At 40.3% G+C, this 144,179-nt stretch overlaps 1 protein-coding gene across 1 annotated transcript; it reads right to left on the bottom strand.

The window, feature by feature from the left end:
• Positions 1–58,480: 58,480 nt before the first annotated feature.
• LOC138878158 (uncharacterized) lies at positions 58,481–59,245 on the bottom strand. Its single transcript, XM_070157823.1, has 2 exons — positions 58,972–59,245; positions 58,481–58,779 (listed from the first exon to the last, which is right to left on the bottom strand). The coding sequence occupies exons 1-2, from the start codon at positions 59,243–59,245 to the stop codon at positions 58,481–58,483; spliced, it is 573 nt and encodes a 190-aa protein (XP_070013924.1).
• Positions 59,246–144,179: the final 84,934 nt, after the last annotated feature.

The following is a 144,179-nucleotide window of genomic DNA, read 5'->3' as shown; positions in this document are numbered from 1 at the left end:
CACTGATGTAGGGGCATTCCGGGGGGAGGATGAGATGTTTGGAGATTTCTTTCCGACGTTAAAGAGGATGATGATCTCGATGCCCCACTCGCTCTCGAGGAGGCTGCGAAACTCCAAAAATAGGTGATTTTGACATAACCTTTGCGCCTTGAGTTTTGATCTTTGTTCTCCTAACTTCTTTCCTTCGTGCTATATTTCACGATGTTGTATGACCAGGCCTTCTCCAAGTTACGGGGTATGCGCCTGCTTCCATGTTTAGAACGTTGTGGGAGTTGATATCAACTAGCTCCACATTTGGTACTCCCTCAGGGTTTACGGGTGGTACACCCAGCCCTATGCCGTTGTTTTCTCCAAGTTCTTCACTATCGTGAAGAGGTACATTTTGTGTGCTAGACATGATTGAGCCTGAAATCAAAGAATCTTTGACAATAAAAAGTGTGAAGAGTAACGTGTGTTATCAGAAAACTAGCACCAAAATAACTATTATTTTTAGCCCCACGGTGGGTGCCAAACTGTTTACCTTGAAAATGGTAACTACAATTATATTTATTTTTGTGGTTCTAAAAGTACGCGATTTATCTTAATACTAGTTGTTAGGAAATAGATGCTAAGAGTAAGCAAAGAAAATAAGAAATGCAAACCAATAGGGTCACAAGGTTGGGCCTCGAACTGGCTGGAGCAGAGCCTCGAGGTCAAGATGGGGTTAATAGCAATGACCAATTGATGAAGAATTAATGACGATGAGGGCCTCAAAGATGGCCTTATGCGGTTAATAATGATCAACAAATGAAGAACAATAAATGAACAATGAAAGAATAAGCAATAAATGTGAAGAACAATAATGTTAGCAAAGAGCAGAGAATGTTGTATTCTATTCACTATGTTGTGTAATAATCTGAATCCTCTTACAAGATGACAAGGGTCCCCTTTAATAGGAAGGGGAATCCGAACATAGTACATGCCTAATAATAACAAGGAAATGCTATTGGTACAACTGTATAATGACTTAGTACGGATTTGTATTATTCTTGCAGACTTGGTCAGTTCTAACCACGTGTATTTGGAAATTTTCCCGCCTTTCTATAACTATCATTGATTGTACTGCTCCGAGGTCGACCACAGTGAGCCTTTGATATGCTCCCTCGGGGGACACACCTCGGGGTCGCACCCCACGCTATGCTTTGGGCTTCTTCGAGGTTAGGCGTGGGGAGGCATAGTAGCCTCAAAATCGAACTCCCCAATTTTGGCCGTATACAATAAGCCTTTACATATATAATGTGTGTGGTATGAAATTTACATTTTAGATTTGAAGCTTTTCTTTTAATATGCAAAGTTCTTTTTCTTGGATTTTATTACCATTTAACTTAACTAGATCGGATACTTGTTCATTTTAAGAAACCAGTTTTATTTATTTTTTTAAAACTATTTTTACTGTTTATTAAAAATTTTTAAGATAACCTTTTTGAGATTGTACTAAACTTTTAATCATTCTCCTTTTTGAGTATTTTTAGTTGTCGCGACCTGAAAACCACCAATCGTGATGGCATCTAACTCAACCCGCTAGGTAAGCCAACTAACAGAAAATAGAATCCAAATGAGATTATATGAAAAATAGAGAAGAATTATCTGGACATTTACAAATTGACCCAAGGACTGGTAGTACGAACCATGAGCTTTTAAGACTTTGAATTTACAAAGCTAGTACAAATAATTACAAGATCTATTTGAAATTTACATAATAGATTAGCAAAATCTAAGCTACCAAGGATAAGTGGCAACAATATCCGAAATGCACGAACATCTTCAAAGTCAGCACCCAACATCACCAGCAGCTCCGCTCTACAAATCTGCACGCAATGTGTAGAAGTGTAGTATCAGTACAACCGACCCCATGAACTGGTAAGTATCTTACCTAACCTTGTCGAAGTAGTGACGAGGCTTTTTAATTTTAAAGATACTCACAGATAAAACCTGCATCGTAAATCCTCAATAGAACTACACCATGATATAACAGAGAAGAATACATGAATGAATACACAAACAATAACTGAATACTAGCAGTGATCACAATTTAGCATCTTACAATACCTCGACCAATCTTTTCCTTAGAATGAAACCGATAAACTACGACAGCCACTTCATAACTTTCATAGCATGAAGAATGTACTCAAATATCAAGTCAATGACACGACAACACCTTTTGTGCTTTTATCTCACCCTTACCCAATATACGTATAACAGAACTAACCAGATGACAGAAATTACCGATAACAGGAATTACAAAGTAGGAAATACAAGTAGCAATAATGAACGAGAATATACATGTGGGCAATAGTAAAAGACTAGGCGGAAAGCATGTGAGTAATGACAACAATTGTAAAACAAGGAATATCAACTTCAATTAACTAGCATGATGGAGGCCTAAGTGCAGATATAACAAATAAGAATGAAGCACATGATTTTTACAAGCTAACAAGTAGAGGCATGAATGACTAACATAGAAAAAGGACTTGTACTAAAATGCAACAGAATAGACATGACATGGAGATAATTATAACAGCAGGAAATAGACATGTGTTTGCAAATTAAACAAGTAGGAGATATGGACAACACAATAACGATTGAAATAGAGAGCAAGGACATGAAAATAACAACAAGTCACATGAGGTCTATAAATACGACAATAACAACTCAAGATAATGACGTGAACATATACACAGAAAACAGATATCACAACATAATGCATGTCCCTCATCCTCGCCTACACGGAAACACCCATCATGCCATGATCTCACGATAATATAAAAGCATAACAATATAAATGAAATGACACAACATCACCCTTCGTGCTTTTATTCTCATATGAAGTGGCACGACATCATCCTTCGTGCTTTTACTCTCAACAATATGGCATGGCATCACCCTTCGTACTTTTACTCTCAAATAATATGGCACATTATCACCCTTCGTGCTTTACACTCTCCCTCACATGATAATGTATAAACAATGACACGACATTACCCTTCGTGCTTTACACTCTTCCTTACCTAACACGTGTATATCAATGACAAACAAGGCAGGAAGCATAAATAACATCAAGAGGAGTGTTTAAACTAATATTCCAAACAAATCCCAATCACAACTTTCCAAGCCAATGATAATTTAATGAACCCTCAAGAATCGTTTTATTCAAGTACTTCCATAAATCTCCCAAATGATAAAAAACGCAAGTATAGAATTTAGTATCTCAAGAAGATCGGCTGTATCAATGTATTAATGACTACGCATAGTGATAACCGAATTAGGCACATCAATGTATTCTTAGAATTCCATCAATTTGATCAATTTGTAATAAGCTAAGTCTTTAATACTATGTTCTTAGTATCTAAGAGTCAAGTAAGGCATGAAGCAAGAAGGTCACGTAATTCTACAGGACATGATTATAACATAATCTATCCTTAAGCATGATTAACCCTGGCACATACATATATGCTCGTCACCTCATATATGTATCACCCCTACATGTGGCAAATAATATCAAATAGGAGGAAAAATTTCCTCAACAAAGTTAGACAAGACACTTACCTCAATTCGGCTAATTCAATACTCAAATTTAGCTTTTTCCTTTACCAATTCACCTCCGCTCGACTCAATCTAGCCAAAGACGGCTTGAATACATCACAGAATGCAAGAGAAAACAATTTCAATTAATAAAGCTGTGATTTTTATTAGATTTCTAAAAAGTCAACAAAAGTCAAACCCCAGATCCAAGGGTAGGTCTTGACTACCCATAGCCTCACGAGTCCAAATATATATTTTGTTTTCAAATCCAAATTCTATTTGACTCACAAACCCCAATTTTCATTTTTCAAAACTTAGACAAAATCCCAAAAAAATCCCCTAGATTTCTCATGAATTTGATGTTAAAACTTATATAAAATCATGAAATATAGTTGAGAATTTATTAGAGGCACTTACCCAATGATTTGGTAAGAAAATCTCATCCCAAAATCGCCTCTCATCGAATCTAGGGTTCAAATTATATCAAAATGAAGTTAAGTCTCGGAATTCTCAGCATTTAACAGGCTACAAATGTCGCATTTGCGACATGGGGTTCACAAATGCCAACCCCGCAAATGCAAACCCCGTAAATGCGAAGAACTCATCGCAAATGCAAAGATTGAAATTTTGTGCTGCCTTCGCAAATGCGACCAAAAAGGTCGCAAATGCAAACACTGGACCTTCACAAAAGCGACCAGTTGGTCTCAAATGCGAACAAACTCAGCTCAGGCCTTTATCGCCAATGCGATACTAAGTCCGCAAATGTGAACTCAACAGGCCTCGCAAAAGCGGCAAATTCCTCGCAAATGCGAGTCCTTTCCCCAACAGCCCAGCTTCGCAAATGCGAGGCTACTTCGCAATTTTGATAGTCACGTTTGCGACAAAAATATCGCAAATGCGATGATACCAGTACCAGCAATAAAAGTTTATTAAAAATCATTCCGAAACTAATTTGAAACTCACCCGAGCCCTCGGGGATCCAAACCAACCACACACCCAGGTCCAGAAACACAACACAAACTCGCTCGCGCAATCATGTCATCAAAATAACCTCTAAAACAATGAATCAAATGCCAAAGCGCATGAAGATCAAACTAAACTTCAAGAACTTCTAGAATCACAACCAATCGTCCGAACCATATCGCATCAATTCCAAATGGCGCCAAATTTTGCTGACAAGTTCAATATGACTAAACGAACTTACTCAAAGCTTCAAGTCATGCATAACAACCTCAAAACGATGAATCACACCACAAGTCAAAATCAATAAACTTTAAAACTTCAACTTCTACAACCGATGCCGAAACCTGTCAAATCACCTCCAATTGACCTCAAATTTTGCACACAAGTCACATTTACCATTACAGACCTATTCCAACTTCTGGAATCAAAATATGACCCTGATATAAAAAGTCCACTCCGGGTCAAACTCCCCAAAAATCTAACTTTCGCCATTTCGAGACTAATTTGACTACTGATCTCCAAATTACAATCCAGACGCGCTCCTAAGTCCAAAATCACCCAACGGAGCTAACAGAACTCCATTCCGAGGTCAAATGCTAAAATGTACTACTTGGTCAACTCTTCCAGCTTAGAGCTTAAATCTTGAAGTTCATTCTTCCAAATCGATTCCGGATAAATTGAAAACCAACACCAACGATTTACGCAAGTCATAATACATCATGCGGAGATACTCAAGCCCTCAATACATTGAGCAAAGTGTAGATACTCAAAATGACTAGTTGGGTCGTTATATCCTCCACCACTTAAACATACGTTCGCCCTCGAACGTGCCAGGAGTCGTTCCAAAGCTATCGAATCATGGTATAACCTTACTATGTATAAACCCGTGGGTGATCCCACGTCACCCTAATGCACATAAGCCCGCCAACACAACATAACTAGAGATCCTTATTTCGACCTTGGTCCTTAAACCTTAGAACCTAATCTTTATCATCCATAATTCATTACAAGACCCGAATTCCACATCTACACACTGTATAAGTCTGAACAAGTTGTATCAAGTCATACCCATAACCCAAGATGTACTCACATGATATACCCCATCACTTCAACACTCACAGTAGGAACTGATGACCACCATTACTTCCCAAAACAAAACTGGTGCTGGTACCAAACCTCTTATAGATTAGAACCATGTTCAAAACCTCCATACCCTACCGATGATGAAAGAAACATGCATAACTACTTAACCACTCATCTGATCAATAAGCCAAGAAGCTCACTCGTCCGACTAGGGCCATTGTCCAAATCCTCAGCAAAAATATAGTATTATTCTTCCAAACCTTCCTCATCCCAATACAATAGTGCAAATCTCAAGTCTAGAAACCCCATCTCAGCCAATACAAGCAGCCCTATCGACAAGTATCAATAATAATCAAATGGAGCCCCACACAACCTGGTTCCATACACTAACAAGTAATAATTCAGACATGACAGATAATAGTAAGAAAACTAAATAAGAAGACTACTAAGCAAAATAAGCAGGCATGGAAATTTTAACATTTTACTATGAACTATTTTCAACAAGGTGAAAGCAAATACACGAAATAAGAATAAGGAGTCACATTTCATCACTGTACCGTTGCGGCGTGCAACCCGATCCCAGTATATCAATCCACATAGGGTAAAAATGAGCTATAATACTAGGGCTCACTAATCCCATGTGCATCAACATCAAACACAATAGAGGGCACAAAATATAACTATAGGAAAATTATTAGGAACAAACAATATTGAGAAGGTCAAGCACAACTATGGTACAATAAGCAAATCAACACCACGAAGGCCACCTTGCCCATAATGCTATGAGGCCCAAACAGAATCATAATATGCATGTGAAGAATCATGTAACCCTCACAACCCGCCATTGTATAAGAGAGAAACATATAACATAAACCAAGGCACGAAAAACATCCATTCTTCCCGATGATATATATGTGGCAACAACTGCCCAAGAGCAAGCAAATCTGATCCGATATAGAATACACATTCTTATTAGGCTAAAAAATAACCACCAATTCAAATTCCGATCATCCCCAAACATGTAATTAACCTTCCAAAAGTCTATAGCAACCTTTCCAAAACACTTACCATCAATAATCCAATACTCTACATTTCTTCACAACTCGCAATCAAGGAATAATTTGCCAACGAGAACATCCAGTCTCTGAGGCTCACAAATACCAGAATCTTCATATCCAATCTCAACACCGCTACTGAAATGGTTGACACGTAACTCATACTCCATCACCTCACAGAAAAACACCCATAAGTTCAAACACAATGTACCTGCCAATAAGCGAACTCTCCTCCGGTGGAAACACATAGTGACACCAAAACCTTAAACACCCGAAATCGTCTGTGTCATCAAGAACTCATTTCCTTCCCTCCAAAACTAACTGCAACCTTGTACATGCAACTTTTCAACCCCACACAATGCATCGCCTCTAACATGCTAACTCATAACACTACGAAAGTATCATAGTCAACTCTGAACCATAAGCAAATTAAACACCTCATTAACCGAGAATATTTCATTTAACTCAATCTAGGAGAACACCACCATATGCAATATAGCTTCTATACCTGTAGAAACATCAACTCTTACCGTGGTCATAACCATGATAAATTCTTCGGAACTCTTTAACACATAATCGAGTAATCATAACCAATCTCCTTTAACTCAACCGAGTCACATAGACTGCTAACCTAAAAGTAACTCAATCCGATATAATCGCCCTAAAGGAACTTCCAGGGAACCCGAAACCATTTCTTGCATCACTCCAACATTGACATGTAGACCTTTCTTGACAAGGAAATACCGCAGATTAGATTACCATTCGCTACCATTTTCAAGCCCACCCATAGACAAATTCAAAAGTCCTTAAAGGCTACATAAGACCTGGAACTCACCAAAACCTTCTCGATAACCACTTGACACATTGCCATGAACCCACCTTAATCACAATAGCCAGGTCACCAGCCAATCTTCCCAAATCTGTGCTTATCAACCATACATATGAGCCCGCGTCATGCCGCAAATGAATGATACTACATCTGCTTCTGAGGCAAGATAACACATCGCGATGATAATCAAGCATCCATAGCCCATCGTAATCTATTTGCAGCATCACCGATCGTCAGCACAAAATGAATACTAAGTGCACAACATCACATATGGGCGATTGGGAAGAGTCAAAGTCTTACATTTTAAGCTGAAATAAGGCCGCACAATAAGGAAAGAAGAAAGGGATTTTTTTCCCTAAATGCCCTATAGCAACCCGAAGATAGGTATAGACGTCATCATACTGATCTACAGGACTCTACTTGACACTTGCTCATGACTGTAGAACTTACAAACCTAGGGCTCTGGTACTACCTTGTCACGACCCGAAAAACACCAGTCGTGATGACACCTAACTCAATCCGCTAGGTAAGACAACTAATAGAAAATACAATCCAAATGAGATTATAGGAAAAATAAAGAAGAATTATCTGGACATTTATAAATTGACCCAAGGACTGGTAGTACGAACCATGAGCTTCTAAGACTTGGAATTTACAAAGCTGGTAAAATAATTACATGATCTGTTTGAAATTTACATAACAAATTAGCAAAACCTAAGCTACCAAGGACAAGTCGCAGCTATATCCGGAATACATGAACATCTTCAGATTCAGAACCCGACATCACCAGTAGCTCCGCTCTAAAAATTTGCATGCAATGTGCAAAAGTGTAGTATCAGTACAACCGACCCCATGTACTGGTAAGTATCTTTCCTAGCCTCGTCGAAATAGTGATGATGCTTTTTAGTTTTAAAGATACTCACAGATAAAACTTGCATCGTAAATCCAAAATAGAACTATACCACGATATAATAGAGAAGAATACACGAATGAATATACAAACAATAACTGATTACTAGTAGTGATCACAATTTAGCATCTTACAATACCTCGACCAATCCTTTCCTTAGAATGAAACCGATAAAGCACAACAGTCACTTCATAACATTCATAGCATGAGGAATATATTCAGATATCAAGTCAATTACACAGCAACACCCTTCGTGCTTTTATCTCATCCTCACCCAATATACGTATAACAGAACCTATCAGATGACAAAAATTACCGATAACAGGAATTACAAAGTAGGAAATATGTTGTAGTAATAATGAATGAGGTATTTACCGTGCAAATGGTAACAACAATTAAATTTGTAAATGGGATTCTAAAATACGTGATCTATTTTTATGCTAGTTGTTAGAGCAGTTGATGCTAAGAGTATGAATTTTAATGAAGATATGCAAGCTAAAACGGGGTAGTAATCAAACCAAGGGGCTTGCCGCCCAAGCCTCGGACTGGTCGATGAAGGGGCCTCGGGGCTGATATCCGGCTTGGTATCGAGCTATCGGGGGTAATCAGGGATGAGATAACAGTTGAGATATGATCAAGCAAGGCTCTTTATGGCCAGTACCAAACAATAAATGAATAACAAGTATGAAAGCAATAAACGCTAAGAGTAGCCTCTGTGAGCACGTGATTTTTGCCTCATACGAATTACTCCAAAATAATTCCCAAAATTAGGTTTTGGCTTTGATTATTTGTTATTTTTAGGAATTGTTGCGTGATTTTTCTGATTGTTTGCATATGTTTGTGTGCATGTTAATTTTTATTAATGCATTAAAAATACAAAAAATATAGCATTTGCATTTAAGATTTGATTTTTTACATTTTTGGAATTAATTAATAATTAGGTGTTTTACAAAAATGAAAATCCGCAAAAAATAACATATTTTGTATTTTGGTCAAATTGTGTGATTTTCTTTTAATTTAGTATTGCATTATTTGTAATAATTCAGAACTTAGAGATTGTTAAAAACAGAAACGTAAGGGTAATATTGGGGATTGTTTAATAAAAAGGGTATTCACCTAATTGAGAAGCTTCTCAATAGTGGTAGGGTTAGAATTACACTAGCTAGTTTAAGTGGACAATTAAGAAATAAAAAGCTGAAAATGATAATGGGAATAAAACTAATTGATTAATTTAGAGAAAATAAGTTAGTGGGGATAATTAAAATAAAGGAAGGGACACTAGTAATGGGGATGACATTAATTGAGTGCCTATAAGAGGGGAATTCTGAAGGAGATAGAGAGGGAGAACATTAAAAGAGGGTAGAAGGCTAGGAAATTCGGAGAGAAAAATAAAAGAGGGGGGTGGAGAGAGCGGTATACACTCGATATCCACTCTGGATACACTGGATATACAGGGGCAGAGAGCTAAGAAAACTTGGAAGAGATTCTGAGAGAGGGAGACAAGAAAACATTCTGAAAATACTGGAAAAAAAACTGGAATTTACTCTTTCATTGATTTCTATTTTCTGGTTTTCAATTTCGAATTGGCTGAAACCATCTTCCATATATTGTTTCATTGAACTATCTGGAATTAATAGCTGGATTAAAACTGGGACTGTTTTGTTGCTGCTGGTGATTGCTGTTGTTTTTACTTCTAATCTCACCCCCTTTTGACTTTCATTTCCAGGTATTCCTTCATACCCTTTGCTAACAAATGAAGTGCCACAACTTGGAACCAGATTGAATTTGTATACAGATTTGGATGTTCGAATTGGAATTTGAATAAGAGTCTTGTTTGAATGTTAAATTCTATTAGCTTCTGCTGTTTATACTTTTGTTTTCTTGTTATGATTCATGTGTTAAGTTGTCCAACTGTGCTCAAGGTATAGATTGTATACAACAATAGCTTCTGCTGAAATTTTGGCTATGTATGTATAGATTGCCTGGTCTTAACTGTAACCAATTGATGTTTCCATATAGTTTATGCCTTAGTTTAAAAGGGGATTATTGTTGATTGATATATATAAAGTTCTTATTCATGCCCCGACTCGTTTTTCTCCCCTCCTCAACGGTTAAAAAGATTATGAGAGATCACTGGTAGGTATGGCTTCAGGGATTCGATCCTGAAGTCCTTGCTTGCAGCCGGCGTTGCCAAAATATTCAGGCCCTTCCGCTAATAAAATGGTTTAATAAAGCCTTGTTGTTTGGAAGGGACTTCTCAAGTACTTTAGTGTTAAATAATTAGGGTCTTAAAAAATGGAAATTTGAGGCAAGCCATAGTTAGACACTTAGTAACAAATGGCTCTTGTGTTAATTTCATAATGTAGAGGTAAAATAATAAATATTCCTAGAGAAACCTTTAGGGCCGTTTAAAATATTATCGTGATTGTGGACATGTTCGCGTGACATAATTACGAATTTTCAAAAATAAATTAAGGTTCGCGTTCGCGCGACTTTGACTAAGTTTTTTTTTCTTAAATAAATTAAGTGTTGTGAATTTTGTACACGTATGCGTGACATGACTCTTGACACGCCAAACCACACGAGTATACATATGCGTAACTCGATAATTCTTTAAGTACGAGTAAATCACGTATTAAAAGCGGTAAAGTTAAAAATGCATGTAGTTTCTAAACACATAATTAAATAATTAAGCCAAGTATAAATGGTTAAGCGACCGTGCTAGAACCACGGAATTCGGGAGTGCCTAACACCTTCTCCCGGGTTAACAGAATTCCTTACCCGGATTTCTGGTTCGCAAGCTATAATACAGAGTCAATCTTTTCCTCGATTTGGGATTCGAACCGGTGACTTGGGACACCATAAATTATGCCAAGTGGCAACTCTAAATCTTTAAATAAACGAATCTCATTTTGAATAATGTCAATTTAATTGGAAAAACCCCTTATATACCTTCGGGTGTAGGAAAAAGGAGGTGTGACAGCTCTGACGACTCTGCTGGGGACCGAACCCAGAATCTCTGGTTCAGGGTTCAAGAATTCGAGCTTAGAATAATTGTTATATTTGGCTTTATTTATTATCTGATTTTTACATGTTTGTGCTTAATGTGCTAAATGTTGCTTTTTACCGCTTTGATATTATCTGGATTGTATATATAAACTGCTACGAAACCCTTCTTCTTTCTAAGTCTTCTGAATTTATGGTGCACACGGCGCGTGGCCCACTTTTCTATTAGAAGTCATACCAAGTAGAATGAGGTTGGGTCAAGTAACTAGGCCGGGTAGACTTTCGTGCTCCCGGTACGTTGCCCCCGCCTCGGCTCGAGCTGTCCGCTCGGGTAAGCCAGGTCTAGAACAAATGTACCCAGGTTTTTAAACCTAGAATAATATAGCCTCATGCCGGATCCCTAGTAGGAACGCTTGTTTGCATCACGTGCATCTGACTTTGGGGACTCAACATAGGGGTTGGGTCTGTCTAGGACAGGTGTGCCCCAAAAAATAAAAGAATATCCTGATGCATCCTAATGTGCTACATGTTGCAATCTTCAAGGGTAAAAAGGTCATTTGGTGAACCAATGATAGTTGAGGGCAAATGAAAAAAAAAAGAGAAAAAAGAGGGTGAAGTGTGAAGATAAAGCGAGCTTGAAAATTCAAAAAAGAAATTGTACTTTTTCATCATTTGTCGAAAATCAGAAAATCAAAAAAAAAAAAAATCCAAAAAGATTTTGCATGTTTTATCATTTTTCAAGAAAAAGCAAAAAAAAATGTTATCTCTAAATTAGTTGTTGTTTTTAATTATCGCCCGTATCCAATCTGCCTGAACTACGCGAACCTGATTCTCGTCTCTCAGGGCGTGATACGTAGGCAACACACATAGGGTCCGGTCTTCCTAGTAAATCTTAGGTTCTTGGCTTCGCGGGGTCATAGCCAAATTTTGCACTTCTAGCCACCTTTTGGCCAAATAAGTCATTTTACAAAAGTAGCCTCAATCATTTCAACCATGTGTCTAGTAAGGAATATTTTTATCTCACATAGTGTTGATTTAAGTTTTCTTATACAGGTGTGGATTTATTTACCGGAGTTTAAGCATGACAGACACCCCGTGACCATCCAGTCAAGATCGCTTAGTCGGGAGTTGCTTAAGGAGATTTGTTTTATTTTTATGTCCTGAGGCTATTCTTCATTTTATGTCGTTTTTTACTTTCTACTTTTGTACAGTAATGCCAAGTCCTTTGTTATTGTTATTTTCTGTTTTATATTTTCCTTTATTTAGAATACTAATTCTAGAAATGGAAAAATTTCGAGGTTGTTTTTCCTTTAGGCAATTAATATCTAGGACATAAAATGGATATTTTTTATGTTCCCTTTAGTATATTAAGACCAAAAATTCAAAAAAAGAGAATTTTCTTTAGTACCCCTTTAAAAGTTTTCTTTTAAGATATTAAATCCAAAAATCCAAAAAAAATTTCTGTTGAGGGTTTTCTTTGGGAAATTGATGAAAAATGACTTGAAAAAAAAAACTTTTATTTTAGGATATTGTACATATAAGAAAAAGAAAACAACAATACTTTTTCTTTGGTTTATTTTCAGAGTTTCTTCCTTAGGTAATAAAAAATTCAAATTCAAATAAAGTTTTTTTATCTTTTTCATTTCTTGTTTCGAAGTCTTTTCTTCAAGATATCAAGTGAAAATTCAAAATATTTTTCTTTGGTCTAGCCTTTAAATTTCCTTCTTAAAAAAGAAAAAAAAATCAAAAAAATATTTTTTCTCTTGTAGAGATTTTCCTTAATAATTTCCTATAGAGTATTTGTTTAAAAAAAAAAGGGAAAAAAATATGTGCTCATTAAGCTTGAGTTTAGAATAGGTAATAGAGCATTTAGTCTAGAAAATTAAAAAAAAAAAAAGATTTGCTTCTTTTATTTCTCTTTTCTCATCGGATTAGTCACTAAGGTAAAAAGGGAAAAAAGAAGAAGAGAATGAAAAAGGAAATGTTGGTTTGTTACTTCGTTCCCGATCTTCCAAAACTACGCAAAGATCTGATTCATGCGGCGTCATGATACGTAGGCAACCTACATAGGGTTCGATCGACTCATTCTTTTATTATTATTAAGAAATGAAATAAAAGAAAAAAAACAAAAGAGAAGAAGAAAAAAAGATGAAATCATGGGATGAGAGGGATGAAAAAAGCGATAATCAGAAAGAGAAAAAGAGGAAAATGAGCGAGCTAAGAAGTGCGAGAAAAGAAAAGAAAAGAGAAGGTTCAAATGGACAAATTGGGATGATGCCAAGTGACTTTATGACCCTCGAAGTCATTATAGATCATTAGTTGTTGCTAGGTGCATTGCACGCAATGTGATATTTTTTCTATTAAATGCCCTAACGCTAACGTGATAGCTTCATTTTTTTATATTCACAAAAGAAGGGTGGTTGGTTTGTGGTTCTTAAGGTAACTCATCCATTCAACACAAGGCCAAAGGGCAAGGTAGCCATGACTAGCAAAAACTTGGACACAAGAGTTGTTGACCCGTCAAGAGAGTTTGTGGAGTCGGAGTCTGAATTGAAAGAGGAGTTCCAAAGGGTGAAATAACAGATGGCAGAAATGTATCAGTCTTGGATCAGGGGGCATCCTCCACCTTCATTCCCCACTAACTACGCTGAAAACCCTGCAACTATCCCATCACTATCACAAGTCCAGGTTCCCAATGCTGTTGATATCTCCCCACAACCTTTTCACACTCTACCCCTCAAAAGCACATCATATCCCGCCCCTTTGACCACTCATGCTCTTGTAGTTCCTCCCCCAGCTACTTTTCCTCGATCCTCTAATGAGGTTGTGTTCAAAGTCCCTGATGCCCAACACTATGCACCAGAACCAACTTTCAAAGTCTCAGATTCATACTCTCTCGCTCCTCATTTTGAGCCTCCCGGTGAAACTGAAAAGCTTGCTAAAACATTGGAGCAAGATGAGATATCCAGGAAGGTGAAAATCTTAGAGCAGTCTTTAAGAAACATGCAAGGGATAGGGAGCCAGATGAGCGTGGCTTACAAAGACTTGTGCTTGTTTCCTGACGTCCAACAGCCTGATGGGTTTAAGATGCCAAAGTTCGATTTATATGACGGGTATGGGATCCCATGGCCCATTTGAGAGGCTACTTCAGTAAGATGAGAGGCGTCGGTGGGAAAGACAAATTATTGATGGCGTATTTCAGTCAAAGTCTAGGTGGGGCAGCTCTGGAGTGGTACACCCGCCAAGATGCTGGCAGGTGGTACACGTGGGATGATATAGCTCAGGCCTTTGCCAGGCACTTTCAGTACAATATAGAAATTGTCCCAGATCGCATGTCCCTCGCCAAGATACAAAAGAAGCCTAATGAAAGCTTTAGGGAATACGGGCTCAAATGGAGAGAGCAAGCTGCCAGAGTCCATCCTCCCATGGAAGAAAAAGAGATGGTCGAGTACTTTCTTCAAGCTCAAGAACCAACTTACTTTGGGCATTTGATCGCGGCTGTGGGTATGTCTTTTAATGATGTGGTAAAAATGGGAGAAATGGTAGAAGATGGGCTGAAGTCTAGCAAGATCATGAGTTATTCTACTTTAAAAGCCACAACACAAGAAATTCAGAACGACACAGGAAGCTCGCTGGGTCAGAAGGAACACGATGATGTTGCCATGGTCGTTTCAGAGTCACGACATGGACCAAAGGGTACGCCTCACCAATATACCCAGCCTCAACTCCAACCCCAAACCTATCCCCGAGCTCCACATAATCCACCTCAGTATTATCCTCCGAACAATATCTGGTCATCTGCCCAACCACCAGGTCACTCCCTATGGCGAGCGACAGCACCGCATAATGCATTCTTGCCTTCACAACATTTTCGAGCACCCAACAACCCAAGAAAACAGGGGCAGGGAAGGGAACAAAGGCAAAGAAATAGTTTCACACCAATTGGGGAGTCCTACACAAGCTTATTTGAAAAGTTAAAGCATTCTGGCCTGATTGAGTCGCTCCTCGGCTATACTCCAGACCGATATGCAAAAGCCTTTGATCCTACTGTACGATGCATGTACCACTCTAATGTCCAAGGGCATAGCATTGAAGATTGTCGTTCATTGAAAAGGGAAATAGAAAGAATGATTCAAGAAGGGGTAATTGTGATCAATAATAGTGACAGGGAGCACGTGAACCCTCTTGGGAACTTGTTAACTGAAGTTGATGATATTGAAGTTGGTAATGGTCTTGGAAATATTGATGAGGAACTCAGTGGCTAAGATGCCGTTCTTGGTAATTGGAAAGACGCTCCATTTCTTGGTCAGCCGGAGAGGAGTTTTGGTGGTTTATTTTGTTGCCATTTCTGTTGTCCGGGTTATTTTCAAGGTTGTAACCCGGATATTATCTTGTGACTCAAACCCTTCTATCCTTTTATTTTGCCTAGTTTGTTTAGTCGTACTAGCTCGTTTAGTGTTGTCTAGGTTTGTTCCAAGGTTGTAACCCCAATTTAGTCTATTTGTTCTGTTGTTCAAACCCTTTCACCATCTGTCTAATGCAATTTTCTGTTTTCTGTTATTTCTAGTCATTTTTGTTTAGTTCTCTTTTCCTTTTATAGTTCTTTTCCTGTTAACTCTAGTGACATGACATGCACGCGTAATTCTCAGCCTGGTCTTAAAAAGTTAATTTAGTCATGAAGCAATAAAACAATTTTGAAGATGATAGGGACATTTGAGGGAAATAAGTAAAGGCATTTTGAGATCATTTCAAGCCCGAATTGGATACTGGGGCAGATAGAACATAAAGAAATACTGTTGAAACGCATCCTGCCGCATTAGGGTTGAAGCTAAGGCAAGTTTGCCCCAAATTGACAGGGGCCTTTCGTGATAATGAGAGTGAGGGTGTTGTCCAATGGTGCTTTTAGTTAACAGATGTAGAAGGCGAATGCATAGATATGGTTGTCAAGTCTGGTACAATCAAAAGATGTTACAAATATTTTCCTTGGTTTATTTAATTGTGTAGTTTGCACTTGGCATATTTTGGAGATTGGAATGAAGAAGGAATTTTGTTCTGCTATTTAAACACTTTATTCTTCGTTACCCTTTTGAGCCTTACTTATTTTTATTTCATACCCCTCTTTTGGAATCAGTAGCAAAGTTCAGAAACAAACGCGAAAGATAAATAAGGAAAAAAGAGAAAAGAAAAAGAATAAAAAGAGAGAGAGGAAAGAAGAATGAGAAAAGAAAAAAAGAAGAAAAAGAGAAGAAAAAGAAAAGAAGAAACAACAAAACAACAAAAAGAGAAAAGGAAGAAAGAAAAGAAAAGAAGAGAAAGAAGAAGAAAAGAAAAGAAAATTGCAACAACAAGGCAATTCATATGTCATGAACTACGTTCGACCTGATTCCTTTTAAGGATACGTAGGCAGCCTCACGGTTCGGTCTCATCAAAAGAAAATCCAAAAATCCCCAAGCAAGAAACTGGGGCAGATGTTGTGGTAGTTGTAAGAAATCTGATTCCGAAAGTTGTAATTTTGAACCCAATTGAGTTGTTTTGAGCCTTTTGATACCTTTTCTTCCTAACTCCATCCAAAAGCCCACATTACGGTCCAAAGAAAGACCTTCCGACCAGTCTTCGAGACATGCCAAGTCGAGCAAGCAGAGGTGATTCATATGAAGGGCAACACTCTGGTTCAAGAAAAAAAAAGGATAGAATCTTATTGATGAAAACCCCCACGGGTACCACAAGGCGATGAAAGCTGAGAGAAATAAAAAGTGAGAGAGTCTTATTAGTGAAAACCTTCACGGGCACCTTAAGGTGACTGTAAGATGAGAGAAAAGAACAAAACAAGAGAGGCTTGATGGTGAAAACCCTCCGGGTACTACAAGCCGAATAAGGATTGTGAATCAGATTGGATAATCGGAGCATTGAAGCCCAGTTTCATGGTTTAAGGGTACAACAAGAGTTGAACATCAGATTTGCTTCACATAATAGGTCACAAGTGCATGTCATGGCCATTAGAGTTGGTATCCACGTCTGATAGGTTTCTACTTTGTAGTTTTCTTGTTAGGAATAATCTCTTCATTTTGTCCTATACTTTATGCCTTTTGTCTAGGTTACTCCCTCTCTTTGAGTCTGTTTGGTCAAAACAAGTGAGAAATGACTTCAAAATTTTCCACCAGCTTTCCAATTGCACAAAATAGGGTCTGGCTAGCACATCAAAGTGTCACAAGTCAGGAAAAACAACAAGAGCACTGAGCTGGTAACAATCAACATACTTTGGGATCCTTGTGAAACACAAAGGTTTGGTACATATCAAGTCATGGACAATGCAACGGGTGGATGGTATTAGGTGAAAAGATCAAAGGTATCTTATGTGGTAGGATTGACAAAAATGGTTAACTAGTGACAAACGAGGTTTTCCAAGTAGAAATCAAAACTAGCATGGCAAATGAAGGAGCAATAGACCTCAAGGCCAAGGCTAGTGGTTTAATTCAAGAAAGAACAGCATACGCACTGAGTGGGTGGCAATTGTCGTACTTTGAGATTCATGTGAAAACACAAGGGTTTGGTAAATGTCGGTTTATGAGCAATGCAACAAATAAAGGGTATTGGGTCTGAACGAAGAAGAGGTATTTTCTGTGATATGGGTGACAGAGAAATTGGTTAGTCAATAAGCAAGCAACGTCTTTCAAGGTGAAATCAAAGTTATAATGGCAAGTGAAGGAGCAATTGTCGCAAAGTCAAGGCCACAGACCAACCACCATATTTAAACTCACAAGTTTTCTTTGTCTGAAACAGGGACAGAAGCTGTGTTCATATCAAAGCTAGGAAGCTTGAAATTTTCAGGTGTAATGCCCCAATTCTGCTTACGCAAAGGCTATTGAGAAGATCACACATAACCCGTAGGAGATGCACTTCCTAGTCTGGGTTTTCAAGTTATATTTTGTTGTAGGAGACGCACTTCCTAAACTGTGATTTTACCCTTTAGGAGACGCACTTCCTAGTTTGGATCATATGAGTTTGAGTCACTGATGGTTTTACCCCTAGGAGACGCAATTCCTAGTCTAAGTCTTCCAAATTACATTTTGTTTTAGGAGACGCACTTACTAAATTGATAGTTCATCCGTAGGAGACGCACTTTCTAGTTTGAGTCATTGATGTTTCTGTCACGACCCAAAATCCCAACCCGGTCGTGATGGCGCCTCTCGTGAGGACAAGGCCAGCCAATCAACAAAACAGTACATCTCTTTATAATTACTTAGCAGGAATAAGTCTAAATCATGGGCAATATAATCTTAAATGCGAAATAAACGTGATAGAACAAGGAAAACCCTCCCAACTCAGCCCGAAATCGGGGTGTCACAAGTCATGAGCTACTACAGAGTTTACTAATATTTTACAAAGTCTGGAATTATCATAAATAACAAAGATAAGGGAGAAAACGGGGCTGTAGATGTCAATAGCTACCTCGTTACTCCTAGTCACCGCCTGGTCTGGAAAGAATCAACGCTCAAGAGCGAACTCAGCTCTGCCTGTATCTGCACACATGGTGCAGGGAGTAATGTGAGTACTCCAACCCAGTGAGTAATAAAAATAAATAACGACTGAAAACATGAAATCTCATAATGGCACAATATAGCGCTATCCCAAGCAGTAAAATCAGTTATACAGTAAAATAGTGAGTATCAGATAATTCTTCTTTTAAAACAGTAAAGACAAATAATTTCCACAGAAAGGATAAATCAAAAGCTTGCCCCTCGGGCTCAATATGTAAATCTCAGTATAGTATCAGCCCCTCAGGCTCACTCCCAACTCACCAGCACACAACATCAGCCCCTCGGGCTCACTCCCAACTCACCACACACAAACAACGGCCTCTCGGGCCCACTCCCAACTCACCTGGGTACCCTGCGCTCACTGGGGGTGTGTACAGACTCCGGAGGGGCTCCTACAGCCCAAGCGCAATATCAATAGGCCTGAAAGCCTTCACACATCACACACGAGGCCTGAAAGCCTCCTCATATAACACTCGAGGCCTGAAAGCCTCCTCACATCACTCAACATATCCTCACGTATGGCCCTCGGCCTCAATCAGTCCAGAAAATAATCATAAGCCTCTTGGGCATCAGTAAAACAATAGTGCTCAGCTCAACAGCATTATAAATATCATTAAATCTCGAGTTGAGTATAAATGTAGCTGAGTTCACAAAATAATATAATTCAATTGGACTGAGTTCAAATAATATTTCAATTCGTGAGGAAAATAGTGATGTAAATTCACAAAAGATTTCAGATAATTGGCACGAAGCCCAAATATGGCAATAAGCCCAATCATAGTGAAAAACAATAAATCTTTATCAATTACGCGGTAAAAATATCAACTGGGATGGACCAAGTCACAATCCCCAATAGTAAATGACCCCGCGCTCGTCATACAACGCGTGTCTCATCTCAACATAGCAGTATGTTGTGCAATCCGGGGTTTCAAACCCTCAGTGCATCATTTAAAATCATTACTCACCTCAAGACGGTCCAATGTCTACTCCGCTATGCCCTTGCCTCTCGAATTTACCTCTTCGCGCGTCGAATCTGGTCAAAACCACAACGAATACATTACAATAGGCTAAGGTAATATAACCCAATCGAAAAGACTCGAAAAATATCGAAATTCACGAAATTCACAAAACTCGAGCCCCGGTCCCACTTCTCGAAAAATTACTAAAGTCACATCACCGGATTCCTCGTCTCGCCACGAGTCCGTACATATAAAATTTACCAAAATCGGAGTTCAAATGACCCCTCAAATCTTCAAATCTTATTTTCAAATCCCTAGGCCTAAATCTTCAATTTACTCCTCAAAAACATGTAATCTAGTCGGATTATTCGATGATAATTCAATATTATGGAGTAGAAATAATCACAAGTGACTTACCTCAAGATTTCCCAAGATTTCTTGCTAAAAATCGCCCAAAATCCGAGCTTGGAAGTCAAAAAAATGACCAAACTCGGACTGCTGGACATTAAATCTGTCTAGAAATTTTTGGTACTGTTCACGCGGGGGCACTATTCATGCGCGTGAGGTCACTGTTCACTGTTCACCCGCGCGGTTACTGTTCACGCGCGGGTACTGTTCACTGCTGCAGAAAATACAACAGCTTTTAAGAAAAATTGCAGCACAACCATTTTTCACTAAAATGGCTCTAACCCCATCATACGAACTCGTAATTAGACGATTCTTATTCCTATGAGTCACAAATAATAATACGAACACAAACCTTCAATCGAAACTCAATTCGGAGCTCGTTTGCCTAGTTCAATACCCATTTCGCTCGTTAAACAATTAACTCACATTTCACGTCAAAAACCCAATCGCGACTTGATGAAATTAAACCAAAATTTTCAGATCAGTCCTATAATTCATGATTTAAATTCTGGAAGTCTCTAAATCAAAATTGGATCTCTAGAACTAAAAATGAACCTTTAGATCATTACATTTATGCTCAAAACGGCAAAAATCTTCCAAAAATGACCCGTTGGGCATCCGAAACACACCCGAGGCCCCCAGGACCCCGATCAATAATACCATCCAGTCCCAAAATACATTACGGACTTTCTCGAGGCCTCAAATCACATCAAACAACGCTAAAATCATGAATCAACCTCCAATCCAAGTTTTATGAACTTTAGAATTTCCAACTTCTATTTCCGATGCCGAAACCTATCAAATCACGTCCGATTGACTTCAAATTTTGCACACAAGTCCAAAATGACATAACGAAGCTACAAAAATTCTCGGAATTCAATTCCGACCATCGGATCAAAATTTCACCTATCAACCGGAAATCGCCAAAATACTAACTTCGTCAAAATGAGCTAATTTCTTCACCGGACCTCCAAAATTAATTCCGATTGCGCTCCTAGGCCTTAAATCATCCCCCGAAACTAACCAAATCATCGGAATTCAATTCTGAGCCCTCTAACTCACAAGTCAATGTCCGGTTAACTTTTCCAAACTAATTCTTCCTTAAAGAGACTAATTGTCCCATTTCATACCAAACTCGATCCGAATTGACTCAAATTCACCAAGTACACATATTGAAACATGAATAGGCATTCAACGGGGAATACGGGATGAAAATACAGGAAACGACGGTTCGGGTCGTTACATTCTCCCCAACTAAAACAAACGCTCGTCCTCGAGCGAGTTAGGAAACATACCTGGAGTTTCAAATAGGTGCGGGTACCTGCTCCGCATCTCCTACTCGGTCTCCCAAGTAGCCTCCTCCACGGGCCGATCTCTCCACTGTACTTTCACTGATGTTATATCTTTTGATCTCAATTTTTGAACCTGTCGACTCAAAATAGCCACTGGCTCCACATTATAAGTCAAATTTTCATCTAACTGTACTGTACTGAAATCTAAAATATGAGACGGGTCCCCAATGTACTTCCGGAGCATGGACACATGGAATACCGAATGAACACCCGGCAATCTAGGCGGCAAAGCAAGCTCGTAAGCCACCCCTCTAATCCTCCTAAGTACCTCAAATGGTCCAATAAACCGCGGACTCAACATCCCTTTCTTTCCGAACCTCATAACACCCTTCATCGGCGAAACCTTCAGCAAAACCTTCTCGCCCTCCATAAATGACACATCTCGGACCTTCCGGTCCGCATAACTCTTCTGACGCGACTGAGCTATGTGAAGTCTTTCCTGAATCACCTTCACCTTTTCTAAGGCATCCTGGACCAAATCTATCCCCAACAACCTAGCCTCACCGAGCTCAAACCAACCCACTGGAGTTCTACACCGCCTCTCATATAAGGCCTCATACGGTGCCATCTGAATACTGGACTGATAGTTGTTGTTGTAGGCAAACTCTGCAAGTGGTAAAAATTCAACCCAAGAACCTCCAAAATCAATCACGCAGGCACGCAACATATCCTCCAATATCTGAATAGTACTCTCGGACTGTCCGTCCGTCTGAGGATGAAATGCTGAACTCAACTCCACCTGAGTGCCCAACTCGTGCTGAAAAGTCCTCCAAAACTGAGAAGTGAACTGAGTACCTTTATCCGAAATAATAGTAACTGGAACACCATGCAACCGCACAATCTCCTGAATAAAGATCCTAGCCAGCCGCTCCGCAGAATATGTGGTACACACCAGAATGAAATGCGCTGACTTGGTCAGCCTATCCACAACGACCCAAATCGAATCAAAATTCTTCAAAGTCCGAGGAAGGCCACTCACAAAATCCATAGTAACTGTCTCCCATTTCCACTCAGGAATAATCATTTGCTGAAGCAAACCGCCCGGTCTCTGATGCTCATATTTCACCTGCTGACAGTTGAGACACCGAGCCACATATCCCACAATGTCTTTCCTCATTCTCCTCCACCAGTAATGCTGTCTCAAGTCCTGATACATCTTCGCAGCACCCGGATGGATGGAATACCGCGAACTGTGGGCCTCCTCAATAATCAAATCTCTAAGCCCATCAACATCGGGCACACAAATACGGCCTTGCATCCTCAATACGTCATTATCACCTATAGTCACATCTTTGGCATTATCATGCTGAACTCTGTCCTTAAGGACAAGCAAATGCGGATCATCATACTGGTGCTCACTGATGCGATCATATAAGGAAGATCGAGAAACTACACTAGCCAATACCCGACTAGGCTCAGAAATATCTAACCGCACCAACTGATTGGCTAAGGTCTGAACATCAACTACAAGAGGCCTCTCCCCAACTGGGATGTAAGCCAAACTCCCCATACTGACTGCCTTTCGGCTCAATGCATCGGCCACTACATTGGCCTTTCCCGGATGATATAGAATGGTAATATCATAGTCTTTAAGTAACTCAAGCCATCTCCGCTGCCTCAAATTAAGATCTTTTTGTTTAAATAAATGCTGAAGACTGCGATGATCAGTGAATACCTCACAAGATACGCCATATAAATAGTGCCTCCAAATTTTTAAGGCATGAACTATAGCAGCCAACTCCAAATCATGAACAGGGTAGTTCTTCTCATGGGGATTCAACTGACGAGAAGCATAAGCAATAACTCTACCCTCCTACATTAGCACACAACCAATACCAACTCTGGAAGCATCACAATATACCGTGTATGAACCTGTAGCTGATGGTAACACCAACATTGGAGCTGTGGTCAGAAGTGCCTTGAGCTTCTGAAAGCTCTCCTCACACTCGCTGGACCATACAAATGGGGCACCTTTCTGAGTCAACTTGGTCAAAGGCGATGCAATCGAAGAAAACCCCTGAACAAATCGGCGATAATAGCCTGCTAGCCCAAGAAAACTCCGAATCTCTGTGACTGAGGACGGTCTAGACCAACTCTGCACTGCTTCTATCTTCCTTGGATCAACCTGTATACCCTCGCTGGACACTATGTGTCCCAAAAATGCCATAGAACTTAGCTAAAATTCACATTTGGAGAATTTTGCATAAAGCTTCTCCTCTCTCAATCTCTGCAACACTACACGCAAATGCTGGGCATGCTCCTCCTGGCTACGCGAGTACACCAGGATATCATCAATGAATACAATAACAAATGCATCCAGATAAGGCTGAAATACACTGTTCATCAAATGCATGAACGCTGCTGGGGCATTGGTCAGCCCGAAAGACATAACCAAAAATTCATAGTGACCATATCTAGTCCTGAAGGCAGTCTTGGGAATATCCGACTCCCTGATTTTCAACTGGTGATAGCCCGAACGGAGATCAATCTTAGAAAATACCCTCGCTCCCTGAAGCTGATCAAATAAGTCATCAATGCGAGGCAAAGGATACTTGTTCTTCACTGTTACCTTATTCAACTGCCTATAATCAATGCACATTCTCATTGTGCCATCTTTCTTCTTCACAAATAAAACAGGTGCACCCCACGGGGACACGCTAGGCCGAATGAACCCCTTATCTAGGAGTTCCTGAAGATGCTCCTTCAATTCTTTTAGCTCTTCTGGTGCCATACAATATGGCGGAATAGAAATGGGCTGAGTGCCCGGCACTAAGTCAATGCCAAAATCAATATCCCTGTCCGGCAGCATGCCCGGCAGGTCTGCAGGAAATACATCAGGAAAGTCCCTCACAACTTGGACAGAATCAATACTAGGAGTCTCAGCTCCAATATCCCGCACAAAAGCCAGATATGATAGATAACCCTTCCCAACCATACGATGGGCTTTCAAGAAAGAAATTACTCTGCTAGAGACATAATCAGTCATGCCACGCCACTCGATCCTCGGAACACCCGGAATAGCCAAAGTAACTGTCTTAGCATGACAGTCTAGAATAGCATGATATAGAGATAACCAATCCATGCCCAGAATAATATCAAAATCTACCATGCTCAACAGCAATAGATCAACTCGGGTCTCCAGACCCTCAATAATCACAACACATGACCGGTACACACGGTCCACAACAACAGTATCGCCCACCGGGGTAGATACATGAACAGGTAAAGAAGGAAACTCTCGGGGCGTACCCAAATAATGAGCAAAATATGAGGACACATAAGAATAGGTGGAACCAGGATTGAATAATACAGAGGCATATCTGTGGCAGACTGGACAATTCCTGTAATGACATCATTTGAAACAATAACATAAAAAAAAACAGGCCCGTCCACCGCCTGATCAACCTTAATCCCCGTAAGCAATAACCGACTCACCAACACGCCTCAAACTGGAACCAATATAGCACAAAATCGTGCAATCAACTTATTTAATAGCAAACTCCCCAACTTGGCTCAAAGACATAGATCAAAACGCACTCAATAAATCATAACACGCATACTCTATTATTGCCGTAATACCATAGTGAGATTGAACTCACTCCTTCATAAGCTTGTGGAAACACAAATCATCTAGAATTTTAACTCTTCTGCAATTCTTGCATTCACTCACATAATAGTTAAGCCCACTTTCTAGGCGACCGAATTTAGATTTCAACGCATATTCTTTACTTGTAAATGAGATCTTCTAATAGACAGTATAAGAATCGCACCACCTTAGAACACTCCGCAGGAGATAACCCACATGTTTCACTTCTAATTAATATTTTTGTATACCTTCCACCGTCATTCACATTACAACAATCACTTAGTCTTCCTGAGTCTAAACTCATACCGTAACATGAAATTTACTTCACTCCAAACAGGAGACATGAAAAGATTCTTCACGCGCCCATAACTCGGGGCTACACATCAGATCACAATGAAAATAAAACACTTAATAGTTCATCTATTATCTTGACGTCCTTCCTCGTCACCTCCAAGTCATATAGATATATCTCGCAGTACTAACATACTCCTCACGTGGCTATCCAACCATCATTCCTACTAATAGGGACAATACTCGCACAATCACTTGCTCGCACAATCAGCACTTCGGTGCTCAAGCCATAGGCAAGGATCCAGCCTCAAGTCCTCCAGACTGGCCTAACATCAAACTCATAGAAATTACGTCTCGCCCTTCGTCCGGGGAATTACAAGCCATCAAGGCACATCTAATACTGAGCGCTCGTTCGCACATACGAACACGTGGATGGAATTGTAAGAGGGAATATAACTCAATCGAAAAGACTCGAAAAATATCGAAAATCACGAAATTTGCAAAACCCGAGCCCCGGGCCCACTTCTCGAAAAATTACGAAAGTCACATCACCGGATTCCTCGTCTCGCCACGAGTCCGTACATATAAAATTTACCAAAATCGGAGTTCAAATGACCCCTCAAATCTTCAAATCTTATTTTCAAATCCCTAGGCCTAAATCTTCAATTTACTCCTCAAAAACATGTAATCTAGTCGGATTATTCGATGATAATTCAATATTATGGAGTAGAAATAATCACAAGTGACTTACCTCAAGATTTCCCAAGATTTCTTGCTAAAAATCGCCCAAAATCCGAGCTTGGAAGTCAAAAAAAATGACCAAACTCGGACTGCTGGACATTAAATCTGTCCAGAAATTTTCGGTACTATTCACGCGGGGGCACTGTTCATGCGCGTGAGGTCACTATTCACTGTTCACCGTGCGGTTACTGTTCACGCGCGGGTACTGTTCACTGCTGCAGAAAATACAGCAGCTTTTAAGAAATTTGCAGCACAGCCATTTTTCACTAAAATGGCTCTAACCCCATCATACAAACTTGGAATTAGACGATTCTTGTTCCTATGAGTCACAAATAATAATACGAACACAACCCTTTAATCGAAACTCAATTCGGAGCTCGTTTTCCCAGTTCAATACCCATTTCGCTCGTTAAACAATTAACTCACATTTCACATCAAAAATCCAATCGCGACTTGATGAAATTAAACCAAAATTTTCAGATCAGTCCTATAATTCATGATTTAAATTATGGAAGTCTCGAAATAAAATTTGGTTCTCTAGAACTAAAAATGAACCTTTAGATCATTACATTTATGCTCAAAACGGCAAAAATCTTCCAAAAATGACCCGTTGGGCATCCGAAACACACCCGAGGCCCCCGGGACCCCGACCAATAATACCAACCAGTCCCAAAATACATTACGGACTTGCTCGAGGCCTCAAATCACATCAAACAACGCTAAAATCATGAATCAACCTCCAATCCAAGTTTTATGAACTTTAGAATTTCCAACTTCTATTTCCGATGCTGAAACCTATCAAATCACGTCCGATTGACTTCAAATTTTTCACACAAGTCCAAAATGACATAATGAAGCTACAGAAATTCTCGGAATTCCATTCCGATCGTCGGATCAAAATTTCACTTATCAACCGGAAATCGCCAAAATACTAACTTCGCCAAAATGAGCTAATTTCTTCATCGGACCTCCAAAATTAATTCTGATTGCGCTCCTAGGCCTTAAATCATCCCCCGAAACTAACCGAATCATCGGAATTCGATTCCGATCCCTCTAACTCACAAGTCAACGTCCGATTGACTTTTCCAAACTAATTCTTCCTTAAAGAGACTAATTGTCCCATTTCATACCAAACTCGATCCGAATTGACTCAAATTCACCAAGTACACATATTGAAACATGAATAAGCATTCAACAGGGAATACGGGACGAAAATACAGGAAACGACGGTTCGGGTCGTTACAGTTTCACCCATAGGAGATGCACTTCCTAGTCTGGGTAGTTCAGGTTATATTTTTGTTTTAGGAGACGTACTTCTTAAATTGAGATTTCACCCCTAGGAGACGCACTTCCTAGTCTGGGTAGTTGAGGTTATATTTTTGTTTTAGGAGACGCACTTCCTAAATTGAGATTTCACCCTTAGGAGACGCACTTCCTAGTCTGGGTAGTTCAAGTTATATTTTTGTTTTAGGAGACGCACTTCCTAAATTGAGATTTCACCCCTAGGAGACGCACTTCCTAGTCTGGGTAGTTCAGGTTGTATTGTTATTTTAGGAGACACACTTCCTAAATTGAGATTTTCTCCTAGGAGACGCACTTCCTATTCTGGTTCATTTAAGTTCATTCGTGGGAGACACACTTCCTAGTTTGAGTCATTGAAGTTTCACACCTAGGAGACGCACTTCTTAGTCTGGGTTTTTCAGGTTATATTTTTGTTTTAGGAGACGCACTTCCTACATTGAGCTTTCCCCTAGGAGACGCAGTTCCTGGTTCCACGCACTAAAGTTATACCCTTAGGAGACGCACTTCCTAGTCTGGGTTTTTTTAGGATGCACTTTTAGGAGACGCACTTCCTAGTTTGGATCGTATGAGTTTTAGTCACTGAAGTTCTCACCCCTAGGAGACGCACTTCCTAGTCTCGGTCATTTAAATTTATTCCTAGGAGACACACTTCCTAGTTTAAGTCATTAATGTTCCACCCCTAGGAGACGCACTTCCTAGTCTTGGTATTTCAAGTTATATTTTGATTTACAATATTGCTAACAACTCACAAATCTTCCTAGTGCAAACTGGGGGAAGAAAATTTTCTTTGTTTTGTCTATTTTGTTGTAATCAGGCACCCACCTGGAGAACAAGGGGAGACAACTCAAGTTTCTAGGGAAAGCAGTTTCGAAGGAAGGCAGTTCAAGTTTCAGGGGAAATGGTTCAAGGTGCAAGGGAAAATAGTGTCAAGTAACAAGAGAAGACGGTTCTAGTTCAATAGTCAGGCGTCCACCTGAAGAAAAGGAAAAGCATCTCAAGAATACCATTCAAGTCAGCCACAAAGGAACTTATGAGGAAGATACAAGTCAACAAGGCAACATCAGTAACAAGATCAAGTTTGGAAATAAACCTTTGTAAAGCATAGATTATAGCTTAGTCTAGCTTCTTCATTTTTGTCATGGTGTAATAAGGGGGTCAGTAGGCAGTATCAGCAGTAGCAACATCAGTAACAGTAAAACCGCAGCTTCATGGTAGTCCCAGCTACCAAACTTCCCGAACTACATTGACCTGATTCCTTTATAGCCAAGGATATATAGGAAACCTTTAAAGTAGAGGTTCGGTCAAATCTTTCAAAAAATGCTTCCCACGGAGTGTTCAAACAGGAAAAAATCGCTCGTATCCGCTCACTTTATCTTTGCACGAAAACTCTTCGTGTTTCCGGGCAAAGAGGGGCAACTGTGAGCACGTAATTTTTGCCTCATACGAATTACTCCAAAATAATTCCCAAAATTAGGTTTTGGCTTTGATTATTTGTTATTTTTAGGAATTGTTGCGTGATTTTTCTGATTGTTTGCATATGTTTGTGTGCATGTTTAATTTTTATTAATGCATTAAAAATACAAAAATATAACATTTGCATTTAAGATTTGATTTTTTACATTTTTGGAATTAATTAATAATTATGTGTTTTACAAAAATGAAAATTCACAAAAAATAACATATTTTGTATTTTGGTCAAATTGTGTGATTTTCTTTTAATTTAGTATTGCATTATTAGTAATAATTCAGAACTTAGAGATTGTTAAAAACAGAAACTTAAGGGTAATATTGGGGATTGTTTAATAAAAAGGGTATTCACCTAATTGAGAAGCTTCTTAATAGTGGTAGGGTTAGAATTACACTAGCTAGTTTAAGTGGACAATTAAAAAATAAAAAGCTGAAAATGATAATGGGAATGAAACTAATTGATTAATTTAGAGAAAATAAGTTAGTGGGGATAATTAAAATAAAGGAAGGGACACTAGTAATGGGGATGACATTAATTGAGTGCCTATAAGAGGGGAATTCTGAAGGAGATAGAGAGGGAGAACATTAAAAGAGGGTAGAAGTCTAGGAAATTCGGAGAGAAAAAAAAGAGAGGGGCGGAGAGAGCGGTATACATTCGATATACACTCTGGATACACTGGATATACAGGGGCAGAGAGCTAAGAAAACTTGGAAGAGATTCTGAGAGAGGGAGACAAGAAAACATTCTGAAAATACTGGAAAAAATTGGAATTTACTGTTTCATTGATTTCTATTTTCTGGTTTTCAATTTCGAATTGGCTGAAACCATCTTCCATATACTGTTTCATTGAACTATCTGGGGTTAATAGCTTGATTAAAACTGAGACTGTTTTGTTGCTGCTGGTGATTGCTGTTGTTTTTACTTCTGATCTCACCCCCTTTTGACTTTCATTTCCAGGTATTCCTTCATACCCTTTGCTAACAAATGAAGTGCCACAAGTTGGAACCAGATTTAATTTGTATACAGATTTGGATGTTCGAATTGGAATTTGAATAAGAGTCTTGTTTGAATGTTAAATTCTATTAGCTTCTGCTGTTTATACTTTTGTTTTCTTGTTATGATTCATGTGTTAAGTTGTCCAATTGTGCTCAAGGTATAGATTGTATACAACAATAGCTTCTGCTGAAATTTTGGCTATGTATGTATAGATTGCCTGGTCTTAACTGTAACCAATTGATGTTTCCATATAGTTTATGCCTTAGTTTAAAAGGGGATTATTGTTGATTGATATATATAAAGTTCTTATTCATGCCCCGACTCGTTTTTCTCCCCTCCTCAACGGTTAAAAAGATTATGAGAGATCACTGGTAGGTATGGCTTCAGGGATTCGATCCTGAAGTCCTTGCTTGCAGCCGGCGTTGCCAAAATATTCAGGCCCTTCCGCTAATAAAATGGTTTAATAAAGCCTTGTTGTTTGGAAGGGACTTCTCAAGTACTTTAGTGTTAAATAATTAGGGTCTTAAAAAATGGAAATTTGAGGCAAGCCATAGTTAGACACTTAGTAACAAATGGCTCTTGTGTTAATTTCATAATGTAGAGGTAAAATAATAAATATTCCTAGAGAAACCTTTAGGGCCATTTAAAATATTATCGTGATTGTGGACATGTTCGCGTGACATAATTACGAATTTTCAAAAATAAATTAAGGTTCGCGTTCGCGCGACTTTGACTAAGTTTTTTTTTCTTAAATAAATTAAGTGTTGTGAATTGTGTACACGTACGCGTGACATGACTCTTGACACGCCAAACCGCACGAGTATACGTATGCGTAACTCGATAATTCTTTAAGTACGAGTAAATCACGTAATTAAAAGCGGTAAAGGTAAAAATGCATGTAGTTTCTAAATACATAATTAAATAATTTAAGCCAAGTATAAATGGCTAAGCGACCGTGCTAGAACCACGGAATTCGGGAGTGCCTAACACCTTCTCCCGGGTTAACAGAATTCCTTACCCGGATTTCTGGTTCGCAGGCTACAATACAGAGTCAATCTTTTCCTCGATTTGGGATTCGAACCGGTGACTTGGGACACCATAAATTATCCCAAGTGGCGACTCTGAATCTTTAAATAAACGAATCTCATTTTGAATAATGTCACTTTAATTGGAAAAACTCCCTTATATACCTTCGGGTGTAGGAAAAAGGAGGTGTGACAGCATCGAGCTAGTAAGGACGAGCAAGTTAGAGAGTAAAAAAAGAGAGAGAGAGCTATTATTTATCTAGTGGAGAGTGGTTAGAGCAACATCAGCCCCTTACAAAGTAGTGTGGGTTCACTTTATATAGGAAGGGAACCCGGATATAGTACAATATGCATTAATTATAAAGTATGGAGATGGGATGGGTAGACGTGACGCTTCGGCATAGGCCCTGGATAGGCCGGCTCTGTCAAACTTAGCCGTGTGCCTTGGGAACTTCCCCTTCTACTCTAGCCCCAACCTTCGTCTTCTTTGAGTCGGGTCCCGACGAGCCCCGAGGGAGGGGACTCGGTTGCAGCTCCACATCCTTAGGGTCTCAAGGTATGCTTCTGAAGTTGCTTGATAGCGAGAAATTAAGTCCTCTGATTTCGCCACATACAGATAGTCTCCGCGTTTCCTAGAACGAAGCGATGAGAAATGCTTCTGACACCTGGCTTCACGAGCTTGGTACGGTGACGTCATACCAATGATGCAACCTATGGCGCGAGTTTTTGCGGCAACCGGGGCGTCCCATGGACTTGAGTATTTGACATCATTCAATGTACTTTTGATTCCTGCTCTCCAGGAAGAATGCTCCGCTGTCGATTCGATTCTTCGAGAACGCAGTAATTTCGTCTGCCGGTTAATCTTCCAAAGCCTCGATGACTGTGTCGTTACCCCTATAAATGGGGGTGCTTTGGCATTGTTTTTTCTATCCAAGTACCTTCGTTGGCTCATCTGCCCATTTTTTCTTATCATCTTCCTCTATCCTTGAACATTATGTTTGGGGCACATGGCCTCAAGACCATTTGGCAGAGCTCCCGTAGGCTGTGTTGTGGCCTTTTGCCGGAGCTTCCCTTTGTTGAGCATAACTATGCCATCCTGTTGCTGCTGTGGTTGCTGTTACGTCTGCTGTTTCTGCCCTTGTTTGCTCGAGATGATGACACACGGGGGTCAACTTTCCTTGCTCGCAAAAAGCTCTTCAGATTATATACTGCTGCTCAAAAGGGGGCTCGGATTATACACCGCTGCTCACCTTCATACCTCAGCTTGACGTGGTGCTCTTCCCCGAGCTGGTAGCTTGCACAGCTAGATGTCCTAAGAAGTGGACTCTAAGTAGCCGCGCAATCGGGACCGAGGCTCGCCCGGTCCACTATCTCTCCGAGATTCTCTTGGCCAGTGAGGGTCCTCGATCTTCGGAGAGCTATGACATTTTTTCCGTTTTCGATTCTTTCCCTATTATTGTATGCTCTTGTTCCCTTCGAGGCCTTTGAATGTTTTCCTTTGTTGTTGACCGCTGATATCTAACTCGGATGCGAGGATTCTTTTTGATCCTCTGCCGATTGACATGGCTCTTTTCTGATCCCATCTTCATACCTCGAATCAAGCCTGAATTGATCTGATAGGCTCGGGCTGTCGGGCCTCCGAGTGTCATGGAGATAGTACACTGAGTTTTTGGAGCTTTCGAGAGTGGTATCCTGAGCGAAGGTCAACTTCGGGTACCTGGGGGTCTGCTTTGAACTTGATGCAGATAGCCTTTGAAAATGTAGTGGATAGACTTCCGTTGAGGGGTTGCCTATACTTAGGCGATGCCTCGAGCCCTCCTAGAGCCTTCATGATCGGGGCTTTGAGTGCTTATTTTTCTTTTTAGAAAGAAAACCATGAGATTGAGTACCGCCTCGAGTTCTATGATGGCGTTGAAGGCTTCTCGAAGCTTGGCTTCTTTTTTGGCGGAGATCCTCAAGGTCGGGCACTACCTCGATATTGGAGATGATACAATTGACTCCTTGAGGCCTAAATTCTTGTCAATGGATGCCTTTGGGGTCGGGTACCACTCCGAGATCTGTACCGAGGCTGCTGGCCTCCCGGGGCTTACCTTGGATAGGCGAATCGTTGTTGTTTCCCACTTATATGTGGGGTTGCTTTCGCTTCTTTGGGAGATCTCATTATTTTGGATAGCTATCCCTCTGCCTTGGCATCAGGTCCTTCGTCTCTTCAGGTGCAAAAAGTGTTGGCGCACGTCCTTGCTTTAGTCTGTCAATTCTACCATAGCCATGTCAGCTACTTCGTGGCCGGCCCGGCAGGGAGGGGACAGTTCCATTCCCAGCGTTCAGGATCCGCGGGAGTTCGCTCTAAAGATTGTGTGTTTGATAAAAGAGGAACATCTGGAGATGGTGAATATATACTACGGATGGAGCGAGGGGACAGCGCTACAAGTGCTTTCCCCGAAGGAGAGTATTACAGACTCTACTGATGGATTCTTGAGCGTATCCCTATATCCTTTCGCATTTAGCCCCCTTGATAGGGTCCTGCTTGGTTTCTGTTTGAAGTATCGGGTAACTTTGGCATAGATACATCTGTTGTTTTGGCAAGTGGTGCTGATGATGAGGTTCTTTGCGGAGAAGGCTGAGCTTGAATTCACGCTCGGCCACCTTGTCAGGATATACCGACCTTTTCATCACCGAGGCCTGTTAACTTTACGGTGCCGCTCGTCCATGCCCTTTGTTATCGATGATGAAGAATATGGGGATCAAGAGTGGGTAAGTCAACTCGTCCGAGTCTAGACGACTAACGTTATCCCCATGGAGATCTTGCTGTTTCCCGAGGGACGGAATTATGTGCGTGAGTGGAGTGTCTTGTGCTCCCTTAGATTTACTTATAGCGAAAATCAGCTGAGTAACTATGTCTCCTTCCTTTTTTGCAGCGACTTATAGGGATGCTGAGCGAAGTTCTTGATCTGTCCGGCTAGGTCCAGAAGTTGGTGACCCATTCAACTTGCGATAAGCATAAGTGGCGAGCTGTGTTCCGTGACAGATGGGAAGCGAAATACCGGGGTATGCATGTATGCTGCTCCTACCTTGGTCCTCGTATATTTGAGATGACATTTCCATCTTTTTTTGTACTGGCTTTTTCGTTGCAGGTATCGAGAAATTCCTTGGGTCGAGGCTGTGCTCCTCCGGAGAGGGGAAGGAGTCATCGACCTCCGAGCTGAGGGACGATGGCAATTAATGGGATTCATACCTGCAGTGTGATGGAGCTTTTAATGGGGCTCAACAGGCCCGTGTCTTCAAGGAGAGGACATCGCCCAAGCCTATTGTTCCCGGAGTGCCCGATTCCAGAACGGTGGTTCCTCTAAGTGAATATGCTTTGCCCGAGGTTGGTTCTTACGGGGTCGAAGGGGCAGGACCAACAGGAGTGTGCTCTGCCTTTGAGGAAGTCCGCCGGCTTCACTTCATGGTGAGTTTCGGCGCAGTCCTTCTATATTTTGTGTCTTCCTTTCTTTATCGAGTCTTTCTTTTGCAGGCCTTTGATAGGCTCAGGTCTGAGTTGCTCCGTCATAGGTCCAGGCTTTGGAAAGCTCTGGATGAGGGTGAGTCCCTTAGGCTCCTTAGCGAGGAGAAGGAGGTTGAGTTGATGCACTGGTGATATGAGGCGTATCAGAGCTCGAATTATGAGAGTTATTTGATGGAGCAGGTAACATTTCTTAGTACGTGCTTCGCTCTTTTTGACCCTTAAGGTTAATCCCTTTGCCTATCTCAGCTGCAGAAAAAGACAAAGGCTTTGGAGTACCTTACGGGCGAAGCCGACCGCGTCAGGAATGCTTGCGGAGAACTGAGGGCTCAGGTGCAGGCTCAAGCTTTAGAGGAGAGGGGCGCCTTGTCCAAGGTCCCCGCCTTCGAGGCCCAACTTCGCTTGGCTCGTGACAATGCTACAGTTCAAGCGGATATGATCATAAAGCTCGAGTCCGATCTCTCGAAGGTCAGGGCTGAGATAATCGATGCTTGGGCTGAAGCAGAATTAAGTCAAACCAAGGCTGATCAGGAGATGGTGATTCTTATGAAGGACGTTGCTGATGCCCAAGCCGAGTTGAAGCGATCTCTCGATCGTGGATCCGTAAGAGAGGTACTCGAGGAGATCGGCGCTAGGGGCTTCGTTCTCTTGGAGGAGTTGGGCGGACAAGCGCGATGCTCGATCACTTCTTGCTGATGCCACGGAGAGTGAATTTGGGGCTAGCAGACTGTAGCCTTTTTGGAGTGGAGCGTAGATTTTGCCGCTTTTCCATTTTGTATTTGATATTTTCAGAGCATGTTTGTAGATGGAGAACGTGCCTTTTTCTCATGTAAATAAGAGAAAACTTGAAGCTTTATCTCTTTTATATCTCTTTCTGCATTGCTTCCGACTAGGCGGGCTGGTTTTGGTATTTGGCGGGAGCCCCGTGGGTCTAGAGCTAATTAGGCAGGCCTGGAAGCTCTTAAGTGTGATTTCTGACGCGAGTACACGTTAGGGCCTTTGGCTTTGCCCAGCCGTTTTAGGCCTAGACTCCGAGTCAGGCCTTGACTGGAGCTTACATGACCTTCAATCTCCTGTGCCTACAAGGGCGGATGATGATTGTTCTTGTCCCTTGCCCTTGGGCATTTGCATTTCAACTATTTTGGGTCCAGAGCTTTAATTGGCCATTAAGTTTTTTTCTGCCTGCATAGGCGAATGATGATGGCTCTTGCGCTTTGGATCGAGGCGACCCTTTAAGTGTGTGGCCCGGAGGCTTGTTTGGCTAGCAACAATGGCACTTACGCTGTGCCCTTAGGCATTTATAGTTAACTATTTTGGATCCGGTCTACGAATCGGGTTACGACTCGAGCTTATTTTAATCCTCAAATTTTCAATTTTCAAGCTGGCGACAGTGGCTCTTACACTGTTTGGTCGTTGAGACCTTTTAGTGTGTGCCCTGGAGGCTCGTTTGGCTGGCGACAATGGCTCTTGCGCTTTTGCCCGTGGGCATTTTGTAGGCTTTGTTTTCCTCTCGTTAATGTCTTTTTGAAATGATTTTGCCTGACCCATGGTCGAAGCTCGTTTTCCTGTTGAGGGAAGCCTGTTTTAACCGGTTCTTTTTGAAGTATATTCGATGTAATGGCCTGCAATTTTATTAGCGGTAGTCGAACGTCCCCGAGTCACGTTAATTTGGCTGGAGCAGCCATTTTAATCGTAGTCATATGTGTTTGGCCGGAGCCATTTTTGATCCCGAGTGATACTTTAGGCGTCTACACCGAGGGTATGCCCTTTCGGGATTCTTACAAATGTGACGTATAGCCTAAACTTTGGGATTGCGTTTTATGCCTGTAGTAAGGTCTTACAAAATTTTCATGCTTGTTGAGGTCTTACAGTTTGTCATGCCTGTTGAGATCTTACAGTTTGTCATGCCTGTTGAGGTCTTACAGTTTTTGTTGCTATATAGAATAGATCTTGTTATATTGAGTCTGCCCGCTCGAAGGCTGTTATTCGTGAGCTCGGAGTTACCTTGTTGGGGGGTTTATGAGCCTGGAGTTCTGACCCTGGGCTCGTGCGGGTGCAAAATTGTTGATGCTAAGTCTTCGAGTATTTTGGGACGCATTTGGTGGAGGGATCCCTGCCGAGAGTATGCTAAAATTTCCTTTTTTGGAGTATGAGATGCTGAAAGATATTCTTTTATTGCTTGGCGTAAATACATATCATTTCATTGTTGTAAGCTTGGCCCGAGCGGGCGCGGCTCCTTGGATCATTTGATCCGGTACATGATTCCCTATTGAAACTTAGTCTACCGTTCCCCGGCACTTCCGAGTGGGCGGTGCCTTCAAGGGGAGGGGTGTCCTTCAGCATTTGATTGCAGAAGAAGGCCTGTGATCTTATCGGATCCTCCTTAGGGGGTACATTACTCCGCTAAGAACCTCGCTTGCGAGACCCTCTTCGATGCGGAAGTCCGGCCGAGGGGAAAGAGCATGGCAGGTTCTGTTAAGGCCTTGGGGTCCCCGGTTAGAGTGAGAACTTCCGAACGCCCTAGATGGGTGTCTCCATACAGGTTAGTGAAAAATAGCGAAGGAGGGAATTGTTTTTCTTTACCGTGGGATATGTAGGCAATGCTCCAAGGTTTGTTATGTTCCTGCTGTTTTGGGGTGTGGACTCTAGTACAGCCCTACGTTGTGTTTAATCGGGCTTGGCCGAAGATGTGGTTTGCTTACCCTTTGACTCTTTCGAGAGTGGAGATATTGGTGCCGGCGATGTGTCATGTGATGCGGAATTTCCCCTTGTCACGTATTGCTTCCTGCCGACGGTTTTAATTCCTGCCGATGTGGAATTTCATCCTTTTGGTGAATCGGGGGCGACCCTATCTTCGGGTGATGCGCCCGTGGTCGTCTGAATAAGGCATCCGTGTCTTGCGCCTCCTTTGATGATATGGAACTTGGCATTCCGGTCTGGGCCAATCATGCTATACTGAGAGAATGGTCTTTCTCCTTGTTGTTGCAATCGCCATTTGGAATTTGTCAAAGATTAGAGAGGTGGTTGTGTTTTGACCCGGCGGTCTGAGCCACCCCATCATCCTCGGCCCGACAGTGCTGATCGAGCCACCTGCACTCATGTGCACATGTTTTATTTAAAACGGATTGAGTGAGGAAGAAAGTTACTAGTGCGTCATTGTGAGGTCGAGACGAGGTCTCGGTACCCTCTTTGCTGAATATAAGGGCGTCCTTGGGGGCATATCCTCAGATCTGCCTTTCTCCGGTGATGGGAAATTTTGCTCTCCCTTTTACAAGTTCTTGGAAAGGGTCGTCGCTCCTCCATTATCGTGGTAACTCACTGTAGCCCGCTTGCTTTGTTCCTCCTGGTCGCCTTCCATACTGGGACTGAACTTGAATTTGGTCGCTCGTCAATTCTCGGCGGTAATTTTTGTTGAGTTACTTGGCACCTTTTCTTCGGAGCTGGAGGCTATCTTCGGCCCCGCGGCCACACTTGCTATGTAGTTCCCGCTCCAGGCTGTGATTCCTATGAGAGTAATTCGACCAAATTGGTCCGAGCCATTCGACGTCCCTAGTTTCGCCTATGGTGAACACAACGTTTGGTATAGTGATGTGGAAATTGTACTCTGATGGATGAGGCACCCTTGTCGGCATGTGTCCTCATCGAATCTGGCTTTATTAATGATTCCTCAAGGATATTTCCCTCGGGCCATTCTCCGATAGTTGTGAGGTAGATTGCATTTCGGGGTGTTCCTCCTGCCTGTGGCGCACGAGTGGTACCTTCCTCTGTTTGGCATTGGTTCCTTTGCTAGGAGCCTGTTTGGGTAAGTTGAGCCCGAAGAGGCTCCCGGATGGTCATCTAAAATCGTCGGGCTTGGTTTGTTTAGGCTTTGAGTGAAGGCCTGTATTGCCCAGTCGTCCGAGACTGGGGTAATCTCGTTCATTCCATCTGGGAATGTGGTGCGAATTCCTGTGGCATTTCATTCTCCCTTTGTTAGGCCCTGGATGCATCGGTCTTTCTCGTCGTTGCTTTAATGGCGTTGGCGTGTGCCTTTATGAAGGAATCTGCCGGTATGGTGAGCGATTTTATAGGGTCGGGCGCTAGGTTGTGACGCCATATCATGGTTCCTTTAGAGAGTGTTTCCCCGAACCTCTTTGATAAGACGGGCTTGATCTCATCATATTTTGGGTCATTTCCTTTTTCCGCGCATGTATAGGCAGTGATGTGTTCGTTCCGGGGTCGCTTCCTCGGGGGGCGGCCACTGCGTGAACTTCCACAATCCTGATTTGATCCTTTTGGTACGATCCCCAAGCGTCTTTGCTATGGCAGGGTCGGCTACCGATCCGTTATTACTTGATCTCTTAGGTACCTATTCGGCAGGGGGAGCTACCTCCGGCGTTGCTGTGCCGGGAACCTTCGGATGGCTTTGTAGCCGAGCGATGGCCAACTATTGTGCCTGCAACATTTCAAAAATAACGTGAAGGCTAGCTTTTTGTTCTTCCCGAGCTGGGGTCTTTTGGGCTTCCTGTTGGTCGCTATGTTGTATACTTCCGTCGGTGCGCGAGGTTTCATCGACCCACTACGTGTCTTGTGAAACAACATCCGCTGGAATTGGTCCAGGTGCATTACCAAGGTTCTGAGGTGGTGCGCCAACAACTGGATCAGCCATACCATTTTCTTAGTGATTTTCGAGGTAGTCGTTCTTAACCTCGTTTGCCGAGCCAGACATTTCGACCTGAAATCAAGAGATCTTAGACAAGAAAAAGTGTGAAAGATAACTTGTGTTTGTGTAATGAAACCAGCAAAAAAATAATCACTATTATTTTTAGCCCCACGGTGGACGCCAAACTGTTTACCGTGAAAATGGTAACAATAATTAAATTTGTAAATGAGATTCTAAAAATACATAATCTATTTTTATGCTAGTTTTTAGAGTAGTTGATGCTAAGAGTATGAATTTTAATGAAGATATGCAAGCTAAAGCGGGGCAGTAATCAAACCTAGGGGCTTGCCTCACGAGCCTCAGACTGGTCGATGAAGGGGCCTCGAGGCCGATATCTGGCTCGGTCTCGAGCTATCGGGGGTAATCGAGGATGGGATAACAGTTGAGATATGATCAAGCAAGGCTCTTTATGGCCAATACCAAACAATAAATGAAGAACAAGTATGAAAGCAATAAACGCTAAGAGTAGCCTCGAGCTAGTAATGACGAGCAAGTTAGAGAGGAAAGAGAGAGAGAGATATTATTGATCTGGTGGAGAGTGGTTGGAGCAAAATTAGTCCCTTACAAAGTAGTGTGGGTTACCTTTATATAGGAGGGGAACCCAAATATAGTACAATATGCGTTAATTATAAAGTATGGAGATGGGATGACTAGACGTGACACTTCGGCATAGGCCCTGGATAGGCCGGCTCTGTCAGACTTAGCTGTGTGCCTTAGGAACTTCCCCTTCTGCTCTAGCCCCGACCTTCGTCTTCTTTGAGTCGGGCCCCGAAGAGCCCCGAGGGAGGGGACTCGGTCGCAGCTCCACGTGCTCGGGGTCTCGAGGTATTCTTTCGAAGTGGCTTGATAGCGAGAAATCAGGTCCTCTGATTTCACCGCATACACGAGGATATACATGTGGGCAACGCTAAAAGATTAGGCAGAAAACATGTGATTAATGACATCAATTGGAAAACAAGGAATATCAGCTTCAATTAACTAGCATGATGGATGCCTAAGTACAGATATAACAAATAAGAACGAAACACATAATTTTTACAAGTTAACAAGTAGAGGCATAAATGACAAACATAGAAAAAGGGCTTGTACTAAAATACAACAGAATAGACATGACATGAAGGTAATTATAACAACAAGAAATAGGCATGTGTTTGCAAATTAAACAAGTAGGAGATATGGACAACACAACAACGATTGAAATAGAGAGCAAGGATAGGACAATAACAATAAGTCACAGAAGGTCTATAAATACGAAAATAACAACTCAAGATAATGACGTGAACATATACACAGAAAATAGATATCACAACATAATGCATGTCCCTCATCCTCGCCTACACGAAAACACCCATCGTGCCATGATCTCACGATAATATAAAAGCATAACAATATAAATGAAATGACACAACATCACCTTTCGTGCTTTTATTCTCATATGAAGTGGCACGACATCATCCTTTGTGCTTTTACTCTCAACAATATGGCACAACATCACCCTTCGTGCTTTTACTCTCAAATAATATGGCACATCATCACCCTTCGTGCTTTACACTCTCCCTCACATGATAATGTATAAACAATGGTATGGCATCACCCTTTGTGCTTTACACTAGACCTTATCAAACACGTATATATCGATGACAAACAAGGTAGGAAGCATAAATAACATCAAGAAGAATGTTTAAACGAATATTCCAAAAATATCCCAATCACAACTTTCCAAGCCAATGATAATTCAATGAACCCTCAAGAACCGTATTATTCAAGTACTTCCATAAATCTCCCAAATGATCAACAACGCAAGTATAGAATCTAATATCTCAAGAAGATCAGTTGTAGCAATGTATTAATGACTACACATAGTGATAACTGAATTAGATACATCAATCTATTCTCAGAATTCCATCTATTTGATCAATTTATAATAAGCTAAGTCTTTAATACTATATGTGTTTTTAGTATCTAAGAGTCAAGTAAGGCATGAAGCAAAAAAGGTCATGTAATTCTACAAGACACGATTATAACATAACTTACCCCCAAGCATGATTAACCCTGGCACATACATATACGCTCGTCACCTCATATATGTATCACCCCAAGAATTCTTGAATACATCACACATTGCAAGAGAAAATAATTTCAATTAATAAAGTTGTGATTTTTATTAGATTTTTAAAAAGTCAAAAAAGCCAAACCCCCGGCTCGCACGGTCAAAACTTGGATCCAAGGGTAGGTTTCTACTACCCATAACCTCATGAGTCCAAATATATATTTTGTTTTCAAATCCGAGTCCTATTCGATTCTTAAATCCCAAATTTTCATTATTCAAAACTTAGACAAAATTCCCAATTTTTCCCCCTAGAATTCTCATGAATTTGATGTTAAAACTTATATAAAATCATGAAATATAGTTGAGAATTGATTAAAGGAACTTACCCAATGATTTGGAATGAAATCCCATCACAAAATAACCTCTCATCGAAGCTAGGGTTCAAAATATATCAAAACGAAGCTAAGTCTCGGAATTCTCAACATTTAAAAGACTGCAGATGTCGCATTTACGACATAGGGTTCGCAAATGCTAACCCCACAAATGCGAAGAAATCATCGCAATTGCGAAGATTGAAATTCTCTTCTGCCTTCACAAATGCAACCAAAAAGGTCGAAAATGCGAATACTAGACCTTTGCAAAAACGACTAGTTGGTCGCAAATGCGAACAAACTCAGCTCAGGCCTTTATCGCAAATGCGATACTGAGTCCCCAAATGCGAACTCAACAGGCCTCGCAAAAGAGGGAAATTCCTCGCAAATGCAAGTCCTTTCCCAGTAGCCCAGCTTCGCAAATGCGAGGCAGTTTCACAATTGTGATAGTCGCATTTGCGACAAAAACATCGCAAATGCGATGATACCAGTACTAGCAATCAAAGTTTATGAAAAATCATTTCGAAACTCACCCGAGCCCTCAGGGCTCCAAACTAACCATGAACCTAGGTCTAGAAACACAACATAAACTCGCTCGCACGTTCAAGTCATCAAAATAACCTCTAAAACCACGAATCAAATGCCAAAACGCATGAAGGTCAAAAGAACTTTTAGAATCGCAACCAAGCGTCTGAACCATATCACATCAATTCCAAATGGTGCCAAATTCTGCAGACAAGTTCAATATGATTAAATGAACCTAATCAAATCTTCAAATCATGCATAACAACCCCAAAATGATGAATCACACCTCAAGTTAAAATCAATGAACTTTGAAACTTGAACTTCTACAACCAATGCCGAAAGAGTTTACCATAGTTGAATTTTGTGTAGACAACTCCAGAATGGAGTCTTGATAGGTTTGATAGCTTCTTATGGTGATCTTGGACTTAGGATCATGTTCATATATTGATTTGGAGGTCCCGTAGGTCATTTTAGCTTGAATTGGCGAAAGTCAGAAAAGTTTAAGGATTGGAAGATTGACAGGTTTGGAAGAGAGTAACTTTGTTGTTACCTAGCTCGAATTTCAGTACCGGGAGTTAGGATAGGTCCGTTGTGTCATTTATGACTGGTTTGCAAGATTTGAGATCAATCGGAGTTGATTTAATAGGTTTCAACATTGGTTTTAGAAGTTGAAAATTTATTAGTTCCATTAGGCTTGAATTGGGGTACGATTCATGATTTGATGTTGTTTGATATGCGTCGAGGCTTCAAATAAGTTTATATCATATTTTAGGATGTGTTGGTATGTTTGGATGGGGTCCTTGGGGCCTCGGGTGTGATTCAAATTGAGATTTGGACTTAAGGAAATGCTGATGGCTTCAGATTTGGTGTAATAGGACCTGGATGATTTTGGTCGCATATGCGAGACTGAAGAAGTGACCACATGGTCTTAAAGGAAGTTCTGGGTTGGAGCTAGGAAGATGCTCAAGTGCAAGGAATATTCCGCATCAATGAGATCACAGTGCAGAAGCGAAGATGAGAGGAGGCATGGGTTTTTGTAGATGTAGCGATGACGGCGTAGGTGCGCATACATAGAAGCGCATATTGGACCGCATAAGCGATGTTGGCCGGAATGTCTGGAACCGCAGAAGCAGAGGCTTAAGTGCAGGTGCACTTATGCATGTGCAAGGTATTCTTTCGTAGAAGCGGATGGTCGGGGAGTTAATGAAACACCGCAACTGCGATGGTTTGTCCATATATAATGTGGCGCTATTATGGTGGATGTAAGATCATGTGCGAAAAGCCTAGGCAGAAAGATTAAAATGAGGGTTTGAGTTATTTCTCTCATTTTGGACTTGTGGAGCTCGGCTAAAGGCGATTTTTGAAAGGGTTTTCAATATAATTGAAAAGATAAGTGAAGATTCATCCCTTTTATTGATAAATAATGTTTACCCATTGATTTTTACATCTAATTTATATATGTTTGAGGTGAAATTTGAAGAAATTTGGACTATGTATTGGAGAGTGAGATTTGGTGATTTGAGGGTCGATTTGCCGTCGGAATTGGATGATTTTAGTATGGTTGGACTCGCTATTGAATGAGTGGTTAGGGTTTTTCAATTTTGTCAGGTTTCAAGGTTCAAGCTCGGGGTTGACTTTTTGATTTTGGTTAAAGATTTTAGCTTTATCATATGGAATCGATTCCTATAGCTTGTATTTATTATATTATGTTGTTTATGACTAAATTCGAGTCGTTTGGAGGCCGATTCGTGAGGCAAGGGATTGTTGGATCATTGAGTTGTGCGATTTGAGGTAACTGACACTTCTAATCTTGGAACTGAGGGCATATGTCCCTGGAAATCATGTTATTTGGGTTGTGTTAGGGTGACTCACATGCTAGGTTACAGGCGTCTGAGTGTGCATCATGGTAATCATTATCCAAGTGGATTCTTATAGTGTGTTGAAATCAAGTCTTGTTTATTTTGTGTAATTCCTATGTGTTAGAGTAATTGAGTTGTGATTCATGTTAGAAATCATGTTTAGGCTATATGTTTACTTGATTGAGACCTACTGAGGTCGTTTCTACTATTTGAGTTATCTACTTTAACTGCAATTATATACACATTCATGATTCTTCACATGTATATCATATCTGAATCATTGTTATCATTCACTGTTACATCACATGTTATCATTGTTTGGGCTGAGTGGTACGAGATTCGTGAGCCCTAGAGACTTGGAATATTGATGACTGAGGTGAGCTTGAGAGCCGGGTTGTGAGTGTTATTGTGGATCGAGCTGCAAGCCATGTCAAGATTTATTGGCTTATTTATTATTGTGGATCGGGTTGCATGCCGCAGCAGGACTTATAGGCTTTATATTAGCGCTTGGGCAGGATCCGCCCTCCAGATTCTGACATACCAACAGTAAGCGTAGGAATATCAATATATACACATGCTTTGGCTAGGGGCATTAATGTCAGGCACCCGTACTGTGCTGCGTAATTGTGTGTGTGATGAATGGTCATTTGAGATGGACAGATTGAGTACTCTAAGAGTATGAGTACCTAAGAATATCAATGTGATACCTTAAATTTGACATGCATATTTTCCATGTAGGCATAAAGATGTACCATTCCTCATGCTAGCTATACTTGACATGTTCTTATTAGGGTTGGTCTTTAATTGTGAACTTGAAAGCATGTCTAAATTTATGTACCATGAACGAGTTGAATATGGAAGTCCCTTTGAGTTATTTATTGTCCTGTCAGTATCTTACATGTGTTGTCATTTTATTGGTTCTGACTGTATCCTTTTGAGCTCGTCACTGCTTTCAGCCCAATGTTAGTCTTGTTACTTACTGAGTACATGTGGTCGATTGTATTCATACTACACTCTGCACTTTGTGTGCAGATCCATGTATATTTGGATGTGGTTATTACTAGATCTGTGCTAGTACATACTCCATACTTTGAGGTAGATGTTATGACGGTCGCAAACATTGATTCTCCCTCTTTTTATTTTGTTCAGTACTGTACTATTACTCAGATAGTTGTATTAGAGTTATGGTTTATGTTGATACTTTATAGTGCTCGTGTACTCGTTGACTCCATATTTTGGGGTGGTTGTAGTAGCATTTCAGTTATTTTATCAGATGTTTATGAGATTTTCACTGTTGAGCTTATTAAATCATGTTTTATTCAAATTCTTGGCTATTATGTGATTGTCGGCTTGCCTAGTAGTGTGTTAGGCGCCATTATGACAAGTTGGGATTTTGGGTCATGACAAGTTGGTACTAAAGCACTAGGTTGCTTAGGTCTCACGAGTCATGAGGAGGTTTTATAGAGTCTTGTGAATCGGTACGGAGATGTCTGTACTTACCTTTTAGAGGCTACCGAACCATTAAGCAATTTCACTTTCTTGTACTCTTGTCGTGCGTATTTGTTGATTCCAGAATCTAAACTTCTATTCTTATATTATCTTATAGATGGTGAGGAAATGTACGATTGGATCAGGAAGATGGCTACTAGTACCACCAGCTAGGGCCTTGAGAGGCTGGGGCTGCGACAGAGGTCGAGGTGCGGCTCGTACTACAGCTAGAGCAGCACCTGTGGAGCCACCAGTTGCTCCAGCTGAGGGGAGCAAATACCATATGTTGTTGAGCCAGTGGGACCAGCTCAGGCACCAGCTATGTCAATTGTGATCCCATGACTTTAGAAGGCCTTAGCCTAGATTTTGACTGTGTGGATGAAGCTGGCGATGGCAGTCTCAATTCCAGCTACACCACCCACTTCACAAGCAAGGGAAAATGCTTAGACTCACATCGCCCGTTCTCCAGAACACATAGCTTAAGGAGTCTATACACTGGGGGTACTACCATCCCAGTCGGTTGTTGTTGCTCGGGCCTAGGTTGGCCTACCTATAACTGATGAGGAGCAGAAGAGACTAGAGCGGTTTGGGAGGCTCAAGCCTCTAGAGTTCAGTGGGGCATAGTTAGAGGATACTCAAGATTTTATAGACAGGGGCCAGCGGATCCTTCGCACAACGGGTATCTTGGAAATGAATGGAGTTGCATTCACTACTTTTTAGCTGATAGGGGAAACCTACAGATGGTGGGAGGCCTATGAGTTGAGCAAGAAAGCCGACACTACACCACTTTTGTGGCACTCCATTCTCTTCTTAGAGAAGTTTGTCTCACAGACTCGTAGAGAGGAGTTGTGCAGGCAGTTTGAGCAGCTACACCAGGAGGGTATGATAGTGAATCAGTATGAGATTATGTTTGTAGATCTGGCTCTTCATGTAGTATGGTTTGTTCCTACCGAGAGAGAGAGAGGATCAAGAGGTTCATTGATGGCCTCAACTATGTATTACACTTTAGTTTGGCCCGAGAGGCCGAGACAGATGTTATGTTTGACCATGTGATGAGATTCTAGGCGCTTGGAGTCGGCTCACAAGCTTGAGCGCGGGGAGAGGGAGGGAAAAAGGCTCCGTGTTTTAGGTAGTTTTAGTGGTACCTCATCTGGAAGTCAGTCACTTCACAAAAGATCAGAATAAGATTGAGGCGGTTCAGAGTTAGCCCAGACTGTCTTCAGCTACTGAGATCCAGAGTTTTTTTGGTTTGGCCAAATATTATCGCTGTTTTGAGGAGGGTTTCTCATACATTGTTGCACCTTTGACTTGATTGACCCAGAAAGGTGCCCCGTTCAGGTGGTTTGATAAGTGTGAGGAGAGCTTTCAGAAGCTCAAGACTGTCTTGACCACAACTCCAGTTCTGGTTTTTCCTTCAGCATTGGGTTCTTATACAGTTTATTGTGATGCTTGTCAGATTGTTATTGGGTGTGTCTTGATGTAGGAGGTTAGGGTAATTGCTTATGCTTCACGCCAGTTGAATCCCCATAAGAAAAACTACCTGGTTCATGATTTAGAGTTAGCAGCCATTATTTAGATGTTGAGGATTTGGATGCATTATCTCTATGGCATGTCTTGTGAGGTATTCACAGATCGTTGGAGTCTAAAACACATGTTTAGGTAGAAAGATCTAAATTTGATGTAGTGAATATGGTTAGAGCTGTTAAAAGACTATGATATCACTATTTTATAGCTACTCGGGAAGGCCAATGTGGTGGCTGATGCCTTGAGTAGAAATGAAGTGATTATGGGTAGCCTTCCATAAATTCCAGTTGGTGAGAGAGTGCTAACATCACATGTTTAGGCCTTGGCCAATTAGTTCATGAGGTTAGATGTTTCATACCCTAGTCGGGTTCTTGCTTGTGTGGTTTCTCGGTTTTTTTGTACGAGCGCATTAGAGAGTGTGAGTGTGAGGACCCCCATTTGCTTGTCCTTAAGGACACGGTGTAGCATAGTGATGCCGTGGAGGTTTCTATTAGAGATTATGGGGTGTTGTGGATACAGGTCAGATTTGTATGCCCAAATGTAGATAGGTTGCGTGAGTTGATTCTTGAGGAAACTCACAGTTCATGGTATTACATTCATCTGGGTGCTGCGAATATGTATTAGGACTCGAGGCAATGCTATTGGTGGAGAAGAATGAAGAAAGATATAGTGGAGTATGTGGCTTGGTGCTTGAACTATTAATAGGTGAAGTACGAGCATCAGAGGCCGGACGATTTGCTTTAGAGACTTGAGATCCCCGAGTGGAAATATGAGCGTGTTACCATGGACTTCATTGTTGCGCTCCTATGGACTTCAAAGAAATTTGATGCAGTATGGGTGATTATGGACTGGTTGACTAAGTCCGCACATCATTCTGGTTGTGACTACATATTCTTCAGAGTAGCTGGCTGAGATCTATATCCGCGAGATTGTTTTTCTTCACAATATGCTGGTGTCTACTATTTATGTTCGGGGTATGCAGTTCACATCGCAGTTTTAGAGAGCGGCACAGTGAGAGATGGGCGCACGTGTTGAGTTAAGTACAACATTTCACCCCCAGACGGACTGATAGTTCAAGCGCACAATTCAGATTTCGGAAGATATGCTACGCACATGTGTTATGTATTTAGGGGGCCCTTGGGATCAATTTATGTCACTTGCAGAGTTTTACTACAATAACAACTACCAATCGAGTATTCAGATGTCTCCTTACGAGGCCTTATATAGAAGATAGTGTCAATCTTCAATCAGTTTGTTTGAGCCGAGAGAGTCTGGGTTGTTGGGTACTGATTTGGTTTGGGATGCCTTGGAGAAAGTCAAGTTGATTCAGGATCAACTTCATATAGCACAGTCTAGACAGAAGAGTTACGTCTATCCGAAGGTTCGTAATGATGCATATATGGTGGGTAAGAAGGTTTTGCTCAAAGTTTTACCCATGAATGGTGTAATAAGGTTCGGAAAGAAGGAAAAGTTGAGCCCTCAGTATATTGGCCCATTTGAGGTGCTTGAGAGGTGGCCTACAAGCTTGCATTTCCACCTAGTCTATCGGGTGTCCACCCAGTGTTTCATGTTTCTATGATCTGGAATTATTATCGTGATCCGTCTTATGTTTTGGATTTCAGCACAGTTTAGTTAGATGGCGATTTGACTTATGATGTGGACCGGTGGCAATTTTGGATCGGTAGGTTCGAAAGTTGAGATCAAAGAATATAGCTTCAGTGAAAGTTCAGTGGAGAGGCCGCCAGTCGAGGAGGCTACCTAGAACACCAAGTGGGAGATGCAGAGCAAATATCCATACCTATTTGAGACTCCAGGCATGCTTCTAAACCCGTTAGAGGATGAACGTTGATTTAAGAGGGGGAGAATGTAACGATCCGGCCAGTCATTTTGAGTATTATAACCCCATTCCCCCATTTATCACTTCTCCTATGTTAATTTGTGGTTATATGACTTGTCAGGGTGACTGGTTTGGTTCTAGGGATGTTTTGGAGTGAATTGAGACACTTAGTCCCAAGATTGGAAGCATAAGATGAAAGAGTTGACCGGAGTTTGAATTTTATGTAGACAATTACGGAATGGAATTTTGATGGTTCCGTTTACTTCGTATGGTGATTTTGGACATAGGAGTATGTTCTGATATTGATTTGGAGGTTTGTAGGTTGTTTTGCCTTGAATTGGTGAAAGTTAGAAAGTTGAAGGTTTGAAAGGTTGAGAGATTTGACCGAAAGTTGACTTTGTTGATACTGGGCTCGAATTTCAGTTTTGGGAGTTGGGATAAGTCTGTTGTGTGATTTATAACTTGTCTACAAAATTTGAGGTCAATTGGAGTTGTCTTGATAGGTTTCGGCATTGGTTTTAGAAGTTGGAAATTCATTAATTTTGTTATGCTTGAATTGGGTTGCAATTCACGATTTTGATGTTGTTTGATGTGATTTGAGGCTTCGACTAATTTCATATCATGTTTTAGGATGTGTTGGTATGTCTGGATGGGGTCCCGAAGGCCTCGGGTGTGATTAGGATTGAAATCAGTTTGAGATTTGGACTTAAGGAAATGCTAATGGCTTCAGGTGTGGTATAATCGCACCTGCATGATTTTGGCTGCAGGTATGACTGCAGAAGTGGCTACAGGGTCGCAGAAGCGATTTTGGTTGGAGCTGGGAAGATGCGCAGGTGCAAGGAGTATTCCGCACTTGTGAGATCGCAGGTGCGGGCAACGGAGGGCAGAAGTGAAGAGGAGAGGAGGCATGGGTTTTCACAGATACGATGATGAGGGTGGAGGTGCATATGCGTAGAAGTGCATATTGGACCGCAGAAGTGATGTTGGACGAAATGTCTGGAACCGCAGAAATAAAGGCTTAAACGCAGGTGTGCTTCCGCAAGTGCAAGGTATTCTTTCATAGAAGTGGATGGTCGGGGAGTTAATGAATTACTACACCTGCGATGGTTTGTTTGCAAATATGGTAGATGGGAGCGCGGGTGTGAAAAGCCTAGGCAGAAAGATTTAAATGAGGGTTTGAGTTTTTTCTCTCATTTTGGACTTGTGGAGCTCGGCCAAGTGCGATTTGTGAGAGGGTTTTCAATATAATTGAAGAGATAAGTGAAAATTCATCCCTTTTATTGATAAATAATGTTTATCCATTGATATTTACACCTAGATTACGTGTGTTTAAGGTGGAATTTAGATTATGTATTGGAGAGTGAGATTTGGGGATTTTAGGGTCGATTTCATTGTCAGAATTAGATAATTTTGTTATGGTTGGACTCGTTATTGAAATTTTTAAATTTTTTCGGGTTCCTTGGTGCGGGTCTGGGGTTGACTTTTTGATTTTTATTAAAGATCTTAGATTTATCATGTAAAATCGATTCCCATAGCTTGTATTGATTATATTAAGTTGTTTGTGACTAGATTCGAGTTGTTCGGAGGCCGATTCGCAAGGTAAGGGTTTGTTGGAGCATTGAGTTGCACACTTTGAGTTAAGTAACACTTCTAATCTTGGAACTGAGGGCATATGCCCCTGGAAATCATGTTATTTTGGTTGTGTTGGCGTGACACATATGCTAGGTGACAGGCGTGCACCGTGGTAATCATGATCCGAGTGGATTCTTATATTGTATTTATATCAAGTCTTATTTTATCCGTGTAATTCCTACGTGTTAGAGTAATTGAGCTGTGACTCATGTTAGAAATCATGTTTAGGCTCTATGCTTATTTGATTGAGAGCTACTGAGGTCATTTCTGCTATTTTGAGTTAACTGCTTAAACTACAATTATATACACAATCATGATTCTTCACTTGCATTTCATATCTCAATCTCTGTTATCATTCACTGTTACATCATATGCTATCATTGTTTGGGCTGAGCGGTACGAAATTCGAGAGCCTTGGAAACTTAAGAGATTGATGACTGAAGTGGGCCCGAGAGCCGGGTTGTGAGTGTTATTGTGGATCGTACTGCACACCGCATCAAGCTTTATTGGCTTATTTATTATTGTGGATCGGACTGCACGCCGCAACAGGCCTTATTGGATTTATATTAACATTTGGGAAGGATTCGCCCCAGTGATATATACACATGCTTTCGTGAGGGGCATTGAAGCCAGGCACACGTACAGTTCTGAGTGATTGTGTGTGTGATGAGTGGGCATTTGAGATGGACAAATTGAGTATTCTGAGAGTGTGATTACCTGGGAATATCACTATGATTCCTTTCATTTGACATGCATATTTGACATGTAGTCATAGAGATGTACCATTCCTCATGCTAGCTATATTTGACATATTCTTATCAGTGTTGATATGTAATTCTGAAGTTGAAAGCATGTCTAAATTTTTATACCATGTGTCGCGCCCCCTTTTTCCTTTATTTGGAAGAGAGAGAGAGAGAGAGAGAGAGAGAGAGAGAGAGAGAGAGAGAGAAGTCCGTGTTTCGACATTCATGGGGGTAATAACTCATTTCCTTTGGGGAATTTGGGTTTTTAGAAGAGTCGCCACCTAACGAAATATGGTGCGTTAGGGCATCTAGAGTAATTAACTCTTGGACTAGTTTGCTTTACCAGAGATTTAAGGTAAGGGCTCGAAATAACCTTGAGGGGAAGGTGTTAGGCACCCCTCTCAGTCCACAACGGTGGGTCCCGACCGAACTTATACTTATGAATTAGTCCTTTAACAAATAAATAGTTAAACACATACTTGCAAATAAGGGCATGTTTTGGACATTGTATGACTCAAAGAATTTGAACAAGTTGCATAAAAAGAGTAAGGTATAAACATCGGGAATTGGGAAAGAGGGGTCCTAGGTTGGTTAGCCTATAGGATCACCCCATATAATGCCCGGTAAACACTCCTCAATGAGGGGCTACACGTGACATTAGCGCGTAGTCATCATATCCTTTTCTGCCCAAGTCCCTCCCCTTGGTCATAGCCTAAAGTGTTCTAGCAACCTTGAAAATGTCCTATGCGTGCACTACCTGTCCCTTCCTTGTGGCCCTGGAGGTATTTTAGGACCTCTACTTTTGGACAGTTCTAGACCTTCCTAAGGTTTTAAAGGATAAAAGTCTAGGCGTCAATCAAGAACAAGTAGGACTGCATTTAAAGAGAACAAATTATAGGCTCTCAGCCACCTCTATAAATAGAACAAGTAAATGCACGTCTTCAAACAACAGTCAGGTATTTAAGAGAAAATCCTAGAACATGATATCTAGGTGAGCATGGATTATGCAGTATTGACTTAGGACAAAGTGTAAAAGATCTTATTTAGCATGCCTAATGATTTAGACCTATTAAATTTGAACAATTTTAAATAACAAAGCACAGTTTCAGAGTTGTGGAATTTAAATCGCCCTATAGGCTTGCCTAAATGCAGAACGGTGATGTCCTAAGAGCATGGTGTCTATATTGATGCAGTAAAATAGTGAAGAGTTTTAAACAGACACTTGAGATCCTATAGACATGCTTTCTAGTGATAGTAAATTAAGGTAGTGTTTGAAAACTCACTTAAAGAAATGGACAGTTGATTAAGCCAATTCAGAATGAACTAACATGAATTAGACTGATTTGTTTAACTAAACTGATTTTAAGCTCTATAGGCTGGATTTCTACTAGAACTGATTTTAATTCCTATAGGTATGGTATCTAATTGTTAAGAGTAGATTTTGGAACTTATAAGCATGATTTCTAGTGAAACAAATGTAAATACCTGTTGTAACAGAAACTGAACTTAATCACTTCACATTCTATAGGCATGATATCTAATTATAAATCCATTTAGATCCTATATGCATGATTCCTAATTATAAAGCCATTTAGATCCTATAGACATGACTTCTACTATTCAAACCATTTAAATCCTATAGGCATGGTTTCTTGTATGGTAAAGCAAACATAGCAAATGCATTAACATAATCCTATAGGCATGATATCTACCCGAGTTACCCAACAGATATGTAACTACCCACCCTTCTTCCACTAATCACCCTAATGTTGTTTACAAATAATTGTTACAGACCAGCTGAATGAATTACATAAATAAAGAAAAAGAAGAAGTTAACTATAGGGAGCCTAAAGCAGGCCCAAATAACTTCCCAAGCCTTCAATAGCCTCAAATGTCAAATTCCATAGACAGTATCATGTCTAGGTGTGTCAGAGTTCCCTAAGGATCTTAAGGATCCTGGGCAATGCTCACACCTAGACTTTTTCTCAAACAAATAACTGATTTAGGTGTAGTGTGGAAGGGCCAGCTCTGACATGCCAGAGTTCAGAGAGATCTCAAGGAACTCAAGGCAGTACACATGCCAGAGGGGCAGAACCTAATATTCTAGGAATAATGTGAGAGTGCATAATGACTTTGAAAAGGTTTGGTAAACAGATAAATAATGCCTTAGTATCAGAAAGAACTTTTATGAAAGTCAGAACTGAGTTAGAGCAGGAATAGTTTAAGAAGACATTTAACATAGTCAGAAAGCAGGTCAGAGAACATACAACTTCAGAACAGACATTACACAAGGGAAAGAGGTAGGGGGAACACCTAGCATACACCTTAGTGATGGAAATCAAATACATAGATGGTAGTTGCAAAGTTAAGTTGAGAACACATAAGTTTAAGACACATACAGAATTACATTAGAAAAACTGTACCAGACAAACATTTCATGAAAACATTCAAGATTTTAGAACAAGCAGGGTTTGGTCATTCTAAACAGTATGAAACCATAAGCTTAAAACATGATTTCTGATACAGTAATCTCGGCATGCTGATTGCATACTAAGTAGAATATCTCATAAAACTGGAAATCAAAATTGATAAACTGCAGGAAAAAAGTAAACACATAGCTTGGAATGTGAATTGAATCAGAACATACCACTTAAGGGGAGTATACAGAATACAGAGTAGAGATAATGCCAGTAGCCAGCCTTGGCTTACAGCTGGTTGAACTAATAAAAATTGCAAGGAACAGAAGAGAGTAAAGATTATAATAGTGTAGATGAACTAGTATTTTTTGTTACTTTTATGAAGTAAGAGGGGGGTTTATATAGTAATCGGAAGCTTGACACATAAGGTAAGAAATCAATTAAGTAGTAAATTAGGAAAGTCACACGTAAATTAGCAAGATCTTTCCTTAATCAAGGGACATTTCAATCAACGGTAAAACATACAAAGTATTTAAGGAAAAGAATAAAGTAAAGTTTAGGTATAGAATAGGTAATTAGGGGTAAATTCACAGCAGTTTATTTAAGGAACCAAATCAGTAATAATCAGTAGAATATAAAGAAGGTAGGGAAAAACAATTAAGGCAGGAAAATACAATCAAATTGAGCAAAGAAGTAATAATTAAACGTTTAAAGGAAAATGTTCAAATTAAACCAGGGATTAAGGGATTCAGAATAATCAAGGGTTCAGTCAAAGAGAAAGTCATGGAAGAATCAGCATGCTTAGCATATAAAATGAGGTATTGCTTGAATAGTTAGGAATCAATACATAATTTTAACAAAACAAAAGTTAAACAACACTGATTCAAGGAGAAGTATACAAGTCTTGCATGAATGGTCAGTGTGAACACAAGTACATAACATTAGTGAAAGGTTGAACTATGAATATTCAGTAGAAGCATATTAAGACAAGAAAATCACGAGAAGTCACAAGAACCCAAGACAAGAACATAATCAGATATACCAATATCCAGAAACCAAACGAAGAATCCCAAAAACTTAGGCTTTTCGGTACAAATGGGATAAGATTGTAGTAGGTTCATAAAATCAGTCAAAAACGTATGAGAAGCAGAAGTTTAAACACAAAGAATCATAAAAAAAATTAAAAAAAATTTCTGAAAACCCTAGTTTTAGGAAAAGATGAAAAATCACTTGAAATCATATGATTCTTGTAAAAAATCTCAAGGCCGTTATAAAACTCACAGGAAACAAACTCAAATCACCTTAGATCTGTACAAATCTAGGAGGTTTTTAGAAAAGAAATTAGGGGTTTCAAAGAGAACCATATAGAGATGAAGAAACCTGTTTAGAAACCCATATATTGTGGCTAATATAGGACGATCTCACTCAAAATCACACCGGAATGGCCTGGAACAGGCGAGAGATGAATCCTAGATGCAAGTCGACATAGCCCCGGTCCCTTGAGGGCCTTAGAGATGGGAAGGATGACATGAGATGGGCCATTGGAGCCCTGAGAGTTGGTGAGAGGTCACCAGAGATAGCCATAGATGGGGGTCAGTGAGATTGGGAATTAGGGTTAGGGTGAGAGCGTTTGAGAGCAGAGAGGATTAGATGACGACGGTATAAGGTGGGAAATGAATTAGGGTTTTGGGGTATAGGGTGTTTAGTTAAGGAAAGGGAAAACCTGGACCGTTGATCAAAATGATCAACGACCAGGATTTGGCCAGGTATTTGGGTTGGGCAGGTGGGTATATTTAGTTTTAAAAAATGGGGCTGATTTTGGGGTTGGGTTTGGGCTAAAATTGAAATAAAATTAGGCTAGATTTTAAATAGCCATTTTCAGTACTATACAATTTATAAAAAATATAAAAATGATTTCCAAAAAATATTCCGTGTACTAAAATGATAAAAAATACTTGTGTAACATTTAAAAAATATAATCATTTTATATATTAATAACTTAATTATGCACCAATAGGGCTATTATTGCAAATATATACAAATTAACTTTAAAATGTAAATTCAATTACAAAAAATACACTAAAAATATTTGAACAATATTTTAGCATAAATATAGAATTTAGATGACTAAATCACCAAAAAAATAATTTGAAGAAATTTTATAAATAAAAAGGGAAGAAATAAATCAATTTGAAGCCTTTAAAATTATAGAAAAATTATAAAAAAATGCTTATGCATGCTTATATATGCATATATGCTATTTCGAAAGTATATATACGTATTAAACATATAGAGGTAAAAATTGGGTATCAACAGTTGCCCCTCTTTACCCGGGAAGGATGAAAGAGTTTTCGGGTAAAGAAATGATGGCCAATTTTGACCGCGTGAGATGCTTTGAAAGACAGAGTCCGGACTCCAGTTTTCGAGTTGCCTATATATCCCTGGTTTTAGGAGTCAGGACATGTGTAGTTTTGGATTCATTGGCGGAATATACCGATGAAGTCATTGCATAAACGGACACGAGAGGCAAAAACGGCTATGGTGAGTGATTGGGGTTTGAGACAGTTGAAGGAACTGCAACAAGGTTTCTCCTGCTAGGATAACAGTTGCTTACTAGTTACCTACAGATAAAACAAAAATACAAACATGTATTTGTGCCAAAATTTAAACATGATGCAAATTCCCTTTGGACTATGAAAGTTGTCTTTAGATGGTTAAAGATGATGTCCTTGGACCATGACATCCTAGGCCATGAACGTTTTAGTGAGGGATTCGCAGGCCATGAAATGATGTTCTCGGGCCATGAAGATGGTGCCTCCGAACCATGACGCCTTTGAATAATGATATGCAAATTTGAAGGATCCTCAGACCATGGCATGGTGTCTTCGGTCTATGAAGATAATGCCTTTTTAGACTATGACACCTTTGGATAGATTGGCGATATTTCAGCCCATGATGTGCAATGACATAATGTTGACAAGACAAGGCTTAGTCTTGTGAAACGGAGGGCAGAGCTTAGCTCGATTGAAAAGCAAATAAATAGTACTAGAAATAGAGCAATATTCGTGCAAAGAGGGAAAATGCTTAGTACCATGCGAATGGAGGTAGGGATTAGCCTCATGCAGATATGGAGGCAGATATTAGCCTCATGCAAATATGGAGGCAAGGTTTAGCCTCATGCAAATAGGGAGGTAGGGATTAGCCTTATGTAAATATGGAGGCAGAGATTAGCCTCATGCAGATATGGAGGCAATGATTAACCTCATTCAGATATGGAGGCAAGGATTAACCTCATGCAAATATGGAGGCAAGGATTAGCCTCATGCAAACAGGGAGGCAGGGATTAGCCTCATGCAAATATGGAGGCATGGATTAGCCTCATGCAAATATAGAGGCAGGGATTAGCCTCATGCAAATATGGAGGTAGGGATTAGCCTCATGCAGGTGTGGAGGCAAGGATTAGCCTCATGCAGGTGTGGAGGCAAGGATTAGCCTCATGCAGGTGTAGAGGCAAGGATTAGCCTCATGCAAATAGGGAGGCAAGGATTAGCCTCATGCAAGTATAGAGGCAAGGATTAGCCTCATGCAAATATGGAGGCAGGGATTAGCCTCGTGCAAATATGGAGGCAGGGATTAGCCTCGTGCAGATATGGAGGTAGGGATTAGCCTCATGAAGATATGGAGGCAGGGATTAGCCTCATACAAATATGGAGGCAGGGATTAGCCTCATGCAAATAGGGAGGCAAGGATTAACCTCATGTAGATATGGAGGCATAGATTAGCCTCATACAAATATGGAGGCAGGGATTAGCCTCATGCAGGTATGGAGGCAAGGATTAGCCTCATGCAAATATGGAGGCAGGGATTAGGCTCATGCAGGTATGGAGGCAAGGATTAGCCTCATGCAGATGTGGAGGCAAGGATTAGCCTCATGTAGAGAGCAAGTAGCAAATAAGAGTAGTATATGTCTTAGCTGGATATATATATTCGGTATCTGATGGCCTGGTTGATAGTAATCTTGTTATGTGCATATAGTTGGGGATGTTATCGTTACGTCATATGTGCCTGCGTTCGAAGAGAAATTGTGAGTTCTTTAGGGGGAAGGTTGGTTTGTGCTTTTGTCGCCTGGATTTGCTTTGCTCCATTCTGAAAGCCTTTTTGAGTTCCCCCGGGTGACGCTTGACTATTATGGAAATAGATTTTTTGAAAATATGCAATTATTGATAAAAAATAGAGTTGTTTTTAGAAACGTATTGATATATCAAGTAATTTTTGATGAACCAGTGACTGTAACACATCTCAAAGGCATTGCAGCTCTCTTATATTAGAATTTTGAGGGTTCTCCTCAAAATTTTGCCCAGTTTGGTGGTTGATCTTTTGACCGTTTGCGGATAATGGGTCTTGCTAAACTTTCTTCGGAATTTTGAGAACCCTTCTCAAAATTCTGCCCCACCTCCTCAAAATTCTGCCCTAGTTTCTGATCTTGGGGGGAAATAGAAATTTTATTATGATATGACCAAACCCACAGGGTTGCCTATGTATCCCCTCTTAAACGGGAATCATGTCAAGTGTATTTCAATTACATCAGATGAAGAAATGTAAGTAGTCTAAACATAGTATCTCTTGATTGCGTCTGAATTAATTGGTTTTGGCCAGACTTCTCTGTCCATTTCTGCAAGTATGAGCGCCCCTCCTGTTAGCACCTTGTGAACCTATAAGGACCTTGCCAGTTGGGAGAGAATTTCCCTTTGGCTTCATCTTGATGTAGGAAGATCTTCTTCAGCACCAATTGTCCTGGTGCAAACTGTCTTGGCTTGACCTTTTTTGTTGAAAGCCCTGGACATTCTGTTCTGGTAAAGTTGACCATGACATACTGCGTTCATCCTTTTTCCATCTATAGGGGCCAATTGCTTATAGCGGCTCCGTATCCATTCTGCATCATTGAGTTCGGCTTCCTGTATGATTCTTAAAGAAGGAACCTCTACCTCGACTGGGATGACAACTTCGGTACCATAAACCAGCATGTAGGGAGTTGCCCCGATTGATGTGAGAACTGTAGTGCGGTATCCCAACAAAGCAAATGGTAGCTTCGCGTGCCATTGCTTGTGGTTTTCTACCATCTTCCTTAGTATTTTCATGATGTTTTTGTTGGCGGCTTCTACGGTTCCATTCATCTGAGGTCTATAGGCTGTGGAATTCTTGTGCTTGATTTTGAAAGTTTCGCACATGGCTTTCATCAGATCACCGTTGAGATTGGCAGCATTATCAGTAACAATGGACTTGGGGACTCCAAATCCGCAAATAATACGATCCTTGACAAAGTCTGCGATGACTTTCTTGGTTACAGCTTTGTAGGATGCAGCTTCTACCCATTTTGTGAAATAGTCAATGGCTACTAGAATGAACCTCTGCCCGTTTAAAGCAGTAGGCTCGATAGGACCGATGACATCTATTCCCCAGGCGGCGAATGACCAAGGTGAGCTTGTGGCATTAAGCTCATTTGGTGGAACTTTTATCATATCGCCATGCACTTGACATTGGTAGCATTTGCGGACATACTGGATGCAATCTATCTCCATAGTCATCCAAAAGTAACCGACCCTAAGTATTTTCTTGGCCAGTTTAAAACCATTCATATGCGGGTCGCAGGTCCCAGCATGTATCTCCTCAAGTAGCTTAGAAGCCTTTTTTGCGTCGCCACATCTTAGCAATCCCAAATCAGGAGTTCTTCTATACAAGTTTCCTCTATTGTGGAAAAAGTGATTGGATAATCTTTGAAGTGTGCATTTCTGATTGTGGTTCGCATGCTCCAGATATTCTCCTTTTGCCAAATACTCTTTGATGTCATGGAACCAAGGTTTTCCATCTATTTCTTCTTCAACGTGGGCACAATATGCCGGCTGATTATGTATTTTCACCAGAATAGGATCAATATAATTCTTATCTGGATGTTGTATCATAGATGACAAGGTGGCCAATGCATTGGCAAACTAAGTCTGAATTCTAGGCACATGTCGGAATTCTATCTTCGTGAACCTCTTTCTCAATTCCTACATATGGTGCAGATATGGCAATATCTTGGAATTCTTGGTGGCCCAATCTCCTTGTACCTGGTGCACAAGCAAATCTGAATTACCGATTACCAGCAGCTCCTGAATGTTCATGTTGATTGCCATGTTAAGCCCTAGTATGCAGGCTTCATACTCTACCATGTTGTTGGTGCAGGGAAATTTGAGTTTAGCAGATACCGGATAATGCTGACCCATTTCTAATACCAAAACTGCTCCAATGCCTACTCCTTTGAAATTTGCAGCTCCATCAAAGAACATCCTTCAACCGTCGTATGCTTCGGTAATGTCTTCCCCTACGAACGACATTTCTTCATCAGGAAAATATGTTTTCAAAGGTTCGTATGCTCCTCCCACCGAATTTTCAGCAAGGTGATCTTCCAATGCTTGTCCTTTGACCACCTTTTGGGTTACGTAGACGATATCGAACTCACTTAATAGTATCTGCCATTTGGCAAACTTTCCTGTCGACATGGGTTTCTGGAATATGTACTTCAGAAGGTCCATCGTGGATATGAGGTATGTAGCAGAGGCACAGAAGTAGTGCCTCAATTTCTGAGCTGTCCAGGTCAAAGCACAACAAGTGCGTTCCAGTAGAGAGTATCGTGCTTCGTAAGGTGTGAACTTCTTACTCAGGTAGTATATGGCTTGCTCCTTTCTTCCTGTCTCGTCATGTTATCCCAAAACACATCCGAAGGCTCCATCCAATAGAGATAACTAGAGTAACAAAGGTCGTCCTAGTTCTGGGGGGACCAGAACTGGTGGTGTGGATAGTGTTACATCTCGCATTTTCGTATGTTAAAAAAATTTCGTTTTCAGTTAACCGACGAAGACTCGAGGATGAGATCATCTTGACGTTAACGTACTTACACTATTTATAACAAGCGATAAATAAGTGTTATGAAGGATAAAGGGGTACACAGATTATAGAAAACGCGTTTCGTTGAAAGTGGACAATTTGGAATAAAATACAGGTCGAGCGATAATACCCGATAATTATGAACTAGTACCATGCAAGGTACCATATGACCATGGTAATATAATATATAAAGTATATATGAAGTATTTTAAAAATAAATAGAATCTTAAGTAATTTATGGTAATTTTTAAATTATGCGGGTAATTGATTAATTACCGGGTAACAGGACATTACCCAGTTAACTAATAAGTGGATAAAAATTAATATTCCACCCCCACCCCACGTGGCAAGAAGCCACAAAATTGGAATGACTAAGTAAGCACTTTTGCCAGATGGCTAAATTATGAAAATGACTAGGACATGACTTACATTTAAGTTTTAGAAAAATAAGACTTGTGATCATTTTTTTAGGAGACTAAAGTAAGCAATTCAATAGAGGAACATTCAGTTTTTGGTTTACAATGAAAGAAGTTAGAAGCTGAAACATTATTCATCCCGACACTTCAACCAAATCCAAAAGTCTTAAAGTTTAAAGAATCTTATCCATGACACTTCAACCAAGTCTTAAAGTTTAAAGTTGAAAGCTAGAAACAGAAGCTTCAACCAAATCCAACAAAAGCAATGGAATAAGTTGAAATTTAAATTATATACATTTTGTCTTTGGTTTCAAAACCAAAAACGCTAGAGCAGAATCCATTCGTCCAAAATCCAAGCTAATTTCGTTCCTCAAGTTCAAAAGCGCAGAAGCTTAAATCCGATTTTTGGGTTCAAAGATTAATCCACGAAGGTTTCCAACGGGATAATTATACGGAGTTGTTCCTACTCCAGGTATATTTAGGCCATCCCTTCTTTCTTTTGGCATGGTCCAAATTATATTGAAGAAATGAGCAAATACACAGCTTCTATAAATTACTCTATTCATAGAAATAGTAGAGGTGTTTATATTCTTGATTCCCCATGAGAATTATTATTATCTTATGTTCATGGGTCTCAGAATCCGGAAGGAATATTGAGATTATTACATATTTTTCATGAATTTCACTCATTTATACATGTGGATTGACCCATGACCAGATGACGTTATATACGCGTATATATGTAAATATATGTATATGGGATATGGGAAAAGATTACGGCGTTATATACTCACCACCACCTGATCAGCTGGTATATGTTGATGATGTTGCCTACAGTGGCCGAGATGATATGATGGGATGCCCTCAGTGGCTTGATGATATTATGTACATACATACCTATGCATGGCATGACATTTATACGCACGTGCATGACATTATACATATTTTAAAATTTATAAAGCTATTAAGATTTAAATATATTTTTCCATATTCCATGTTTCATCTATATCTCTTACGTACTAATTTTCATGCATTACATACTCAGTACATTTTTCGTACTGATGCCCTATTTCACGGGGCCTGCATTTTGTGTCCGCAGGTGCAGGTAGGCAAGCTGACGATCCCCCTTCTTAGGATCCCTGATCAGCGAGAGTTGGCCTGTTCCATTTGATCCGGAGCTGCTTTTGATTTTGGTACGATACGTTTGTATATATATATATATATGTATGTATGTATGTATGTATGTATGTATGTATGTATATATATATGGGTATGACGTGGCTCAGTCCTGTCTTTGTACAGTTATGTTTCTGTTAGAGGTCTGTGGACTGTATGTCTAGTTGGGTTGTATGTGGCCTTTTCGGCTTTTAGTTTTGGATGTATAGTTGTCTATAGCAGCCTTGCCAGCTCGCCCACAGTATTCTGCATGTATACGTACATATGCCTTGATGGCATGTTTCATTCACGTATGTTATTTTTGTAATGCAGCAGATGTTATTCAGGTTCATATCTTAGACGCATTCTTAGGGGTGTTTGACAGGTAGGACTTAGGAACCCGTCATGGCCCATCGGTTTGGGTCTTGACAAAAGTGGTATCAGAGCAGTTCGATCCTAGGGTTGTCTAGAAACCGTGTCTAGTAGAGTCTTGTTTATGGGTGTATTGTGCACCACACTTATAAACAGGATGCTATAGGACATATGAGATGTTATCCTCTTTTCTTATCTTAGATCGTGTGATATAAGCATTCATGTTCCTAATGCTGTGTTACATTTTTAGCGATGCCTCTAAAGACTACAGCCGCTAGCACGGGTCAGAAGGCTACGAAGGTGTTAGAAAGAGATATAAGTTATATTATGGATTCAGACCCATCGGAGATGATGGGTTCTATTGAGGAGGATCCATATAAGTCATCTGTTCGAGCTATTTCGACCACTCCGGCAGTAGATGGGGTGAGAGGAGTTCCGACTTCACCAAGGACCTTAGTTTCACAGCCCGTTGATCAGGGTATGAGGGGAGTAGTGCATGGATTGGCACAGTCGGGATTCCCTCAGGTTCAAAACTATATCAAGGTATTTGTGGACACCAGCTCTTCTGAGGTTCCGGATAGTCCACAGTCTTGGGAGTCCGTCAATCAAGGTTCGTCGGTGTATGTTATGGGATACACAGAGGAAGAAGATAGTAGTTGGGCCAAGAGGAGGAAGGTAACTGATAAGGACATGAAGATTCTGCTTCGAAATGCGTTCGATCGAGGTTCTTATATAGGACGAGGAAAGGACCCTCTACTATAGACTTCCTCCAAGTGTTAGTTTTTGGTTGGTGAGTTCCACCCGTTCTTGGAATATTACCAAGTCAGGGTTTTAAATGTGGTTGGTTGTTTTATAAGGATGTAGGGAGCCCCTTCCCGAGTTGTATATATTATGGTTATGCCTACTTAGAGGTTTTGCAGACAGTATCCTGTATATAGTTTTGGGTATGATATGTCTATGGCTTAGTCGACCTCTATGTATATAAACCTTTTTCTAAATTAGTTATGCGAGTTATATCTTAATATTTTTATTTATATATATCGACGTCACCGTAATGGCCCGTGATAGATTTGATAATAAACAAGGATAGGGTACGTGGTGTTCGGTTGAGTAGAACTTGATATTATAATGGGTATGGATAGGTTGGCCTTTTGTTATGCTAACATCAAGTGTAGGTCAATGATGGTTTAGTATCAGTCCCCAGGAGAGCCTGTTTTAAAATGGGAAGGTAATACGGCATCACCAAGAGGTAAATTTATCTCCTATCTCAAGGCAAAGAAGATGATCAATAAGGGTTGTATTTATCACTTAGTTCGGGTTCAAGATATGGAAGTAGAATCACCAACCATTCAGTCCATCCCAGTGGTTAATGAGTTTCCCGATGTTTTTCCCGATCAACTTCTGGGTCTTTTGCCAGGGCGGGAAATTGGGTTTTCCATCAACCTACCACCAGATACTCATCCAATATCTATCCCCCCTATAGAATGGCCCCCGCAGAGCTGAAAGGGTAAAGGAAAAACTAAGGGACTTGTTTGAAAAAGGTTTTATCAGACCTAGTACGTCACCATGCGGAGCACCTGTGTTGTTTGTGAAAAAGAAAGATGGTTCCTTACGAATGTGTATTGATTATAGGCAACTGAATAAGGTGACGATCAAGAATAAGTACCCGCTCCCGAGAATTGATGATCTATTTGATCAATTACAAGGTGCCAAGTGTTTCTCAAAGATAGACTTGAGGTCTGGGTACCATTAGGTAAGGATTAAAGATGAAGATATTCCGAAGTCTGCATTCAGGACTAGATATGGGTACTTTGAGTTTCCGGTTATGTCATTCGGTTTGACCAATGCCCCAGCAGTATTCATGGATTTAATGAACCGTGTGTTCAGGCCTTTTTTTATCTGTTCATAATTGTATTTATTGATGATATATTGGTGTATTATCATTCAGAGGATGAGCATGTTGGTCATCTGCGTACTGTGCTCAAAGTTCTACAAGAAGGGAAGTTGTATGTAAAATTTTCTAAATATAAATTCTGGTTGAACTCTATAGCTTTCCTTGGGCATATTATTTTGAGTAAAGACATCCGAGTGGATACACAAGAGACTGAGGCAATGAAGACTTTGCCTAGACACACGACACCGATGAAGGTTCATAGCTTCTTTTGGTAGGTTATTACAAGAAACTTGTAACGAAAGTTTCTTCTCTTCTAAGCACCTTTGACCAAAGTGGTATGCGGTGTCTTGCTTGATGCTCCAGAATAACATAAGGAAATCTATGGTGCAAGCAGGTTGAAGAAAGGTTGCGAATAAGTATAAATAGATATGTGTAGGTCGCAAGCTAAAGTAGGGTAGAGTGACAAGGCTCTAGGAAGACAGGAGGAAGGATAAGAAAAGATGAGTAAAAAGGTGACAAGAATGGATAAGTCCTTAGGAATAAGTTCATAAGAGAGCTGGTGGTTTCTCTAAGTTATAGAAAGCTTAGTATAGCCTGAATGAACTCAAAGGAGTCTAAGACTAGTAACATTTAGAATTGACAAAATATTGCCCTAATAGTGGGATAAGGGCGCAATTGTGAAGGATTAAAGATGAAGTTTGGGCCTCCGAAGAGGGAAATTTCCTGAATTGTACAAGATTAGGATAACCATGTAAGTTAACTCAGAAGGGAACTAGGTTTCAATGGACTGACGCTTGCGAATGGAGTTTTCTAGGCCTTAAAGGACAGATTAACTTTAGCACCGGTTCTAATGCTTCCAAAAGGGACCGATGGTTACGTTATCTATTATGACGCTTCAGGCATTAGATTGGGTTGTGTGTTGATAAAGCATGGTAAGGTTGTGGCTTATGCTTCTAGACAACCAAGAAAGCACGAGAAGAACTACCTGACCCACGATTTAGAGTTAACTGCAGTAATTCATACACTAAAGATGTGGAGGCACTACTTGTTTGGCATTCATGTTGATATCTGTACAGATCATAAGAGCCTCCAGTACTTCTTCAAGCAAAAGGAATTGAATCTACGTCAAAGGACATGGTTGGAGCTACTTAAAGACTATGACGTTGATATTTTATACCATTTGGGGAAGGCAAACATAGTAGCCGACGCCCTCAGCCATAGATCTATGGGTAGCCTGTCGTATTTATAGCAATAAAAGAGGGGAATAACCCATGAGGTTCATCAGCTAGCTAGTCTTGGAGTTCGGATACTGGACTCAGGTGACATTGGAATTACTCTTTAGAATACGACAACATCCTTATTAGTAATTGATGTAAAGGAAATACAGTACGAGGATCCTGTGTTAGTTCATTATAAGGATACCACTCTTCAGAAGGAGAAGTCACCATTTGAAATTACAGAAGATGGGGTCCTCAGATATCAAGGGCGACTATGTGTGCCTAATGTTACAGGGCTGCATCGGCAGGTTATGGGAGAAACTCACTATTCTCGTTATTCTATCCATCTAGGAGCGACAAAGATGTATCATGACATCAGGGAAGTATATTGGTGGGATGGAATGAAAAAGGATATAGCAGAATTTGTTGCTCAGTGTTCTAACTTTCAGCAGGTTAAGATTGAGCATCAAAACCCGGGGGGTTATTGCAAGCTATGGAGATTTTGACTTGGAAATAGGAAGTAATCAATATGGATTTCATCATAGGCTTATCTTGTACCCAGCATAAGTTCGATTCGATATGGGTGATTGTTGATAGGCTTACAAATTCAACCCATTTTTTGCCCGTTAGAACTACATATTCCTCAGAGGATTATGCAAGAATTTATATTAAGGAGATAGTACGACTACATGGTAACCCTGTATATATTATCTTGTATAGAAAAGCTCAATTTACAGCTAACTTCTGGATGTCCTTCCAAAAATGATTTGGGACTCAAGTAAGTCTTAGTATAGTATTTCATCCCTAGATAGATGGACATGCTGAGCGTACTATTCAAACACTGGAGGATATGTTACGAGCTTATGTAACAGACTTCAAAGGTAACTAGGATGATCATCTACCGCTTATTGAGTTCGCATATAATAGTAATTACCATTCCAGTATTCATATGGTTCCATACAAATCTCTTTACGGACGAAAGTGTAGGTCGCCTATAGGGTGGTTTGATATTGGAGAATCAGGATTACACGAGCTAGACCTGGTTCAGCAAGCCATAGAAAAAGAAAAGCTTATCCGAGATTGACTATTGATAGTGTCGCACCCCTTTTTTCCCTTCCTCGCGGAGAGAGGTCCGGGTTTCGACATTCCATGGGGTGCAATGACTCATTTCCTTTTGGGAATTGGGTATTTGAAGAGTCGCCACCTAACGGATTATGGTGCGTTAGGGCACCTAGAGTGATTAACTCTTGGGTTGGTCTGCATTACCAGAGATTAGGGTAAGGGCTCGAGATAAACTCGAGGGAAAGGTGTTAGGCACCCCTATTGGTCCACAACTGTGGGTCCCGACCGAACTCATATTTAAAAATTAGTCCATAGTTGAATCAAATAAGTACAACACGTTTAAACAAGTCAAGTAGTGAAATAAAGGTTGAACAAATTATAAAGAAAGCTTTAAACTAGGAGAAGGTTTGGGGTAAAGAGGGGTCTTAGGTTGTTTATCCTATAGGATCACCCCACGCTATATCCGGTAAACACTCCTCATCGAGGGGCTACACGTTACATTAATGCATAGTCATCATATCCCACGTCTACCCTTCCCATCCCCTTAGTGGTCATGCAAGGCGAGTGTTGGTCACTGATTCCTATTGCGTGCTGCTACCCGTCCCTTCTTAATAGTCCCGGAGGGGAGTTAGGACCTCTACCTATAGGAAGTTCTAGACATACCCCTAATGTTTTAAAGGCAAAAATCTAAGGCGACATTCAAAGAAAAGCATTTAGGACTTTCACATAAATGGAGCAATTAAAGGCTCATAGTTTCCTCCGCAAACGCGCATACACGCAGCACGACTCAACCATAAGTGAGGTCTTTAGTAATCAAAGTCCTAAGGCAGGATTTCTAAATGATTATGCAGGAATAAACCACTTTTAGATAAAGAAGTCGCAACCTATTAGTTGTCTAGGATCTCTTAAAAAAGGCTCATTAGAATCCAAAACGTTGAGTGACAGAGACAGCTTCAGAGATATGCAAGTTTTGAAAACGCCCTAAGGCTTGCCTATATGCAGAACTGATATTTATGTTAATGCAGAAACAAACAAGTTTTGAAATAGTCCCTTTTAAACCTATAGGAAGGATATCTAATGAGATTAGAGCAATGTTGAAAGAACCAGTTTCAGGAAATGTCGCTGCTTAACAAAGTCAGTTTTGAGAAGTAATCTAGGCGAGATACAATTGATCTATTAGGCTAATTAGAATTACCAAACAGAATTGTGAATTAGATCCTTATAGACATGATATCTACACGTCTTATTGGTTTTAGGCAATTTGCAATAACATGTGAAAAACTTACTGAATCAGAATTATGTCCTATAGGCATGATATCTATATTTGAGTTGATTAAAAACATGTTGACTTGGAACCTGGAAACATGATCTCTAACATGACAAACGCATGATTTATGAACATGGTTTGTATCTAATCCAAGTGACATTAAAAGTGAAGTCCTTATAGGCATGATTTCTATTATAAAAGCTGATTCAATAAGAATAAAAACCCTATAGGCATGTTTTCTATCGAGTGAGGCATGCAGATTTGCAAATAAGTCCTAAGGCAGGATTTCTACCCAAGTTACCCCACATGGTATACATCTACCCACCCTCTCACTAAATACCCCAAATATTTGTTTACAAATTATTACAGGCCAACAAATGAATTACATAAATGAAATGGAAAATTAAGAAGCTATTCTATAGAGAGCCTGCTATCAGGCCACAATTACCCAAAGCCTCCAATGGTCTTTCAAGCCTCATTTCCATAGGCAAATCAGAGTCTAGGTGCATCAAAGTTCCCTAAGGGTCTCAAGGACCCCGAGAAATGCTTACACCTAGACTTAATAGCCAAGCATTGAACCAGTGCAGTATAGAAATCCAACCTCAGTATGCCAGAGTTCCCAGGGTTCTCAAGAGGATCCCAAGGTAGTACATATACTGGAGGGGGTAGAACTTATTAACTAGGAGTAAAGTGAAAGTGCAGGACTCATGTTTGAAATAAGTTCATTAAAGACTGGACTCAAAAGGTCTGTTTTGAAAGCAATTAATAACAGAGATTGTTGAAAAGAAGTTGGACTAGTAACCAAAGTTCAGACACTTCAGGATAAGACCACACACAACAAGTGAATGAATTTAGTAATCACACAGGGGTTAAGGGGGTTTGGGGATACATAGACATTGACTGCAGATAGATGACCCCAGTAGGGGTATTAGGACTGGTATGGACATGTTCAGAGATAGTTTGACACTGGCATAATAACAATCCAGTCATGAACACATAGAGGGAATAGGGGTTTGGGATTCACAAAGTGGTAAGTGCACAGTAGGTGAAAGAATACAATTGTCCAGGCATGCTTGAATTACACAAGGGGGTACATGAATTCAAAAGAGGGAAGGGGGTCATATTAGCATTCTTAACTACAAACTTCACAACAAAATCATATGTAAAAGAAGGCTAGAAATAATAAAACTGAAACAAGAAGAGAAACATGTTGTTGTTGAGACTTTAAATTAACTAGGACATACCAGTGAGGATAAAAGTAAGCAGAATATAAGAACCAGAGAGTATAGATGATTAGCCTTAGCTTGCAGCCGGCTAATAGTAGTAGAATAACACAGAGATTTTAAGTAAGAGAAGGGTTTTTTGAAAGCCAAGTATGTGTCCTTTGTGAAAGATTTATAGTATTTATAGTTGAAAGTAGGTAGTGGAATAAGGTGAAAATCATAGTAGTATACTAATTTAAGAATTCAGAATCAATCACTTCACAGAATCAAGGAAGTACTTCCTTAAGTTAAGGGAGTCAGGGCCAAACGGGAAGATTTAGTACCATATAAGGGAGGAAGGGAAATCGGTGCATGATTAAATAAGGAAAGTGTCAAGATTCAGTAAGCATAAAGTAGTCAATTAGGACCAAATTCTAAAGGACCTAATTAAGGAAAGACTATGTAAAACAAAGTACTATAGTAAGTAAGGTAATGCAATTAGTTAATTCAAAGAGACGAGTAGAATTCCAGGACTTTGAAGGAAAATATTTCAATTACCAAAAGTTAAGGAGAATAAGAATCAATCATGGGGAGTCATGATTCAGCATACCTCAACATATAAATAGAGACAATTAAACAGAAGTAGCAAAAAAAAGTCGATTATATAGGCAGAAAGAAACAAAAGATGAGCAAACACAGTCATGTAGAGGTAATGTAAGTAGGCTAGAGATCCAGCAGAACATATTCGAAGCATGGTGACCACAAGAGATTAAGAAGAACCAGGTAAACAGGCTAACACGCAGAAACAGAGTAAAGGAGAGTCATGCTAACACACAGAACCAAAGTGGAAAACATCATGCTAACACACAGAAGAAGAGTAAAGAAAATCAAGCTAACACACAGAGACAAGAAAAGAAAATCCGGCTAACGCACAGAAACAAGTAAAGAAAATCATACTAACTCAAAGAAACAAGTAAAGAAAATATTTAAGAAATTAGGGACTTTTAACAGAGTTGAGTTAAAAAGCAGTAAGAACTTAGAATCGATCGAGAGAAACAAGGAAAAAGGTTTAATCATAAAGAAATCAGTCGAAACAGGTATAGAAAGAACTCCGAAAACCCTAGTTTTCAAAGGGAGTAAAAATGGTTTAGAGTAGAAGGTGTTTCAAAAAAAACTCAAGAATAACAAATCACAGAAGGAAATAGGCTTAAAGCATAAAAATAACACAGATCTGAGAGATTCAGAAGAGAGTCAGGGTTTCAAAAAGAAACCCAAATAAAATAAAAAAGAACCTGTTGAAACTTCATCGATCATGACATATAAGGTGTGATTTTGTCCAAAATCACATCGGAGAACCCATAAGTAACAAAAACAGAAACCCTAAGTCCAAATCGACATGGCCTAGGATCCTTGAAAGCCTTAGAGATGATGAGTAGAGTGATGAGAGACCCATTGGAGGCTTGGGTTGAAAAGGATAGTCGCCGGAGATGACCGGAGATGGAGGGGAGTAGAGGAGTCTAGGGTTAGGTTTAAGAGAAGAGTGGAGATGAGAGAGCATCTGAAGGTGGCGCCTTTGGAGAAATGAATTAGTGTTGGGGGTCGTTTGGAAATTAAAATGGAAAGGAATTATTTGGACCGTTGAACTGGGAGATCAACAGTCAGGATTAGAATGGGTAAGTGGGTTCCGGGTTTGTGTAAGGTTTAATAGGGTGTGGGTCGGGTTTTTAATTGTAAAATTCGGCTGGGAATTGGGGTCCGATTTGGCTATAATTGAAAGCCAATTTGGCTATAATCTAAATAGCTAGTTTTTCCCTATTTTAATTTATAAAAATAATAGATAATTTCTGGAAAATAATTTAAGGCGCCAAAATGATTTAAATATACATAATTAACAATCTAAAAATACAAAATCCAATTTTATGCATATAAAATATAATTAAATCTTAAAATGGGCTAACATTGCAATTATATGCATTTTAGCTTTAAAAATACCAAATGTAATTGTAAAAATACATAAAAATTACATTAGCCATATTTTGGCGTAAAATATAGAATATAAATAGATGAATTATCGAAACTATAATTTTGGAAATAATTTTTGGGGATTTTATGGGTAAAAAGGGAGAAAAATAAACCAATTTAATCCCTTAAAAATCATGGAAAAAATAATAAATTATTGTGTTTGCTTATATATGCATATATATGCTATTTTGAAGGTATTTATGCTTATTTAAAATATATAGGGAAAATTGGGCATCAGCAGCTGCCCCTCTTTACCCGGGAAGGATGAAAGAGTTTTCGGGTAAAGACATGATGACCAATTTTGACCGGATGGGATGTTTTGAAAGATAGAGGTCGAGCTCTGGTTTCTGAGTTGCCTACATATCCCTGGTTTTAGAGGCCATGTGTAGTTCTGGATTCACCTGAAATTTTGTAAGAACAGACACGAGATGTGGAAGCGGCTACGGTGAGCGTTTAAGGCTCGGGACAGTTGGAGGAAGCTGAAGTGAGATCGCTCTTGCTAGGATAGCGGTTGCTTACTGGTTACCTGCAGATAAAAGATGCTACAATCATATTTGCGAAAATTTAAACATGATGCAAATTCCTTTGGACCATGAAAGTTGTCTTCGGACGGTTAAAGATGACGTCCTTGGACCATGATGTCCTGGGCCATGAATTGTTTAATGAGGGATTCGCAGGCCATGAAATAATGTTCTCGGTCCATGAAAATGGTGCCTCCTAACCATGATGCCTTTGAATAATGATGTGCAAATTTGAGAGATCCTCAGGCCATGGTATGTTGTCTTCAGGATATGAGGATGGTGCCTTTAGACTATGATGCCCTTGGACAGATTTGCGATGTTTCAGCCCATAAAATGCAATAATATGATGTAACAATACAAGGCTTAGACTTGTGAGGTTGAGGGAAGAGCTTAGCCCGAAAGAGGAGCAAATAGATAGTGCTGGAGAGACAGCGCTTAGTCTCGGCAAATAAAGGTAATGTTGGACTTATGCAAAATAGGAGGCAGAGCTTAGCCTCATGCAAGATTCGAGATAGGGATTAGTCCCATGCAAATGGAAGGCAATGCTTAGCCTTATGCAAATATGGAGGCAGGGCTTAGCCTCATGCAAGATTGGAGACAGAGCTTAGTCTCATGCAAAGAGAAGGTAGTGCTTAGCCTTATGCAGATATGGAGGCAGGGCTTAGACTCATGCAAGATTGGAGACAGAGCTTAGTCTCATGCAAAGAGAAGGCAATGCTTAGCCTTATGCAGATATGGAGGCAGAGCTTAGCCTCATGTAAATATGGAGTCAAGGATTAGACCCATACAAATATGGAGTAAGGGCTTAGACTCATGCAAAATATGGAGTCAGGGCTTAGACTCATACAAACATGGAGTCAGAGATTAGACTCATGCAAATATAGAGTCAGAGATTAGACTCAGTAAATGTGGAGTCAAGGCTTAGACTCATGCCAGGAGAAGGCAAATATGGAGGTAGAGCTTAACCTCGTGCAAGATTCGGAACAAGGCTTAGTCCCATGCAAATATGGAGTCAAAGATTAGACTCATGTAAGGTGCGGGACAAGGCTTAGTCCCATGCAAATATGGAGTCAAAGGTTAGACTCATGCAGGGTGTGAGACAGGGCTTAGTCCCATGCAAATATGGAGTCAAAGGTTAGACTTGTGCAAGGTGTGGGACAGGGCCTAGTCCCATGCAAATATGGAGTCAGAGATTAGACTCATGCAAATATGGAGTCAAATATTAGACTCATGAAAATATGGAGTCAGAGATTAGACTCATACAAATATAGAGTCAAGGATTGGACTCATACAAATGTGGAGTTAGAGATTAGACTCATGCAAAGAGAAAATAGCCGATAAGGGTAGAGTATATCTTATCTGGGATAGGTTCAGCGTCTAACGGCCGGATAGATGGTGAATGTGCTTTGTGTACAGATGCTATCGTCAAATGTGCCTACGTTTAAAGAAAAATCATAAGTTTCATAAGGGGATGTTGGTTCTTGCTTCGTCTGCCGGCCTTGCTCTGCTCCGCTCTGGAAGCCCCCTTCGAGTTCCCCTAGGTAGCACCTGACCGTTATAAAAAATAGGATTTTCAAAAAATATGCATTTGTTGATAACAAGAAAATAGAATTGTTTTAGGAGCGTATTGATATATTAAATAATTTTGATGAACTAGCGACTGTGACACATTTCAAAGGGATTGTAGCTTTCTCATATTGGAATTTTGAGGGTCCTCCTCAAAATTCTACCCCAATTTGGTAGATGATTTTTTAATTGTTTGTAGATGGCGGACCTTGTAGAATCTTCTTCGGAATTTTGAGAATCTTTCTCAAAATTCTGCCTCAGTTCTTGACTAATGACTGACTTCCTGGCATGTGATGGCGTTGGCTGGACTTGCTCTGGAATTTTGAGGACCCTCCTCAAAATTCTGCCCCAGTTTCTAATTTTGGGGAAATGAAAATTTTATTATGATATGACCGAACCCATAAGGCTGCCTACGTATCCCTTCTTAAACGGGAATCAGGTCGAGCGTAGTTCAATTACATCAGGAAAGAAGATGTGAAGTAATCTAGGCATAGTATCTTTTGACTGCATCTGAATTAATTGGTTTTGGCTAGATCTCTCCACCCATCTCTGCAAGTATGAGGGCTCCTCCTGTTAGCACTTTGTGAACTATATACGGACCTTGCTAGTTGGGATAGAATTTCCCTTTGGCTTCATCTTGGTGTGAAAAAATCTTCTTCAACACTAGCTGTCCTGGTGCGAACTATCTTGGTTTGACCATTTTGTTGAAAGCTCTGGACATCTTGTTCTAAAATATTTGACCATGGCACACTGCCTCATTCTTTTTCCATCGATAAGGGCCAACTGTTCATAGCGGCTTTTTACCCACTCTGCATTGCTGAGTTCAGCTTCCTGTATGACTCTTAGAGAAGGAATCTCTACCTCGGTCAGGATGACAGCCTTGATACCATAAGCCAACATGTAGGGGGTTGCCCCGGTTAACGTACAAACTGCGGTGCGGTACCCTAAAAGAGCAAAGGGTAACTTTTCATGCCATTGCTTGTGATTCTCTACCATTTTCCTTAGTATCTTCTTAATGTTTTTATTGGCGGCTTCCACGGCTCCATTCATCTGAGGTCTGTAGGCGGTGTAATTCTTGTGCTTGATTTTGAAGGTTTCACATATAGCTTTCATTAAGTCACTATTGAGGTTGGCGGCGTTGTCGCTGATAATGGACTCAGTAATCCTAAATCGGCAGACGATACGATCCTTGACAAAATTTGTGATGACCTTCTTGGTTACAACTTTGTAGGATGCAGCTTCTACCCATTTTGTGAAGTAATCAATGGATACCAGAATAAACCGGTGTCCGTTCGAAGCGGTGGGCTCGATCGGACCAATAACATCCATTCCTCAAGCGGCGATTGGCCAAGGTGAGCTTGTTGCATTGAGCTCATTTGGTAGCACTTTTATCATATTGGCATGTACTTGATATTGACAGCATTTGCGAACATACTGAATACAATCCATCTCAATGGTCATCCAAAACTAACCTGCCCTGAGTATTTTCTTGGCCAGAATAAAGCCATTCATGTGCAGACCGCAGGTCCCAGCATGCACATCGTCAAGTAGCTTAGAAGCTTCCTTTGCATCGACGCACCTTAGTAAACCCAAATCCGGGGTTCTTCTGTACAAGTTCCCTCCGCTGTGGAAGAAGTGATTTGACAATCTCTGGAGCGTGCATTTCTGAATGTGATTTTCATGCTCTGTTTGATAGGTACTCCTTGATGTCATGGAACCAAGGCTTTCCGTCTGCTTCCTCCTCGACATGAGCACAATATGCCGGCTGATTATGGATCCTTATCATAATCGGATCAATATAGTTCTTATCTGGATGATGTATCATTGATGACAAAGTGGCTAGTGCGTCGGTGAACTCATTCTGAATTCTGGGCACATGTCGGAATTCTATCTTCGTGAACCTCCTTTTCAATTCCTGCACATGGTGCAGATATGGCAATATCCTGGAATTCTTAGTAGCCCATTCTCCTTGCACCTAGTGCACAAGTAAATCTGAGTCGCCAATCACCAACAACTCCTGAATGTTCATGTCGACTACCATGTTGAGCCCTAGTATGAAGGCCTCATATTCCGCCATGTTGTTCATGCAGGAAATTTTGAGTTTGGCAGATACCGGATAATGCTGACCCGTTTCGGATACCAAAACTGCTCCAATGCCTACTCCTTTGAAATTTGCGGCTCCGTCAAAAAACATCCTCCAACTGTCGCATGCTTCCGTAATATCTTCTCCCACGAATGAGAGTTCTTTGTCAGGAAAATAAGTTTTCAAGGGTTTGTATTCTCCTCCCATAGGATTCTCAGCGAGGTGATTTGCCAACACTTGTCCCTTGACTGCTTTTTGAGTTACATAGACGATGTCGAACTCACTCAGTAGTATCTGCCATTTAGCGAACTTCCTAGTAGGCATGGGCTTCTGAAATATGTACTTTAAAGGATTCATCTTGGATATGAGGTATGTAGTGTAGGTACAAAAAAAATGCCTCAACTTCTGGGCTATCCAAGTCAAAGCACAACAAGTGAGTTCGAGCAAGGAATATCGTGCTTCATAAGGTGTGAATTTCTTATGCTTGCATTCAAAGAAAAGTTCTAAGTTTTATGGGGGGAGGTTGGCTTGTGCTTCTGTCCGCTGGCCTTGCTTCGCTCCATCCTGGAAGCCTTTCGAGTTCCCCTAGGTGACACCCGATTATTACGGAAATAGCGTTTTCGAAAAAAATATGCAATTATTGATAAAATTAGAGTTATTTAGAAATATGTTGATACACTAAGTGATTTTTGATGACCTAGTGACTATAATATATCTCAAAGGCATTGCAACTCTCTTATATTGGAATTTTGAGGGTCCTCCTCAAAATTCTGCCCCAGTTCGGTAGATGATCTTTGGCTGTTTGCGGATAATAGGCCTTGTTGCATTTTCTTCGGAATTTTGAGAATCCTTCTCAAAATTCTGCTCCAGTTTCTTAACCAATTTCTGATTTAGAGGAAACGAGCATTTTATTATGATATGACCGAACCCATAAGGCTGTTTACGTATCCCCTCTTAAACGGGAATCAGGTCAAGCGTAGTTCAATTACATCATATGAAAAAATATAGATAATCTAAGCATAGTATCTCTTGACTGCTGAATTGATTGGTTTTGGCCAGACATCTCCGTCCATTTCTGCAAGTATGAGTGCTCCTCCTGTTAGTACTCTGTGAACCATGTATGGACCTTGCCAGTTGGGAGAGAATTTCTCTTTGGCTTCATCTTGATGTGGGAAGATATTCTTCAGCACCAGCTGACCTGCTACAAACTGCCTTGATTTGACCCTTTTGTTGAAAGCTTTGGACATTCTGTTCTGATAAAGTTGGCCATGACATACTGCGTTCATTCTCTTTCCATCGATAAGGGCCAATTGTTCATAGCGACTCCTTATCCACTCTGCATCGCTGAGTTCAGCTTCCTGTATGATTCTTAAAAAAGGAAGTTGCCCCGGTTGATGTACGAACCGTGGTGCGGTATCCCAATAAAGCAAAAGGTAACTTCTTATGCCATTGATTGTGGTTCTTTACCATTTTCCTTAGTATATTCTTAATGTTTTTATTGGCGGCTTCTATGGCTCCATTCATCTGAGGTCGGTAGGCTGTGAAATTCTTGTGCTTGATTTTGAAAGTTTCACACATGGCCTTCATCAAATCACTATTGAGATGGGAGGTGTTATCATTAATAATGGACTCGGGAACCCTGAATCGGCAAATAAAACGATCCTTGACAAAATCTGCAACAACTTTCTTGGTTACAGCTTTGTAAGATACAACCTCTCCCATTTTATAAAGTAACAATGGCTACCAGAATAAACCTGTGTCCATTTGAAGTGGTGGGCTCAATTGGACCAATAACATCCATTTCCCAGGCGTCGAATGGCCAAGGTGAGATCGTTGCATTGAGCTCATTTGGCGGCACTTTTATCATATCGGCATGCACTTGATATTGAAAGGATTTGTGGACATACTGGATGCAATCTGCCTCCATGGTCATCCAAAAGTAACCGGCCCTGAGTATCATCTTAGCCAAGACAAAACCATTCATGTGTGGGCCACATGTCCTAGCATGCACATCCTCAAGTAGCTTAGAAGCTTCCTTTGCATCGACACATCTTAGTAAACCCAAATCAGGAAAGTGATTTCACAATCTCCGAAGTGTGCGTTTCTGAGTGTGATTTGCATGCTTCGGGTATTCTCCTTTTGATAAGTACTCTTTGATTTCATGGAACCAAGGATTTCCATCTGTTTCTTCTTCAACATGAGCACAATATGCTAGTTGATTATGGATCTTTACCTAAATAGGATCAATACAATTCTTATCTGGATGTTGTATCATAGATGACAAGGTGGCCAATACATCGGTAAACTCATTCTGAATTCTGGGCACATGTCAGAATTCTATCTTCGTGAACCTTTTCCTTAATTCCTGCACATGGTGCAGGTATGGCAGTATCTTGGAATTCTTGGTGGCCCACTCTCCTTGTACCTGGTACACAAGCAAATCTGAATCACTGATTACCAGAAACTCCTGAATGTTCATGTTGACTGCCATGTTGAGTCCTAGTATGCAGGCTTCGTATTCCGCCATGTTGTTGGTGCAGGGGAATCTGAGTTTAGTAGATACTTGATAATGCTGACCTATTTCTGATACCAAAACTACCCCAATGCCTGCTTCTTTGAAATTTTTGGCTCCATTAATGAACATCCTCCAACTGTCATATGCTTTGGTAATGTCCTCTCCTATGAATGACACTTCTTCATCAGGAAAATATGTTTTCAAAGGCTCGTATTCTCCTCCTACAGTATTTTCAGCAAGATGATCTGCTAATGTTTGTCCCTTGATTGCCTTTTGAGTTACATAGATGATATTGAACTCACTTAATAGTATTTTCCATTTAACCAACTTCCCAGTAGGCATAGGTTTCTAAAATATGTACTTCAGAGGGTCCATCCTGGATATGAGGTATATAGTGTAGGCACAGAAGTAATGCCTCAATTTCTGAGCAGTCCAGGTCAAAGCACAGCAAGTGCGTTCGAGCAGAGAATACTGTGCTTCATAAGGTGTGAACATCTTACTCAAGTAATATATGGCCTACTCCTTCCTTCCTATCTTGTCATGTTGTCCCAAAACACATCTGAAGGCTCCATCTAATACAGATAGAGTAGCAAAGGTCATCCTGGTTCTGGCGGTACCGGAACTGGTGGTGTGGATAAGTATTCCTTGATCTTGTGAAAAGCTTTCTAACAATCCTCTCCCCAACTTGTTTCAACATCTTTCCTCAACATCTTGAAGATGGATTCACATATGACTGTGGACTGTGCTATGAAGCGACTGATATAGCTGAGGCATCCTAGGAAACTCATCACGTCTTTTTTGCTCTTAGGCAGTGGTAACTCCTGAATAGCCTTTACTTTGGATGGATCCAGCTCGATCCCCTAGCGACTGACGATGAATCCCAATAATTTTCCTAAGGGAACTCCGAATGCACACTTCACGGGGTTCAGTTTCAAATTGTACCGCCTTAGCCTGTCAAAGAACTTTCTCAAGTCCGCTATGTAATTTGCGACCCTCTTGGATTTGATGATGACGTCGTCTACATACACCTCTATTTCCTTGTGTATCATATCATGAAAGATAGTTGTCATGGCTCTCATGTAAGTAGCCCCAACATTCTTTAGGCCGAATGGCATCATCTTGTAATAGTATACGCCCCACGGTATGATGAATGTTGTCTTCCTACATCTTCTCCATCTATCCAAATCTGGTGATAACCCGCGAAGTAATCTATAAAGGATTGGAGTTCATACTTGGCGCAATTATTGATTAGGATATGTATGTTTGGTAGTGGGAAATCGTCCTTGGGACTTGCTGTATTTAAATCCCGATAGTCAACATACTCAGACCTTCCCATCCTTCTTCGGAACTAGCACAATGTTAGCTAACCTGGTTGGGTACTCAACTACCCTGAGAACTTTGGCTTTGATCTATTTGGTAACTTCCTCCTTGATTTTCAAGCTCATGTCTGGTTTGAACTTTCAGAGTTTCTGCTTGACTGGCGGACACATGGGATTAGTGGACAACTTGTGAGCCACTATAGATGTGCTCAAGCCGGTCATGTCATCACATGACCACGCGAAAATATCCTCATACTCTTTCAGGAACCAAATGTACTCTTCCTTCTCTGTCGATGGCAAGTAGATGCTGATGTGAGTCTCCTTGATGGTCTCGGTGTCTCCCAAATTTACTGCCTCGGTCTCGTCCAGATTGGACTTAGGCTTATTCTTAAAATTTTCAACCTCCCTGATAATTTCCTCGGGTATCTCATCTTCTTCATCTGAATCACTATTCTTATGTTGTGTTGCCTTATTACACGTCACAGTTACCGGTTCATCAGGAAAAGTAATAATAACGCCAGGGACTCAGCGAGCTCGGGATGGTGTGGCGGTCCAGTTCCTGAGAATAGCTCCCTTCTTCACAATCTGAATAGTGAGGCCTTCTTCTTCCTCCTCCTTAATTATGGCACTACAGTCCATGTTTTCATCGTCCAAGAACAAATTCTTCAACCCAGCGAGTGCTTCTTCTTCTGCAGTCCCCCATATCGTATTAGCCTAGTGAAAAGCTTGTTCCAAACATGGCACTGGCTGCTCAAGAGGGTAATACGGTCTACGCCATAGAGGCGATCAATCCTTGTACTCTTGCCATGTGTGTTGGTATCCGAGGCCAAAGGTGGTACCATGATTTTTCATCTGTATCAGTTTAGTGATACCTTAGAGGTTCTTTCCCAACCCTTTGCTGGGTTCGTATCCATACCAAGCCAATATGCTTTCTATTTTACTACTCCACCATTTGTCCTTCTCGATGGCGTTGTCCCGTTCGATGTGATGATAGGTTTCCCCTCCTAGCCTTTTTCTATGTCCAATGGTTGGGATGGTTTGACTAGAGTAAATGGGGTTACTTTCATCTCCATGAATGATCACCTCCTTACAATTCCATTCGAACATCACGACTTGATGTAGTGTGAAAGGCATGGCTCCAGCGGCATGGATCCATGGTTGGCCCAACAGAAGATTATATGAGGTTGGTATGTCGAGCACCTGAAACTCGACGTCGAACCAAGTTGGTCCTATCTGCAAGCAAAGGTTGATTTCCCCGATTGTGGCCCTTTGGGACCCATCGAAAGCTTTCACGTTCATGCTTCCTACCTGTATTTCATGAAAACCTTTGTCCAACCTTTTCAGAGTGTCTCACGGACAAATATTGAGGCTTGAACCTCCGTCAACCAAGACCCTGGCAATGAATTTGTCTTCAAATTTCACTATGATATGCAATGCTCGATTGTGATTCAACCCCTTAGGCGGTAGCTCATCTTCGTGGAAGATGATCTTATGACTTTCCAGTACTTACCCAACCATGTTATCCATTTCTCCGCCAGTGATGTTACTAGGTACATAAGCCTTGCTCAGTACTTTCATCAAAGCATTCTTGTGTGCCTCTAAATTTTGCAATAGTGACAGGATAGATATCTGAGTAGGGACTTTGTTTAGATGGTCAACAACATAATACTCCTTTGCCTATACTTTCCTCCATAGGTTATCGGGCCTGATCTCAATGATAGGCTGCCTAGTAGTGCCATCCTTGCTTGATCCTCCCAAATGTTCCAGTGTATAGATTCTTCCAGTTCTAGTCGTTCCTTGTGCGGCATCAGATTCCTCTACCTTGGCCTTCCCTTTTCATCGAGTCTCGGCAACGTAATCCCAAGGTATTGCTTTCGAGTTGAATGGAGGTGTGGTTGATACTGTCACAGTGAAAGGTGTGACCACTTCTACTTCAAATGGAGCGGGGGTGGCTGCAGGCGGAGCCACCTCTACCTTGATTGAAACTGATGCAGTTACCTCAACCTCGATTGGTGCCTGAGTCTGTACCATAATAGGAGTAAGTGTGACTGCAACTTTAAAGTCATCGCCCTCTCGAATAAGCCCAATCGACCCCTCCAAGTCCCATTTTTCATTTGTCTCTATCACATGTACACCATCACCTCTATGATCAAGGAGGGGATTGTTGCAGACATTAGGTGCGGCTTCCTTCACCTGTATGATCTTGTTGTCAATTAGTGTCTAGATCCTATCCTTTAATATTCGGCACTCAGCAGTGTTCTGCCCCTTCATACCGGAATGGTACGCACAATTTTTGTTCGGATTGACCCATTGGGATGGATTTTCTAATGCCACTGCGGGAATAGGAGTGATGTAACATGCGGCTTTCAACCTCTTGTACAATTGGTCGATGGGCTCCGTAATGACGGTGTATTGTTTGGGTAACTTGCGGTCAAAGTTGGGTCTTGGTCTTGGATAATTTTGGCGAGCTGATGGTGATTGGAAGTGGGATGGTTAGGAGTTATGGGTGTGATGGACAGTGGCTGGTTAGGAATATCTGGGAGATGAAGGTTGATATGTAGGCGGTGATGCTTGGTATGTGGGCGAAGGTGTTTGATATATGGGCGGAGGTGTTTGATATGTGGGTAGAGGTGTTTTATATATGGGTGGAGGGGTTTGACAGACAAGTGGAGATTTTGGACCCTGGGCCACCATTACTGCCCCAACATCTCTCTTCTTCGATATGCCACCTGATTGTAGTGTCTTATTCGTGGCTTGCAGTGCCTCAAAGTTCGTTACCATCCCACTCTTGATTCCTTCTTCGATCCTTTCTCCAAGTTTGATGATGTCAGAGAATTTGTGATTTTCGATAACCATCAACCTCTCATAATATTGCGGATCCTATGCTCTGACGAAGAATTTATTCATCTGTTCTTCGTCCAAAGATGGCCTGACCTTAGCTGCTTCCATCCTCCAATAAGTAGCATACTCACGGAAAGTCTTAGTGGGTTTCTTCTTATAGTTTTGAATGTAGAAGACATCCGGTGTATTCTCTGTGTTGAACCTGAACCAGTCCATAAACTCCGACGCCATACTTACCCAACTAGACCATTTCTTAGGATCTTACCTGATATACCAAGACAAGGCATCCCCAGTAAGACTCCTCATAAAGAGCTTCATTCGGATCTTTTTATCTTTCCCGACCCCTACAAGCTTGTCACAATAGGTCCTTAGATGAGCCTAGAGATCACCTGCACCATTGAACATCTTGAACTTGGGAGGTTTGTACCCCTCAGGTAGTTCCACATCTGGTTGTATGCACAAGTCTTCATAGTTTAAACCTTTTATTCATCTGTCACCTTCAACACCTTTAACTCGGCTTGTTAACTTCTTGAGTTCTTCAACCATGTTTTTAATGAGCAGTTCCTTCTCGGAGGATTCCGGTGTATAGGAAATTGGTTGGGTAGAGTGAGGTATAATTTCCACATATATAGGGTTGCTTTGATAGGTTCTAGGGACTTGGGCGTAATGATGGTCGTTGATAGAGTTTTGGGGATCGGGAATGGGTTGTGGTGTGTTTTGGGGAGTATGGTAAGTGGTGTTTGGTGGGTACTGAATTAGTTGATGGTGATGTTGTGGCGGAGTTGGTATTGGCAGTGTATTGAGATTTTAGCGTGGTGTTGCGTATTGATTTGGTGTAGGAGGATTTTGTGGATGTTGGTTTTGTGTGTTTTGGGGAGGTGCTGGGTTCTTTGTGTTTTGTTGGTGGATGTCGGGGACATTTAGGGTGATTGACAAGTTTTCCACATTTCGAACCTGCTCAAGTTCTCCTTCCAATTCTAGTATCTTTTGTTCCAGACTCAAGACTAGATCATTTGGGGCCGGAGTACTATGGAGATCTAAGGTTTCTACGTTCTCAACATTCTCCTTTCGGATACCCCTTAAGTCGTCCATTTTTGCTTTTCCTCTGCCTTTTGTGTTGCTTGGAGGAGGAGGAGGTGGAGGGCATCTGGATCTAGTATGATATGCTGATGAGGCCAGTATGAGTGAACCATCCTAAGGGGATGGGAATAATAAAAATGAGGAAAAAAAAAAAAGTTAACAAGTCAGTGAGGATTTTGAAATGTTTGTAGTATTTAAACACATATTGCGGAAATGTAAATTCGTGTCTTACTTTGGGAACCTCGTTGTGCCCGAGGTAGGCCTAGTGACAAATAAATTTGGAAAACTTTTCATGCCAATAAATCCTTTATTTCAAAATATAAAAATAGAGGAATCCCAAAATGACACTAAGATGATAAAAAATAAGTCACTACTGGCACTTGGCCTTTTTACATTTTAGGAAAGCGAGTAAACCTATTCTATTTGGTCTTAGAAGGATATTCCTCAGGTTGAATGTTCTCATTGATCAAATCCTCCAATTCGCGTAGGTTCATTAGTAAGAACGCCTTTGCCAAATGTCCTCCTTCGTTTCCCTCAGCATTCTGGTAGTCGGTGATCTCTTCCTCACTTTTCCTTCTAATTCCAACAGGCTGTATTCCACATATTCAGCTTCTCACTGGATTTGGCGGCCCTCTCTTTCCATTCATTGATTTTGTCATCTGATGGAAGATTCTTCCACCAGTCTAGCAAGAGTGAGGGTGTGCTAACCATACCGAATTTGGGGACCTCGTGCCTCATTTTCTGCAAAATAAAAGGATTAGGCCTTTCCCCCACCAGACTCGACTATTTATACATTTACGATTATCATATCGGCATTTAGTTCTCCAAATTAATGCACAGAACGTGGTTGTATCCATTGGGATTATGGAAAACCCGATGGACTTTTCGATAAGGATTATCTTAAAGGATTTTTATGTGGACAGCATATTGATCCGACTAGGTTTGACCATGATGTATGCACAATTTTAACCTGAGTAAGGTTTCTATGGGGTTTTAGACTGGTACCCTCAAGCGGACAACTTGAGGGGGAAGGCACGGAACCGTCGACTGCACCGCTGATCGACTGGTTTTACCGCAAATAAGCCTTTCCAAATTTAAGGGTAGTAAATAGTAAGAGCGCAACCACTCATTTAAGCGTTGCTATGGGATTTAATGCGCACGAGTGGAATATGATGTGGAGCATGATATATGCAGCAATTAATAACATGTAGTCAAGTATTTGCACGTAGGAAAAATAAATTCGGTATTTAAATAATTGAAAGATAGTTACAGGAAAAGAAACAAAAAGACAAGTCAGTTTCAGGGATAAAGAATCATAAATGCTTAAAAGAAAATAGACAGTTAAATTCAAATAAGGGGAAAGGGTTCAGGATAGAGCATGTTTGGACTAATTCACAAAAGACAAGTTCGTTATAGTAAGAGCCTAAAGGTATCCCCAGCATAGTCGTCATGTTGTCGCGCCCCCTTTTTTCCTTCCCTTTTTATAGGGAAGAGAGGTCCGGGTTTTCGACATTTATGGGGGTAATAACTCATTTCCTTTTGGGAATTGGGTATTTTGAAGAGTCGCCACCTAACGAATTATGGTGCGTTAGGGCACCTAGAGCGATTAATTCTTGGATTGTTTTGCATTACCAGAGATTTAGGGTAAGGGCTCGAAATAACCTTGAGGGGAAGGTGTTAGGCACCCCTCTTGATCCACAACTGTGGGTCCCCACCGAACTTATATTTTCGAATTAGTCCTTTAACAGATAAGTACTTAAAACAAATAAATAAAGCATGTTGGGTATTTTATGACTCAAAATTTGAACAAGTTGTGTACATACAAAAAAGTAAAGTTTTTAAGCAAAGGGGATTTGGAATAGGGGTCCTAGGTTGGTTAGCCTACAAGATCACCCCACGCAATGCCCGATAAATACTCCTCAATGAGGGGCTACACGTGACATTAGCGCGTAGTCATCATATCCCATTCTACCCAAGTCTCTCCCTTTGGTCATAGTCTAAAGCGTTCTAATAACCTTGACAATGTCCAACGCGTGCACTACCCATCCCTTCCTTGTGGTCCTGGAGGTATTTTAGGACCTCTAAAGCTGGGTAGTTCAAGATAACCCCTAAGGTGCTTAAAAGGAGAAAATTCTAGGCGACAAGCAAGAACAATTTAAGATTGCATAAAAAGCAAGTTGGAGGCTCACAGTTACCTCCTCAAGCATATCACATAAGTGCACGTCTTCAAACAACATACAAACACTTAAGAAAACAAATCCTAGAACATGATATCTAAGTGAGCAAAGGTTATAAAGTACTAAATTAGGCCAATATGTGAAGGATCCTATTTAACTTGTCTACTGATTAGACTTGTTAAATCTGAACAACTTTAAGTAGTAGAAATATAGTTTTGGAGCTGCAGAATTTAAACTCACCATATAGGCTTGCCTAAACGCTGAATAGCGGTGTCCCAAGAGCATGATAACTACGTTTGATATAGTAAAATAGTGGGCGGATTTTAAAAATGGGCTCTTGAACTCCTATAGGCATGCTTTCTAATAGTAAATTAGGGCAGTACTCGAAAGAATTCATTTAAGAAAAACAAATCACTGATTAGACTAGTTTCGAAGTAAACTAACATGAATTGAACTGTCCTATTTAAACTAAACTAATTTTAGATTTATAGGCAGAATTTCTGATGCTGTTCCCTATAAGCATGATATCTAGTTGCTAAGAGCTGATGTTAGAAACTTGTAGGCATGAAAACAAATGTAATTACCCATTATAACAGAAGTTGAACTAGATCACATTCTATAGACATGGTATCTACTTGTGAAGTTGATTTTAAAACCTATAGACATGATTTCTATTATCGGAACCACTTGAAACCTATAGGCATGATTTATAACATGGTAAGGCAAACATAGCAAATATAAAAGCCTATAGGCATGGTTTCTACCCATATTACCCCACAAATATGTAACTATCCACCCGTTTTCACTAATCACCCCAATATTCATTTACAAATAGTTATTACAAACCAAATGAATGAATTACATAAATAGATAAAATACAAGAAGAAGTTACACTATAGGGAGCCTGAAGCAGGCGCAAGTGATTTCCCAAGCCTCCATAGCCTCAAATGCTAATTTCATAGACAATATCATTATCTAGGTACGTGAGAGTTCCCTAAGGATCTCAAGGATCCCGGGCAGTGCTCACACCTAGACTTTGTAGCCAAATTGACTAAGTGCAGTGTGGAAGGGCCAACCTCAGTGTGCTAGAGTTCAGAGGGATCTCAAAAGGATCCCAAGGCAGTACACACACTAGAGGGAGCAGAACCTAGGGACTTAGGAGTAGAGTGAGAGTGTTTGACATAGTTTGAAAGGGTTTCAGTAGGAAAATAGTGTTAAAAGAGATTTCCTTGAAATAGTTTTGTAAAAACAACATAGGGAGTTATTAAATAAGACAATTTTGAAAAGGGTAAGGTAACAATAAGGTTGCAGAATATGGAAATAATCGAGAATCAGCATAAGTAAATCAGTGAATCAAGAACTCGAAATAATACTGATTTAAGGAGAATAACATAGGTTCTCATGAATAAGAAAATAAGCCAAGTTTAAACAGGAAGAATCGAAGGTCTAAAGGAAGGTTTGCAAATCAAGCCAAGAAATAGGGAACTCAGAATCAATCAAAGAGAGAGTCATGAGTCAGTGCTTAGCATATAAATAAAGTAAGATAAGGATAACCAGAGGTCGACACATAACTCTAGCAAGCACAGAAGATAAACAATACTAATTCGATGAGAGAGAGGAAAGTATTGAACAGTCAAGATGAACACAAGCACATAGAATCGATGTAAGTTATGCTAAGAAACTCAGTAGAAACATATTCAAGGCAAGATGGTCATAGAAACTAAAAAACGAGAACCGTTCAGTCATACTGATACACAGAACCAAACGAAGAAATCTAGAAAATTAGGGCTTTCAATATAGACGAATTAAATATGTAGTAAAATCATAGAATCAGTCAAAATGTGCAAGAAATAGAAGTTTAAACACAAAGAATTAGTTAAACAAGGTTTTAAAAGAAGTTTTGAAACCCTAGTTTTTAGAAGAAGGTGAAAAATACTTGAAATCAATGATTCTTATAAAGAGTCTCAAGGGCAGTGTAAAACATTAAAGAAACAAACTCAAACCGTCCTAGATTTGTACAGATCTAGGAGGTGCAGAAAAGAAATTAGGGTTTCGAAAGAAACCCGTATAGAGATGAAGAAACATGTCTAGAAACCCAAGGATCGTAGCAAATACAACATGATTTTGCTTGAAATCACACTGGAGTAGCCAAGAACAGGTAGGTGATGAACCCTAGATGCAAGTCGGCATGGCCTTGGGCCCTTGAAAACCTTAGAGAAGGCAAGCATGGCATGAGAGGAGCCATTGGAAGCTTAAGAGAAGATGAGAGGTCACCGGAGATGGCCGGAAATGGGAGGTCGGCGATTGAAGATTAGGGTTAGGTTGAGAGTGTTTTGAGAGCAGAGAGGATCTTAAGGCGGCGGTGTGTAGAGAAATGGTTACGGTTAGGGGTCGTTTAGAATTAAAAAAGGAAAGAATGAACGAGGGCCATTTATCTTTTAGATCAACGACCAGGATCTGATGGGTTTTGGGTTGGGTAGGCGTAATTAGGCCCTGGGTCGGGTATTTTAATCCAAAATTGGGTTGGGGTATTGGGTTTAATTCAGGCTAAAATTGAAATATAATTTGGCTAAGTTTTAAATAGCCAATTTAACCCTATATAATTTATAATAAATAATAGATGATTTCTAAAAAATAATTTCGTGTAATAAAATGATTTAAAATAGATATTTAACATATGAAAAATATAGAATATCATTTTATGCATATAAAACGTAATTGTACATTAATAAGGCTAATATTGCAATTATATGCAAATTGGTTTAAAATATAAATGCAATTATAAAAAATGCAAAAAAATATTTAAGCAATATTTTGGCATACATATAGGATTTAGATGGCAAAATTACCACACAAATAATTTTAAAGATAATTATTGGAAATTTATGAGTACAAAGGGAGGAAATAAATCAATTTAAAACCTTTAAAATTATAGAAAATTTATAAAAATGCTTATGCATGCTTATATATGCATATATGATATTTTGAAAGCATATTTATATATTAAAAATATATAAAATAAATTGGATATCAACAACGAGCCTTAATGCGCTCAAAGAAAAATGGCAACACAACACATAAAAGAGTTCCATCAAGTTAGGAAATATCCAATCTCACCACTCGTGGGTAAAAGGCTGAACATCCGTAGGCCAATGTTGTTACATCATGTATTTTAATATTAGGATAAGTCGTAGTAATCCATATGAGCTTGAAGGGATTAAAACTATTTATGAGGTTATAAAGGATTTGTGACTATGTCATTATAAGACCCCGTAAATTTAACAACCTTCATACTGTTATATATATATATATATATATATATATATATAATGATATGAAATTTTGAGTGGAATATTTTTGTAAAACAATTTGAAAAAAAATAATTTTATATGGTACCACATGACCATGATAGTAGGGAATATATAAAGTATATTAAAAATGAGTAGTATTTTAATAATTTGAGATAATTCTTAATTATGTGGGTAATTGGTTAATTATAGGATAACGGGACATTAATTAATTAACTGATGAATTATAAGATCAGATTAAGAATCCCCCCTCCCCCACGTGACAGCACCACCCTAATCCAATGAATAACTCATAAGTCATTAGTCTAGGTGGCAACTTGTCCTATGACTTAAATAATACACCTTTGTACAAAGAAAATCACATATGTCATAAGGACATAAAAGAATTACATATTCATTCCGTTCATATATCTGATAACGTGAGAAAGCCGGATTTGTGTGCCCAATGTGCATGGGCTTCGGGAGTTGATTCTGGAGGAGGCCCATAGCTCGCAGTATTCCATTCATCCGGGTGCCGCGAAGATGTATGAGGATTTGAGGCAGCATTATTGGTGGAGAAGAATGAATAAAGACATTGTGGGATTTGTAGCTCGGTGTCTCAATTGTCAGCAGGTGAAATATGAGCATCAGAGACCGAGTGGCTTGCTTCAGCGGATAGATATTCTAGAGTGGAAGTGGGAGAGGATCACTATGGACTTTGTAGTTAGAGTTCCACAGACTTTGAGGAAGTTTGATGCTGTTTGGGTGATTGTGGATCGACTGAGCAAATCCGCGCACTTCATTCCTGTGTGTACTACCTATTCCTCAGAGAGGTTGGCAGAGATCTATATTCGGGAGATTGTTCATTTGCATGGTGTCCCAGTTTCCATCATCTCAGATAGGGGCACTCAGTTTACATCGCAGTTTTGGAGGTCTGTGCAGCGAGAGTTAGGTACTTAGGTTGAGTTGAGCACAACTTTTCACCCTTAGACGGACAGGCAGTCCAAGTGCACTATTCAGATATTAGAGGACATGTGGCGTGCTTGTGTCATTGATTTCAGAGGGTAATGGGATCAGTTTCTACCACTTGTAGAGTTTGCTTATAACAACAGCTACCAGTCGAGTATTCAGATGGTCCCATATGAGGCTTTGTATGGGAGGCGGTATAGACCTCTAGTTGGTTGGTTCAAGCTCGGTGAGACTTGACTATTGGGGACTGATTTAGTACAGGATGCTTTGGAGAAGGTGAAGGGAATTCAGGAGAGGCTTCGTACAGCGCAGTCGAGGCAAAAGATTTATGCTGGTAGGAAGGTTTGAGATGTATCCTACATGGTTGGCGAGAAGGTTCTATTAAAGGTTTCACTGGTGTTATGAGATTTGGGAAGAAAGGGAAATTGAGTTCGCGGTTCATTGGGCCGTTTGAGGTGCATCAGAGGATTGGGAAGGTGGCTTATGAGCTTGCGTTGCCCCCTAACTTGTCGAGTGTGCATCCGGTATTTCATGTTTCTATGCTCCGAAAGTATATTGGGGATCCGTCTCATGTTCTGGATTTCAGCACGGTTCAGTTGGATGATGATTTGACCTATGATATAGAGCTAGTAGCTATTTTGGGTCGTCAGGTTCGGAAGTTGAGGTCAAAAGATATAGCTTCAGTGAAGGTGCAGTGGAGAGGTCGGCCCGTGGAGGAGGCTACCTAGGAGACCGAGCGGGAGATGCGGAGCAGATATCCTCACCTGTTTGAGGCTTCAGGTATGGACTTTAGAAAATTGCAGAAGTTGCAGGTTCAACTGTTGTAGATTTTTACTCTTCGCGTTCGCGAGTGGACCCTCGCGTTCGCGAAGAGTCAGAGGAATTCAGTGGATTTTGGCCTTTGCGTTCGTGAGAAGGGCTTCCCGTTCACGGAGTGCTGGGAAGTGATGCATCACGTTCGCGTGAAGGGCTTCGCATTCGCGTAGAGGAATTGGGTCAGTTAGGTTTGAGGTCAAGTTGTTCATCGCATTCGCGGGAGGGGGAGCGGGTTCGCGAAGGTTTGTCTGGGTAAAGCATCGAGTTCACGAGGTCTTGGTTGAGATCGCGTAGGAGAAAAATTAGTCAAAGTAAATTTGTGCTTCACGAACGCGAGTGTTTAACCGCGTTCGCGAAGAAGGAATAAATGCCTGGGCAGAATGTTTTTAAGCTCGTCTTGTCCGCGATTTTGGGGCTTATTTCCTCCATAGTTGGTCATTTTTGGAGATTTTTGAAGGAGATTGAAGAGGTATTCAAGGGGTAAATGTTTGGAGGTAAGAATTTTAGACTAAAGACTCGATTATTATGTGAATTCCACCTAGAAAATCATGGAATCTAAGCCTAAAATTGAAGAACTAGGGCTTGAAATTGGAGACCAAACATTTGGGTTTTTAAGGGTCATTTGTGGATGGATTTTGATGTTTTTGATATGTATGAACTCGTGGGGAGATACGGAATCTATTGGTGTAAAAAATTTTGAATTTCAAGACATGGGCCCGGGGGTCAGGTTTTGGTAATTTCAGTATTTGTGCCATTTATTAATTGTTTTCGCTTCGGCTTCGTTCCCTTAGCATATTTTGATGTTCTCGTTCTGATTTTGGATAGATTCGATGCGAGTGGAGGCCGATACGAGGGGAAAAGGCATCGCAAGCTAGAGATTTAGCCGGTTCGAGGTGAGTAATGATTGTAAATGATGTTCTGAGGGTTTGAAACCCCAGATTTGCACATCGTAGTGCTATATTGAGGTGATGCACATGTTCGATGACGAGTGTGGGTTCGTGCACTATTGGGGATTGTGATTTGGTCCGTCCCGATTGATGATTTTACAGCGTATTTGATTGAAAACTATTTGCTATCATTATTATTTGCGCTGAATGCCATATTTGGGCCTAGTGCCAACTATTTGAACCCTTCGGGGCTTTTTATTGATATTTCCTCACTGTTTTGACTTTATACTTGAACTCAATCATGTTATTTTCCACTGTTTTACCACTCAGCCCTGTTTACTCAGTTTTAAGACTTAAATGATGTTTTAAATGATGTTTGTGCTTAGAAACACTGTTTTTCTATTGCTCGAGTGACTTCTGAGGATTTTTGACTGAGTAAGGCCGAGGGCATATGTTGTGAGGAAACACTGATATTGATTTAAGGTCAAGGGCCTGAGTTATGTATGCCACGAGGTGAGTGCGGGTACCCATTGTGATGTGAGATTGAGCCCGATGGGCTTATATTATTCTGAGATGTTGCCCGAGGGGCGGATCCGTTGATATTGTGCCCGAAGGGCGAACTTCTATTTGTTTACTTTACCTTAACTACCTGTCAATTACTTGTTTACTTGTTGAAAGAGGATTTTACTTGACTTTTCACTGGTTTATTGTTTTTAAATAATTTTACTGCTTTATTGTAGAATTCCTTGTGCCTTATGTGTTTTCTTACTTTCAGTCGTTATTTACATTTGTTACTCACTAAGTTAGAGTACTCACTTTACTCCCTGCACCTTGTGTGCAAATTCAGGTGTAGCCGGTCCCGCTCCCGAGTGTTGATTCATTCCAGCTTCAGGCGGATCTTCGAGGAGTTTTTAGGTAGCTGTTGGCGTTCGCTGCCCGGAGCTCCTCCCATTATCTTTTCCTTATGTCCTTAGTTCAATGTTAACCTCTGTAGTTACATTCGAGTATTCAGTGTTATTAGATGCCCGTGACTTGTGACACCCCGGTTAAGGCTGTGTCGGGTCGTACTTCCGCACTTATTTGCTATTATTCGCTACTTAGTATCATTAAATCATGTTTTAGATTGTTTTTATGTTGTTTACCTGTTTAAGAAGTGAATTGGGTTAATTGGTTGGCCTTGTCTTCACGAGAGGCGCCATTACGACTGGGTTCGGGGTTAGGGTCGTGACAATCTGCCGCGTCCGCAGACCGAGGAGTTTCTCTCCACTCTCTCTTGTAGTTACAGCCCTTCTATATTTACCTTTTTATAGACATTCTAGAGTTAGAGCACTATGTAGTATCCTTAGCTTGTAATTTCATGAGATTTCGGGTTTTGGAAAAAGTATTATTTTTGAGAGTTGATATTGTGTATGCCAAGCGGCACTATTAAACATTGTTTTATTCACTATTTTGGTTTTTATTTGTTTTCTTCCGTAAATTGGTTTATTTTTCGCATTATTAGGCTTACCTAGTCGTAGGAACTAGGTGCCATCGTGATGCTTCACGAAAGTGAACTGGGGTCGTGACACAATGACACAAAGAAACAATTTTAACAAGAAATGCCCTTGCGGGGAGGACAAAAGGAAGAGTTTTTTTTCTTTTTCTTTTTTCAATAACTAGACTTAATGATTATGACATGCATTTTGGACTCAACGGCCTAATGTATCAAACTAAACCAATCTTCCCTTATACCATTCTTATGACCTTTGAAGCCAGGCTTGTTCGTGTCAATCCTTTGAATTAGCTTCACGACTCAATTTCGACTAGTGGAGCCCCGAGGGATTTTCACCAAAAAGTATCTCTCATTTATTTATCTCTACTTACCGTCGCCTTATAGTGCTCGTGAAGGTTTTCACTAGAAAGACTCTCTCATTTTTTTTATTTTTTTCCTTTTTTTTTGTGAGCAACTCGACGGTGTTCTACGTCGTGTGACAATTGTTGCTCATTGCATGCGTCTCTTGGCATTATTGAAGGCTGATCAGAAGGTCTTTATTTGGAAGGTTTTTGGATAGAATTGGAAAGAAAGGACAATATGAAGGCTCAAAGTAGACTCAAAATGAGGGGTCGTGGACTTACAACTCTTGGAATTGACAGTGAAATAAAATCTTTGCCCCAGTTTTAGATACTGGGGATTTTTGGAATTCTCTATTTTTTTTCTTCTAAATTTTTATTTGGTTAGACCGAACCATGAGGCTGCCTACATATCCCTTTTTAAAGGAATCAGGTCTAACGCAGTTCAAACATCTGACCTAACTATATTTAATTTTTTTTATCTTTCTTTCTTTCTTTTTGTCTTTTTTTTTCAAAACAAGTTGCCCTGGCTTTTATTTTCTGGGGCCATGGACCTTTGCCGGTTCTTTTCTTCTTCATTTTTTTTTTCACTTGAAGTTTCTAAGAATTGCCCCAATTTGTACTCTTGGGACATGGACTTGTTTTTTCTTTTTTGTGGACTTTTTACTCAAAACTTGATTCCAAAAGAGGGTGGTCAACGAAAATAACACAGGCTCAAACAGGGTAACAAAGCGTATAAAGTGTTTGGATAGCTGAAAAAGGGTTTCCCAGCCTCAAGAATGCCAATTATAGTATCCTTTCACGATCACATTATTGATGAACATGCATGTCTTCTTGGATCCCTTAGTGTCAAACTTTCCAACAAACTTCAATTGATTAAACATCCTGAAGCCCGATCTTCACAATGATTTGAAGGTGAATTTTAGTCGACCTTAATTCCAAAGTATTTCAACTCTTTATTCATCCTCTAAAGTTTTTTTTCAGTTATATAATTCCAGATTAAATCAGTTTCTAAGATCTGGCCAAAGTTTCCGCATGCATGTCATGTCATTAGAACTAGCGAGAAAAGAACTAAGAACAGAATGACACAAAAGGATAAACCGTATTTCATTGAGTAAAGGATGAAAGGGTTTTGACAATAAGAAAAACAACCTAAAATTCGAACTACAACCTTGAAATAACCAAGACACTAAAAATAACAACAGAATAAACAGACAAGACTCACATAGACAAAATAAAGGGATAGAAGAGTTTGACTCAATAAAACAAATAAAATCTAGATCACAACCCAAAAATAACCCAAATAACAGAAAAAACATCAAAACAAGCTACCAAGATTCTTTCCTAGTGAGGAGAGAATGACTTTTCAATTGCTAAGCTTGACATTCAGCCGGAAATTTTCTCATCAAAATCACCATGACCTTCTCCAATTTCAGTCTGCAAGTTCCCGAGAGGATTCTCATACTCCATGTCACCAGGCATCATCCTTACAAAGTGTGCATCATCATGTGCAGATAAAGGATTCTGCACGATATTCTGGGTGTCACTGTCTTGGATCACAATCAGTTTCTCCTGGATCATCTTTTCTATTTCTCTTTTTAAATCCTGACAGCTTTCAACATTATACCCCTGGGCATTGGAATGGTATTCACACCTTTTAGAAGGGTCAAAGCTTCTTGCACATGGGTCCACATGATTTGGAGGAATGGGTGCAATCATGTCATGATGCTTTAACTTCTCAAATAATCTTGCATAGGACTCTCCTATTGGCGTAAAATTATCTTTCAACCTTTATTCCCCTCTATACCCCTGGCTTGAATATGGGTAATAGGGCACTTGAAAATTTTATGGAGGCTGCTGGAGGTTTTGAGGTGCTGCTACACGACCTTTTGGGTGTTTTGGTGGCTGGACAACATACTGAGGTGGAGCGACAGAGTATTATGGGTTATGAGGTGGATAGTAGTGCTCAGGAGCATCATTGGAAAATAGATGAGGCTAGTCATACCTTCGAGATGTTCTCCTAGGACCTCTTCTCGACCCTGATGTCATCATGATTTCTTCGTCTTTCTCATTTGAGTCACTAATATTATTAGATTCAATCTGGACAGCCTGAGTTGCGGCTTTGAGAATAGCTTGACTTATAATTCTGTCTGTCTTAAGAACATCCTCAATCATTTCCCCCATTTTAATTGCTTCCGAGAAGGATTTACCCACTACGGACATCATGTTTTGAAAATAATCTAGCTCTTGAGCGTGAAGAAATACAGTGATTAGCTCGTGGTCTTCCATGGGTGGCTTAACTCTAGCTGCTTGCTCTCTCCATTTAATGGCATATTCTCTGAAACTTTCAGTTGGGTTTTCTTCAGGTTTGAAAGGGAATTGCATCTGGTGCGATGTCAATGTTGTATTAGAACTGTTTGACAAAGGCTTGTTCCATGTCATCCCAGATATACCAGCGAGATGTGTCTTGATCCATAAACCATTCGGAGGGTACTCCCGTAAGGCTTTCCCCAAAATAAGCTATCAGTAATTCTTCATTTCCTCCCGCACCTCTTAGTTGATTGCAATACCTTTTCAAGTGGGCTATGTGGTCTTCATGTCCATCATAATTTTCAAAGTTGTGAGTCTTAGAAGCTGGTGTCAAGTGGACATCGGATAACATACATAGATCCTTGAAGGCAATACTCTTCTGACCTGCCAACCCTTGCATGTTTTTCAACTGTTGTTCTAAATTTTTCACTCTTTGAGTCATTTCCTCTTGTGCCATATTTTGGGCAGGCTTCTCAATCTTTGCAGGATGATCAAACAAGTAGGAGTGGTACTTAGAAGAATGGTACTGCTTTTGCTGGGTAGCAAATTGTGACTGATGAGTTCTCTTCTACACCACCGTCGGTTGTGGAATGGCAAAGACGAGCATAATAGTAGTGGTTGTCTAGTTGGTTGTCAATGGTAAACTTTGGGAGCGCACAACAGAAGTTCCAGTTGTAGTTGTACAGTTGGGATAATGACTGAACCCAGGTGGATAGGATTGATCAGACAATGAGATCAGAATGGTAGTAGTCGAGATGGGTGTGAGCTCTGGAAACCATGAGAAGAAAAGGGCAGTCCTTAGCCATTGGCCCATGCTTGACACATTTCAGTAATTTTCTGTTTCAGAACTCTATTTTTGTCACGACCCAAAATCTAACCATGGTCGTGATGACGCCTATCGTGTTACAAGGCAATCCTATTCCCAAAAATATTACTATTAATTTGATTCTAAGAATTTAATAAAACATTTGCAATAATTTAGTTCCTGATAAACTAAACCAACTCTAAATATAAATAATATAAAATACAAAATCGAGCCCCAAACATCGGGGTGTCACTAAGTCATGAGCGTCTAAAACTATAAACTAAGTTATATAAACTATCTAACTATCTAAAAGAAGAAATGACAAGAGGAGTAACAAGGTCCTGCAGACACTGGCAGCTACCTTGCAATCTCCATAGATAGCTGGCCTGAACTCAACGATCGTCGCGCTCTAACTCACCTGGATCTGCACATAAAGAGAAGGGTGTAGTATGAGTACAACCACCTCAGTAGTAACAGAAATCACTAAGGAACTGAGCAGTAGTGACGAGCTAAGTAAAATAGTCCAATTATTTGTTTTCACAATTTTAAAAAAATAAACATGAATAAACAGGTACATTCCATAACTTAGTAAATACCACAAAGAAATTTAACAGATAAATGCAGCAAAAGTAAATGCAACTTCACAGCAATGCCACTCCATCACTCAACACTCGCACTCAACACTCAACACTCACCACTCAATACACTCAACATTCAATGCACTCAACACTCTGTGCTCACTGGGGCGTGTACAGACTCCGAAGGGGCTCCCAAAGCCCAAGCGCTAAGCACGGACAACTCATGTGCTACCATATCAATACCTGAATCCACATGGTCAACTCACGTGCTACGCGGACAACTCACACGCTATGGTATCAATACTTGGACCCGTATGGTCAACTCACGTGCTATACAGACAACTCACACGCTATGGTATTAATATCCTCGCAACCAGGGCCTCGGCCTTACTCAATCATATACCTCACTAGCCTCTCCATCGTCAACAAATAAGGGGACACATCCCACATCAAGTATCACAACATATTACCAAATAATAGAGACTGAGGTAAACATGTACAATAATTTCTATGACTGAGTACAAATAATGTGAGCATGAATAAAGCCTAAGCATGATCTCTAACATGAAGGGAAACAAGTTTAACAACAAGTAAGCACATAACAACAGATAATAGCCATTAGGCCTCACAGCCTCACAGGACAGACCAAGTATCAATCCCTCGCGGTGCACACCTACACGCCCATCACCTAGCGTGGGTATCAACACCAAATAATCACATGATATCAATTTCTCCGGGTTTATACCCTCAAAGCCAGAGTTAAACCTGTTACTTACCTTAACAGCGTGAAATCCTACTCCGGGATGTCCTCGTCCCTCGATTCGGTCTCTAAAATCTCTGAATCTAACAATAATAAGAATAATATTATTGACATGGCTAGAGAATCAAATCCAACAATAAAAACTATAAAAATAGGCCAAAATCCAAAATCGGACAAAACTCGGCCCCCGGGCCCACATCTCAAAACCAATCAACAATGGCAGAATCAAAACCCTCGTACTCTCCCGAGTCTAACCATATTAAATTTATCAAAATCGGACTCCGTTTGGTCCCTCAAATCCCTATCTAAAACTTTCCAAAACTCAAGCCCTAACTCCCTCGATTTCACTAAGAAATCATCAATCAAATTCCCAAAATGAAGATGGATTCATGAATTTAATCAAAATCGAGTAAAGAACACTTAACCCAATTCTTATGGTGAAAATCTCCCCCAAAATCGCCCAAATCCGATCTCCCCAACTCAAAATATGATCGAATGAACAAACCCTTGTTTTATATATTTTTCTTCCAATTATTCTGTCTCGTTTTTCATGCCAAACAATCCCGAAATTCGCTTTTTATACCTCCAATGGATTCCTTGTGAAATTCTAGTCAAGTTAGGCTTTTGAATCACTCAATTTGACCTTATAATGAATGCGATATGTAGGTTTTAATATTTGCAAATAGTGCAGATTTTTAAATACGCCGTCAGTGGCAATTTCGGATTTACTATGAAAAATCTAGCAACCAAATTCTTAGTAAAATGACCATAAAATTCTCATACGATGTCAAAATTTGATGATTCTTTTTTCTACGGGTCTGTAATTACGATACGAATCTAATGCTTCAATCAAAAAAGAAATTGGAGTTTATTTGTTCAATATGATATCATTTATGCTTGAAGAAACGACGTCGAAACATAAGAAAAACGAGCGCAACACAACTCAAACATCTCCAAAACTCACCCGAGGCCCTCGGGACCTCAACTAATAATTCCAACAAGTCATATATCACTACTCGAACTTAGTCGAACCTCCGTAACCCCCAAAACAACATCAAAATGTCAAATCAACCTCGAATTCAAGCCTAAGGACTTCTAAACATCCAATTTTCGCCAATTCAAGACTAATTCTACCACGAACCTTCAAATTATATTCTGGATACACTCCTAAGTATAAAATCACCCAATGAAGCTAATCGAAACATAAAAATCCAAATCCGAATTCGTTTACTCATAAGTCAACTTCCGATTGACTTTTCTAACTTAGCTTTCTAACTAAGAGACTATTTGTTCATTTCACTCCAAAACTACTCCGAACCCAAACCTACCACCTCGATACAAATTAACACAGCTGAACAATACATAAATAAGCATAGATGGAGGAAATTGGACTATAACTCTCAAAATAACAGGTCGGGTCGTTACATCCATCCGCTTTTAAACAAACGTTCATCCTCGAACAAGACTAAAACATACCTGGAGTCTCAAATAGGTGAAACCTTTAGCAATATCTTCTAGTCACATTAAAATCATATGAACTCATCTCACGGTAACATCATACTCATCACGTATCCATCCAGCCACTATTTTCACTAATAGGGACACTACCGTACATATAAGTGTGATGACCCAGCAAGTCGTCTCTTGAGTTACCACTCCATTTTATCCTATTTTAGCTTCTTTATGCTTCATTATCCTTGTTTTATGTGATCGTGTTGATTAGTTCGAGTTCGGAGAGGATTTGGTAAGAAATGAGACACTTAGTCTCTATTAAGAAGGCTTAAGTTGGAAAAGTCAACCGGATGTTGATTTGTGTGTTAGAAGACTCAGAAGTGAGTTACGATGGTTCAGTTAGCTTCGAGAGTGATTTTTGACTTAGGAGCGCGATTGAAATGGGTTTTGGAGTTGTAGAAGATTTAGGCTTAAATTGGCGAAGTTGATATTTTGGCGGTTCCGGTTGATAGGCGAGATTTTGATATAGGGGTCGGAATGGAATTCCGAGAGTGACAGTAGCTTCGTTGTTCATTTGGGATGTGTGTGCAAAATTTCAGGTCATTCGGGTGAGATTTGATAGACTTTTGATCGAAAGCATAATTTAAGAGTTCTTGGAGTTCTTAGGCTTAAATCCCCTGTTAAATTGATGATTTGATCTTGTTGTGAGCATCCTGAGGTTTTGAACAAGTTTGAACGATGTCATGGAATATGTTGGTGCAATTGGTTTGGAATTCCAGGAGTTCCGGGTAGGTTCCGGAATGTTTTAGGCCAAAATCATAGTTGTAGCAGGTTCAGAAGGGTTGCAGGCCTCAGAACCCACCCGCGCGGACCGCATAAAAGGAAGTGCGGCCACGGTATATGTTGTGCGGACCGCACAAATTGAAGTGCGGCCGTGGTGGTTTTGTGCGGGCCTAGGTGGTTTTGTGCGGGCCGTGGTGGTTTTGTGCGGACCGCGGTGCTTTTGCACAGACCGGCGTGCTTTTGCATGGACCGCGGTGGTTCTGTGCAGACCGCGGAGGCTGAAATCTAAGGGGTACTCTATAAATACGAGGTTTTGGGTTTTATTTAATATTTTGACCTAAAGAGCTTGGATTTTGGCAATTTTTCGAAGGTTTTTCAAGAAATTCACCGGGGTAGGTGATTCTAACTCATATTTGGCTAGAGTACATGAATCTATCATTGAATTCATCATTTAATTCATGATTTGAGATGGAATTTGGGAAGAAAATTGTGAAACCTTTCAAAAATATGAAATGATGATTTGAAGGACCAAATGGTATCGGAATTGGATAATTTTGGTATGGTTAGACTCGTGAGGGTATGAGGATTCTAAAATGTAAATTTTACCCAATTCTAAGATGTGGGCCCGGGGCTCGGGTTTTGCTAATTTCGAGATTTTTGATATTTTTCGAATGTTTTCGCTTGGGCTTTGTTCCCTTAGCATATTGTGACGTATTCGTTCGGATTTTGGATAGATTCGACGCGCGTGGAGGCTAATTCGAGGGGCAAAGGCATCGCGAGCTAGAGAATTAGCCGGTTCGAGGCGAGTAATGATTGTAAATGATGCTGTGAGGAATTGAAACCTCGAATTGCACATCGTAGTGCTACATTAAGGTAAGACACGCGCTCGATGATGAGCGTGGGGTCTTTTACTACTGGGTATTGAGACTTGGTCCGTCCCGACTGATGATTTTACCACGTATTTGACTGAAACTTATTTGTTATCATCATGATTTGGGGTAATTGCCATATTTGGGCTTCGTGCCAACTATTTGAACCCTTCGGGGATTTTGACTGACTTTACTCACTATACTTGTTAAAAATCATATCCTTAGTCATGTTTCTATCTATTTTAAATGATTCGAGCTGGTTTTGTCATACTATTCTTAAATGAGAGGAATTTGTGGGCTGAGATCCCTATCTTCTATTATTGTGCCGAGAGGCTGTGAGGTTAATGACTGAGAGGGGTTGAGAACCCAATGGTGAGGATATTATATATGTTATGGATCGGGATGCACACCGTGGCAATACTTATATGGATTAGGCTGCATGCCACAGCAATATAGCGCTTGGGCTGTAGGAGCCCCTCCAGAGTCTGCACACCCCCAGTGAGCGTAGTCAACTATCTATATGGATCGTGCTGTATGCCGCAACGATGTACAGATCGGGATGCATGCCTTAGCAGTTATTCTTATTGATGTTATTATGAGAGATACATGTGTCAAGAGCCGAGAATGAGCACTAGTAATGAGAGTGAGCCCGAGGAGCTGATACTGTTCTGAGTGATTGATACTGTGCCCGAGGGGCAAATTTATACTCGTTATTTACCTGCCAAATTACCTGTTTTACCTGATTTAAAGAGATTTCACTTGACTTCCTCACTGATTTACTGCTTTATGTGATTTTTTACTACTTTGATATAGAGTTGCTTTGTGCCTTATGTGTTTTCATGCTTTCAGCCATTACTTATAATTATGACTCACTGAGTCGGAGTACTCACATTACTCCCTGCACCCTGTGTGCAGATTCAGGCATCACAGAATCCGCTCCTAATTGCTGACCCTCCCCGTCCAAGCAGAGATTCGGAGACTACGAGGTAGTTGTTGCCGTCCGCAGCCCCGTGCCTTCCTTATCTTATCATTTTCTTGTTCTTAGAACTATTGTATCGGATTTAGTGTTCAGTAGACTTGTATCAGAATTTCTTAGTTTCTCATGACTTGTTACACCTCGGTTTGGGCTGTGTCAGGATGGTTTCTACTGTTGTTATCATTATTTCCGCAAATTATGGTTATTATATCATGTTTTAGAACTATTTTATGGTATGTAACTGTTTAAATGAGGTGTTCTGCTTTGGTCTGACTGGCCTTGTCTTCACGTGAGGCGCCATCACGACCGGGTTCGGGGTAAGGGTCGTGACAAGTTGGTATCAAATCCTAGGTTACATAGGTCTCACGAGTCATGAGCAGGTTTAGTAGAGTCTCGCGGATCGGTACAGAGACGTCTGTATTTATCCTCAAGAGGATGCAGAACCTTTAGGAAAAACTTCATATTCTTGAAATTCTTGCCATGCGAACTTGTGGTCTGAGTACTAAACTTATGTTATCCTATTCTCTCACAGATGGTTAGGACGCGAGCTACCGGACGAGGTGGACGACGACCAGTACCACCAGCTGAGACCACCAGAGGCCGTGGACGCGGTCGTGGCAGAGGCAGAGCAGCGAGGGCAGCACCTGTAGATCCATCAGCTGCCCTAGCTCCGGATCAGGCTCCAGCTATGGGTGCTCTAGCAGCACCAGTTCAGGCACCAGCTGTGCCCATCATGATTCCGGGTCTTCAGGAGGCCTTGGCACAGATCTTATCAGTTTGCACTGGCCTGGCTCAAGCAGTTTCAGCAACTACAGTAGCAGCTACTTCACAAGCCGGGAGAGGCAATCAGACCCCCACTGCTCGCACACCTGAGCATGTAGTGCAGGGACTTCAGACGCCGGGGGCACCTCTAGCCCAGCCGTTTGCACTAGCTCAGGAGTTTGTTGTGCCAGTTATGTTGGATGATGAGCAACATCGTCTTGAGAGGTTTCGCAGACTCCAGCCTCCGACATTTAGCGGAGCAGAGGACGAGGATGCCCAGGGTTTCTTGGATAAGTGCCAGCGGATGCTCCATACAGCAGGGATTCTTGAGTCTAGTGGTGTGGCATTTACTACCTTTAAGTTTTCTGGGGCTGCCTTCACATGGTGGGAGGCGTATGAGAGGCTAGGCCGGTTGGAGCAGCGCCCCTTACTTGGCAGCAGTTCTCCACTCTCTTCTTGGACAAGTATGTACTATAGTCTCGCAAAGAGGAGCTTCGTAGACAGTTTGAGTGGTTGAGACAGGGGGATATGACTGTGTCACAGTATGAGTCGAGGTTTTCTAAGTTGGCTCGTCATGCCGCCTGGATGGTTCCGACAGATTATGAGAGGATCAGGAGATTTGTTAATGGCATTAACTATCATCTTCGTATTCTTATGACCCGAGAGAGAGTGTTGGGTGCTACGTTTGAGAAGGTGGTTGATATCGCTCGCGTGTTTGAGATGGTTCGCTGTCAGGATCGAGAGGAGAGGAAGGCCAAGAGGCCTCGAGGATCGGGAAGTTATAGTGGTGCTCCTTCGAGGGGCCAGTTCCAGCATGGTAGAGGTCGTTCTTTCAAGCCTGCTCAGCCAGCCTGTCCAGAGTATCACGGGGCATTTTCGGGTCATGGTCATCATGGATCTCAGCGGGGCTAGTCATCACTCAGTGCCCTACCAGCCTAGAGCTCGTCAAGTGAAGTATCAGTCCAGAGTTCTTCAATGCTAGGTCCTTTTACTAGTCATTCTGGTGCCAGGGGTTCCCTTTAGTCCCCATCTCCAGCACCGGGTAGTTGTTATGAGTGCAGAGAGTTTGGACATATGAGGAGGCAGTGCCCTCGGCTTCGTGATGGTCAGCTTCAGCAGAGGGGTCAGTCCTCGACTTCTGCTCCAGTTACTTCACCACCCACCCAGCCAACTAGAGGTGAGGGTAAGGAAGCCAGGGGTCACCCCAGAAGGGAAGGTCGATCAGGCGGTGGCCAGGCTCGTTTCTATGCACTTCCTGGCAGGCCAGATGCTATTGCTTCAAATGTTGTCATTACAGGTATTGTTTCAGTCTGCCACAAAGATGTCTCTGTATTATTTGATCCTAGTTCCACCTTTTCTTATGTGTCATCATATTTTGCTCTTTATTTGGTCACGCCCCGTGAGTTTCTTGCTTTACCAGTTCATGTATCTACCCCGATGGACGATACTATTGTTGTAGACCGTGTGTACCGGTCATGTGTGGTGACTATTGGGGGTCTGGAGACCCGAGTGGATCTATTCTATTAAGCATGGTGGATTTTGATGTCATTTTGGGCATGGATTGGCTATCTCCATGTCGTGCTATTCTAGACTATCATGCTAAGATAGTCACTTTGGCTATACCGGGTGTACCGCGGATCGAGTGGTGTGGTGTGACTGATTATGTTCCTAGTAGGGTGATATCTTTCTTGAAGGCCCAGTGTATGGTTGGGAAAGGTTGCCTTTCATATTTAGCATTTGTGAGGGATGTGGGATCTGAGACTCCTAGCATTGACTCTGTTCCAGTTGTGAGTGATTTTCCCGATGTGTTTCCTGCAGACCTGTCGGGCATTCCACCGGACAGGGATATTGATTTTAGTATTGACCTGGTGTCGGGAACTCAGCCTATTTCTATTCTGTCGTATCATATGGCAGCAACAGAGTTGAAAGAATTGAAAGAACATTGGGGTGCGCCCGTTCTGTTTGTGAAGAAGAAGGATGGCACAATGATAATGTGCATCAATTATAGACAATTGAACAAGGTAATAATTAAGAACAAGTATCCTTTGCCTCGCATTGATGATTTATTTGACCAGCTTCAGGGAGAGAGGGTGTTCTCCAAAATTGATCTCCTTTTGGGCTATTACCAGTTGAAGATCAATGATACATATATTCTTAAGATAGCTTTTAGTACCAGATATGGTCATTATGAGTTCCTTGTTATGCCTTTCGGGCTGACCAATGCCCCAGCAGCGTTCATGCATTTGATGAACAGTGTATTTCGGCCTTATCTGGATTCGTTTGTTATTGTATTCATTGATGATATCCTGGTATACTCGCGTAGTCAGGAGGAGCATGCAGAGCATTTGTGAGTTGTATTGCAGAGATTGAGGGATGAGAAGATTTATGCAAAATTCTCCAAAATGTGAATTTTGGCTCATTTCAGTGGCTTTCTTGGGACACGTGGTGTCTAGGAAGGGTATTCATGTTGATCCAAAGAAGATAGAGGCGGTTTAGAGTTGGCCTAGACCGTCCTCAGCCACAGATATGCGTAGCTTTCTTGGGTTGGCAGGCTTTTATCGCCGGTTTATTCAGGGATTCTCATCCATTGCATCGCCCTTGACCAAGTTGACTTAGAAGGGTGCTCCATTTGTATGGTCGGACGAGTGTGGGGAGAGCTTTCAAAGGCTTAAGATAGCTTTAACCACAGCTCCAATATTGGTTTTGCCATCAGCTTCAGGTTCATATACCATATATTGTGATGCTTTGAGAGTTGGGATTGGTTTTGTATTGATGCAGGAGGGTAGAGTTATTGTTTATGCTTCTCGTCAGTTGAAGCCCCATGAGAAGAACAACCCCGTTCATGATTTGGAGTTGGCTACAATAGTTCATGCATTGAAGATTTGGAGGCACTACTTGTATGGCATATCTTGTGAGATATTCACTGATCATCACAGTCTTCAGCATTTGTTCAAGCAAAAGGATCTTTATTTGAGGTAGCGAAGATGGTTAGAGTTGCTTAAGGATTATGATATCACCATATTGTACCATCCGAGAAAGGCCAATGTAGTGGTTGATGCTTTGAGTCGAAAGGAAGTAGGTATGGGGAGTTTGGCATATATTCCAGTTGGGGAGAGACCCTTTGCAGTTGACATTCAGGCCTTGGCCAATCGGTTTGTGAGGTTAGATATTTCAGATCCTAGTCGGGTATTGGCTTGTGTGGTTTCTCGGTCTTCCTTATTTTATCACATCAAAGAGCGCTAGTATGATAACCCGCATTTGCTTGTCCTTAAGGACAGAGTTCAGCATGATGATGCCAGAGATCTGACCATCGGTGATGATGGGGTGTTGAGGATGCAGGGCCGGATTTGTGTGCCCAATGTGGATAGGCTGAGAGAGTTGATTCTGGAGGAGGCCCATAGCTCACAATATTCTATTCATCTGGGTGCCGCAAAAATGTACCAGGATTTGAGGCAGCACTATTGGTGGAGAAGAATGAAGAAAGATATTGTGGGATTTGTAGCTCGGTGTCTCAACTGTCAACAGGTAAAATATGAGCATCAGAGACCGGGTGGCTTGCTTTAGTAGATAGTTATTCCTGAGTGGAAGTGGGAGAGGATCACTATGGACTTTGTGGTTGGACTTCCTCGGACTTTAAAGAAGTTTGATGCTATTTGGGTGATTGTGGATCGGCTAACCAAGTCCGCGCACATCATCCCTGTGTGTACTACCTATTCTTCAGAGCGGTTGGCAGGGATTTATATCTGGGGGATTGTTCGGTTGCATGGTGTTCCGGTTTCCATCATCTCAGATAGAGGCACTCAGTTTACTTCCCAGTTTTGGAAATCTGTTCAGCGAGAGTTGGGTACTCAAGTGGAGTTGAGCACAGCTTTTCATCCTCAGACGGACGGACAGTCTGAGTTTACGATTTAGATATTCGAGGACATGTTGCGTGCTTGTGTTATTGACTTTGAAGGCTCATGGGATGAGTTTCTACCTCTTGCAGAGTTTGCTTACACAACAGCTACCAGTCGAGTATTTAGATGGCTCCGTATGAGGCTTTGTATGGGAGGCGGTGTAGATCTCCTTGGTTGGTTCGAGCCCGGCGAGGCTAGACTATTGGGGATAGAATTGGTTCAGGATGCCTTAGAGAAGGTGAAGGTGATTCAGGAGAGGCTTCGTACAGTGTAGTCGCGTCAGAAGAGTTATGCGGACCGGAAGGTTCGAGATGTGTCCTACATGGTCGATAAGAAGGTCTTGCTGAAGGTTTCGCCCATAAAAGGGTGTTTTGAGATTTGGAAAGAAAGGGAAGTTGAGTCCGCGGTTCATTGGGCCTTTTGAGGTGCTTTGGAGGATTGGGGAGGTGGCTTATGAGCTTGCTTTGCCACCTAGCCTGTCGAGTGTGCATCCGTTATTTCATGTTTCTATGCTTCGAAAGTATATTGGGGATCCGTCTCATGTTTTGGACTTCAGTTCAGTTCAGTTGGATGATGATTTGATCTATGATGTGGAGCCAGTAGCAATTTTGGGTCGTCAGGTTCGAAAGTTGAGGTCAAAGGATATAGCTTCAGTGAAAGTGCAGTTGAGAGGTCGGCCCGTGGAGGAGGCTACCTGGGAGACCGAGCGGGAGATGCGGAGCAGATAACCTCACCTATTTGAGGCTTCAGGAATGTTTCTTGACTCATTTGAGGACGAACGTTTGTTTAAGTTGGGGAGGATGTGATGACCCGATCAGTCGTCTCATGAGTTACCGCTCTGTTTTCCCCTATTTTAGCTTTTTTATGCTTCATTATCCGTGTTTTATGTGATTGGGTTGATTAGTTCGAGTTCGGAGAGGATTTGGTAAGAAATGAGACACTTAGTCTCTTTTAAGAAGGCTTAAGTTGGAAAAGTCAACCGGATGTTGACTTATGTGTTAGAAGGCTCGGAAGTGAGTTCTGATGGTTCGGTTAGCTTTGGGAGGTGATTTGTGATTTAGGAGCGCGATCGGAATGGGTTTTGGTGTTGTAGAGAAGATTTAGGCTTAAATTGGCAAAGTTGATATTTTGGCGGTTCTGGTTGATAGGTAAGATTTTGATATAGGGGTCGGAATAGAATTCCGAGAGTGACAGTAGCTTCGTTGTGTCATATGGGATTTGTGTGGAAAAATTCAGGTCATTCGGGTGAGATTTGATAGACTTTTGATCGAAAGCATAATTTATGAGTTCTTGGAGTTCTTAGTCTCGAATCCCCTATTAAATTGGTGATTTGATGTTGTTGTGAGCGTCCCGAGGTTTTGAACAAGTTTGAACGATGTCATGGGATGTGTTGGTGCAATTGGTTTGGAATTCCAGGAGTTTCGGGTAGGTTCCGGGATGTTTTAGACCAAAATCATAGCTGTAGCAGGTCCAGAAGGGTTGCAGGCCTCTGAACCCACCCGCGCGGACCGCACAAAAGGAAGTGCGACCACAGTATGTGCTGTGCGGACCGCATAAAATGATGTGCGGTCGCGGTGGATTTGTGCGGGCTGCGGTGGTTTTGTGCGGACCGCGGTGCTTTTGCGCGAACCGCCATGGTTCTGTGTGGACCGCGGAGGCTGAAATCTGAGGGGTACTCTATAAATACGAGGATTTGGGTTTTATTTAATATTTTGACCTAGAGAGCTCGGATTTTGGCGATTTTTCGAAGGTTTTTCAAGAAATTCATCGGGGTAAGTGATTCTAACTCAGATTTGGCTAGAGTACATGAATCTATCATTGAATTCATCATTTAATTCATGATTTGGGATGGAATTTGGGAAGAAAATTGTGAAACCTTTCAAAAATATAAAATGATTATTTGAAGGACCAAATGGTATCGGAATTGGATAATTTTGGTATGGTTAGACTCGTAAGGGTATGAGGATTCTGAAAATATACATTTTACCCAATTTCGAGAGGTGGGCCCGGGGCTCGGGTTTTACTAATTTTGGGATTTTTGATATTTTTCGAATGTTTTCGCTTGGGCTTTGTTCCCTTAGCATATTTGGACGTATTCATTCGGATTTTGGATAGATTCGACGTGCGTGGAGGCCAATTCGAGGGGCAAAGGTGTCGCGAGCTAGAGAATTAGTCAGTTCGAGGTGAGTAATGATTGTAAATAATGCTCTAAGGGTTTGAAACCCCGAATTGCACATCGTAGTGCTATATTGAGGTGAGACACGCGCTCGATGATGAGCGTGGGGTCTTTTACTACTGAGGATTGAGACTTGGTCCATCCCGACTGATGATTTTACCGCGTATTTGACGTAAACTTATTTGTTATCATCATGATTTGGGGCTAATTGCCATATTTGGGCTTCGTGCCAACTATTTGAACCCTTCGGGGATTTTGACTAACTTTCCTCACTATACTTGTTAAAAATCATATCCTCAGTCATGTTTCTATCTGTTTTAAACAATTCGAGCTGGTTTTGTCATACTATTCCTAAATGAGAGGAATTTGTGGGCTGAGATCCCTATCTTCTATTATTGTGCCGAGAGGCTATGAGGTTAATGACTGAGAGGGGTTGAGAACCCAATGGTGAGGATATTATATATGTTATGGATCAGGGTGCACGCCGCAACAATACTTATATGGATCGGGCTGCATGCCGCAACAATATAGCACTTGGGCTGTAGGAACCCCTCCGGAGTTTGCACACCCCCAGTGAGCGCAGTCGACTATCTATATGGATCGGGCTGCACGCCGCAGTGATGTACGGATCGGGTTGCACGTCGCAGCAATTATTCTGATTGTTGTTATTATGAGAGATACATGGGTCGAGAGCTGAGAATGAGCACTAGTGATGAGAGTGAGCCCGAGGAGCTGATACTGTTTTGAGTGATTGATACTGTGCCAGAGGGGCAGATTTCTACTCGTTATTTACCTGCCAAATTACCTGTTTTACCTGATTTAAAGATATTTCACTTGACTTCCTCACTGATTTACTGTTTTACGTTATTTTTTACTGCTTTGATATAGAGTTGCTTTGTGCCTTACATATTTTCATGCTTTAAGCCATTATTTATAATTATTACTCACTGAGTCGGAGTACTCATATTACTCCCTGCACCTTGTGTGCAGATTCAGGCATCGCAGAGTCCACTCCTGAGTGCTGACCCTCCCAGTCCAGGCAGTGATTCAGAGACTACGAGGTAGTTGTTAGCGTCCGCAGCCCCGTGCCTCCATTATCTTATCATTTTCATGTTCTTAGAACTATTGTATCAGATTTAGACTTGTATCCAGATTTCTTAGTTGCTCATGACTTGTGACACCCCGGTTTGGGCTGTGTCGAGATTGTTTCTACTATTGTTATCGTTACTTCCGCAAATTATGGTTATTATATCATGTTTTAGAACTATTTATGTTATTTAACCGTTTAAATGAGGTGTTCTGCTTTGGTCTGGCTGGCCTTGTCTTCACGAGAGGTGTCATCACGACCGGGTTCGGGGTTAGGGTCGTGACAATAAGTCCACAAGCACGCGCTCACACAATCAACACCTCAGTGATCAAGCTACAATCAAAACCCGGCCTCAAGTCCTCCAAACTGGCCAACATCAACACACAGAAATCACATCTCACACCTCATCGAGAAAATCACAATCCGTCAATGCACAAATGATACCGAGCACTCATGTGCGCATATGAATGCGTGGAAGGAATTCAAAGACTTACACTTCAAGTTGAATCAATACAGCACGATAAGAATTCAAGAAGGTGAAGTTTTCCTAAAGATTCTGCAGCCTCTCAAAGATAAGTACAGACGTCTCCGTACCGATCCGCAAGACTCTACTAAACCCGCTTATGACTTGTGAGACTATGTAACCTAGGCTCTAATACCAACTTGTCACGACCCAAAATCTAACCATGATCGTGATAATGCCTATCGTGTTACAAGGCAAGCCTATTCCCAAAATATTACTACTAATTTGATTATATGAATTTAATAAAACATTTGCAATAATTTAATTCCTCATAAACTAAACCAACTCTAAATATAAATAATATAAAATACGAAAACGAGCCCCAAACATCGGGGTGTTACTAAGTCATGAACGTCTAAAACTATAAACTAAGATATATAAACTATCTAACTCTCTAAAAGAAGAAATGACAAGAGGAGTAACAAGGTCCTGCAGACACTGGCAGCTACCTTGCAATCTCCATAGATAGTTAGCCTGAACTCAACGATCGTTGCGCTCTAACTCACCTGGATTTGCACATAAAATGCAGGGTGTAGTATGAGTACAACCACCTCAGTAGTAACAGAAATAACTAAGGAACTGAGCAGTAGTGCCGAGCTAAGTAAAATAGTCAAATTATTTATTTTCACAATTTTTAAAAAATAAACATGAATAAACAGGTAAATTTCATAACTCAGTAAATACCACAAAGAAATTTAACAGATAAATGCAGCAACAGCAAAAGTAAATGCAACTTCACAACAATGTCACTCCATCACTCAGCACTCGCATTCACCACTGAACACTCAATACACTCAACACTCTGCGCTCACTAGGGGTGTGAACAGACTCCGGAGGGGCTCCCAAAGCCCAAGAGCTAAAAACGGACAATTCATGTGCAACCATATCAATACCTGGATCCGCACAGTCAACTCACGTGCTACGCGGACAACTCACACGCTATGGTATCAATACCTGGACCCGCATAGTCAACTCACGTGCTACACAGACAACTCACACGCTATGATATTAATATCATCTCAACCAGGCCCTCGGCCTTACTCAATCATGTACCTCACTAGCCTTACTATCATTAACAAATCAGGGGACACAACCCACATCAAGTATCACAACATATTAGCAAATAATAAAGGCTGAAGTAAATATGTATAATAATTTCTATGACTGAGTACAAATAATGTGAGCATGAATAAAGCCTAAGCATGATCTCTAACATGAAGGCAAACAAGTTCAACAATAAGTAAGCACATAACCACAAATAATAGCCATTAAGCCTTACAGCCTCACGGGACGGACCAAGTCTCAATCCCTTGGGGTGCACACCCACACGCCCGTCACCTAGAGTGGGTATCACCACCAAACAAACACATGATATCAATTTCTCTGGGTTTATACCCTTAAAGCTAGAGTTAAAACTGTTACTTACCTTAACAGTGTGAAATCCTACTCCGGGATGTCTTCGTCCCTTGATTCGGTCTCCAAAAGCTCTGAATCTAACCATAATCAGAATAATATTATCAACATGGCTAGAGAATCGAATCCAACAATAAAAACTACAAAAATAAGCCAAAAATCCGAAGTCGACCAAAACTCGGCCCTTAGGCCCACATCTCGAAACCAATCAACAATGGCTGAATCAAAACCCTCATCCTCTCCCAAGGCTAACCATATAAAATTTATCAAAATCGGACTCCGTTTGGTCCCTCAAATCCCTACCTAAAACTTTCCAAAACTCAAGCCCTAACACTCTCAATTTTACTTAGAAATCATCAATCAAATCCCGAAAACGAAGTTGGATTCATGAAATATAATCAAAATTGAGTAGAGAATACTTACCCCAATTCCTGTGGTGACAATCACCCTCAAAATTGCCCAAATCCGAGCTCCCCAACTCAAAATATAACCGATTGAACAAACCCTCATTTTATATATTTTTCTACCAATTATTCTGCCTCGTTTATCATGCCAAACGATCCCGAAACTCGCTTTTTATACCTCCAATGGATTCCTTGTGAAATTCTAGTCAAGTTAGGCTTTTGAATCACTCAATTTGATTTTATAATGAATGAGATATGTTAGTTTTAATATTTGCAAATAGTGCAGATTTTTAAATATGCCGTCAGTGGCAATTTCATAATTACTCTGAAAAATCTAGCAACCAAATTCTTAGTAAAATAGCCATAAAATTCTCATATGATGTCCAAATTCTATGATTCTTTTTGCTACAGGTCCATAATTATGATACAGATCTAATGCTTCAATCAAAAAGAAATCGGAGCTTATTTGTTCAATATGATATCATTTATGCTTGAAGAAACGACGTCGAAACATAAGAAAAACGAGCGCAATACAACTCAAATCTCTCTGAAACTCACCCGAGGCCCTCGGGACCTCAACCAATAATTCCAACAAGTCATATATCACTACCCGAACTTAGTCGAACCTCCGGAACACCCAAAACTACAACAAAACACCAATCAACCTCGAATTCAAGCCTAAGAACTTCTAAACATCCAACTTTCGCCAATTCACGCCTAATTCTGCCACAGACCTTCAAATTATATTCTGGATACACTCCTAAGTCTAAAATCACCCAAAGAAACTAATTGAATCATAAAAATCCAAATCCGAATTCATTTACTCATAAGTCAACGTCCGGTTGACTTTTCTAACTTAGCTTTATAACTAAGAGACTAAGTGTTCATTTCACTCCAAAACTACTCCGACCCCAAAACTACTAACTCGATACAACTTAACACAGCTGAACAATACATAAATAAGAATATATGGAGGAAATGGAACTTTAACTCTCAAAATGACAGGCCGGGTCGTTACAATTTTCCTCAACCACAGTAGACTCTTGTTGAACCCTCTGACCCTGAGTCTCATGACCGCTCGTAACAACTTCGATGTCAGATGTCATTTTTTCCCTTGGATTTTGTGTTGTTGTCAGCTTAGCACAAATCAACTACCTTAAACTTTTTTCACAATTCAAAACAAAAGACACGTTAGAATGGACTCAGTCGGTCCTTATTATCATTTTTTTTTCATTTTTCAAAATTATTTGATTGAACATGATGTGGGTTGCCTACGTATCATATGGGAATATTAATATCAGATATTGCGTAGTTCGGGAAGATTAGGAATAAAAAGAATAAACTAAATCTTTTTTTTTGGATTTTGAATTTTTTTATTTCTGAAAGAAAGACTCATAGTGAAGAAAATATTTTTGGATTTTGTTTTGTTTTCCTTTTTTTTAACTACATAAGAAAGAAAAAAAAACATTTTGGCTTTTGGTTTTGTTTGTTTTTTTTTTGTTTGAGTTTTTTTGAGAAAGACTGCCAGGAGAAAAAATACATATTTTTGAATCTTGGTTTGATTTTATTTTTTTGAATGAGAATAAAATATTTTTTTTTTGAACTTTTTTTTTTGAAAATTTCAAAAGAAAAACTTCTAAAGAAGAAAGAAAATATTTTTTTGGATTTTTGGACTTTTATGTTGAATTTATAAAGAAATACTTCGAAAGAAAACAGAAAATATTTTTGAATCTTGAATTTTCTTTTGAATTTTCGAAAGAAGAATGAAAATATTTTTTGGATTTTGAGAGAAATTAAAAGAAAATATTTTTATATTTTAAAAATTGGGGTCTAAAAGAAAGACTATCTAAAGAAGAAGTAAATGATAATATTTTTGGATTTTTTGAAAATTGTGGGCCGGAAATGATGAGGTTTGCCTACGTATCTCACATTCGGTGAGAATCAGACCAGCGTAGTTCGACCAGTTTTGACGGAATAGGGGAAACATGACTTTAAACAATCACTTATTTTCTTTCTCTTTTTTTTCAAATTTTGGCAAAGTTTCGAGTTACCTACCTCTCGCTGTTAATTTTTTTTCCCTTTTTTATTTTCTTTCCCTATTCTAGCAGCCAGTCAACATGCAAGCCGAAACAAATATGCAAGCAACACGTATGCATCAGGATGATCTTTTAATTTAGGTACACCTGTCCTAGACGGACCCAACCCCTGTGTTGCGTCCCCAAAGTCAATTGCACGTGATGCAAACAAACGTACCTACTAGGGATCTGGTCTGAGGCTATGTTATTTTAGGTTTAAAACCTAGGTGTATTGTTCTAGATCTGGCTTACCCAAGCGGACAGCTCGAGCCGAGGGGGGCAGCGTACCGGGAATACAGAAGCTTCACCTGCTTTGCAACTTGACAGAACCTCGTTCTAAAATTAGGATATGACTCTAACAGAAAAGAAGCCACGCGAATCGCACGCTCCCCAGAAGATTTAGAAGACTCACAAAGAAGAAGGGTTTCGTAATATTTTTATGTACAGTTCACACAATCTCAAAGCGGTAAAAAAGTGACATTTAGCACATTAGGCTCAAACACGTAAAAATTAGACAATCATGCTAGCCAATCATAACAACTATTAAGCTCGAATTCTTGAACCCTAAACTACAGATTCTGGGTTCTTATCCCCAGTAGAGTCGCAAGAGCTATCACACGGAGTTTTTCCAGTTAAAGTGACAATAATCGAAATGGGATTATTTATTTAAAATTTAGAGTCACCACTTGGGATAGTTTATGGTGTCCCAAGTCACCGGTTTAAAATCCTGAATCGAGAAAGTTGACTCTTATTTATGGTCTGCGAACACGAAAATCCGGGTAAGGAATTCTGCTAACCCAGGAGAAGGTGTTAGGCATTCCCGGGTTCTGTGATTTTAGCACGGTCGCTTAACTATTAATATTGGACTAATTATCTGATTAATTATACATTTTAAACCTACCTGCATTTTTAACTTTCTAACCGCTTTTAATGTTTTTAGGAAAATTCATGATCGTCATATACTTGTTTGTTTTTGAAAACACATCGTAAACCACGCTACATGAAATGCATCCACGGTTCACGACATGTTTATTTTATTTTACATTATTGGAAATTAAAGTCGGGTCACATGAAATGCACACCCGGGTTTATAACATGTTTACTTTGTTTTTATTATTCAAAATTATGGTAGGATCATATGAAATGCACACCCGAATTGAGATTTATGCATCGTGACCATACCACGGAAACCGTACCCATGACCACTATAAGGCGAGCTACGAAAAGCAATGGCAGAAGAGTCATGTCAAACTTGATATACTAAACAATTACAGCAAATCCAAACTTGAATTGAGTAAATTTATCTTTAAGGCAAAACCATGGCCAATTTGTCATTTTTAATAAACAATATGCAAACATTCTGTCAAAAAGCATTATGATTACAAAAACTAAGATAGATAAGGGATTATGAACTTCTCCCAAAATCAAAGAGCATATGACATCATAGAGAATCTTTTCTTTGTTATGTATATAACATATGTCCAAGAATAAGCTAGTTTCTTCAACGAAGAAAAAATGACATGGCACACGGCTTAACTAACTGCTATTTCGTCACTTCAATAAACTAAAAATATACTAGCATAATCTATTTTCTTACATGTTAAATTTGCAGGGAATAGAAATAACAGGATCAACAAAATCTAAATCCAAAATATGGATTAGCTGAAGCGCTAAAGAAACAATGACCCAACTTGCAGACCAAACCGTAAACGAAAAAATTGTTTCATAAACAAGGAAGTTAAATAAATAACAAAATTACCAAATGTATTCAAGCAATGGTAGCAACACTTAGTCTGAGACAAAAAACTCGCCAGAAAAAAAAAACTCGCCGGAAACTTCGACGAACCTCGACGTCAACTCCAACTTGGCTCAAAAACCAATTGCCCATATAATCAATTTATTGGGAATGGAGAAATAGTTGAAATCATCATAAACGAACTCAAAATCCTTTCCTTTCATCTTCAACGTATTGTAATTCTTCATGTTTTCTTTCAATTTCAAAAGAAGAATCAAGATAAACACTAAATTTGAGATCTTCCTAGCTGATAATAAAAAAATGCAAAAACAGGATAATATTTGCATTTTTGATGGGTAAGAGTGCCAAAAGTTTAGAAGATTAGGAAGGCTTAGTTATAGTGAGAGTCGTCTATTTAGTTTTTGATTATTTTGGAATTGGGGATCAGGTTAGAAGGGGAGTGGGCTGCCATTTGTCATGACCCTAAATCCGGACCCAGTCGTGATGGCGCCTCTCATGAAGACAAGGCCAGCCGACACTTGACATTTTTCAATTAATAGCAGTTAAACAATAAGAAACAGTCTAAACATGGATAAATAAACCAAAGTTTAAGCAAACGATAGTAAAATATGCGGAATACAACTCAAATACAGCCTGATACCGGGGTGTCACAAGTCATGAACATCTAACCAATCCGGAATACTCTAAATCATCTACAGAGTTTAGTACAGAACTAAGAACATAAAGGAAAAGAGATAGGGATGAGCTCCGGGTTGCAAATTCCAACAGCTACCTAGAGACTCCTCGGATTCGCCTGAGCCGAAAATGATCAGCACTCAGGAGCGGGACCAGCTACGCCTGAATCTGCACATAGGGGTGCGGGGAGTAAAGTGAGTACTCCAACTCAGTAAGTAACAAATGTAAATAAAGACTAAAAGCAAGAAATCACGTAAGACACAAAGCATACTATAATGAAGCAGTAAAAACCCTTTTAAAATAGTAAAACGGTGAAAGATAGGTAAATATCCTTTAACTCAAATTTAACTTCCTGAAAAGCCTTTTTCAACAATTAAGCAGGTAATTGACAGTCAATTATGAAAAATAAACACATAAAGGTTCGTTCCTCGGGCACAGTATTAACAAATCCGCCCCTCTGGCAACATCTCAGAACAGTACCAGCCCCTCGGGCTATCATATAGAATAATACTAACCCCTTGGGCTCAATCTAACATCACAATGGGTACCCGCGCTCACTGGGAGAGTGTAGACTCCTAGAGGGGCCCCTTACGGCCTAAGCACAATATCAAGCCACCTCGTGGCATCATCACTAGGCTCTCGGCCTCATATCAACCAAGCCACCTCGTGGCGTACATATCTCAGGCCCTCGGCCTCATAAGTAGTATCAAATATTTCCTCACAACATAGGCCATCGGCCTTGCTTAGTCAAAAAATCCTCACAAGCCACTCGGGTAGTAGTAAAACATGTTTCTCAGCCCAAAATATAATTAAAAAGATCATGTAAGTGTTAAAACAGAGTAAACATGGCTTAGTACGAAAAACAGTGAAATATAACATTACTGAGTTCGAGCATACAGTCAAAACAGTAAGGAAATACCAGTAAAAATCCCCAAAGGGTTCAAATAGTTGGCCCAAGGTCCAAATATGGCATTCAACCCAAATCATGATGATATCAAATAGATTTTAGTCAAGTACGCGGTAAAATAGTCATTCGGGATGTACTAAGTCACAATCCCCAACAGTGCATGACCCCACGCTCGTCATCAAGCATGTGTGTCACCTCAATATAGCACAACGATGTGCAAGTCCGGGGTTTCATACCCTCAAAACATCATTTACAATCGTTACTCACCTTGAACCGGTCAAATCTCTAGCTCGCGACGCCTTTGTCCCTCGAATTTGCCTCCATTCGCGTCGAATCTTTCCAAAATCAGAACAAGGACGTCAAAATATGCTAAGGGAACAAAGCCCAAGCGAAAATAATCAATTTACAACATAAATTCTGAAATGACCAAAACCCGATCCCCGGGCCCACGACTCGAAATTCAATAATTTCTATACCAATGGGTTCCTTAGCTCCTCACGAGTTCACACATATCAAAAGTTCAGAAATCTAACCTCAAATGGTCCTTCAAATCCTCAAGCAAAAGTCTAAGTTTTCAAGCCCTAGTTCTTTAATTTTAACCCTAAGTTTCCATAATTTCTACCTCCAATCCGTGAAATAATAACATAGGAACGAGTTTAAGTCCAAATTCCTTACGTCAATGAAGTTCCCTGGAAATCCCTCTTTCAAATCGTCCAAAAAGCTCCAAAGTCGAAGTCAAAAATGGTAAAATAGCTCAAATTCGCGAAGGCCACAATTTATACTTTCTACCATGACATTTCGCATCTGCGGCCCAATTACTGTTTCTGCGGTACTGCATATGCAGCCAACTATCCGCTTCTGCAATTCCTCACTTAACAGCTAAAACTGCTTTTGCGATCAACCCTCCGCACCTGAGGCTTCGCATGTGCGGTCCCATAACCGCATCTCGGTTCCTGATAACTCCTCAATAATCCGCTTCTGCAGCTCCTCTTCCGCATGTGCGGCGCCACACATGCGGTCCCCAATCCGCAGGTGCGGAAGTACCAGAAGCAGCAAAAGTTCAGCAGCTGCAAACATTCCTCAAACTCCCCGTTAACCATCCAAAATCACCTCGAGGCCCCCGGGACCTTAACTAAAAACACCAACATATCCTAATACCTTATTCAAACTTGTACCAATCTTCAAAACACCTCAAACAACATCAAATCAACCAAAACGCATCGGATTCAAGACTAAATTCCCAAAATCTTCTGAATTCCGCTTTTGATCAGAGACCTAACCAAACCACGTCCAAATGACCTGAAATTTTATACACACATCCTAAATGACACAACGGAACTATTACAACTCTTGGAATTCTATTCTGACTCCTATATCAAAATCTCGCCTACCAACCAGAGATCGCCAAAATATCAACTTTGCTAATTCAAGCCTAAATCTACTCCGAACCTCCAAAACTCATTCCGATCACACTCATGAGTCCCAAATCACCTCCCGTAGCTAATCGAACCATCAGAACTCACATCCGAGCCCTCTAACACATAAGTGAACATCCAGTTGTCTTTTCCAACTCAAGCTTCCTCAAAAGAGACTAAGTGCCTCAAACCTTACCAAAATAATTCCGGATTCGATCCAACCAACCCGAGACCACATAACACGGATAAACAAATCATAAAGAAGCAGAAATGAGAAAAACAGAGCGGTAACTCATGAGACGACTGGCCAGGTCGTCACATCCTCCCTAACTTAAACAAATGTTTGTCCTCGAACGAGTCAAGAAACATAACTGAAGTCTGAAACAGGTGAGGATATCTACTCTGCATCTCCCACTCGGTCTCCCAGGTAGCCTCCTCCACGGGCCGACCTCTTCGCTGCATTTTCACTGAAGCTATATCCTTCGACCTCAACTTTCAAACCTGACGACCCAAAATAGCTACTGGCTCCACATCCTAGGTCAAATAATCATCCAGCTGAACCGTGCTAAAATCAAGAACATGAGACGGATCCCCAATATACTTCTGGAGCATAGAAACATGAAATACGGGATGCATACTCGACAAGTTGGGTGGAAAAGCAAGCTCATAAGCCACCTCCCCAATCCTCCGAAGCACCTCAAAAGGCCCAATGAACCGAGGACTCAATTTCCCTTTATTCCCAAATCTCATAACACCCTTCATGGGTGAAAGCTTCAACAGAAACTTCTCACCAACCATGTAGGACACATCCCGAACCTTCCAATCAGCATAGCTCTTCTGTCTCGACTGCGCTGTACGAAGCCTCTCCTGAATGACCTTCACCTTTTCTAAAGCATCCTGCACCAAGTTTGTCCCCAATAGCCTAGCCTCACCGGGCTCAAACTAACCAACTGGAGACCTACACTGCCTCCCATACAAAGCCTCATATGTAGCCATCTGAATACTCGACTGGTAGTTGTTGTTATAAGAAAACTCTACAAGTGGTAGAAACTGATCACATCACCCTCCGAAATCAATGACACAAGCACGCAACATATCCTCCAATATCTGAATAGTGCGCTCGAACTGCCTGTCCGTCTAAGGGTGAAAAGCTCTGCTCAACTCAACCTGAGTACCCAACTCTCGCTGCACACACTTTCAAAACTGCAATGTAAACTAAGTGCCCCTATTTGAAATGATGGAAACTGGGACACCATGCAAACGAACAATCTCCCGGATATAGATTTTTGCCAACCGCTCTGATGAATAGGTAGTACACATAAGAATGAAGTACGCGGACTTAGTCAGCCAATCCATAATCACCCAAATAGCATCGAACATCTTTAAAGTCAGTGGAAGTCCAACTACAAAGTCCATAGTGATCCTCTCCCACTTCCACTCTAGAATATCTATCCGCTAAAGCAAGCCACCCGGTCTCTGATGCTCATATTTCACCTGCTGACAATTGAGACACCGAGCTACAAATCCCACAATATCTTTATTCATTCTCCTCCACCAACAGTGCTGCCTCAAATCCTGATACATCTTCGCGGCACCCGGATGAATGGAATACCGCAAGCTATGGGCCTCATCCAGAATCAACTCCTGAAGCCCATCCACATTGGGCACACAAATCCGGCCCTACATCCTCAACACCCTATCATCACCAATTGTCACATCTCTGGCATCATCATGCTGAACTCTATCCTTAAGGACAAGAAAATGTGGTTCATCATACTGGCGGTCTCTGATGCGATCATATAAGGAAAATCGAGAAACCACACAAGCCAATACCCGACTAGGCTCCTAAATATCCAACCTTACGAACCGATTGGCCAAGGCCTGAACATCAATTGCAAGAGGTCTCTCCCCAACTGGAATATATGCCAAACTCCCCATACTTACTACCTTTCGGCTCAATGCATCGACCACCACATTGGCCTTTCCCGGAAGGTACAATATAATGATGTCATAATCCTTAAGCAACTCTAACCACCTCCGCTGCCTCAAATTGAGATCCTTCTGTTTGAACAAGTGCTGGAGGCTACGATGATCGGTAAACACCTCACAAGACACACCATACAAGTAATACCTCCAAATCTTCAACGCATGAACTATGGCAGCCAACTCTAAATCATGAACATGGTAGTTCTTCTCATGGGGCTTCAACTGACGAGAAGCATAAGTAATAACTCTACCCTCCTGCATCAATACACAACCATTACCAACTCTCGAAGCATCACAATACACAGTATATGAACCTGAATCTAATGGCAAAACTAACATTCGAGTTGTGGTTAAAGCTGTCTTGAGCTTCTGAAAGCTCTCCTCACACTCGCCCGACCATACAAATGAAGCACCCTTCTGAGTCAACTTGGTCAAGGGCAATGCAAAAGATGAGAATCCCTGAACAAACCGGCGATAATAGCCTGCCAAAACAAGAAAGCTGTGAATCTCTACGGCTGAGGACGGTCTGGGCCAACTCTGAACCACCTATATCTTCTTCGAATCGACCTGAATACCCTCACCGGACACCACGTTCCCCAAGAAACCCACTGAACTGAGCCAAAACTCACACTTGGAGAATTTTGCATAAAGCTTCTCCTCTCAATCTCTGCAACACAACTCTCAAATGCTCCGCGTGCTCCTCCTTACTACGCAAATATACCAGAATATCATCAATGAAGACTATGACAAACGAGTCAAGATAAGGTCGGAACACACTGTTCATCAAATTCATGAACGCTGCTGGGGCATTGGTCAGCCCAAAAGACATTACCAAGAACTTATAATGACCATATCGGGTCCTAAAGGCTGTCTTAAGAATATTCGAGTCCCTGATCTTCTACTGGTGATAACCTGAACGGAGATCAATCCTGGAGAACCCTCTCGCTCCCTGAAGCTTGTCGAATAAATCATCAATGCGAGGCAAATGATACTTGTTCTTAATCATTACCTTGTTCAATTGCCTATAATCAATGCACATCCTCATAGTGCCATCCTTCTTCTTCATAAATAGAACCGGCACACCCCAAGGTAACACACTAGGCTGAATGAACCCTTTATCAAGGAGTTCCTAAAGCTGCTCCTTTAATTCCTTCAACTTTGTTGGTGCCATACGATACGACAGAATAGAAATGGGCTGAGTGCCCGACACCAGGTCAATACCAAAATCAATATCCCTATCCGGTGGCATGCCTAGCAGGTTTGTAGGAAACACATTAGAAAAATCCCTCACAACTAGAACAAAATCAATACTGGGAGTCTCAGCACCGACATCCCTCACAAAGGCTAGATACGAAAGACAACCCTTCCCAACTATACGCTGGGCTTTAAAGAATGAGATCACTCTACTAGGAACATAATCAGTCACATATCGTCACTCAATTTGTGGCACACCCGATATAGCCAATGTGACTATCTTAGCATGACAATCCAGAATAGCACGACATGGAGATAGCCAATCCATGCCCAAAATGACATCGAAATCCACCATGCACAATAATAAAAGATCCACACGGGTCTCCAGACCCCCAATAGTCATCACACACAACTGGTACACACGATCTACAACAACATTATTGCCTACCGGGCTAGATACATGAACAAGTGAAGCAAGAAACTCACAGGGCGTACCCAAATAACGAGAAAAGTATGATGACAAATAAGAAAAGGTGGAACCGGGATCAAATAATGCAGAGGCATCTTTGTGGCAGACTGAAACAATACCTGTAATAACAGCATCTGAAGCAATTGCATCGGGTCTACCTGGAAGTGCATAGAAACGGGCCTGACCGCCACTTGATCAACCTCCCCCTCTAGGGCGACCCCTAGCTGACTGACCTCCACCCCTAGCTGGCTGGGCGGGTGGTGGTGAAGTAACTGGCGCCAAGGCCGATGACTGACCCTCTGCTGAGATGAAATCACAAGACGATGAGGGCACTGCCCCCATATATGACCTATCTCACCACACTCATAACAACTCCCATATGCTGGAGAAGGGGACTGAAAGGAACCCCTCACACCGGAGTGAGTAGCAGATGCACTCGACATAGAAGATCCCTGAGCTGATAGAGCACGGGATGAACTCTGAGCTAGAAGGGCACTAAGTGATGACTGGACCTGATGAGAACTGTGAGGACTATGGCCCGATGACGCCCCATGATAACCTGGGCGAGCTGGTCGAGCATGCCCGAATGGATGACCTTTACCGTGCTGAAACTGACCTCTCGAAAGAGTACCACTGTAACTACCATATCCTCGAGGCCTCTTTGCCTCCCTCTCCTCGCGCTTTTAGCGACAAACAGACTCAATCTCACGGGCAATATCTACAACCTCCTCGAAAGTAGCACCAGTCACCCTCTCCCTAATCATGAGAATACGGAGCTGATAAGTGAGACCATCAACAAAGCTCCTAATCCTCTCTCTATCTATCGGAACCAACTAGATGGCATGACGAGCCAACTCGGAGAACCTCAACTCATACTGCGACACGGTCATCTCCCCCTGATGCAACCACTCAAACTGCCTGTGTAGCTGGTATTTCTCCAGAAAGAGAATAGAGAACTGCTGCCAAGTAAGGGGTGCTGCACCAACAAGCCTACGCCTCTCAAAATCCTCCCACCAAGTGAAAGCAGCTCCTGAAAACTGTTAAGTAGTTAAAGCGACCCTGCTAGTATCTAGAATACCCGCTGTATAAAGCATCATCTAACACTTGTCCAAAATGCCCTGGGCATCCTCGCCCTCTACACCACTAAAGGTCAGAGCCTGAAGTCTACCAAACCTCTCCAACCTATGTTGCTTATCCTCTGGTATGGCAGGAACTAGATATTCCCGAGCAGCTGCAACCGGTTGTGCTGGATATGCCCCCGGCATCTGAATTCCCTGCACGACCTGCTCAGGTGTGCGAGCGATGGGAGTCTGATTGCCTCCCCCGACCTGAGAAGTAGCTACGACTGTAGTGGCTGAAATCGCTTGAGCTAGGCCAGTGCAAACTGATAAGATCTGAGCCAAGGCCTCCTAAAGATCCAGAATCATAATGGGCACAACTGGTGCCTGAGCTGGTGCTGCTGGAGCGTCCATAACTGGGACCTGATCTTGAACAGGGGCAGATGGTGGACTTGCAGGTGATGCCCTAGCGGCTCTGCCCCTACCACAACCACGACTGCGTCGTCGGCCTCTAGTGGCCACAGCTGCTGATACCGGTGGCCGTCCATCCTGACCGGTAGCGCGCGTCCTCACCATTTGTGAGAGAATAGAATAACAGAAGTCTAGTACTAGAATCAAAAAATTTGCAAGACAAGAATTTCAAGAATATGAAGTTTCCTAAAGGTTCTGCAGCCTCTCGAGGATAAATACAGACGTCTCCGTATTGATCTACCAGACTCTATTAAATCTGCTCATGACTCATGAGACCTATGTAACCTAGGCTCTGATACCAACTTGTCACGACCCTAAACCCGAGCCCAGTCATGATGGAGCATCTCATGAAGACAAGACAAGTCGACACTTCCCATTTTCCAATTAATAGCAGTTAAACAATAAGAAATAGTCTAAACATGGATAAATAAACCTAAGTTTAAGATAACAATAGTAAAATATACAGAATATAGCCCAAACACGACCTGATACCAGGGTGTCACTAGTCATGAGCATCTAACCAATCCGGAATACTCTAAATCATTTATAGAGTTTAGTATAGAACTAAGAACATAAAGGAGAAGAGATAGGGAAGAGCTCCGGGTTGTGAACGCCAACAGTTACCTAGAGACTCCTCGGATCCGTCTGAGCCGGAAATGATCAACACTCGGGAGCAGGACCAGCTACACCTGAATCTACACATAGGGAGAAGGGAGTAAAGTGAGTACTCCAACTCAGTGAGTAACAAATGTAAATAAAGACTGAAAGCAAGAAATCACGTAAGGCACAAAACATACTATAATGAAGCTGTAAAAACCTTTTTAAAACAGTAAACCAATGAAAGATAGGTAAAAATCTGTTAACTCAAATTTAACGTCCTGAAAAACCTTTTTCAACCATTAAGTAGGTAATTGACAGTCAATTATGAAAAATAAACACATAAAGGTTCGCCTCTCGGGCACATTATCGACAAATTCACCCCTCGGGCAACATCTTAGAACAGTACCAGCCCCTCGGCTTATCACATAGAACAATACCAGCCCCTCAGACTCAATCTCTCATGACAATAGGTACCCGCACTCACTAGGGGTGTGCAGACTCTTGAAGTTTCCCCTTACAGCCCAAGCGTAATATCAAGACACCTCATGGCATCATCACTAGGCCCTCGGCCTCATATCAACCAAGCCACCTCGTGGCGTACATATCTCAGGCCCTCGGCCTCATGAGCAGAATCAAATGTTTCCTCACAATATAGGCCCTCAGCATTGCTCAGTCAAAAAATCCTCACAAGCCACTCGGGCAGTAGTAAAACATGTTTCTCAGCCCAAAATATCATTTAAAAGATCATGTAGGTGTTAAAACAGAGTAAACATGGCTGAGTACGAAAAACAGTGAAATATAACATGACTAAATTCAAGTATAAAGTCAAAACAGTGAGGAAATACCAGTAAAAATCCCCGAAGGGTTCAAATAGTTGGCACACGGCCCAAATATGGCATTCAACCCAAATCATGATGATAACAAATAGATTTCAGTCAAATACGCGGTAAAATAGTCATTCAGGACAGACTAAGTCACAATCCCCAACAGTGCACGACTCCACGCTCGTCATCAAGCGTGTGCGTCATCTTAATATAGCACAATGATGTGCAAGTCCGAGGTTTCATACCCTCCGAACATCATTTACAATCATTACTCACCTTGAACCGGTCAAATATCTAGCTCGCGACGCCTTTACCTCTCAAATCGGCCTCCACTCGTATCGAATGTATCCAAAATCAGAATGAGGACGTCAAAATATGCTAAGGAAACGAAGCCCAAGCGAAAATAATCAAATTATAATATAAATCCTCAAATTACCAAAACCCGACCCCTAGTCCCACGTCTCGGAATTCAATAATTTCTATACAAATGGGTTCTTTATCTCCTCACGAGTTCACACATATCAAAAGTTCAAAAATCCGACCTTAAATGGTCCTTCAAATCCTCAAGCAACGGTCTAAGTTTCCAAGCACTAGTTCTTTAATTTTAACCCTAAATTTCCATAATTTCTAGCTTCAATCCGTGAAATAATAGCATAGGAACGTGATTTAAATCCAAATTCCTTACCTCAATGAAGTTCCCTTGAAATACCTCTTTCAAATCGTCCAAAAAGATCCAAAGCCGAAGTAAAAAATGGTGAAATAGCTCAAATTTCTGAAGGTAACGATTTATACTTTCTGCCCAGACATTTTGCATCTGCGACTGAATTACCGCGTCTGCGGTACCGCATATGCGGCCAACTATCCGCTTCTGCGGTTCATCACTTATCAGCTAAAACTGCTTCTGCGATCAACCCTCCGCACCTGCAGCTTCGCAGGTGCGGTTCCACAACTGCATCTGCAGTTCATGACAACTCCTCAATAATCCACTTTTGCGACTCCTCTTCTGCATGTGCGGAAATACCAAAAGCAGCAAAAGTTCAGTAGCTGCAAACATTCCTCAAACTTCCCATCAACCATTCAAAATCACCCCGAGGCCCCCAAGACCTCAACCAAAAATACCAACATATCCTAATACCTTATTCAAACTTGTACCAATCTTCAAAACACCTCAAACAACATTAAATCAACCAAAACGCATCGGATTTAAGCCTAAATTCCCAAAATCTTCCGAATTCTGTTTTGATCAAAAATCTAACCAAACCACGTCTGAATGACCTAAAATTTTACACACACATCCTAAATAACACAAAGGGACTACTTCAACTCTTGGAATTCCATTCCGACTCCTATATGAAAATCTCGCCTACCAACCATAAATCGCCAAAATATTAACTTCACTAATTCAAGCCTAAATCTACTCCGAACCTCCAAAACTCATTCCAATCATGCTCCTGAGTCCCAAATCACCTCCCGAAGCTAACCAAATCATCAAAACTCACATCCAATCTCTGTAACACATAAGTCAACATCCGGTTGACTTTTCCAACTCAAGCTTCCTCAAAAGAGACTAAGTACCTCTAACCTTATCAAAATCATTCCGTATTCGATCCGACCAACACGAGACCACATAACACGGATAAACAAAGAATAAAAAAGCAAAAATGGGGAAAACGGAGCGGTAAATCCTGAGAAGACTGGCCGGGTCATCACACCAGTATACAAAATTTAAGCAAAATTTAGGCTGGAATTTAATAGTAGAGCCTGTTTAACCAAGTTCTTTAAACAGTCCACTTACTACAAAAAATCTAAATATAATGACAATTTTACTGTAGTAAACAATCTTTTGCATTGCTATTAAATCAAATATACTACTTTCTTAAGAACTACTCTAAGTAACAGTCCAAACTACATCTACTTGACTGACTGTATTTGGGCTACCACTATTACAAATTTGCATAACTAAAGAAAATTTCTGCCTCTTTTGGACATGGCTTGTCCATTAGAGCTTGATCTCCCTTTATCAGATCCATACCATACAACAGGGTTCCAAGGTTTTAGCTTCTAAACCTGCTGATTTTAGCCAACCAGTGGCTAAATCTGCAGGCTGCAATTCATGGCCAAACAGTCAAAAAAAATGAAAATAGTATTTTTAAGTAAAAGGAATCAGGTGAAAGAGAGGAAGAAAGCATAACTCAAATAAATCACAAACAACATCAAACCTAAATGCTGTTATGAAGCAAAGCTATTTATGCAGTTTTAGGAACATTTTCCAACTACTGAAATGCACATAAAAACACAAGAAAAGCCGATGAAGAAAAGATTGACACACATTAACTCCTATTATTAAAACATACACCCATACACACACAGTCAGGAAGAGCTTCAAGTTTGCACAAATAGATTCTTTCATAGTCAGAATAGGGTTACATATCTAAACGCAAAATGAATAGAAGAAAAAGGAACCAAATAAAGGCTCCCAAATCCAAAGAGGAAATGACCAGAATCCCGCAGCAACAGCCAACCAAACACCTTTGAAACCAATAACCAGCTAGAGGAAACCAGTGAAATATCCACTTCACACCATATTTTAACTTGTAAAGAATTAGAGAATCAGAGGTTTTGGAGTTTTTCAATGATTTTTGGAATCTGAACTTTTCAGGAATAAAATAGAGCTTTTTGTAGAGAATAAGGTTGAATGTGTGTCTTTTTGAGTAAACTTAGAATAAAAAAATGCACAGAATTTTTAGGTCCTTTTTTTGTTATCAAATCTGATTTTTCTGTATAGAAATGGTACCATATATAGGTACCAAAGATGCCATGTGCCGGAGGAATTATTCCTCAGCCACAAAAAGCATATTCCAATAGAATTGGACAACTGATTTTCTCATATTGGTTTCAGTACTTTGTACTAACCAAATGAGGCCAGCTGCCCCACTTTTCTAGAATATTCTAGCCTAAAAATTATCTGATTTCAACAACTATCTAACCTTCTATGACCCCCTAAGTTTCTTTTTGTTCATTTGACCCTTCTAAGTATCTATTGATTTGCAGACTAAGAAAAACACAAACAAACATGCCAAGACAAATCAAACGAGCAAAATTAAGTAGTTGGATGAATCCGGATACTAAAGGGGAAACTACAATTAACTGATTTCGAGATGATTCCATGATTTAAACAAACAGAACTCTAATTAACTAAAAGAAAATCATGAAATCGAGTACTAGAATTCAAAACATGCTTTTATTCAATCAAGAACAAATAAACAATCATGAATAAAGAAAGAGAAAAAAAATAAATTTTAAAATTAAACCTAAACATGCGGCTAATAAAAACCATTTAACATGCTGAAGAAAAACAAAGATAAATGTAAACAAACAGAAGAAAGGAAGGAGATTTACCTAAATTTATTTCAAGACTAAGTCAATTTGAGCACTCGTCCAAAATCCATCAAAGTGTAAATGGACTTTGCCTACCAATAATCGACTGTTCTTAACAAGAACATTCGACTAATGGAGGTTTTAAGTCCACTTGACCAAATCTTGACCAAAAATCAGAAAAGGGAAAAAATTAGGGCTCGATGATTCTAAGATTTAAGATTCGTGGAATTCGGCTGGGATTTTTGGGGAATCGATGGTGAGATAGGGGTGAAGGAAGGTTGAGGACTATATTGTATGAATTTTGGGTAATTTGGGGGAAGTTAGGGGTTTTGGGCGGGATTTTCGATCTAATATTCGAGAAAATCGATAGGAACTCGAAGGAAAAGAGTTGGTGATATGGATTGAGGAGGTGAAGGGGAGTTCAGGTTGTAAATTTGGGGAGCTTTGGACCACCGGAACCGCCATGAGGCGATTTTCGGTGGGCGGTCTATGGTGGAGCCGTTGAGGGGTAAAGGGGTGGCTAGGTTTTGTTTTGGGAGAGAATAGAGATGGGATGGGAGGGGTTCAATTGGGGGGGGAGTCCAAGGTTCGGAAAATTTTATATTAAGTGAACTGTGAGTTCCGAGTCGTTGGATGATTCAAATCTAACGGCTGTGATTAGATTAACACAAAACGGGGTCGTGTGGAAACCGTGGGAGTTGGACCGGGTATACAAGGTTTGGGGTTGGGTTTTGGTAATTTGGGAACGAATCTGGGCCAAATTTAGGTGTAAAATTGACCCAATTTCAAAAGCAAACCCCGCTTTTCAATTCATTCTTTTATTCCTTTTCTTTTCTTTTCTTTTTCTCTCTTTTTTTAAATTAAAATCCTAAAATTAAAAACCTAAATTAATCTCAAAATGTGAAGTTAAACTAATTAAATAATTGAAAAAATTATAAAAATAACTTAATTTTAAATTAAAAGAGAAAAATTAATAAGCTAAAAATTAAAAGGCGAAAAATGAAAAATGAGTTATTTTTTGTGATTTTCAAATTTCTATAAAACAAATAATTAATGATTAATCCTAAGAATGTAAAAACCAATCATAAAATTAAACATGCACAGAAATGCAAATGATTAAGAAAATCCTACAAAAATTCCTAAAATGGCAAATAATTAACAGAAAACCTATTTTCTTGGGATTTTATAGGAGTATTTCGTATAAGTCAAAAATCACATGCTCACAGCTGCCCCTCTTTGCTCGGAAATACGAAGGATTTTTGGTCAAAGATAAAATGAGCAATTACGAGGGATTTTTGTCCGTTCGAAACTACATGGGAAGCATCTTTTGAAAAAGCCTGACCGAACCTTGCTTTGGAGGTTGCCTACATATCCTTAGCTATAAAAAAATTACGTTAGTGTAGTTATGGAAGTTTTGGTAGCTGGGACTACCGGGAAACTGTGATTTGTGCCTCACGGTGGAAAATCTGTTCAGGCACCAAAACAAACAAACGAACGAAATTTTTCTTCCCCAGTTTTCACTAGGAAAATTACGTGAGTTATTGTAACAAAATCTAGACTATTTATTTATTTTAAAGAGATAAAATAAGGATTGTGTACCCTCGGAAAAAAGAGATTAGGAGTGGAGCCCTATATCTACACTAAAATCAACCAGGGATTAGAGACCCTATATTGGAAAAACGACTAGGGAGTGGAGACCATACGTCTAAAATAAAGTCAACTAGGGAGCGGAGACCCTATCTTGGAAAAGCGACTAGGGAGTGGATACCCTATGCCTAAAATAAACTCAACTAGGGAGTGGAGACCCTATGTTTGAAAGGCGACTAGGGAGTGGAGACCCTATGTCTAAAAATAAACTTAACTAGGGAGTGGTAGACCCTATGTTGGAAAGGCGACTAGGGAGTGGGGACCCAATGTCTAAAAATAAACTCAACTAGGGAGTGGAGACCCTATGTTGGAAAGGCGACTAGAGAGTGGGGACCCTATGTCTAAAAATAAACTCAACTAGGGATTGAAGACACTATGTTGGAAAGGTGACTAGAGAGTGGAGACCCTATGTCTAAAAATAAACTCAACTAGGGAGTGAAGACCCTATGTTGAAAAGGCGACTAGGGAGTGGAGACCCTATGTCTAAAAACAAACTCAACTAGGGAGTGAAGACCCTATGTTGGAAAGGCGACTAGGGAGTGGAGACCCTGTGTCAAAAAACAAACTCAACTAGGGAGTGGAAACCCTATGTTGGAAAGGCGACTAGGGAGTGGAGACCCTATGTCTAAAAATAAACTCAACTAGGGAGTGGAGACCATATGTTGGAAAGGAGACTAGGGCGTGGGGACCCTATGTCTAAATATAAACTGAACTAGGGAGTGGAGACCCTATGTTGGAAAGGCGACTAGGGAGTGGGGATCTTATGTCTAAAAATAAACTCAACTAGGGAGTGGAGACCCTATGTCTAAAAACAAACTCAACTAGGGAGTGGAGACCCTATGTTGGAAAGGTGACTAGGGAGTGGAGACCCTATGTGAAAAGAAAATCAACTAGGGAGTGGAGACTCTATGTTGAAAAGGCGACTAGGGAGTGGATACCCTATGTCTAAAATAAAATCAACTAGGGAGTGGAGACCCTATGTTGGAAAGGCGACTAGGGAGTGGAGACCCTATGTCTAAAAATAATCTCAACTAGGGAATGGAGACCCTATGTTGGAATGACCGACTAGGGAGTGGAGACCCTATGTCTAAAATAAAATCAACTAGGGAGTGGAGATCCTATGTTGGAAAGGCGACTAGGGAGTGGAGACCCTATGTCTAAAAATAAACTCAACTAAGGAATGGAGACCCTATGTTGGAACGACGACTATGGAATGGAGACCCTATGTCTAATAATAAATTCAACTAGAGAGTGGAGACCCTATGTTGGAATAAACGTAACTAGAGATTGGGGACCCTAGGCTACCATGTTTTGAGTTTTTCTTCTTATCTCTTTTTTTTCTCTTTTTTGTCATTTTGTTTCTTCTTCTTTCTTTTTTCTTTTTTTTCTATTTCATAGAATGAGTAAATGGGGGGATAGAATTTTGGAGGGGACTTCTCTTTATGGATTGTTGCGGCAAATCTATTTCTAGCCCTTGCGCAGTTTCTCTTTGGTTGCACCTGCTTCTTACAAGGTTGCTTTGGATTGCACATGTTTCATGTTTTCAAACAAAGAATAATTGTTAGTTTGATATGGTGGTTGGTCTTGTGGCCTTGATTATTTTAATCACTTGATCTCTGCCCTTTCAGCTACAATTGGTTGCTTCCTGAATACCGACTACATTTCTGACCCTAGAGAAACTCTGGCTTTTTCAGATATTGCCATGACGATTGGTTGATGGGACTCAACCTTTTTCACTTTATTTTGCCACTATAGGCGTTTCCCATTCTGACTTGTTTTTTTTACTTCGGAGCATTGGGAACTTTTGGCTCCTCAACCTTTGCTGCAATGGTTAGTCGCGTGTGACTTAGCCTTTTCCAACTTTATTTCACCTTCATAGGACTTTCATTTCTGGCTTCTTTCTTCCAACTTTAATTTCAGATCATTTGGGTACCTTGGCTTTTCAAAACATTGCCGAGACGGTTAGTCACGTGGGACTCAACCTTTTCAACTTCATTTGCCTTTATAGGCATTTCAATTTTATTTTCTTCTTCCGAGAGTTTTGAATTCGAAGCATCGGCCGCCATGGCCAGTAGAGGCCAACTTATGCCCCTGACGAGGCTGGGTGTCTTTTTGCATATTAGCTTGTATCAAATGAGAATTCTATAAATCAATCTTACCATCCTTTCTTTGTCTTAGTTTTTGGAACAGAGTTAGACCGAAAGGGATTCAAAGAAAACAAATAATAGAATCGAGAATGATTTTAAGACAAGAAGTGTCCCTTTCAGGGAAAGGAAAGAAGGACTTATCTGGAGTATATGCGGACTTCAATGAACATGACATGCCTTTTTGACTGGATGCCTGATCTGTGTAAACCGTCCGACTCTCAGATGCCCTTTGCGGGTTTTCACGAGCTTACCTCTCTCATTTCTCTTCTCACCATCGCCTTATAGTGCTTTTTGCGAGTTTTCACTAACAAGACTCTCTCATTTTCCATTTCTCTGCTTACCATCACCTTACGGTGCCTGTGTGGGTTTTCACCAATAAGACCCTCTCATTTTATTTCTCTCATTTTGTTGTGTCAGATCCAAATAGTTGTATTCTATGATCCTTGAACATTCTCACCGATTGATCGGAAGGACTTGAAAGGATTCGGGTAAAAATAATTTGGATTGGATTATAACTTTGGAACCATTCAGGTGGGATCATCACCGAACCATTATAACTTCTGCCCCAGTTTCAACTTATGGGAGAATTTGGATTTTTATTTTGGTGTGACTGAACCCCAGAGAGGTTGTCTATGTATCCTTTCGGAATCAAGTCGAACGTAGTTCAGGAAAATTTATTTTTGATTTTCTTTTGTTTTTGTTTTCTCTTTCTTTTTACTTTCCTTTTCATTTTTTTTTCAATTCATTTTCATTGTCTTTCTTTTTCTTTTTCTTTTCTTTTGTATTTTTCTTTTTCTTCTCCCCTTTTTCAGTTTTTATCTTATTTTTTTTTTGATTTTTTTTCCAATAATACTTTCAGGTTCCAAAGAGGGTAATCAAAGAAAAGTAACCGGCTCAAAGGGTTTGCAAAGGGTTGATAGTGTTTGGGTAGCGAGAATAAAAGTCTTCTTCATCCCAACCGGAGAATATTTATATTATATAGAGGATCCAACATAATACCTTTTGGTTGTATTTGCATTGACAGTTGTTTCAGGACATTTCCTTCGATGTTTTCCAGGTACAACGCTCTTTTGGCAGTACCCTTGTTACCATGTATGGATCTTTCCAATCTGGAGCCAATTTTCCTCTAGGTTTTTCAACCCTTTGATTTATTTCCTTAAACTTATCTTTATTGCAATCTAATTCTTGATTCATTATTTCCAAGTTTAACAGTGCCTTAGGATCTGGGCATGAAGTCCGCAAGCATGTCATGTTATTGAAATCTGCATTTAACAGAACTGAAAAGAGAGTAAGAAATATGACAAGATTAAGAAAAGAGATATTCCTGGATAATGAAATATTAATTTCATTTGATTTTTGATTTTTTTACTTTTTTTACAATTTTTGAAAATAAAAGGGTTTACATCGAAAAGTAAGACAATAAAGTAAAACATTCGGATCACACCCTGAGATAATCCGGACGCAGAAAGGATAGCAAGACTGGCTACCAAGACTCCCATCTGATAGGGAACTTTCATGCTTGGTGACCATTTTTTGGATTTTCTTCTGTCTCGGCAATGGCTGCAATGACCTTCAGTGCTGGATCAAATTCCTCATCTTCACAAATCATTCTGACTATTGGCCGCTGTTGTATGCAGGCAACAAATAGTTCATCACATCAAGAGCTTCTTCATCCTGAAAAATAATTCTTTCAGCTTCAATCAAATATTCAAATGCCCTTTTGAAGGTCCAACAATCCTCTATACTGTGTCCCACTACTCCAGAGTGGTATTCACATCAAGCATCGGCTCGGTGCGAGGGGGACTCAGGGTTCGGCCGGTTTGGGGCCACTGGCTGCAATAGATCTAGCCTGATTAACTTTTGGAACAAACATGAATACGATTCACCAATAGGGGTAAACTGATTCTTTCTGAAAGGCTCTCTTGGGCGAGGATTGTACGGGGGAACATCTGGTTGGGGATTATATAGAGCTTTGTAAGGATGGGCATTTATGGGAGGTGGACCTCAGTTTTGTGTATGATGCTGTGGCCAGGTGTAAGATTGCGTGCTCATCACCGCATAGGGAGGTGGTTCCACGGCATAAGCATCATCTTGAAGGGTATAATAGTGTGGTGGGACCATATGGGGCACATATGACTAGCTGAATGACTTGCGGGCCCCCTCGAGCTGGAAGCCATCATGGCTCCCTCTTCTCTCCCGTTTCCATTTATCAAACCCTCTGAACCATTTTGAACATCTGGTGATGTGGCTTTAAAAGCAACATGACTCAAGATTCGGCCCATTTTTAAACCATTTTCAACCATTTCCCCAATTTTGATGGCTTCAGTGAATGGCTTACCCATAGCATACATCATGTTCTGGAAGTAGTACGCCTCTTGGGCCTGTAGAAAGACCATGACCATTTCAATTTCGTCCATTGGAGGCCTTACCCTGGCAGCTTGCTCACACCATTTGACAACATATTTGCGGAAGCTTTCCGCGGTTTTCTTTTTCAATTTGGATAAAGAGTTTTTGTAGGGAGCGATGTCCATATTATACTGGAACTGGCGGACAAAAAATCTCGGGCCATATCGTCCCACACGTGCCAATGAGTAATTTCTTGATCCGTATACCACTCAGAAGCAATTCCGGAGAGGCTTTCCCAAAATAGGCCACTAGCAGCTCTTCTTTTCCACCAGAACCCCTCAGCTGGTTACAGTATCGTTTAAGATGAGCGACAGAGTCTCCATGCCCTTCGTACTTTTCAATTTTTGGCATCTTGAAGCCAATTGACAAGTGGACATGGGGAAACATACAGAGGTCAGAGTATGTGATACTCTTTTGGCCACTCAAACCTTGCATGTTTTTCAGGCTTTTTTCCAGGCTCTTCATCTTCCTAGCCATTTCCTCTTGCTCGGGATTTTTAACAACTTTTTCTTGCTCCCCCCGAGAGATCATATTGCAGAGGTTGAGTGAAAGAGTACAGGGTCACATATGTTATTTTTGGTTGTAGTTGTGGACCCTGAAAGATGAACGTTGGAGGCGATACTCTCGAAGCCGATGCCTGGGGGCGAACCACAGAAGGCATGCCTGGAACATTGGACGGCATTGGAGGGTGCCTGCAGGGGATGAGCGGGTTGGCCATAGGGGCGTTGGTAACTTCACCTAACCTGGGGATCAACTCAGGGAACCTAGGGATTGCACTTGGCAGTTCCCTACCATTAGACCAGGCGTCCCACATTTCCAATATGCGGAGACGCAACATCCTATTCTCTTCAGCAACTGCAGATTCTAGCTGCACAATAGCCGATGTCGGGCTATCCTCATGATCGATGATTGGTAGATTGCTTGCGGAGGCCATCTGTGCCTTTGGATCTTGTGAAGGAGGGGAGGCCAGACTACAAACAAAACCAACCACCAAAACCTGGCTAACTTGAACATCCAACAGCCTTGTTAGTTTTGAGACACTTAACAGATAGGAAATCGCACGTTTAGATGCAATGCACCTAACAGTTAAATGCTTCTACCATGTGTTTGAACGGTTGCATGTATGTACCTCTCTTCTTTTATTTCTGCCTCTCTTTAATCACTCTTGATTTTTTTTCAATTCTTTTTTGTCACTCTTTTATTTTTTTGGCACTCTCTTTTCTATTCTTTTATTTTTTTTGGTTTTTGTCACTCTTTTATTTTGTTGTCACTCTCTTTTTTTTTCTTTTTTTTCTTATTCACTCAGTTATTCTTCTCTTTTTTTTCAGTTTATTTTCACTCAATTAATTTATGTCTATGATCGAATTCGATGGGATTGCCTACGTATCATGACGCCGCATGAATCAGATCTTGCGTAGTTCAGGAAAATTGAGAATGGAGTAAATAAGCTAACCCCCTTTTTTGTTTATTTTTATAAAACTCAAACCATGAAAGGTTTAAGAAAAGAAAAACATTTTTGATTTTGATTTTAATTTTTTTTCCGAATTTTTGAAAGAAATACTTTAAAAGAAGAAAGGAAATAATTTTTTTTGAACTTTTGATTTTGACTCTTTTGTTAATTGTTTTTTTAAAGAAAGACTTCTGAAAATTTCTTTTCTTTTGATTTGAACTTGGGAATTTCAAGAGTAAAAGGAAAATATTTTCGTTTGAATTTTCATTTGTTTTCTCTTATTCTAGAAAAGAAAGAAAATATTTTTTTTGGATTTTGGATGTTGCCTCTTACTTTTAGAATAGTTTGGATTTCTAAGTTTTTATTTATTTAGAAAAGCTCTTCTAAAGAAAAGCGAAAAAAAATTTTGACTTCAATTTTTCAATTTTTTTGAAAGAAAGACTTTTAAACAAGGAAAAGATTTTTTTTTGAATTTTTGGGAAAACTACTTCAAAATGAAAGAAACCCATATTTTGGATTTTGATTTTTTGATTGATTTTTTATTTCTTTTTTTTTTCATATGAAAGACTTTAAAAATATGGAAACTATTCTTTAAGTTTAAAAATCTTCCTTTTTTTTTTGAATTTTACAAGGAAAGATTTCTAAAGGAAAATATTTTTGGATTATTGAAAATTGGGGTCGGAACCGATGAGGCTTGCCTACGTATCTTACATCTGGTGAGAATATGACCCACATAGTTCGGTCATTTTTGGCGAACAAGGAAAACATGGCACTTGAAAATTTTGGCTCATTTTGAAATGACTTTTCTTTTTCTTCAAAATTTCGGTAGAGATTCAGGATTTTCAAATACCTACCTTACTCTTGTTTTTTTTTTGATTTTCTTTACCTATTCTAGAAGTCGGTCAACATGCAAGTCGAAACAAACAGATGTGCAAGTAGCGCGTAAGATGCATCAGGATGGTCTTTTAATTTGGGTACACCTGTCCTAAATGGACCCAACCCATGTGTTGAATCCCCAAAGTCAAATGCATGTGATGCGAACAAGCATTTCTTCTAGGGATCCGGCATTAGGCTATGTTATACTAGGTTTAAAACCCTGGGTGTATTGTTCTAGACCTGTCTTACCCGAGCGGACAACTCAAGCCGGGGGGGGGGGGGGAGGGGCAGCGTACTGGGAATACAGAATCTTCTACGGCTTTGCAACTTGTCTGAACCTTGTTCTAAAATTGGGGTATGACTCTAACAGAAAAAAAGTCACACGAAGTGCACACTTCCCAGATGATCTAGACGACTCAGGGAGAAAAGGGTTTCGTAACAATTTATATACAGTTCAAACAATATCAAAGCGGTAAAAAGCGGCATTTAGCACATTAGGATCAAACATGTAAAAATCAGATAATAAATAAAACCAAGTATAACAGTTATCCTAAGCTCAAATTCTTGAACTCTGAACCTAAAGTTCTATGTTTTTTTAGTTCCCAACAGAGTCGCCAGTGCTGTCACACCTCCTTTTTTACACCCCAAGGAATATATGGGAGTTTTTCTAATTAAAGTGACATTATTCGAAATGGGATTATTTTATTTAATATTTAGAGTCGCCACTTGGAATATTTGTTATGGTGTCCCAACTCACCAGTTTATTTTAATTCCCAAATCGAGGAAATTTGACTTTATTTAAAAGTCTGCAAACCAGAAATTCTAGATAAGGAATTATGTTAACCCGAGAGAAGGTGTTAGGCATTCCCGGGTTCCGTGGTTCGAGCACGGTCGCTTAAACTATTAGAATTGGCCTATTATCCGATTTATTACATGTTTTAAACCTATTCTGCATTTTTAACTTTTATAACAACTTTTATTATTTTAATCCCTATTAGGAAGATTCAACGTTATTTAAAACATGCCTTGAACCACGCTACATGAAATGCACCCGCGGTTCGCGACACGTTCAATTTAACATTGTTGAGAAATTGAAATTGGGTTATGTGAAATGTACACCTGGAATTTAAAAATCACAAATACGTCACGGGAACCGTACCCGTAGCTATGATGAGTTATTTAAAGAAACGCGCCTAAAGAAGCTATGAAGGTTCGAATTTAGAAACATCATTTGTGAGGGCCATGGATAATTTAATTGATGGCACGCCTCGATTTTTTTCTATAAGAGTTAACTAGTTTTATGAGGGCCATGAGTTAAAGGCTTTTTTTGGCATGGCACACCTCAATTGATTTTAATAGAAGTTTATTTAATTAAGGTCATCTAAGGATATTCTTATTTGAAACTAACCTAAGGTTAAACCTAAATCTATTAATCACCAGTGAAATTAGGGTGCATTCACTGGATCTTTAATCGTTTGGACAAGTGAAATTGGACCAGAAGTAGCCCGTTAGGTCATGATCAAGGATCCATCAGCATCTTTAAAGCCTTTGTTGCACCTGAATTTGAACCACATTTGGCCCGTACTGGGCTTGTGTTAGGCGGGCCCATTTACTATATATTTTCTAATTGGGCCTATCCACCTTTGCATTCTTAGTCACTACTCGCACATTTGCAAAAATTAAAGAATTTGAAATCAACTAAGCTTTTAAAGGATCAGAAATATGTAGCGTAATTTTAATTCAAACATTGCCAACACAGTTTGCAAAAATATATACTTATACTATAGTTGATAAAGAACCTTTGAACAAATCGAATTCTTAGTCTATGGAGCAGGCCCAATGACCGAAACCTAGAATCATTTGGGGTAATTTTCATTTATGGGCTTACTCAAAAACTTCAGCCTATTTTGAACTTTTGGGGTAACCCCTTTACCATTACCACCAGGCTGCCTTGCTTAGGCCTTAGCTAAGCCCAAACCAAGAATTTCAATTCCTTCCTTATAGCTTATAAAATAAATCAAGAGAAGATATCTAATTTAAGCCAATGCTATTGACAGAAAATAAACTTCAAATTTTGCCATATACTAATCCATGCCATGATGAATATACACTTAGATACATTAATTGCAATCTAGTATACAAAGTGTAAGCAAAATTTAGGTTGGAATTTACAAGTAGAGCATGTTTAACCAAGTTCTTTTAACAGTCCACTTACTACAAAAAAAATCTGAATATAATGACAATTTTACAGCAGTAAACAATCTTTTGCATCGCTATTAAACCAAAAATACTACTTTGTTAAGAACTACTCTAAGTAACAGTCCAAACTACAGCTACTTGACTGACTGTATTTGGCTAGCACTATTACAAATTTGCATAACTAAAGAGAATTCCTGCCTCTTTTGGACATGGCTTGTCCATTAGAGCTTGGTCTTCCTTTATCAGATCCATACCATACAACAGGGTTCCAAGGTTTTAGTTTCTAAACCTGCCGATTTTAGCCAACCAATGGCTAAATCTGCAGGCTGCAGCTCATGGCCAAACAGTAAAAAAAAAATGAAAATAGTGTTTTTAAATAAAAGGAATCAGGTGAAAGAGAGAAAGAAAGCATAACTCAAATAAATCACAAACAACATCAAACCAAAATGTTGTTATGAAACAATGTTATTTATGCAATTTTAAGAACATTTTTCTACTACCGGAATGCACATAATAATACAAGAAAAGCTGATGAAGAAAAAATGGACACACATTAACTCCTACTATTAAAACATACAGCCATACACACACAGTAAGGAAGAGCTTCAAGTTTGCACAAATAGATTCTTTCATAGTCAGAATAGGGTTACATACCTAAAGGCAAAATGAACAAAAGAAAAAGTAACCAAATAAAGGCTCCCAAATCCAAATAGGAAATGACCAGAATCCCACAGCAACATCCAACCAAACACAACAATAAACCCAGACTAAGTTTAAACAACTTTGAAACCAAAAACCAGCTAGTGGAAACCATGGAAATCTCTACTTCACAATATTTTAACTTGTAAAGAATCAATGAATCAGAGGTTTTGGAGTATTTTCAATGATTTTTGGAATATGAACTTTTCAGGAATAAAATAGAGCTTTTTGCAGAGAATAAGGCTGAATGTGTGTCTTTTTGAGTAAACTTAGAATGAGAAAATACAGAGAACTTTTAGGTCCTTTTTTGTTATCAAATCTGATTTTTCTGTATAGAAATGGTACCATATATAGGTATCAAAGATTCCATGTGCTGGAGAAATTATTCCTCGGCAACAAAAAGCATATTCCAACAGAATCTGAGAGCTGTTTTTTCTCTATTGGTTTCAGTACTTTGTACTAACCAAATGAGGTCAGCTGCCCCCCTTTTCTAGAACATTCCAGCCTAAAAATTATCTGATTTCAACAACTATCTAACCCTTTATGACCCCCTAAGTTTTTTTTTGTTCATTTGACCCCTCTAAGTATTTATTGATTTGCATACTAGGGAAAAAACAAACAAACATGCCAAGACAAATCAAACGAGCAAAATTAAGTAGTTGGATGAATCTGGATACAAAAGGGAAAACTAAAATTAACTAATTTCGAGATGAATCCATGATTTAAACAAACAGCACTCTAAGTAACTAAAAGAAAATCATGCAATCGAGTGCTGAAATTTAAAACACGCTTTTAATCAATCAAGAACATAAACAGTCATGAATAAAGAAAGAGAGAAAAAATAAAATCTAAAATTAAACCTAAATATGCGGCTAATAAAAACCATTTAAACATGCGGAAGAAAAACAAAGTTAAATTTAAACAAACAGAAGAAAGGAAGGAGATTTACCTAAATTTATTTTAACACTAAGTCAATTTGAACACTCGTCCAAAATCCTTCGAAGTGTAAATGCACTTTGACTACCATTAATCTAAGAACAATCGATTAATAGAAGTTTTAAGTCCACTTGACCAAAAATCAGAAAAGGGAAAAAATTAGGGCTCGATGATTCTAAGATTTAATATTCGTGGAATTCAGCTGGGATTTTTGGGGGCCCAATGGTGAGATAGGGGCGAGGGAAGGTTGAGGACTGTATTGTATGAATTTGGGGTAATTTGGAGAAGTTAGTATTTTTGGGCCGGATTTTCAATCTAAAATTCGAGCAAATCGGCAGGGATTCAAAGGAAAAGAGTTGGTGATATGGATTGAGGAGGTGAAGAGGAGTTCATGGTGTAAATTTGGGGAGCTTTGGACGACCGGAACCGCCGTGAGGCGATTTCCGGTGGGCGGTCTGCGGTGGAGCCGGTGAGGGGTAAAGGGGCGGCTAGGGTTTTGTTCCGGGAGAGAATAGAGATGGAATAAGAGGGCTTCAATTGGGGGGGAGGGGGTCAAAGGTTCGGACAATTTTATAATAAGTGAACTGTGAGTTCTGAGCCATTGGATAATTCAAATCCAACGACTGTGATTAGATTAACACAAAACGGGATCATTTGGGGACCATGGGAGCTGGACCGAGTATACAAGATTTGGGCTTGGGTTTTGGTAATTTGAGAACGGATCTGGGCAAAATTTAGGTGTAAAATTGACCCAATTTCAAAAGCAAACCCCCTTTTTCAATTCCTTCTTTTATTCCTTTTCTTTTCTTTTCTTTTTCTCTTTTTTTATTAATTAAAATCCTAAAATTAGAAACCTAAATTAATCTTAAAAACTGAAGTTAAACTAATTAACTAATTACAAAAATTATAAAAATAACTTAATTCTAAATTAAAAGAGAAAAATCAATAAGCTAAAAATTAAAAGGCCAAAAATATAAAAATGAGCTATTTTTTGTGATTTTCAAATTTCTATAAAAAAATAATTAATGATTAATCCTAAAAATATAAAAACTAATCCTAAAATTAAATATGCACAGAAATGCAAATAATTAAGAAAATCCTACAAAAATTCCTAAAATGGCAAATAATTAACAGAAAACCTATTTTCTTGGGATTTTATAGGAGTATTTCGTATAGGGCAAAAATCACATGCTCACAGATCCATACGATAAAAATTAAATGAGCAAATGCACAATTTCCACAAATGACTCTATTCATAGAAGTATTAGAAATGCCTACGTTCTTGAATTCCCATGTGTCCTATTATTTTATTCTCTGTTCATGGGTCTCAGAAAAATACGTAAATTGAAATAGTTTACTTCATGATATTACTCAAAGACATAATGGTCTTATGACATTCCGAAAGATTTTATTAACGTACTTCTCATGCATTGCATTCATGTATATTGACTCATGATCAGATGACATTATATATGCGTATATATGTATATTATATGTATATGGGATATGGAAAAAGGTTACGGTGTTATATACGCACCACCACCTAATCAGCTGGTATACATTGATGATTTTGCCCACAGTGGCCGAGATGATATGTTGGGATGCCCTCAGAGGCTGATGATATTATGAAACATGTACCTATGCACGACATGACATTCATACGCATATGGATAACACTATATGTATTTCATGATTTACAAAGTTTTCCAGACTTACAGGTTGAGTTATTTACTCTATATTTCTTCCATGTCTGTTATGTACTTATTTATGTGCCTTACATACTCGGTACATTATTTGTACTAACGTCCCTTTGGCCTGGGGACACTGCGTTTTATGCCCGCAGGTCCCGATAGACAGGTCGAGAGCCCTCCAGCTAGACTATCAGCTCAGCGGAAGATGTTGGTGCGCTCCATTTGTTTTGGAGTTACTTGTTTGGTTAGTATGATTTAGACGTGTATTGTTTGGTATGGCGGAACGCTGTCCCGACCTTATGAAAATTATGTATTCTTAGAGACTTTTAGACAGATGTCATGTACGTAAAAGATTGTATGCCTTGACGACCTATGTTCAGTATACCAGTGATTATTTTGGCATTATAGGCCTATATGTCTTATGTATAAATTGGTATCACATGTTGTATTCCACTTAACTCACGGTAGTCTTCTGGCTCAGTTATCTATGATAGTATGACATGAAAAGCTACGTTATGTTAGTACTCGGTTGGGTAAGGTATCGGGTGCCCGTCACGGCCCATCGGTTTGGGTCATGACATTACGTAATCAATATGGCCCATGTTGCATCGAGGGACATTTGGAGTAATTTCTATAACCATTTTTTCATAGCATCCCAATATTATTCACCTTATGTGGGTGTGTAAATCCTGTACAATTCATGAAATCTCCCTTTTTTCCAAATAATTACTCAATCAAAGGCCCAAATGTTATCCCTTATTTATCACAACTACATCCTCATTCTATTATCAGGGCAACATTCCATCTCTTCTAAATGCTACTAGTCTTAGACTCCTTTGAGTTCTTTCAGGCTATACTGAGCTTTCTATAACTTACAGAAACCATTAATTCTTTTTGTTTTCCTGGGCTTAGTTTCGAGGACTTATCCATTTCTCGTCACCTTCTTACTCGCCCTTTCTTGTCCTTACTCATGTCTTCCTAAAACCTGTCGTTTCACCATACTTTAGCTTGCGACCTATACATGTCTATTTATTCTACTCGCAACCTTCCTTCAACTTGCTTGCACCATTTCCTTGTGTTATTCTGGATCATCAAGCGAGACATCACATCATCTCTAACTCTCTTTTACTCTCTTAATCAGGCTTCCCGATACCTAGAACCCATAGGCTGGAAGGCGTGCCACAACTATCTTTCCTTGATATCGAATCCCAACGCTTCTAGCCTTCTATCCGAAGTAAGGACTATTCACAACCTTCTACACTTGAGTGTCTCGTATGTTGTTCATCTTTACCTTACTTGCTTTAAAATCTCACATCATGTCTTCTATCTCTTTCATAAATTCCCTTCTACATAGGTATGATTTATATCCACAACT

Source organism: Nicotiana sylvestris, chromosome 9 (genome assembly GCF_000393655.2).
Source record: "Nicotiana sylvestris chromosome 9, ASM39365v2, whole genome shotgun sequence".
Taxonomy (NCBI): Eukaryota; Viridiplantae; Streptophyta; class Magnoliopsida; order Solanales; family Solanaceae; genus Nicotiana; species Nicotiana sylvestris.
This window is presented reverse-complemented; position numbering and strand designations above follow the sequence as displayed.

Coding starts and splice junctions, on each gene's coding strand:
- LOC138878158 (XM_070157823.1), bottom strand. CDS start 59,245: ATGATAAAAGTTCCACCAAATGAGCTTAATGCCACAAGCTCACCTTGG. Junction 58,780..58,971: donor TAATGCTGCCAATCTCAACG/GTGATCTGATGA, acceptor ACCGCACTACAG/TTCTCACATCAATCGGGGCA.